General features: G+C 40.9%; 1 protein-coding gene across 1 annotated transcript; it reads left to right on the plus strand.

The window, feature by feature from the left end:
• Positions 1–30875: 30875 nt before the first annotated feature.
• Positions 30876–119222, plus strand: DKK2 (dickkopf WNT signaling pathway inhibitor 2). Its single transcript, XM_056551794.1, has 4 exons — positions 30876–31660; positions 94600–94750; positions 107017–107163; positions 118036–119222. Exons 1-4 carry the CDS (start codon positions 31442–31444, stop codon positions 118284–118286), a joined length of 768 nt encoding a protein of 255 aa, XP_056407769.1. The 5' UTR covers positions 30876–31441; the 3' UTR covers positions 118287–119222.
• The last annotated feature ends 2674 nt before the right edge of the window (positions 119223–121896 follow it).

Raw genomic sequence — 121896 nt, forward strand, 5'->3', positions numbered from 1 at the left:
ATGCAAACCTATGGGAGGGAGCATCTCCATATTCCATTCTTATATCCTGTCCCTATATCCTGACCTCATATCCCGTCCCTATATCCCGACCTCATATCCAGTCCTCATATCCTGATCCCCATGTCTCGACCCCATATCCTGTCCTCATATCCTGTCCTCATATCCCGACCTCATATCCCGTCCCCTTATCCCATCCCTGTATCCCGACCTCATATCCCGTCCTCATATCCTGTCCTCATATCACGTCCTCATATTCCAATCTCATATCCCGATCTCATATCCGACTTCATATCCCGTCCTCTTATCCCGTCCTCATATCCTGTGCCCATAGCTAATCCTCATTTCTAATCCTCATATCCCATCCTCAGGTGGGGCTGCGTTGTGGTAAAAATATTGTAAGCTGAAAATAAAAGGGGTGTGGCTTAAAAGGTGGGCATGTCTTTGTGAGATGGGACATGGCATGCAGGGAGGGTGTGGCTATTTGTCCTCTTATCTCGACCTCATATTCCGACCCCATATCCCAACACCATATCCCGTCCCCATATGCCGATCCCATATCCCGTCCCAGTGGCGTTGCTAGGGTTGGTGTCACCCGGTGCGGTAGAAAATGGTGTCACCCCATACCTCCCCCCCCCCCCCTCAGTAAGTTTTTAGCCTGTTGTGACAGACACCACTGTTGTAGCGCATTGTGAGAAATTCCAGTATAACAATCAGATATACCAGTTGCCACAGAATGGGAAAGTGTTAAAGAAGTTTTCACCATTGAAATATACAGCTCCCAGAATTACTTAAAGGGGTACTCCACTGGAAAACATTTACTTTTATATCAACTGGTGCCAGAAAGTTAAACAGACTTTTAAATTACTTCTATTTAAAATCTTAATACTTACAGTACTTATAAGCTGGTGTATGCTCCACAGGAAGTTGTGTAGTTCTTTCCAGTCTGACCACAGTGCTATTTGCTGACACCTCTGTCCATGTCAGGAACTGTCCAGAGCAGGATAGGTTTGCTATGGGGATTTGCTCCTACTATGGACAGTTCTTGACATGGACAGAGGTGTCAGCACAGAGCACTGTGGTCAGACAGAAAATAAATTAAAAAGGAAAATAACTTCCTGTGAATTGCTTATACAGCAGCTAATAAGTACTGGAAGGATTAAGATTTTTAAATAGAAGTAATTTACAAATCTGTTTAACTTTCTAGCACCAGCTGATTAAAAAAATGTTTTCCAGTAGAGTACCCCTTTGAGCAGTGGTGAGGTAATGCTGGGAGTTGTAGTTTAACTGACCTAACTGTAGAACTGACAAGTGACTACAGCTCTGATGTAGAGAGGAGAATGTACAATGGTATCAGTGACTACAGGTGACATCTCCTCTATAGTGAGGAGAATACACAATGATATCTGACTACAGGTGACGTCTTCTCTATAGTGAGGAGAATACACAATGACATCAGTGACTACAGGTGACGTCTTCTCTATAGTGAGGAGAATACACAATGATATCAGTGACTACAGGTGACGTCTTCTCTATAGTGAGGAGAATGTACAATGATATCAGTGATTACAGGTGACGTCTTATCTATAGTGAGGAGAATACACAATGATATCAGTGACTACAGGTGACATCTTCTCTATAGTGAGGAGAATACACAATGATATCAGTGACTACAGGTGACGTATTTTCTATAGTGAGGAGAATACACAATGATATCAGTGATTACAGGTGACGTCTTCTCTATAGTGAGGAGAATGTACAATGATATCAGTGACTACAGGTGACGTCTTCTCTATAGTGAGGAGAATGTACAATGATATCAGTGACTACAGGTGACGTCTTCTCTATAGTGAGGAGAATACACAATGATATCAGTGATTACAGGTGATGTCTTCTCTATAGTGAGGAGAATACACAATGATATCAGTGACTACAGGTGACGTCTTCTCTATAGTCTTTCCTTATCTAATTCAGATGGTACATACCGCCAGGACTTGATCCAGCTTAAACTTCTCTCTGCAGAATGTGACGCCCAGACGTCTCCTCACTATGTCAGCGCATTCTCATCCTCTATAAGAAAACAATTATTATTATAAACCTGCCAGACACTGTATCCTCTAAATAGAATACTACTATACACTATACTCTTTGATTATAAACCTTCCATACACCATACCCACTGAATATAATACTACCACACACTGTACATTCTGAATATAATACCAACACATACTGTACCCTCTGAATATAAATCTGCCACATACTGTACCCCTGAATATAATACCGCCACACACTGTACCCACTGAATATAATACTACCACATACTGTAACCTCTGAATATAATACTACCACAAACTGCGCCCTCTGAATATAAATCTGCCACATACTGTACCCTCTGAATATAAATCTGCCACATACTGTACCCTCTGAATATAAATCTGCCACATACTGTACCCCTGAATATAAATCTGCCACATACTGTACCCTCTGAATATAAATCTGCCACATACTGTGCCCCTGAATATAAATCTGCCACATACTGTACCCCTGAATATAAATCTGCCACATACTGTACCCCTGAATATAATACCGCCACATACTGTACCCTCTGAATATAATACTACCACCCACTGCGCCCTCTGAATATAATACTTAGAGATGAGCAAACTACAGTAAATTCAACTCGTCACAAACTTCTCTGCTCGGCAGTTGATAACTTTTCCTGCATAAATTAGTTCAGCTTTCAGGTGCTCCCGTGGGCTGGAAAAGGTGGATACATTCCTAGGAGACTCTTTCCTAGGAATGTATCCACCTTTTCCAGCCCACCGGAGCACCTGAAGGCTGAACTAATTTACGCAGGATAAGACATCAACTGCCGAGCCGAGAAGTTTGTGACGAATAGAATTTACTGTAAGTTCGCTCATCTCTAATAATACTACCACAAACTGCGCCCTCTGAATATAATACTACAACAAACTGCGCCCTCTGAATATAATACTACCACAAACTGCGCCCTATGAATATAACGTTGCCATACAGTGCACCCTCTGAATATAATACCAGAACCGCAGTAACACCCCTCAACATCCGTTAGCTGATGCTATTACGACGGGAGGGGGGTATTGGTGGTGTTGCTAGTGGATGATGGGGGTGCTACTACTCGGGGGTGTTGCTGGAGGATGATTAGGGTGCTACTAGCCATCCCCCCTGGCAGTATCATCCCCATCATCCATCGGCAGGATCATCCTCCTGGCAGGAGCACCGCCATCATCCACCATCAGGATCTGCTGATGGAGGTGCTGCTGGGGGGGGGGTGTTGCTGGTGGATGATGAGGGTGCTACTGCCAGGGGGGGAGCATTAGGTAGGCAGCAGTTCCCCCACATTAGGTAGGTTGCAGTTTCCCCACATTAGGTAGCATCTATTCCCCACATTAGGCAGCATAGATTCCCCACATTTGGTACCAGTTCCCCCACATTAGGTAGGTACCAGTTACCCCACATTAGGTAGCAATTTCCCCACATTAGGTAGCACATATTCCCCACATTAGGTAGCAATTTCCCCACATTAGGTAGCACAGATTCCCCACATAAGGTAGCATAGACTCCCCACATAAGGTAGCATAGACTCCCCACACTTGGTAGTAGTTTCCCCACATTAGGCTGCAGGTTCCCTTGCAGGTTCCCCACAATGGGTCAAAGTCTCCCCACAATAGATTGCTGGTTATACCACCCCACACACACACAAAAAAACACATACAACACAGAGAGACACACACACAAACACACACAGTCAGAGAGACAGACACTTCACAGACACACACACACACAGTCACACACACACACAGAGTCACACAGTCACACATACACAGAGTCTCATACACACACACAGTCACACATACACAGAGTCTCATATACACACACAGCACATACACAAACATAGATAGAGACAGACACACACACTCACCCATCCAGCGCAGCGCTCCTTCTCACCGGGCGCCGTGCAAGTGACGTAACTGACGTCCTCCTGCGCGGCCATGCGGTGTGACGTCAGGCCGGCGCAGACGTGGGAGCGGAGGCCGGGCACAATGCTGGTGAAGGTGAGGGGGGGTGTGATGATGGACGGGCGCACAGTGCAGGAGAAAGAGGGGGGTTGCTGACGGACGGGCGCACCGCACACACAGCGCGGGGGGGGGGGGGGCGGGGGTGCTGGGGTGCTGACAGATGGGAGGCCGGTCGGGCACAGATGGGGGGGGGCTACGGAGCGTCTTGGTGTCACCCCATTAGGTTGGTGTCACCCGGTGCGGCCCGCACCCCCCGCACCCGGGTCGCAACGCCACTGTCCCGTCCCCATATCCCGACCCCATATCCTGTGGTATGGAATGCAGGGAGGGTTTGGCTTGCCAGTGTCTGACGCATTCACCAGGAGATGCAGATAGGAGCTTGTGGAGTAAGGCATCAGAAGTCCTATATACTTGCATGGAAGTTGAAACAAAAACCCCATCCTTCACATATGGGGGTAGGTTAGGGGTTAATTTAACTATTATATATTTTTAGTGGACATGCAAGTAACATGTGACCAAGTATTATCGAAGTATCTCCAGCCATACGGAAGTTATGCTGGAACATACATTTCCCATAGATTTTTTTACTTTACTTGTTTATTTATACATAATATTGGTTGAATTGGTCTAAATTGTTCTGTGGGTAGCAGCATACCCTATACAGCAGTTGTGAGAGGTGGTAGGAATGTGGTGAGGATGCCTATCTCTGATAGGTATCCAAACACCATGACATCCCACAGGAGGCTCCCCATGTTCATTCATGGAGAAACCCCTTGTTAACACCAGTGACTCACGTACTGATCTGTAAGAGTAGGGGAGCCATGCCACAATACAACCAAAGAATAAGTTGGCCAGCACTATTAATTCCAAACTATTGTTAAAACCTGGCTTGCAGGTGCAGGCTGCTGGGCTAAATATACAGCAACAGGAGAATACAGCAGCACACTGCTAGTACAAAGATATAGATGAAACATGAGTATATAGATAAAACATGAGTATACATATAGAACATGAGAAGCTATACAGCTGTAATGCAATAAATGAAGATATGAAACTATGAAATTATGAGGTACTTAGCTTGCAAGTATAGATAAAGGACTTTATAGGAAAAGGGATGGTTTTTCTTTACTTTTGTTTCAATTTTTTTTTTGCAGTTTTACACTATTTTAAACTTCTTTTTGTGCTCTTAGGGGACTTGAAGCCAAAGTTGTCTGCTTGCTCGTATAGCACACAACAATGCATCTTCACTAAACACTGTCAATTAAATGCTAACAGCCTGTTAGACCCAGCCTGTGGCCGTGATTTGGCCTACAACTGCCATGGAAACCATCGGAACCTCACAATATTCCTCTGCCTACCCTGTAGATGCAGCGGTCACTACTGACAGTGGCATCTATAAGGGTTGACTGCAAGGGATGGAGCTCCACTCCTGAGATTTATGGCAGGGGCCCTACAATGTATGACAGCTGCTCTTGCTGCCATTCTCATGGGCTCAGCTTCTGGGCTCACGAACACTCTGTAATTGACATATCCCTTGGAGAATGGTAATTACCTTCATAAGAAATATATATGTTATAGAACAGGAAGGCATTATATCCAATTGGAACGCAATGTGCTACTTTTTATTGGTTTGCCACAATTTTCCTGAGATGTGCACCAAATTAGTAAATCTGGTGAAAAAACCCAAGCCGATTATATCCAAATACGGAAAAAAAAATACAACAGTAGTCTATTGGGGCAAATTTTTCAGCTTCTCCAGTGAGGCTTTGCGAAAAAATTCTGAATTGCTTGACTTTATACTAAAGAGCTGCCTTGACTGCTTACTTATGTTGGATTGGGTCTTTTCTGGGTAGTTGGGTTCCTTAAATCTTTGCATCCTAATTTACTCTTCTTACTGTGCTGCTCTACTGGTAAGTTTACTTGCATAGTCTACTATGGACCCACGTTCTACATTTGTGTGCCTTTATTAGTATACATATTTTTCAACACATTAGGACCAGTGAATGGAGGAACAATCCTCATATATATTTACAATTGGTCACTCACGTGACCACTGATTCCTGGTTTTACCATCCACCAACAATAATTAAAACATAACTTTTAATGCCTCTTTTTGTGATTAAAAATGCTCCACCACGTCACTCTATTATGTGTATACTTTTGGTGCAAGATGTACTTGCTACTCATTTTTGTGTCGGTACTGTGGCTGCAGTACACATGCTACCTTTCCTATTCAGTGATGGTGGAGTATATTAAAAAACAATGACGCAATCACCCTTCCGACGTTTCACTACATCAGTGGCTTTGTCAAGGACTAGGGGCAAATGGCGTCCTAACAAGCCTGTCCGGGGTTTTTATCACCTCCTGTTTGTGATGTCATGGAGCCCATTATCTAATCCACGAATCGATTTTTCTTTTCCTCTGGTCATTGGTTTAGATGTGATTGACCGCTCCATTCTCCTTTCATTCATCTTAATTGTAACCAATAGATTAGTACCAGAATCCTTTTCAATATGATTGACATTTTGTTAGACTAATAGCAGAATGGTCCGATACTCATTGATACTCATTGGATGCTATGCAGTGACGTACCTGTTCAATCTAAGATTGCATCTAAACTCGCTACTTACCTTCAATGCACATGACTGCGTGGACCCGGATGCGTGAGTTGTTAATATCTTTGCCGTATGTTATTCAGTATGTGCTGCGTTTAACTGCGTGGATGTTTGATGCGCGAGTTGTTAGTATCCAGGCTATTTTTGTTCAATGTATTCTGCGCATTATGACTTTTTCTTATATTTACTATCATGTTGTTATTTCTTTACTTTCCAGTATTAAATATTTTACCATGGACTTATTAGGATTCTTTGAGCACCTATGTATTAGATTGAATGAAACTATTCATCTTAATAGATTATGCATTGCATTGGATTTTTCAACTTTTATTTTGGTAATCTGTGATTTGTGACTATTTTCCTGATAAATGTATTTTATAGGCAAGGTTTTTAAAGGAACGCTGAGTAGGTAAATCCCTTGTTGAGTCCTAGTGGGATCAACGCTTGGGGTCTATGAATCCAGCTTGCTTTTTCACGCAGAAGGGTTCGATTTAAATTTCCTTGTCAAGGTCTAAGTTTCACTTGAGTTATACCCCAGAATTGAATCTCTCGGGGATTATTAGCATGTACTTCCCTCATATGGTGTATCAGTGTATTAATCGTACTGATATGTTTGGAGATTCTCCTCCACAGCTGCTGTATAGTTTTACCAATATATAATTTTGGGCACTTGAATTGTGCTGCGTAGACTACTCCAGTTGATAGACAGTTTATGAATTCTCGAATTTCATACGTACGATGATCTACTGGGTTAGTAAACTGTTTGGTTCTTGGTAAGTATTGACAGAAGGAACATTTTCCACAGGGATTTGACCCCTTTATTTGTGACCTTAACCATGTCGTTTTCTTCGCATCTTCTTCATAATGACTATGAACCAGATATTCACGGAGGTTTTTGCCTCTCCTGGTATGTTATTGACGGGTGTGGTGTCAGTACTTCTGCTTAATCCTCATCCAAGGTTAGCAGAGACCAATATTTTTTTAATATCGTTTGGATTTTCTGATTACTTTCGTCAAATGGTCCAATACATCTAATTATTTTGCCATCTGTTTTTTTAGAGGTGTTCTTTAGTAGTTCTTGTCTAGAGGTTACTTTGGCTCTTGCAAACGCCCTATGCAATACTTTTTTTGGATAGCCTTGTGTTGTAAATCTTTGATATAGTAAGCCACATTCTTTTTCAAAGTCAGTCTCATTTGTACAGTTGCGCCTCGCTCTCAAATATTGGCCAACTGGGATTTCTTTCTTGAGTGGAATTTGTATACATAAGCACTAAGAGGCTTTTCCCCAAATCATATGAACCAATGAAAAAAAATTGTGATACACTTCCTTCTACAACGTGTCGTTTTGGCAAATATTGTTGAGAAGAAAATCCACAAAAATATCTGCTCTTAACAATGCGCCATTCCATGGCATTCAGAGTGTCTACTACTCTGAACTATATGAAGTCGTACAGGACCCATTAACACAACATTTCCATATGTGTGGGTCTTTATGCGGAACCATATACATTTGTTGTTTTGTTTTAACTAGCATTAATAAGTAATGAAATCACACATCCCAATGACATGTTAAATCATCTTCATCCTTAGCTACAAATATGCAATATTAACAGACATACATAGCTGAGAGAACTCAGACTCATTGATGTAATACAATACAAATAAATAAACAGACATCAGACTTTCTCTACAGGCAACAGAACAATAAATACAATATGTTGTCATAGAACAAGCTTTTATTCCCTAATGCTGTGGTTTTGGTAATAGAAAGCATTCTTAAACCAGAGCCATTGTGTGTGCTTCACATCTGCAGATTTTCTCCAACAGTTCTGATTATATCGTTAGTTATGGTTATAAGTTTGAGGGGATTGAAATAATGCATGCATATTTTGGGAAGCACATGGATCCTATAATGAGCTTTACAATTCTTGGAGATTAAGATATATTTTTAGTTTTTTTCACTGATATTGTGTAAGAATACTTTTCCATTGTGTTAGAATGCTTTTCTGTTGTGTAAGAATCCTTTTTCTATTTTACAATACCTTTTGTAGTGGTCATTCCGGATGTACATTCGATAGGCTATGATTAGTAGAATTTGCACATTTTATCTTTTTTTAATTTTTCCACTATTTTACTACTAGATGTGCCAATTGTAGTACATGTCTCTTATGAGTCAGATGTTCTTTGAAGCCCCTTTAGACACCAGGGCCCCAGTACGACTACTACCTTTTCACCACTTGTAGCTATGCCCCTGGGTTCATGGAATGAACATGTAGCAAAGGGAAGATTTGATAGGTTTTATTAACTGTGTTTACTTTACATATAGCTGCCGATCCTTAAGCTCTGAAGACACCAACCAATGATCTGTAGGTACTAGCTGGGACAGGAACAATTATTATTCCCTAAAGACTGCTCAGGTGAGTTATTCTTTAGATATCAATGCAGTAGAACAGCACACTTTATGTTTTGTGGTTGGTTAAATGAAGGCCATGCTATCAGAATTATATTTTGGTCAAGTGTGAATAGGTATTTGAATTGATGTGATGTAAAGCTGATCTGCCTAACTCTTTACAGAATGATCTGTGTATCCTGTTTTATACTGTGTTTTATGCTGCTCTTGCACATGGATGGAACAGTTAACTCAGCTTTCTATAACACAGACATTGGAGGAATTTACTAACACAGGCTTGTGAACTGGCGGTTTTCAATAAAATTCTGCAACAGTTGGATTTGGCTGATTCATTAAGTGGCATATGTCTCTTAACCCCTTAAGGACGCAGCCCATTTTGACCTTAAAGGAGTACTCCGCCCCAGACATTTTATCCCCTATCCAAAGGTTAGGGGATAAGATGTCTGATTGCGGGGGTCCCGCCGCTGGGGACCCCCACGATCTCTGCAGCGCAACCCCATCATCATCACTACAGAGCCCACTGGCTCTGTGCATGATGACAGGGTGATGCAGGGGAAGGAGCATTGTGCCGTCACGGCCCCGCCCCCTGTGCTGGCATGCCCCGCCCCCTTAATACAAGTCTAATACAGTGTGCTCTGTAGTGATGATGGCAGGGTGACGCTGCAGAGATTGCAGGGGTCCCTAGCGGTGGGACACCGCGATCAGACATCTTATCCCCTAACCTTTGGATAGGGGATAAAATGTCTGGGGCAGAGTACCCCTTTAGGACACAGTCCTTTTCTGCAAATCCCACCTGTGTCACTTTATGTATTAACCCCTTGGGGACCGAGCCCATTTTGACCCTAAGGACCAGAGCATTTTTTGCAAATCTGACCACCATCACTTTAAGCATTAATAACTCTGGGATGCTTTTACTTATGAATTTGATTCAGAGAATTTTTTCTCATGGCATATTCTACTTTATGTAAGTGGTAAATTTTCTTCGATATTTGCATCATTTCTTGGTGAAATGTTCCAAAATGTCATGAATAAATGAAAATTTAGCCTTTTTATAACTTTGAAGCTTTCTGCTTGTAAGGAAAATAAACATTCCAAATAAATTATATATTGATTCACATATACAATATGTCTGCTTCATGTTTGCATCATAAAGTTGAAATTTTTTTTTACTATTTGAAGACATCAGAGGGCTTCAAAGTTCAGCAGCAATTTTCCAATTTTTCAAGTAAATTTCAAAATCTGAATTTTTCAGGGACCAGTTTAGTTTTTAAGTGAATTTGAGGGTGTTTATGTTAGAAATATCCCATAATGGACCCCATTATGAAAACTGCACCCCTCAATGTATTAAAAATGACATTCAGAAAGTTTGTTAACCCTTTAGGTGTTTTACAGGAATAGCAGGAAAGTAGAGGTGAAAATTCAGAATCTTCAAAAATTTTTTTTTACAAGGGGTAAAAGGAGAAAAAGCCCCACAAAACATGTAACCCAATTTCTCTCGAGTAAGGAAATACCTCATGTGTGGATGTAAAGTGCTTTGTAGGTGCACTAGAGGGCTCAGAAGAAAAGGATCGACAATGGGATTTTGGAGAGCAAATTTTGCTGAAATGGTTTTTGGGGGACGTGTCGTAATTTAGGAAGCCCCTATTGTGCCAGAACAGCGAAAAACACCCCACATGGCACACTATTTGGGAAACTACACCCTTCAAGGAATGTAACAAGTGGTACAGTGAGCTTTAACACCCCACAGTTGTTTGACGAATTTTCAATAAAGTTGGATGTGAAAATGAAAAATTTTATTTTTTTCACTAAAATGCTGATGTTACACCAATTTTTTTCATTTTCACAAGGGGTAATAGGTGAAAATGTCCCCTAAAATTTTAAACACCATTTCTCTTGAGTAAGGAAATACCTCATATGTGGCTGTAAAGTGATCTGCGGGTGCACTAGAGGGCTCAAAAGGGAAGGAGCGACATTGGGCTTTTGGAAAGCGAATTTTGATGAAATGGTTTTTGCGGAGCATGTCACATTTAGGAAGCCCCCATGATGCCAGAACCACAAAAAACGCCCCACATGGTATTCTATTTGGGAAACTACACCCCTCAAGGAATGTCACCTATAAGGCAATATAACAAAGAATATGTTGCCGAGGCCACCCACTGGGAAAATTCAACACCAACAACAAAAGCGTCAGCAACAAAGATGTATGAAACATTACAAAAGTTTATTTATTGAGAATAAAAAAATGCATCATAGCAATTAAAAAGCACAGTGTACACAGCTGGAAGAGAAGGCAGAAACATACAGGCTCAAGGTAAGGGGTATTTGAATGCAAAAAACACTGACAAACGTTGCATAAACAAGGGACAATTCATTATTGAAATATAAATATATTTAAAAAAGATATATATATATATATATATATATATATATATATATATATATATATATATAAAAAAAAATATATATACAAAAAAATGATTGTAAATGAATTATTCTATGAAGGAACTAATGTATGTACACACATATATATAAAAAATTATATTAAAATCTGTAAAGGTGTGCATAAAGAATCAATGCATATATGTTTATTAATCAGCAACCGAGCCATGTATTATTTGCGCCTAGGCGGCATCCACTATCTGCATTTGCACTTTTTTGTATGTGCTTAGATGCATTGATTCTTTATGCACACCTTTACAGATTTTAATATAATTTTTATATATATGTGTGTACATACATTAGTTCCTTCATAGAATAACTCATTTACAATCATTTTTTTGTATATATATTTTTTTATATATATATTTTTTTAAATATATTTATATTTCAATAATGAATTGTCTACTAATTATCCACTATTGATGTGGTTTAATACCACAGTCTATTACTTGTCCACTATGCTGTGTTATGTTATATTCACATTAACACATGGCACTTATCTCACCTTCACATAGTCACACATAGTCTATATTACACTCACATTATCCTTACACCACGTTCACTTTCCTCATTTTCTCCTATAGGCTCACATTCGACTGACATACACGCTATCTAGTCACATCCAGTCATTGGTTACACATATTATAATACATTTTCTTTACACAGCAATCACCTCAGGTAGGTATTAACTTTTTAATATTTAATATTTTGTATGTCGCACCTGTTGTTCACTGTTTTTTCACTTGCACTGCATGTTCCACCTCAGCACTATTTGCACTCTTCACTTTGTCTAAGTTCGGTCTGAACACACATGCGCATGCGCCTCCCGCTATGTTTTGCTTCCATCCTCCCGGCATTATTGACATACAGGACTTTGTTTACCTCCGCGTCATCACACGGGCGTGTCTCCGGTCATGTGACCGAAACGATCACATGGCAGCAGTCACTTCCGGGATCGCGTGGCACCATTATGGCGCTAGTTTTCCATTCCTTTGAACTAGGTACGGCTTTGCATATTACCACTTCCTCTAGGCGGTAGATAATGATTGGTGCATTTGTATGTCTTTCATGGTCACTAGTTAGGGATAGGTCAGTCCACCATATAAATAGAATACCTGTATCCAGGAATAGCCACGCCCCCTGACGAAGCGCATTGGCGTGAAACGTGCGTTGGGGTAGGTGCAGGTAACTACATGGCTCGGTTGTGGTAATATACTTCTGTAATTCTTTCTGACCGCTGTTGCATTTGTACTCAAATATTGAACTTTATTGCATGGTCTGCCTCTTTTCATGTGAGTCCCTTGTTAATGCAACGTTTGTCAGTGTTCTTTGCATTCAAATACCCCTTACCTTGAGCCTGTATGTTTCTGCCTTTTCTTCCAGCTGTGTACACTGTGCTTTTTAATTGCTATGATGCATTTTTTTATTCTCAATAAATAAACTTTTGTAATGATTCATACATCTTTGTTGCTGACGCTTTTGTTGTTGGTGTTGAATGGACCCCTCAAGGAATGTAACAAGGGGTACAGTGAGCCTTAAACGGGTATTCCATGAAAAAATGTTTTTATATATATCAATTGGCTCCAGAAAGTTAAACAGATTTGTAAATTACTTCTATTAAAAAATCTTAATCCTTTCAGTACTTATGAGCTTCTGAAGTTAAGGTTGTTCTTTTCTGTCTAAATCCTCTCTGATGACACGTGTCTCGGGAAACGCCCAGTTTAGAAGAGGTTTGATATGGAGATTTGCTTCTAAACTGGGCGTTTCCAGAGACAGGTGTCATCAGAGAGGATTTAGACAGAAAAGAACAACCTTAACTTCAGAATGGAGTTATCCTTTAAACTAAAAGGCTCTTATTTTTCTCGTCCTGTGTCTTAAAATATTGTTTTCATAGACAACGGGGAAGATAGCAGGCGGGCCACCGGGGTGGGGGCACAGGCCTTGAGCTGTGTAAATTTCTGATGGCAGCCCTGGCTGCCTCGACTTGCCTGCCGCCTCCTGTCAGCCGCCGGTCCCTGGTCCTTGGTCTGCCTGAACCCAGGCAACCGGCACCGGCTGTCCCCGCAATGGCCCCACACATTGCAGCCATCTTACCCCGCTCTGCCCCGACATCCAGGGACAGGCAGAGTGGGGGAAATGAACGTTCACCCCCGCCCTTGCCCTCCAATTCGCCAATCTCAGTCCTGATCGGCCAACCTCAGGGGGTAGGAGGAGGTGGCACCCCTGTCACCTCACTCCTATCCTTTAGGATGATCGGGGCTGTCTCTGACAGCTCCGATCATCCCTATTTTCTGGGCTATTGGGTCATCAGAGACCCGATCAGCCTAGAATCGGCGCAAATCGGCAATCTGAATTGAGGGATGACATGGGGGGGGGTCTCAGGATCCCCCAGGCATTTGCACGGGATGCCTGCTCAATGATTTCAGCAGGCATCCCGTTTCGATCCCTGTCTGGCTAGCGGCGGGGATTGAAATTCCCACTGGCGTACAGGTCCTTAAGTACCAGGACGCAAGGGCGTATCCATACACCCGTGGTCCCCAACAGGTTAATAACTCTGGCTTTTACTTATCATTCTGATTCCGAGATAGTTTTTTCGTGACATATTCTAGTTCAAGATAATGGTAAATATTCATCGATACTTGCATCATTTCTTTGTGAAAAATTCAAAAATGTCATGACAATTTTAAAAATGTTGCATTTTTCTAACTTTTAAACTCTAAGGAAAATGGACATCACAAATAAATTATATATTGATTCACATATACAATATTTCTACTTTATGTTTGCATTATAAAGTTGACAAGTATTTACTTTTTGATGACATTATAGGGCTTCAAAGTATAGCAGCAATTTTCCAAATTTTCCAGTTAAGTTTGAAGTGGATTTGAGGGGCCTTTCTGTAAGAAATCCTCCATAAATGACCCAATTATAGAAACTGCACCCCTCAAAGTATTCAAAATGACATTCAGAAAGTTTAACCACCCTTTAGGTGTTTAACAGGAATAGCAGCAAAGTGGAGGAGAAAACTCAACATCTCCATTTTGTACACTAACATGTTCCTGTACACCCATTTATTTCATTTTAACAAACAGTAAAAGGAGGAAAAGCTCCCAAAAATGTGTAACCCAATTTCTATTGACTATGGAAATACCTTATATGTGGATGTAAAGTGCTCTGCAGGCGCACAACATAGCTCAGGAGTTAAGAAGCGACATTGGACTTTTGAAGAGAGAATTTTGCTGAAATGGTTTTTAGGGGGCATGTCTCAGTTGGGAAGCTCCCATGGTGCCAGCACAGCAAAAAAAAAAAAAAACTCCTCAAGGAATGTAATAACAAGGAGTACAGTGAGCCTTAAAGGGGTACTCCGGTGGAAAAAAAAAACTGGTGGTGCCAGAAAGCTAAACAGATTTGTAAGTTACTTCTATATAAAAAAATCTTAATCCTTCCAGTACTTATCAGCTGCTGTATGCTACAGAGAAAGTTCTTTTCAAATTTATTTTCTGTCTGACCACAGTGCTCTCTGCTGACACCTCTGTCCATGTCAGGAACTGTCCAGAGCAGGAGCAAATCCCCATACAAACCTGTACTGCTATGGACAGTTCCTGACATGGACAGAGGTGTCAGCAGTGTGGTCAGACTGAAAAGAACCATAGCATTTTCCATTTTATGTTATTTTATTCTTGTCTTTTTTTTTCAATTACATTAATGTCAAAGCCCCGGAAGAAGCTTTTGGAGCGAAACGTTGGGTGTTGGATGCCTACACGTTGCACTTGCTGTCACTATTGGTAACCATTGTGCTACATGTTTACATTCTGTCTCTATATACTTTTATATACATTTGCACTTTTTTATATATTTATTCTTGTTCCAGTATTGACCAGCTTGTATACTTATCGAATGCACCTTATTTACTATTGCTGCTATATTACTGCTGTTGAACATTGGATGGTTTACATACCACCTGTAATGCACTTTAATCATGCTGTTGTAAGGTTCCCCTTTTTAAGGGAGTAGTGAGTATTCTAGGTATACTTTGCTGTATTTTGCATGTTGCATATTTACTATTTATGTGCATAGCCCCATTTCTGTCAGATTCCACCATAGCACTTTTCATTTTATGTGATTTTATTCTTGTCTTGTTTTTCAATTGCATTTATGTCAATAAAGTTTTTTCCTATCAATGATCTCCGTACGCTATTTCTCTGTTGTTTAATTTGTAGTCTGGTGTAGATCAGTTACGCATGAGAAATTTTGGTTGTGTGTGAAAAGAACCATACAACTTCCTGTGGAGAATAAAACAGCTGATAGGTATTGGAAGGGTTACGATTTTAATATAGAAGTAATTTACAAATCTGTTGATTTAAAAAAAAAAAATTTCACCGAAGTGCCCTTTAACCCCTTGGGGACGGAGCCCATTATAACCCTAAGGACAGGAGCATTTTTTGCAAATCTGACCACTGTCACTTTAAGCATTAATAACTCTGGGATGCTTTTACTTATAAATTTGATTCCGAGATTGTTTTTTCGTGACATATTCTACTTTATGTTAGTGGTAAATTTTCGGCGATACTTGCATCATTTCTTGGTGAAAAATTCAAAAATTTCATGAAAAATTTGAAAATTTAGCATTTTTCTAACTTTGAAGCTCTCTGCTTATAAGGAATATGGATATTCCAAATAAATTATATATTGATTGACATATAAAATATGTCTACTTTATGTTTGCATCATAAAATTGATGAGTTTTTACTTTTGGAAAACATCAGAGGGCTTCAAAGTTCAGCAACAATTTTCCAATTTTTCGCAAAATTTTCAAAATCTGAATTTTTCAGGGACCAGTTCGGGTTTGAAGTGGATTTGAAGGGTCTTCTGGTTAGAAATACCCAATAAATGACCCCATTATAAAAACTGCACCCCTCAAAGTATTCAAAATGACATTCAGTAAGTGTGTTAACCCTTTAGGTGTTTCACAGGAATAGCAGCAAAGTGAAGGAGAAAATTCAAAATCTTCATTTTTTACACTGGCATGTTCTTGTAGACCCAGTTTTTGAATTTTTACAAGGGGTAAAAGGAAAAAAATCCTCTCAAAATTTGTAACCCAATTTCTCTCGAGTAAGAAAATACCTCATATGTGTGTGTCAAGTGTTCGGCGGGTGCACTAGAGGGCTCAGAAGCGAAGGAGCAACAATGGAATTTAGGAGAGTGAGTTTTTCTGAAATGGTTTTTGGGGGGCATGTCCCATTTAGGAAGCCCCTATGGTGCCAGGACAGCAAAAAAAACCACATCGCACACTATTATGGAAACGACACCCCTCAAGGAATGTAACAAGGGGTACGGTGAGCCTTAACACCCCACAGGTGTTTGACAACTTTTTGTTAAAGTCGGATGTGTAAATGAAAAAAAATATTTTTCCACTAAAATGCTGGTTTTTCCCCAAATTTGACTTTTTTTGCAAAGGGTAATAGGAGAAAATGCCCCCCAAAATTTGTAACCCCATTTCTTCTGAGTATGGAAATACCCCATGTTTGGACGTCAAGTGCACTGCGAGCGAACTACAATGCTCAGATGAGAAGGAGCGCCATTGAGCTTTTAGAGAGATAATTTGTTGGAATGGAAGTCGGGGGCCATGTGCATTTACAAAGCCCCCCGTGGTGCCAGAACAGTGGACCCCCCACATTTTGGAAACTACACCCCTCACAGAATGTAATAAGGGGTACAGTGAGCATTTACACCCCACTGGCGTTTGACAGATCTTTGGAACAGTGGGCTGTGCAAACCAAAAAATTACATTTTTCATTTTCACGTACCACTGTTCCAAAAATCTGTCAGACCCCTGTGGGGCGTAAATGCTCACTGTACCCATTATTACATTCCGTGAGGGGTGTAGTTTCCAAAATGGGATCACATGTGGGTATTTATTTTTTTGGGTTTATGTCAGAACCGCTGTAAAATCAGCCACCCCTGTGCAAATCACCAATTTAGGCAAACCTCCAGCTGTTTCAAAACTACAACTCCCAGCATGCACGGTCTGTCAGTACATGCTGGGAGTTGTAGTTTTGCAACAGCTGGAGGCACCCTGGTTGGAAAACCTTCAGTTAGGTTCTGTTACCTAACTCAGTATTTTCCAACAAGTGAGCCTCCAGCTGTTGCAAAACTACAACTCCCAGCATGCACGGTCTGTCAGTACATGCTGGGAGTTGTAGTTTTGAAACAGCTGGAGGCACACTGGTTGGAAAATACTGAGTTAGGTTCTGTTACCTAACTCAGTATTTTCCAACCAGTGTGCCTCCATCTGTTGCAAAACTACAATTCCCAGCATAACTGATCACAGAAGGGCATGCTGGGACATGTAGTTATGCAACAGCTGGAGGTACGCAACTACAACTCCCAGCATGCCGAGACAGCTGTTTTATGTGTCGGCATCCTGGAATTTGTAGTTTCGCAACATCTGGAGTGCTACAATTTAGAGACCACTGAACAGTGATCTCCAAACTGTGGACCTCCAGATGTTGCAAAACTACAACTCCCAGCATGCCCAGACAGCAAACAGCTGTGTGGGCATGCTAGGAGTTGTAGTTTTGCAAGATCTAGAGGGCAGTATAGAGATCACTGTGCAGTGGTCTCTAAACTGCAGACCTCCAGCTGTTGCAAAACTACAAATTTCAGCATGCCCACACAGCAAACAGCTGTCTGGGCATGCTGGGAGTTGTAGTTTTGCAACATCTGGAGGGCTGCAGTCTAGCGACCACTATAGTGGTCTCAGACTGTAGCCCTCTAGATGTTGCTAGGCAACTACTCACCGGCTTCCGTCGCATCCGGGAGCCGTCCTCTTCTGCCGCACGCCGCCGCAGATCTCCGTCGCCGCCCGCCGATCCCCGTCGCTCCGCTGCCTCCGGAGGGATAAGTGGACTCCGGCGCCGCTCCTCTTCATTTTCCCCGTTCTGGCCCGCCTATTGTGGGTGGGCAGGACGGGGAAAACGAAAGTAAACCCCTCCGCCCCTGATCTGCTATTGGTGGTCGCGTATAGACCACCAAGAGCAGAGATAGGAGGGGTGGCAACTCTGCCACCTCACTCCTATCGCTTTAGGGGGATCGTGGGTGGCTTAGACACCCGCGATCCCCCTTCTATTCCGGGTCACCGGGTCACCATAGACCCGGAATGACCCGGAATCGGCGCAAATCGCAAGTGTGAATTCACTTGCGATTTGCGCTGATCGCCGACATGGGGGGGTCTAATGACCCCCCTGGGCATTTGCATGGGGTGCCTGCTGATAGATATCAGCAGTCACCCCGGCCCGGTCCCCGCCCGGCGCGTGGCGGGGACCGAAATTCCCACGGGCGTATGGATACGCCCTTCGTCCTTAAGTACCAGGACGCAAGGGCATATGCATACGCCCTTCTTCCCCAACAGGTTAACGCCCCACTGGTGTTTGCCGAATTTTTGTTACAGTTGGACGTGAAAATGAAAAACTGGATTTTTTTCACTAAAATGCTGGTGTTACCCCAAAGTTTCACGAGGGGTGATAGAAGAAAAAGCCCCCCAAAACGAGTAACCCCATTTCTTCGGAAATGTACGGAAATACCCCATATGTGGATGTAAAGAGCTGGATGTAGGGTTCATAAGAGAAGGACACCATTGGGCTTTTGGAGAGAATTTGGCAGGAATTGAAGTAGGGGGCCATGTGCATTTACAGAGCCCTATGGTGCCAGAGCAGTGGATCCTCCACAAATGACCCCATTTTGCGATCTACACCCCTCAATGAATGTAATAAGGGGTGCAGTGGGCATTTAAACCCCACTGGTGTTAGACTTTTTGGAACAGTGGGCTGTGCAAATAAAAAATTAAAGTTTTCATTTTCACGGACCACTGTTCCAAACATCTTCCAGACACCTGTGGATGTAAATGCTCACTGCACCACTTATTACATTCCTTGAGGGGTGAAGTTTCCAAAATGGGGTCACAGTTTTTTTTTTTGTGTTTATGTCAGAATTTCAATTCTGAAACCCGATGCGATCAAAAGTTATTGTTACGCCTAGCGCTCCGGGTCCCCGCTCCTCCCCGGAGCGCGTACGGCGTCTCTCTCTCCGCAGCGCCCCGGTCGGTCCCGCTGACCGGGAGCGCTGCACTGTCATGGCCGTCGGGGATGCGATTCGCACAGCGGGACGCGCCCGCTCGCGAATCGCATCCCAGGTCACTTACCCGTTCCCGTCCCCTGCTGTCATGTGCTGGCGCGCGCGGCTCCGCTCTCTAGGGCGCGCGCGCGCCAGCTCCCTGAGACTTAAAGGGCCAGTGCACCAATGATTGGTGCCTGGCCCAATTAGCTTAATTGGCTTCCACCTGCTCCCTGGCTATATCTGATCTCCTCCCTTGCACTCCCTTGCCGGATCTTGTTGCCCTTGTGCCTAGTGAAAGCGTTTTGTGTGTCCAAAGCCTGTGTACCAGAACTTCTGCTATCCACCCTGACTACGAACCTTGCCGCCTGCCCCCGACCTTCTGCTACGTCCGACCTTGCTTCTGTCTACTCCCTTGTACCGCGCCTATCTTCAGCAGTCAGAGAGGTTGAGCCGTTGCTAGTGGATACGACCTGGTCACTACCGCCGCAGCAAGACCATCCCGCTTTCCGGCGGGCTCTGGTGAAAACCAGTAGTGACTTAGAACCGGTCCACTAGCACGGTCCACGCCAATCCCTCTCTGGCACAGAGGATCCACCTCCTGCCAGCCGGCATCGTGACAGTAGATCCGGCCATGGATCCCGCTGAGGTCCCTCTGCCTTATATCTCTGATATCACCACGGTGGTCGCCCAGCAATCCCGACAGATCGCCCATCTAACCCACCAGCTGTCGGAAGTGTCCACCATTGTGCACCAACTTCAGTCGCAACTTCAGCAGCAATCATCTCCTCCGCCAGCTCCTGCACCCCTTCCGCAGCGAGTGGCCACTCCTAGCCTCCGCCTGTCCTTGCCGGACAAATTTAATGGGGACTCTAAGTTTTGCCGTGGCTTTCTTTCGCAATGTTCCCTGCACTTGGAGATGATGTCGGACCAGTTTCCTACTGAAAGGTCTAAGGTGGCTTTCGTAGTCAGCCTTCTGTCTGGAAAAGCCCTGTCATGGGCCACACCGCTCTGGGACCGCAATGACCCCGTCACTGCCTCTGTACACTCCTTCTTCTCGGAAATTCGAAGTGTCTTTGAGGAACCTGCCCGAGCCTCTTCTGCTGAGACTGCCCTGCTGAACCTGGTCCAGGGTAATTCTTCCGTTGGCGAGTACGCCATACAATTCCGTACTCTTGCTTCTGAACTATCCTGGAATAATGAGGCCCTCTGCGCGACCTTTAAAAAAGGCCTATCCAGCAACATTAAAGATGTTCTGGCCGCACGAGAAACTCCTGCTAACCTGCATGAACTCATTCATCTAGCCACTCGCATTGACATGCGTTTTTCTGAGAGGCATCAAGAGCTCCGCCAGGAAAAAGACTTAGATCTCTGGACACCTCTCCCACAGTCTCCATTGCAATCTGCGCCTAGGCCTCCCGCCGAGGAGGCCATGCAAGTGGATCGGTCTCGCCTGACCCTGGAAGAGAGGAATCGCCATAAGGAAGAGAATCTTTGTCTGTACTGTGCCAGTACCGAACATTTTTTGGTGGATTGCCCTATCCGTCCTCCACGTCTGGGAAACGCACGCTCGCACCCAGCTCTCGTGGGTGTGGCGTCTCTTGATGCTAAGTCGGCTTCTCCACGTCTCACGGTGTCTGTACGGATTTCTACTTCAGCCAGCTCTTCCCTCTCAGCCGTGGCCTGCCTGGACTCTGGTGCCTCTGGGAATTTTATTCGGGAGTCCTTGGTGAATAAATTCCGCATTCCGGTGACCCGTCTTGTCAAGCCACTCCACATTTCCGCGGTCAACGGAGCCAGGTTGGATTGCACCGTGCGTTACCGCACGGAGCCCCTCCTAATGTGCATCGGAAATCATCACGAAAAAATTGAGTTTTTGGTCCTCTCCAATTGCACTTCCGAAATTCTCCTTGGACTACCCTGGCTTCAACACCATTCCCCAACCCTGGATTGGTCCACAGGGGAGATCAAGAGCTGGGGTACCTCTTGCTTCAAGGACTGCCTTAAACCGGTTCCCAGTACTCCCTGCCGTGACCCTGTGGTTCCTCCTGTATCCGGTCTCCCTAAGGTCGTTATGGACTCTGCCTGCCTTAAGAAGTGCCTCTCCCCCCCTCCCAGTCCAGTCAGGCAAGCCTCGGTGCCTCCTCATGGCCCTCGTCCTGGTGTCACACTGCCCCGTGCCAGGTCTCGCCCTCTGCCCTCCCTTCCCATTCCCACTCCTGCTGTTCTGCCTTCTGTTGAGGAATCCCTCCATCCTTTCCCGGTGTCCTCATCCCAGGGGAGGCAGTTACCGGACAAAGAGAAGGGGAGACCTAAGGGGGGGGGGTACTGTTACGCCTAGCGCTCCGGGTCCCCGCTCCTCCCCGGAGCGCGTACGGCGTCTCTCTCTCCGCAGCGCCCCGGTCGGTCCCGCTGACCGGGAGTGCTGCACTGTCATGGCCGTCGGGGATGCGATTCGCACAGCGGGACGCGCCCGCTCGCGAATCGCATCCCAGGTCACTTACCCGTTCCCGTCCCCTGCTGTCATGTGCTGGCGCGCGCGGCTCCGCTCTCTAGGGCGCGCGCGCGCCAGCTCCCTGAGACTTTAAGGGCCAGTGCACCAATGATTGGTGCCTGGCCCAATTAGCTTAATTGGCTTCCACCTGCTCCCTGGCTATATCTGATCTCCTCCCTTGCACTCCCTTGCCGGATCTTGTTGCCCTTGTGCCTAGTGAAAGCGTTTTGTGTGTCCAAAGCCTGTGTACCAGAACTTCTGCTATCCACCCTGACTACGAACCTTGCCGCCTGCCCCCGACCTTCTGCTACGTCCGACCTTGCTTCTGTCTACTCCCTTGTACCGCGCCTATCTTCAGCAGTCAGAGAGGTTGAGCCGTTGCTAGTGGATACGACCTGGTCACTACCGCCGCAGCAAGACCATCCCGCTTTGCGGCGGGCTCTGGTGAAAACCAGTAGTGACTTAGAACCGGTCCACTAGCACGGTCCACGCCAATCCCTCTCTGGCACAGAGGATCCACCTCCTGCCAGCCGGCATCGTGACAGTTATTAATGGGGGGAGCAGGTGCAATGTCAGCCACACCGCTCCCCTGCAATGTATTTTTTCTGTCAAAAATTCATATACAAATACCCCACCAGGAGCCCTGAATGGCCGACACCAAGTAGCCATTCAGGGCTCCCGGCAGGGTTTTTAAAATTCTAGAGTGCGGATTAGGATTATTATATAGATGGCGGGGATAGTAGAACAGTACTGACTGCTTCCCCAGCAGGAGCAGACATTGTCCATGATGGGAGGTGTAGTAGGAGGCTCCTGCTGGGAAAGCAGGCAGCATTGCGCGTGCCACGATCCCCGGCAGGCCATCTATATAATAAACCTGCGGTGGAGTCTAGCATTTTAAAAACCCTGCCAGGAGCCCTGAATGGCTACTTGTTGCTGGCCATTCAGGGCTCCCAGCAGGGTATTTGAATATGAATCTTTGACAGTAAAAAATACATTGCTGGGGAGCGGTGCGGCTGACATGCTGCCCGCTCCCCCAGTTAATAACTTTTGATCACATCGGTTTCAGAAGTGAAACCCGATGCGATCAATCCCTTAGCCCCTGTGAAATAAAAAAAATAAAAATGAACTCAACATAATAGTTTGTGCGAATTCGGCTGAAAGTCAGCCCCATTGACTTCAATGGGATTCCGCAGCCGAAGTTCGGCAAAAAAATATAAGATCAGACTTGCACCATCATTTTTGGATTTCGGAGAGTGCATCCTTTTTAGAGATTATGTATGATTCAGAAGAAAGCATCCCCTGTCCCTTACAGTTAAAGGGGTACTCCGGTGAAAAACAATTTTTTTTCAAATCAACAGGTCTTAATCCTTCCAGCTGCCGTATGCTCCAAAAGAAGTTGTATAGTTCTTTTCAGTCTGACCACAGTGTTCTCTGCTGACACCTTTGTCCTTGTCAGGAACTGTCAGGAGCAGGAGAGGTTTGCTATGGGGAATTGTTTTTACTCTGGAAAGTTCCTGACAAAGACAGAGGTGTCAGCAGAGTGCACTGTGGTGAGACAAAAAAGAACAACTCAACTTCTTCTGTAGTATGCAGCAATTCATAAGTACTGGAAAGATTTAATGGGTACTCCGGTGCTAAGACATCTTATCCCTATCCAAAGGATAGGGGATAAGATGCCTGTCCGTGGGGGTCCCGCCGCTGGGGACCCCCGTTATCTTCCACGCTGCACCCCGTTAGAATCAGCCCCTGGAGCGTGCTCGCTCCAGGTCTGATTACTAGTGATCACAGGGATGCCGGAGTACCCCTTTAAGTTTTTTAATAGAAGTAATTTACAAATCTGATTAACAAGTACCCATTTAAATATAAAATAATGAAAACAGCCCATCTACCCTACAATAGTACAAATAAAAACTACAGATCAAAAAATGAGCCACCATATAGCTACGCAAATGAAAAATAAAAATGTAAGAGAAGAATTCTTTTTATGTAGTGAAATAAACCACAAACTATTCAAATAGGCATCACTGTAAATGTACTAACACACAGAATAAAAATGTCAGTTTTACTGCACAGTGAATCAAAGTAGATTTTGTAGTAAAATGAAGGGGGTCATTACAAAGTACAAAATATTCCACAACAAATGAGTCCTCATACAGTTCTATTGGTGTAAAAATACAAGAGCTACAATTCTTAAAAGGCAAGGAGGAAACAACAAAAAAACTAAAAGTAAAATTTGCTGCGTCCTCCATGAGTTAGCGAAGACCTATTTTTACATCTTAACAAATAAAGTGCAGTACTAAAAGTACATTAAAGGTGTCTGCGGTGTCCGGGCTATGAACTGACTGTGTGCAGAATGTATGAATCAATTTGTGATGCCGGGGCACCATTAACCTACACGGTCTGAGGTTGAGATAGCTGCTCCTGAGCCAGACACGGAGTAATGGAAACACCAATTCAAGGCTACAGATAACTTTCTTTACTTTGCTGGAGGTAGCATATCTCAAACAATACAGCCTCCTGTGCAGAGGGATGGGCAGAGGGGAACCCAGGGAGCCTGACACCTTTCTGGGACTTATAGTTGCTGTTGAATGCAGCTTTAAGATTACTAGCAGCACACACAGACTTTAACTTGACTGACTGACTGAAGTAGAGATTTTCCCCAAGAGCCTTGCTTACCACCAGGCTTTAATATTCACCTGTGCGCCGGGGTTTATCCTGAGATTGACGTGGCTGTGGACTTTTGTAGTCTTCTTCTCACGGTATCAACACCCCACTCCTTACTGCAACTGCACTGAACTGCAGCTCCTCTCTGATGGACTTATCCTTATTAAACTCTCCACCCCCCTACACTACATAAGGGCTAGGTTTAGGGGTCCCCGATTGGGGCGTCAGGGTCACCTGGTCACTCTGCCCCAATCCTTTAAAGGTACAGTGCATAAATTAATACATAACATTACACATCAATATATCACATTATAACAGGTCAGACAGTGGAGCAATAGGCCCAACATATAGCTAGCAGGGATGCCTAAGGCAATCTTTAGCCCACAGGACAGCCTTTGGTGCTGGGACACCACATATCCATAGCCTTAAACATAGCCACATATCCATAGCCTTAAACATAGGTCTAATAAAATACACAGTCTGTGGGGAAAAAGTGAAGAATTTTGCAGCTTATCATAACAAAATTTATGTTAACAGCATTGCAAAAGTCAACTTTTACTGTAATGGAGCACTGAAGTAAATTATGCTGTATATTATCAAATGTGAGGTTAGGGAACATATGTTTCTTGTTTTTATGCGTAAAGTAGAGAAAATCTAAACAATTATCACAAACAACTCCCCACATGTGATTATAAATTGATTTATATCTTTAATTAGAGCAATACCATGTGTTTAGTCATACTAAAATCGATATATAACTTGAAAACAAACATTTTATACTGCAGAATCTTAGGCAGCAGCACTATTAATAATGTTACAGAATATGAAGCAGATATATGTATACATATGAATATACATCTTGATTCAATGATGGTCAAGAGTTTCATTAGGATATGCATATGCTAATAAAAAATAGCTAATAATGCTTCATATGGCAATTGAGAGGCAAAATATTCTTAAATAGCCGGCATAGCCTTAATTTAGAATCTTCCTCTTGCCTCTTTAGTGGTATTTTGTTGTCTTCTGTGAATTTACATGTTATTGACATCAGCTGATTTATGGAGCTATCTAACCCAACCGCCTGATAAAAGAACATGTTTGACTTGGCAAAGAGGGAAGGGGGAGGGGCTGTTCACATAACATTTAGGCTGTACTCTATTGGTATCATGCCATCAAAAAAGCTTTCCAATGCATATAGTGTTGCATAATGTGAAATCACTGTATAAATAAGACATTTTACTCCACAATATCAATATCCAAAAATGTCCAAAATGTAAGTAAAAACAATCACTGAAACAGTATCCACAAATGGGGCTGATGCATAAAAGACAAGCATAAAACTCAGACGTTATCCAGGAACAGAAAAACACAGCTACTTTCTTCCAAAAACAGCTTCCCTTCTGTCTTCGGGTTGGGTGTGGTTCTGCAGCTCAGTTCCATTGAAGTTAATGGAGCCAAGTTGTAATACCACACCCAGCCTGGAGACAGACGGGGAGCTGTTTTTGAAAGAAATTAGCTGTGTTTTTCTATTCCTGGATAATCCCTTTAAACTGTAATCAAGAAAATCAAAAGCACATTTACATATAAAACATACAGAGAAATAAAAAGGGGAAGCTCATTAACCTGGTCCTCAAAAGAAGGGACAGCAAAAATGGAGGTAGATACTGGTGTCCTAAACTAAACATATATGAACACATAACGAATGTGGAAATAAAGGGCTAGTGCCCATCCTAGTCTGATTGACCCCCCATGCTGTCATAATGTCCCTGCCTTTTAATTTAAAAGATAGTTAAAACTGCAGTACAAAATCCTATTGTTCTGGCTGGTTAAACCCTGGCTGATGTGAAGGAGGATGGAGGGAAGGTAGGAGGATATTCTAAACAGTATATGCATTTTGTTGCCGTTAGATGCCACGGTTGCTCTTCAAGTCAGATTGATGTAATCCGAACCAGCATGACTATTATCATGGGGTGTTCTATTTAGTTCTATAAACGTCACATTGATGGTATCACTATCTGTATGACTAAAAACTCATAGTATGATTATCCTAAACGGTGTTACTTCCTTATTGGTGAAAATTAAATGCAGTTATATGACATCACAGTCAGAGAGTCTAAAATGCAGTTATTTGACATCACGGTCAGAGAGAATACTCAGTGGGTATTTAGTTTAGTTTGTGCAGGTTGTCAGTTACAGCAATGCTGCCCTTTGATGTATAGACATTGAAGTAAACACAATTAGCATAGCCATTACCACACTAGATTCAATTTGTCTCTTCTGGAACAAATAAGCATTGAATATATTAGCAAGGTTTCACCCATGCTGATGCAGCATAAGTACCTCATGTCTTGTTGCTGTGCTCAGTCTTTCCATCATGTATGACGTGTGATATGACACTGTATTCCACAACTTCACCTTTTGTAGCAGAGTTTGGCTGTTCCTCACTCAGTTTTAAGCCTCCCACACAACTGTTTCTGTTTTAATTAATGGCTGTGTATCACCCTACATATGAAAATGAGTAACAATATCTCCTGTTTGGTATAACTGGTTAATCACACACCTGAGAAAAATCCTACAAAATCCCTGACTTTGTGAAAGTTTACCTAAAATAAATGATGCTGTTTTAAAGGCAAAGGGTGATCACACTTAAAATTACTTCACAATTTTTTTCTGTTTTTTTACATCACATTTTGCTCATTGAAAAATAAACAACGTATGCTGTTTTCAAAAATATTTTTACTTTGCAGCTTTTTTTCCACATCTGCCTAAAACTTTTGCACAGTACTGTAAGTTTCTATGTGTAAGCAGCAAATGTTCTCATTCTGGGTGACATTACTATATTTCTAGGATATGTAGTTCCATCATTGTCACCTGTATTGGAATGAAGGGATAAAGCCGAGTTTTTGGCCACTTGTGATCCACGGGAAGATAAAAGCTGAATACTTTGCTAGATTGCTGGAATTTTTTCAATTTTTTTTTAAAACTATATTACATAGAAGCATCAGGCAGTAAAATAAAAATGCCTTGTTCTTTTAGATGCGTTGTTGACAAGGAATTCTCACCAAGAAGTATTGTTTCTATAAAAAAAAAAAGAGAAATATCTTCATATTACTGCTCCTTACTATATGTCGGTGCACATATGTTGTACACATAGAGGGGCATTTAGCAAAACCTGTCAAGAGGAAACGTTGCTGAGTTGCCCATAGCAACCAATCAGATTGCTTCTTTCATTTTTGAAAAGGCCTCTGAAGAATGAAAGAAGTGATCTGATTGGTTGCTATGGGCAACTGGACAACTTTTCCTCTGCACAGGTTTTGATAAATCTCCTCCATACTGTATATACAAAATTTGTAGGCTCTCTGCTTGCTTGAAATGCAAAGAAAAATTCTTCCTTACATGAAGAGACTGAAAACCCTGTCAGGACATGGTAATGTCAGTACAGGGGAAAGGCTATGCAACCCTAATCTTTATCTGCTACCTCTTTCCCTGCCTAGTTGGATGATCCACCCTAATAAGTGACCCCCAACTTGGCAACAGTCCCTTACCTTAGTGCAAGGGAGAGGGATAGGGAAGACAGTAGGCTTAAAGTCATCAAAGCAGGGTTAGTACCCTGATGTCACTTCAAGGTCCAAATCAACATTCAAATGGATGGTCAGAATTAGGTCTGGGAGTCAGAAATCCAGGAGAGCACATCAGAGTCCAAAATCAGAAAGGCAGAAGGGGTAATCTGGATCACCGGCAAGGAAATGAAAAGCACAAAATAAATATTCAGCAGAAATGTCTGTGAGGCTAAAGATGATGAATCACAGGTGGTTGTGACCAGCAGCCGTGGTCAGGAAGCATGAAATGCTGGTCCCAAGTCTGACTGTCCCAGCATTTTTGCTCCCTGATAGTCTGACCAGACCTGCCATCAGCAGCAGAGCTGGTTGCCAAATCAGGGAAGATATACTGTCGGCAAAGCTGAAGCAGAAGTGCAGCTCACAGCAAGAGCTTAGGCAGGTAAGTATCTTACACATAAAGATTTCTTAAAGCAGATTTTTCTTAAAGGGTTTTTTTCCATCGAAATTTACTGATGATTTTCAAGATAGGTTATCGATATCAGATCAGTAGGGCACCCTGTCAATCTGGCAGCCCTGTCAGGGAAACAGAGTAGGAGGCAGACACCTCTGATATTCATGACCTATCCTGAGAATAAGTCATCAATACAGATTGCCAGAAAAAGACCTTTAAATTGTATTAATTCCAGGCAAACAGGCAGGGGTCATAGACTTCAGTACTGGGGAAACATTTGCACAGCTGATGTATCTACAGCACAGATAGTCTAGACCAGACATACCGTATTTTTCACCATATAAGATGCTCCGGCATATAAGATGCACCCAATTTTAAAGGATGAAAATCTAGAAAAAAAAAGATTCTGAACCTTCAACCTGCGGACCTCCAGATGTTGCAAAAGTACAACTCTCAGCATGCCCGGACAGCCGTTGGCTGTCCGGGCATGCCAGGAGTTGTAGTTTTGCAACATCTGGAGGTTCGCAGGTTGAAGACCACTGGTATAGGAGGTAATACTCACGTGTCCCTGCCGCTCCGGACCCGTCACCGCTGCATCGCTGTCGCCGCGTCCCTGGGGTGTCCCGTCACTCCGGACCTTCTCTGCTGCCTGGTATCCTCGCTCTCCGTCGCTGCCATCATGTTGTTCCACACGCCGCTCCTATTGGATGACGGGATGGCGTGCACGACAACGTGATGATGACGAAGGAGAGCACCAGCCATGCAGGGGATCCCGGCACGGAGCAGACACCGAGGAGGCAGGTAAGGTCCCTCCCGGTGTCCTGTAAGCTGTTCGGGATTTCACCGTGGCGGTCCCGAACTGCCCGACTGAGCAGCCGGGTTAGTGTCACTTTCTCTTCAGAGGCGGCAGTCAGCTTTGATCGCCGCATCTGAAAGGTTAATACAGGGCATCACTGCGATCAGTGATGTCCTGTATTAGCCGCGGGTCCCGGCAGTTGTTTGCCGCAGGGACTGCCGTGATAGGACAGATTTTAATGTGAATTTGCCGCATAAGACACACCAACTTCCCCCCCCCCCCCCCAGTTTTGGGGAAGAAAAAGTGCGTCTTATACGGCGAAAAATACGGTAACTGCAGTAAACCCTCAGCTGTGAAAAGTATTTGGTCAGCATCATTTATAGGCCCCTTCATGTAAACAAGAATACTTCCATTCATTGATAGCAGTACGTTATGCTGAAAATTGTGAGACATAAAAACACAAAGTATATTAGAAAGTTCTAAAAGATTTTATTTCTATCATAAACCATAGATGACTTCCATTAATGCCTTGAACATTTTGGTACTGTAATTCACACATGAGGCTTGGCAGCGATCACAGGGCTGTGTATGTTTCTATAACATTGTCTGTTTCAGTCTGAGCAGTCTGCAGTTCCCATCCCCAACCTTGCGGCTCCGAGGAAGCTGATGTGATTTTACACTTATCAACCATTCATGTAAAACAGACTTACATTACTTAGCAGGAATTCAGAAATGAGAGCGTACACAGTAATGCTGTGTACCTGTACCCAATTACCAATCTGTGGGAGCTGGGATCCTGCCCATATGTTTATTGGAGAGCGCGCTTTGATTTGCTAACCATATGGCGAAATATATTTACCATAACGCTATTAGACATAATTCTATATTAGAAACATACAGCATGGAGCTCTGGCCATCCCACATGGAATGCTTGTATATGAGGGATGTCTGACATTCAGAGGGACAGGGAAAAAAAGGAAATATTTCCTGTGGAACAGCTGCACAGTAATTGTTTGTAGGGCAGGAAAGACAGAACAATAGGATGTGTCTGAGCGGACTGTGGCTCTTCTAAGGTCTTGCTCATGGCAGGCGAGGAATATGAGGTGTACACTTAGCCTCTGCACTGCAGGATGCTGCATTGTAGGAAGCATGTAGATAAACTTCTCAGGAGGGCATCTCTCCCTCTCTCTTCTTTCTTCCAAATGTTAGAAGTAGCTGGGGGATCAGTTTCATGCTTTGTCACTCCTTGATGTGGGCGGGGGGAAGAAACCCATTGTGGAAACCTATAAAAGAAAGGAGCTGAGGTCATTAAAGACCAAAGAGAAAGGGGAAGCCAGAAAGAGTCTGAAACACATGGAATGTTTATATGTGATCAGGTTCTGTACATCACTGCTCTAACCCTGTGCTGGGCTGGTCGCTGACTCCCTAAATAGGACTAGAGAACTGTTCCTGCAGCATCCTAGCCACACAGCTGCTCACCTGGATCTCTGACTAAGGATGCTGCTGGACCCGACTAGGAGGACAATGATCATCTAAACCGGAACCCCTTTTCATGGACACTAAAATCTAATACAAGTGAAGAAAAAACCAGTGAACAACTGTAAATCCTGATTCTAGTGAATCCTACCGGAGGCTATTGAATGCTAATGACTTTCACTGCATGTACTGCATTTTCCACTCCCATGTATTCAAACCACCAGATGTGCAGTTTCTCCAGTAACTGTTTAAAGTTATTGGGTGTGATTGTAAACTAGAGAGAACAGATCCTGTAGTGCCTTCTGTTTCAGACATTTGGAGAATTGTGTCATAGTTCTCTCCTTCACTTCCACTCAGTGCTGAAGGATGAACATGGTTTTCCTGGGGTGGAACGGGGAGTGCTGCTGTCTGCTACCTCTACTAGCTGTAGTTCTGATGGTGGAGAGTACCCAACTAGACACTTCCCGATCCAAGGTCAACTCCATCAAGTCCATTGTAGTGGTACAGACTCCTACTCTGGCCACCAACAGGTCTTTAAGCTTCCAGCATGGAGTTTCCCACAAGAAAGGAAAGAACCTTGGACAGGTAACATTCGAGCTTTATGTATTTATTGAGTTTCTCACAATTACTGCAATATTTTGTATGGTCACTTTAATGTCAAACATATAGAACATATGTATATATATATATATATATATATATATATATATATAATTGCACATTATTTCACATAGAATTTTACAGGATTGACATACTTTATTTAACAATAATAAGATAAACAGTGGAGAAACTATCATAGGGATGAATTTAAACATCTATAAGTTATAAGCAGAAATGTCGTTTTCCATCATTAAGGACCAAAATGACATTGGCGACTGTATGTTAATATCAGGCAAAACCTTAACTTTTTCAGGTGTGAAATGTCACTAAAATCTTGACAGCAATGTAGACAGTCACTGCCCATGTAGAGAATGACAGAAGAGATTCTCCAGGAGATAATAGGGAGATAATGTCAGTAGGAATGTCAGTAGGATCTTAGTTCTTGAGAAGTTACAGAATGATCTTTTTACCTGTTACTCTAAACTGAAGATTATGGATACTTTTGCTGAAGTTTTTTTTTTTTCCTATCCTGTCCTATCCCATATTATCAAAAAGTGAAGATCATTATGTATCGATGTGGTACATAGAAGTTATACAGAGCTGTGAGGTCTTAAGGTGCTACAAATCTGTGAATTATCTAGTTATGGAATATTAGACTTTGTGTGTACTAGATGTAAGAATTGCAGGTATTAGAGTGTTAAAATCTCCACATGTCAAGAATCAAGTTAAATGTCTTTTTCTGGACTGAGTGTTTTATAGTGTCAGATGTTTGTCTTTGCTCAACCTGAATATCAATCTCATTGAGTGAACCACATACAGAAGGTCTATGTATATGGCTTATTTTTGGAATATCATTTTTGTGTCATTTGCAGTTGATACATTTACAATCTGTGATTTTTCACTAAGCTACACAGACATAAAAGGGTAGCAGGTAACGTTGGAAAATTAAAGAGGATTTGAAGATTCCCACAGCTATATCATAGATGGTTGTATCATTTCAGTCATTTTATCATGCTACCACTCATTGCAACGTGATAGTAGCGTGATAGTAGCATTAAGATAGTAGGATTATTGCAGTCCTATATAAAACACAGGCACTAGACAGCGCAGATTGGAATCATGTTAAGTTGATGCACAGAAAGCTGTCAAATTCCCATTGGCTGCATGAATGGCGACTGCAATAATTCATTGTGATGTCACAAAACTCAAGGCAGTGATACCCAGAATGTTGTGGGCTGACATATGGTTGGTATATATATATATATATATATATATATATATATATATATATATATATATATATATATATATATAGTATACTGAGGAATGTTTAGTTTATTGCTGTGTTTTAATACTATACATTAAAGTGTGTCTTTAAGTCCCATCTGGTGAACAGCTATAGGATTTTCATAAGAAATAGATTATTCTTTATGCCCTTTTTTTGTGCATGTATATTTCATATTATTAACATGTGATATACTCACAAAAGTTAAAGAAAACCTAGTTGACCCTTACGTCATTGCCATGTCAGATGTAGCAGGGCTGAATTTCTCATTTGCAACAGTTTCTATTTTACAGAATGGTAAACTTACTAAGGGGCTTTTATCATTGTGTGTCTGTAACAAGTGTGTTTGTTTTTGCTTACGTGCGACATATGTATCATAATATCGCACAGGAGTTGATAAATTTTAACGCGATATATGTATCATAATATCGCACGGGAGTTGATTAATTTTAACGCGATATATGTATCATAATATCGCACGGGAGTTGATAAATTTTAACGCGACATATGTATCATAATATCGCACGGGAGTTGATAAATTTTACGCGACATATGTATCACCACTTTGTATGATTCCTCCTCTGCAACCTTTTTACAAAAAAAAAGTGCAACTTTTTTAAAATGCTCTCCACAGCCAGGTGTGTAAGCCAGGTTTGGGCTGGTGTAGATTTGGCAACAAATTGAGGGCTTTGCGACACATTTGCGTCTTGCGATAAATCAGACATGATTGTAAAGTGAAAAACCAAAAGTGTTGACCAAAGTCATTTTAGTAAAAATGACTTTAGCAAAAAGTTGCACAAATTTTACTCAACATAGACAGTTCTGTGCCTTGTCTACACCAAAAAAGGCTCTAAACCTGTTAATAAATTTCCCCATTGTCCTAAAGAAAAGCACCTATATTATGATGAGTTCTGCTAAATGACAAACTTAGCTCTGCTACATCTTGAACTTGATGCTACATTTGGTTCTGTTATTTCACTACAGAATGAATGCTACACAGCTGTGCGGTGGTTCTTGTTATATTGACCCTAACTTGTGTGGCTGGTTTCGCAGTAAGTCTCATCGCATGTCCTATGTGCTGTCCTCCGTTCCTCTATAAGATGTGTAGACAGGGAATTCATCCCTTCAGCTCTGGCTATTCTAGACAGATATTCACAGCACCCCATCTTATCACAGCGGCCATCTGGCTTCTATTAACATGCCTCTTACACATTTTTTTTTCCCTTCAAAATGAGCTAACATGAACTACACATCATAAGATAAGTGACATAAAATATGTCAAAGAAAAGAGAACATTATAATTTCCACTGAAATAACATGTTGGACAGGTTACTTGATATGGCAGCTCAAGATAAACACATGTTATTTATCTAAATAAATCAACACTAATTTCATGCATGTGTCTGAGAATGGGAAAAAGATATGGAGCGCAAGATGGTCGGAGTCTTCACTTTTCCTAGAAAGGCGTAATACTAAAACATATGTATGCCCACAATTTGTTCTGCGTGTCATTAAAGGCTAATTTGTAACTTTTACTATCTCTATCACAAATGTGACAGGACATTCTCTTCTTCATCCCTAAGGCAAAACGTTCACATGCAGTGACCCTTGATTTCTAAGAACCATGACATTATTTAAATTGTCACATTTTTTTCCTTGTGGACGTAGTAAAAGCAGAATATGATAAAACCATGATCTTATTATAAACTTTGTAAAAACACACACGTAGATAGATTGACACACATAAAAGAGAGAAAGAGATAGATAGATAGATAGATAGATACATGGATAGATAGATAGATAGATAGATAGATAGATAGATACATGGATAGATAGATAGATAGATAGATGATAGATAGATAGATAGATAGATACATGGATAGATAGATAGATAGATAGATAAGTCCACATAAAAAAAAATGCAGAAGCAGCACAACCAAAGCAGTGTAGAAAGATCCTGGGGTGCAGGCAAGCAGTAAAGCATGGTCACAATCGCAGACCATGAAGGTACCATGAAGATAGATATTAGATAACTAGATAGATATATGGATAGATAGATAGATAGATATATGAATAGATGGACAGATAGATAGATAGATGGAAAGATAGATAGATGGAAATATCTGTGATGAATGGATAGATACAGTAGATAGATGATTAGATAGATCTGAGATTAATGGATAGATAGATGAATAGATAGATAGATCGATCTGAGATGAATGGATGGATGTATACATTTGAGATGGATAGATAATAGATAGATTTCCTAGAGACAAGAGATCCATAAACAGATATACAATGGATAAGGAGAGAGAACTTAGAAGTAAGGCTGCTTTCACACTATAAAGTTACTCCGTTTTAAAGATCCGTTAGGAAAACCCTTAAAAACAGCCGTTAAACGTCCGTTACAAAATCCCATACAGACGTTACAAAATCCCATTCAAGTCTATGGGATTTTGTGATTAGCTGTTATGACCCATTATGAATAACAAACGTTATTTGTGGCGGAAGAAAAAACATTACATGCACTAATTTTTCTCCCATCACAAATAACGCCCGTTATTTATAACAGGCTATAACCGGTGATAACGGCTAATCATAAAATTCCATAGACTTGAATGGGATTTTGTAACGGCCATATGGGATTTTGTAACAGCCGTTTAACGGACGTTTTAAGGGTTTTCCCAAATGGACATTATAACGGGTGTTTAAAACGGAGCAACTTTATAGTGTTAAAGCAAGCAGCCTAAGCCTTTTATGTTGCTCTTAAGAACTTGTTGTATTTTTCATGTTTGTTTATTATTCCTAATTTGGTTATTTGTTTAATGGACAGCATCAGCTTTAATTGTATAAAAGAAATATAAAAAAAAATCTACAGCACAACTTTAATCCAAAAATGTCTTACAGATGGGTATGGTTACAATATAAAAAAAAAACGAGACAAAAAAAAACATCCTGCGTTAATCAGGATTGTGTAAGATGTTAAATTCCAAATGGTGATTTATTTATCTTAAATGTGCTCTTCTTGGTTTTCCAGTTTCCAGTCAAAATAAGTATTTTCTAGAAATCAGTTCCTTTTTCTTCTCCGGGTCTGTCCTTTTTAACAATATATTGTTAGAATTTGGTGTAGTTCCTGGAGTCATGCATGAGCTATGATTAAACCTTTACTGTGAATTCATCTAGAGGGTGACTGGTGCTATGTTGTAATGCTTGTCATTAGTGAGGATTTTATTTTTTATTTTTACTTATGCACATGTCATATTACATATAACGTCTGCTGGAAGGCTACTTTGGGCTGGAGCCAAACTTATGGTACTTTAGCTCATTACCATGAGACTTTAAAAGGAATCTGACAGCAGAATTGTAAGATTGTGTATATGTTATGTACATCTGAACAGGACCTTCTGCAGCTCTGCTACGTAGGTATCTATTTTGCAGAAGTTAGAGATATTCATTTACTAACATATGCACGAGAAGCAAGATTTAGTGTGTCATGTATCTGCTTTGTTTGTTCATTAAAAAAACATAATGATGTAACATAACAGAATATTCACCTGCAATCTTATGGAAAATGGTAGAAAAGACGAGTAAACTGATCTAAAATTCATAATGATAGAAGTCCAGAGTTTTAACTACATTAGGAGCAAAGAAGAACATTGCGGATTGAACTCAATAATTAGGTGTTGTGTTAAAAGGATTTGTTTCACCCACTAAGATAGTAAGGATGTGTTCCCATATTTCACGTTGACATAGTTTCTCAAGCCAAATCGATGAACAGATCATAAATAAATGTACTAAGCAAAGACTGAAATTTCACTTTTTAAATCCATTTTTGGATTTGGCTTTGGATTCAAAAACTGCATCTGTGAACCTGAACATGTGAGCACACACACTACCTAAAAATTGTATCTATTTACATACGGTATAATAGGACCAACCCAAAACATATAAACTAGCTACAATTATGGTTATTTAACAAGAATTTTTTTGACTAAAGCAAGGTGCATGGACGCTGTATGGCAGCACAAAACATTCCGGCCAGTCCATATTACAACCCAGGCAATGTGTGTGTTAACTCTGAATCATAGCTTTGGTTTCTTAAATCACTCTTTCTAGTTGGTAAGTGATACTGAGCCATCATTTCTTGAACTATAAATGTGCTTTACTCTCTGTGAAGATATGCTTTGGTTTATTATTGGAATAAGGTTTGTTCTGGTTGCTCTGTCCAACCTCAGTGACTAGAAGAAAGTTGAACTACTTCAAAAATCTAAAGTGGGCTTCTTTCCCCAGGGTTACTTCACCCCACTAAGACTGGGTTCACACCTTAATTAGAAGCCCCTCTTACAGGTTTTAGCCAAAATACCCAACAAAGTAGTATAGCATGCTGTGTTGTTTTTCTATTGTAGAATGTGGACAACATGCCGGAAACCCAACAGACCCCGAGTGAATTGGGCCTCTCAGGCACTGTTAACGTCTGGTGTGCAACCCACTGGCACTGTTATTTTCCACTTTTCCACTCCATTAATGGAACAGAACAATAAAAAAAACAACACACATATGAACCCAACCTAACGTAACCATCATTTCCCTAACTAACTAACCCCATCTTTTGAGGAAGAAAAACAGCATATCAGCAAGACTTTCTGTGATGAGTCTGGTTGTTCTTATTGTTGGGGGCAGCTAAAATAAATAAATAAAAAATCAGGCTAGATTCTGAAACCATTGACTGCCTCGGATATTGTTGGAGTAGGATTACATATTTCAATGATGAAGGGAAAACATCCATTATGAATGCGGAGAATAAATCTAATGACAAAGTCAGATTACAAGTTTCGTCTCTTTGTCTGCGTTAGAGCTACTGCCTATTATTATGAGAAAAAGAAACACTATATTAACCATTTTCCTTCTTGAAATGTCTCTTGAGTTCAGGGACATTCCCAGGAGACACTCCTCCAGTAAACAGGACACTGTCATTCTCCTTGATATAAATATATCAGTGAGAACCAAGTGGAGAAGTGACATTTAAAACTATCAGGATCAGATATTTTGCTTCAGGGCTAATAGGAAAAAAAGAAGGTTTTGGAAAAATAAAGAGGAAATCTAAGAGGTGTTCTGGTCTAAAACATGATTTTGCCAATGATGAAAGGGCAAAGGGATAGATTACGTTCAGGCAGACATTATTAGCACCTTCAATGCATTCTTCTCCTGAGAACTATAAACACTGGGACACATTGCAAGTCATTCAATAGGAGACGTTGGCATCCAGGAGGCACTGAGAAGCTGCCTGGACGAGGCATCTGAATGTGTTCACCTAAAAGAACACAATGCATTGTCAAATGTCACAAAGCAAACAATACCCAGGCAGATTCATTTACCAATTAATGAAATAAATACACCTATCAGAAAACGGCACATTTGTAGCACATTTGTATGCGTTAAACTGTGTATTTAAACCTCTATCATATAAAGTGATGTCATATCACAGGGGATGCAGTTACCTCTTCACTGGGGAAGGGCTGACCTTTGGGATCACTTAAACCGAGGGCAGAAGCAACTTTCTACATGACACATTAGGCAGGATATCTCCTCAATAGCGAAATGACAAATAACAATGGGGCACTGTAGCAAAATATAGAAAAGGGTCTCACTACTACCCATATAAACAAGTGAATCCATAACATGAAAACATTTGTCTTCATTTGTCCTTTGCCAACTTCCTTTGTTCTTCCTGGGATGTGTATTTCCAACTGGAGCCCACCATAGCTTCCATATTTGCTACCCTGCTAGTTTCATTCAGGCCTTGCAACCATCCAATCATATAAACATATAGTTTTGAGGACAATTCTTTAAGTATACGACATTTGGTATGGAAAAAAAGAAGCTGCAAAAATCTTGGCAGGTCAGGTCACTACTGGGGTGTCTGGTCTATATGCAGCTGTATGGTTCCTATTAACCTGAATAGGAGCTGTATACAGCTGTATACAGCTGTATATGGGTTGGACCTCTAGTTATGCCAAGATTTTATGCATGATGCATAAACTCTTGGCACCACTTAGGGGTCCGACCCATGTCTATGTACAGCTCCTCTTCAGGTGACATAATAGTATATGAGAAGGGAGGATAAATTCTCTGTACTAAAGAAAAGGAAGATCTACTAATTACGTTTTTTTTGTTTTTGTTTTTTTTAAACAGTTCACTTTCGTTTATGTTAATATAGGGAACTCTATTTAAGTAATGGTAAAACTAGTCATTGAAAAGGCTCTTTTTCCTATAGTTTTTAGATACATGTGTGTATTGTATTTTTTTTTCTTTTTCGATTTTGACATTCTGTGTTCTTGTTATATTAACTGAGTGTGATAGTGCTCAGGAACAACTAATTGAGTCCACCATTGAGATATGCTTTGTTTTAACAACTGTAGCAGTCGGCTATTGTTGACATACAGATTTTGGGGAAACCATGAACACCTGTTTGACGTGTGCAGCTGAACTTATGTAAGATTTATTATCCCCTCAATTGCTTATAAGATCATAAAACTAAAATTGTGTAACAATCACACATCTGTTAGGAAGCAAAGGAGGGGACACAGCATAAGGGATTTTAGATACTACACCATAGTCAGAGTTGATTCATTGCTTCAGAGAGTGACTGAAGAAAGTATTTCAGGGTTGTGGATAAAGAAGAGTCCGTAGTGAAAACTAAGTTTTCAATACCTCCATATGAGCCGTTATTAAATAGCAAAACAGTGATATATACAACACCACCAAAATGTGGGATGCATTCCTGTTTGGAAACAACTGCAGGGACCAGCAACTTACATACATCTATGTAGCATTGCATAACTGATCTCAATTGCAAACCAGCCTACAGTAGGTCATAATAAGTGCTACTTTACACTACTAAATCCACATACAATAACAAAGTATATTATTGATGTCAAATTTAAAGTGGATTGGTCAGCAGTAAAGCAGGGGTGGATAGGGCTAGTTGTTATGATTCCGGGCATCCCCGGATTATTTGTGCTGTGTTCCATTCCGAGATTACATGGAGAGATGTGCTGCTGACAAACAATGATTTTTTAAATTGTTTTCAGTAAATATGCGATCAGCTGAAGATTGGGCATTTGCTCCCTCTTCAGCTGATAACTGGGCCTTTAACACAGGTCAATAATTTTGCTGATAATTGCTCCATATAAAAAGGCCTTTAGTTTTACAACAGATAGTGAAATTCCTACTGGGAAAAGTTGTATTGCTTATATGGACAAACTCCCCCTAGAACAAAAAACATCTTTACATTGTCCAAGCCCCAAGTTTTCAAAATACTCCCACTGACGCATGCTGTGTATGTTTTAGCATTGCTATGCAAAAGCAGTGCTCTCTTGGATAGCGATCCACATATGCTTTAGAACATAGTAACACTTTTTAGAAATCTTGCCCATTTCACATCACAAGAAAATTTAAAGGCCTCCGTATACACTATATAAAAATATAGTGACCCTGCTGGTTTTGTCAGGACCAGCCAACTGTCTAATGTTTATAGGGGGCTTCTGACTCTTCCCGAGAGATGATGCTAGTGGAGAAAAAGATCAGGCATGTTGGATTTCCACTGCCTAACCCTTCTGTTATCAGAGAGGTAAGCTGCCGCCAGAGGATTCTGGCAGCAGCTTACCTCTTCTTTCTTCACTCAGAACACATAAATGCTTGGCTGGGCCAAATCTTCACATACATATGTAGGGATCGGGAGAGATAGCTGTCATCGAACAAATATGTATTTTAAATCTCTGCTCCAACAGTTTCTTTTTCAGAGACATATGACTATATTCATACAGTGATGTGGAATAGGCAATGAAAAACTTGTTCTTGAAAGCCAGATTAGGCCAGGGTAAAAATGTACAGATAGGGTGTTCGTTTAGGGACATCACTATAGGGGTGCAGATGTAGTAGTCAAGGGGCCCCTTTAGAAGATACAGATTTTGCATGGGGGTCCTGATGCTTTCAGTTACGCCTCTGTGTTCATCATTATGCTTTTCCACAGATAGTAAAATGACATCAAACACCTTTGTGTTAAAATAGATGTGTTAAAAAAAATATTAATTAAACAGAAAATACAGTTAAAAACTTTCAGGGAAAAGCCTCCATTTTAGGCAGATACATAGCACAAAATGATACATAGCAAATACATAGCACAAAATGAGTAGTAAACCTATCTGATGATGTGAAGAGCTCTGCCCTGAAGAACTGTAATTGTATTTTCCCCCCAGAGAATTAGCTAATTTTTTGTGTAAACCATCATTTCTAGTAGGTAGTAGAATCTAGGTAAAAACAACATCTAATATCCCTTACAACTGAGCAGGGAAACAATGAGCATAAACATAATAATGTATGATTATGAAACTATGATAATTGTTTGGGTTCTTCCACCCTATCACTCTCCATCTTTAGATCAAGAGGGTATACCTCATATTATTGGCTCCCTGGGTCCGGTACTGATTTTCCTGGTTTGACCTCCAGGCTTGTTAGGTGAAAGTAGGGAAAGTAGGTCAACAAAAGTCTGGAGGAGATTAAAACATTAAATATATCACTTAAAGGGGTTTTCTAGTAGCCTAAACATGTATGATATATCCGTAGGATAGATCTTCAATGTTTAATTGGTCGGGGGTCTAGCTTTCAGGACCCAGACATAGGATCAGCACAATGAAGAGGACATTGATTACACAGACTCAGTTGGCTTGTCTTTATCTGCAACTGTGTCTGGTAATACAATTCAATCCCACCTACTTGCTTAGACCCCATTCAATAAAATAGTGTTCTTATGTGTCACTGCAGAAAACAGTGGCAAACTACTACCAGACTGGATGCTTAATTCATAAAACAATTATATATACCATTCTGATAAATAATACACTCCTATCACACAATCTATATAAAAACACATTTTTTGTTCAAACTTTTGCATTGTGTTTTATGTACCCAAATGCATTTTATTTCTGCCTTGATTTATTTTTTTAAAGATTTTATTTTTGCAATTTTAAATGCATGCAAAGATATTTTAAGGCATCCACTACAATCTAAAAACATAACAATACCAAATGTATAGATACAAGGCAGTCCAATGCCCCACTGTCCCAACACTGTGGTTAGCTTGGAGCAACTACCTGGTCACCGAAGAATCCAAAATAGCAGACAGAGTCCAGGACATTGGATAGATGTTTTAAAACCTAGCACTTATTGCACCTTAATAAAAAAAAAAACTGCCCAAACAATTCATGTACTCTATATGCTATATATACTATAGTAACACCAAATTGTATATATTTTTTATGTTTTAGCACAATATATTGTTTATTTTTTAATCTTTTTTTTTTTCATTATTTTCTAAGTATGACTCACCTTACCGATCCCCAACTGCTGCTATTCTGATGCCCACCTAGTCTCCACTTATCTCCAGTTCCTGTTACTGTCTCAAGGCTCAGGAAATGGCCACTCAGCCAATCACTGGTCATTTACTCTGTGTCAAGATGACTAGATACATTTAAAGTTTGGATTGTTACTTATGAGGAAATACCAAATACCCCCTGCCCTTTCCTTTCAAGAACTTTATACACTTCCTACAGCAAGTAGGAGCGAGAAGTATAAGTCCTTCCTTTATATTTCCCATTCCTTTTGAATACACTTTTGACTTTGGCTTAAAAACTGCAGTGATAGTTTTCGAACAAAATGCCAGAAAATACCTATGTGGAACCTAGCCTTAGAGGACAAAAATAAATAACTAAAGTTATATACAGTATTCTGTAAGTAAACCTTTTTAGCGGTATTGTTGTTGGTAACGATATAGGCATATGTACGGAGGAGCCAGATTACTTTTATCAGGAGTTGGTACACGCTGTTCCCAGCTATTATTATTTATAAGCGCTCTATATTATGTCTTTTAATGATATTTTTCATAATCCCACAAGAGGGCGCACAGTATTCAACACAAAACAAGTGGATCATAATGTGCGTACGTCTGGATTTTTCTCAGATATCAGGTTTCTAAAGAAGCAATGAGCTTTACTTTGATTTTCAGAATAACTGGCATGTAATTCAGGATCAGGCTCTTGTAGCTTTCTTTTTGCTGGATAATATTATATGAATTTCTCAGGCCTGACTTTTCAATGCCACCTCCATATGAAAGATCTTCCAGAGAGAAGGAAACATGTTTGAATAACAAGTATGAGGGAGATGAGTCTGGTATAAGGATTTTTTACTTATATTGCGACACGTGATTCAGTTATCAGATTGACCTCAGTTACAAGCAGATCAATTGTTCATAGCCATGTGGAAAAATGCTGTTTGGCTGGTAGCTGAAGTCATTGTAAGAACCATTAGCTTGGCTGCTACATAAGAATCTAGTCTAAAGGTGCATTCACGCTGTATTATTTTGTTTCTGTATTCCGCATGCGTTTTAAGGAAAAAACATGTACGTTAACAGTGCTAAAAAGAAATGCTTCTGCATATGTTTTCTACTGACTTACATCATAAAAAGGAGCAAAATCACATAGGAATCAAATGTGGATACAGTCCTGGCCCAACTACGGATCAGGTGATCCTAAAAGAAAATCATGATAGGAATCTATAAGGCTTTCAGTTTTGGTCAGGAAACATGTGGTCTAGACAGGATTATATCCTTCATACAGATTCAACAGTCCATCCATATTAGATTGGGCTTCACACCTAGGGTAAGATTATATCAAACTGAATGATGAACAATGGAGCAGTTGCCCATAAAAACCAATCATATTCCAGCTTTCATTTTTAAAATGTCCTTTGAAAAATCAAAGCTGGAATCTGACTGGGCAAATGCTCCTCTACTCCACTGTACCATCTTTGATAAATCCTCCTGTAGTACGGCGTCCATTTTTGGACATTGTCAGTCGTCATCCGTAACTCCGTCCCGCGTCAGGCAAAACAGTGTCCCGCCTCCTCCCTCAGACCAATCGCAGTCAGTCGTCAGCCGCAACTCCGTCCCGCATCAGGCGAAACAGCGTCCCGCCTCCTCCCTCGGACCAATCCTCCGTCAGTCGTCATCCACAACTCCCTTATCCGAAACTCCCTTGTCAAAAACACTGTCATCCCTCAGAAAATTCTCCCTCAGACGCAACTTCCTGCCGTATAGCAGAGCCGACACTGCACAGCATGTACAGCAGATTTGAAACTGTGAAACTGTGAAACTTGCACGTGTACTACAGACACTACATGTTCTCCAGAGTCTGTATAGCAGAGCCGACTGAATATCATGTACAGCAAAACCCATATAGCAGAGAGCTCTGCTACACGGCAGGAAGGTTTTTCATTTGAGGGATGATGGAGTTTCGAATGAGAGAGTTTCAGATGATGGAGGAGGGAGTTGCAGCTGACGCCTGATGGAGATTGGACCATGGGAGGAGGCGGGACGCTGTTTCGCCTGACGAAGGATGGAGTTACGGCTGACAACTGACGATATCCTAAAATGGACACCGTACTTTAGTATTTTGGTCAGTATTTGGTCCTTTTTATGTCTGTATTCAGCCAAATCTTGAAGTGCAACAGACATAGAGAAACTATAATGGAACGTTTTGTACATTTTTCGATGATTTTGACCCATGCCTGGTTTGGGTTAAAAATACTGGCCGAAATATTACGTGTTAATCCAGCATTAAAGAATACATATCGGCCCTGATTTATCAATCTGTCCGACCACTGGAACCTCCCACGTTTTTGTATATGATGGCCCTGATTTATCAATCTGTCTGAGACAGAAACTGGAGTGATTTTCCCAAGAAACCAATCACTGCTCAGCTTTCATTTTACCAGAGCTCCCTAAAATATAAAACATGAGCTGTTGCTCATATAAAAATATAAAGTATAAAATATAAAACATGAGCTGGTTGCTTGGAAAAATCACTCCAGTTTCTGTCTCAGACAGATTGATAAATCAGGGCCATCATGTACAAAAACGTGGGAGGTTCCAGCAGTCGGACGCCTCACTCTCTAAAACTTTAGAGAGTACATGATACTTCTCAATTAAAACTGATCTTAGATGGGTTCATGCCTTATGGCAATACTGCAACTGTGCTATTTATGATTGTGGTTTTACACACATTTGTACACACATTTATTTTTTTGAAAAATACAACTGTATTTTTTTTTTATTTAGGTGTTTGAGCCAAAGCCAGGAGTTTATACAGAAAGAAAAAGAAAAGAAAATATAAAGAAAGACTTATGATTCACCTTCTTGCTGGATCAACTTTTTAGTTTGACTCAAAAACTAAGGTGTAGTTTTTTTTCCCCAAAAAAAAGTTTGTGTAACTACACAAAGACATTAAAGTAAATGTTAAAGAATGAAAAAAATAAGTATTACTAATCTGTTTTATTAATTGCCATTTTAGCTTTGATGTTCTAGTGGCCCCAGCCAGTCTTTATTTTACTGAATCGATAAAGTACCGTACACTTACAAGACAGTCACTGGCCTTAGTGTTCATGTGCCATAGGTTTTAGTATCACCGTTGTGATTGGCAGCAGCGGTCACATAACTCTAGAGGATGTTACGGCTCCAGGAAAGTAAAGACTGGCTGAGACCAGCGGAGCATTGGCACTGGCAGTTGATGATTTAACAGGTGAGTAATGTTTGTTTTTTTATTTTATATTTCCTACAGCTACATTAGTTTCCTAAATTCTTGGAACTAAGAATTGATACAAATGGAACCATACCGTGGATAGAAAAGGTGATAGAATTCTGTAAAATAGCCTCACTTGCCTCGATAACAGCTTGGAATAGTCTTGGCATTTTCTCAACCACATTCTTGAGGTAGCCACCAGGGATGCTTTTTCAACAGTCTTGAAGGATTTTCCATGTATTGCTGAGCACTTATGTTCTTATTATCCCTGAGTCAACTCATACCAAAATGTCTGTGATGTGTTTAGGTCAAGGTACTTTCCAGGTTGGGTCATCAGCACTCTATCATTTTCTTTTATTGTCAAATAGCTCCTAAACAGTGGAGGGGTGTGTTTTGGGACACTTATCTGTGGGAAATCAAATGATGGTGCAACAAAGTGCACACCTGAAGCATAAATGGTATGTTGCGGCAGAATGCTGCGGTAGCCATGCCAGTTGGTATATGTTTAATTCTGCATAAATTGTCAACAACAAACTACCTGCCACACTGCCATGCCCTCACCTCCATGCTTGGAGTGGGAATCACATGTCCAGACAACATCTTTTCATCTTTTCTTAGCAGAAAGAGTCATAAATCTCAAATTTGGATCTACAAGGCTAAAGGAGAAGTTCCATTGGCTTGATGTCCCCTGCCTGTGTTCCTTAACCCAAACATTGTCTTTCTCCGTTTTGCCATCCTCAGTAGGGGTTTGGTTGCATCACTTCTACCGTGAAGGTGTCATTCATGCAGCCTGCTCAACAATTAATGTTGAGAAATGTCTGTGGCTTGAACCCATTGATGCATCCAATTTAAAGGGGTTATCCAGGGAAAAACTTTTTTTTTTTTTTTACATATCAACTGGCTCCAGAAAGTTAAACAGATTTGTAAATTACTTCTATTGAAAAATCTTAATCCTTTCAGTACTTATGAGCTGCTGAAATTGAGTTGTTTTTTTCTGTCTAAGTGCTCTCTGGTGACACCTGTCTCGGGAACTGCCCAGTGCAGAAGCAAATCCCCATTGCAAACCTCTCCTACTTTGTGCAGTTCCAGAGACAGGTAGAGGTGTCAGCAGAGAGCACTGCTGTCAGACAGAAAAGAACAACTCAACTTTAGCAGCTGATAATTATTGGTAGAATTAAGATTTTTTATAGAATTAATTTACAAATCTGTTTAACTTTCTGGAGCCAGTTGATAAATGAAAAAAATATATTTTTTTTTCCCTGGAATACCCCTTTAACTGTAATCTAAAGGGGTAGTTCACTTATGTTTTCTGTTTTGACTTGAATGTATTTGTCCTGCACAATATAGAGAACTCTGGGTCTGCTTCTCCTATGGTGACCCAGACTGTTTTATCATCAAAGTGCTTAAAGCGGACCTGTCAGCATCAAAACAGGGGTGTAAATAAGCACATAGCTAGGTAGCAGACCTAAGCTGGATACGGTTGGAAAATGAGCCGACCAGTGTAACTAGCTGACTCTGACCGGCTGATTGAAATGAATGGGGTACGATGTGGATCTGGAAGGAATACTGTAGCAGGCAGCTTTGAAATACTCCCTTTAGATGCAGCTGCTGAATACAAAAATCATGGTGTCAATGCACCCTTACTGAAACAGTGTAGCACAGCAAGCTTGCCTGTTTCTATAACCCTGGCCACATCTCCATTGCCAGTGAATGCTTTAACAATCTGGATGGTGGTCAGTGGATCCCCTTTCTGGAGACAGATGTGGGCCTCAGAGGGGGCATATCCAGTGGGCATATCATGTCTAAGATGAGACAATACATGTCTAAGGATCACAATTTTTAACCATTAAATGCTATTGAACTTTAAAAGGAAATAGGTGCACTCATCCATTTTTTAAACATTACCCTTACAAAACGTACAATGTATTCATGAATAGGCAATGAACATCAGCTACTATATTTATATGTGTTTTTCAAGCATTCTCTACCCCTATACGTCTTATCCCCTATCCAAAGGACTGTCACTGGGGACCCCCTATCTTCCATTTATTTAGAGCGTCGGGTGCAGTGTTGGAGGCTCATGACGTCACGGCCACACACCCTCAATGCAAGTCTATGGGAGGGGGCGTGACGCTGTCACGCCCCCTCCCATAGAGTTGCATTGAGGGGGTATGGCCATGACATCATGAGCTGGGCGTGACCGTGATGTCATGACCCTCCGCTCTATGCACCGGATTTCTGAGGTGCCGCAGCCGAGATTGACGCAATCAGACACCTTATCCTCTATCCTTTGTATAGAGGATAAGATGTCCAGGGGCGGAGTACCCCTTTAAATCTCTAGAACAAAATGTCTCTGAATCAAGAAAAGCAATATGCCTGTGTTTAAACTTTTTTTTTTTTTTTTACATTGGATATACTACAAATATCTAAAAATGAGGCAAACCTTTTCTTACCATTTTTAAAATCTCTTGGAAGTGGTCAAAATCTATGCAGCTCCTTTAGTACGGATCCATTGCCTTCCAGGCTCTGTCAGACTCCCTCTATTCTCTCCTTCAGAAGCATTTATATGGCCACAGAAGCATTTATTTGACCACATTACAAATAAAGATAATTGATCATAAAAGACTGAATGTTTGAGGGTAAATAAGGGAGAGGAATATTTCTATTAATGATCTACTACACCCAAGTCATATTTTCAGTCATATGTCATTTTTGGCTTTACGCCAAAGTAAAAGTTTGATGAAAAAAGAAGGTTGATGAATCCAACACCTGCTTGTTCCCAATTTCCACCCTGAAAATATCAACTTCCCACATAACTCTAATCAAAGTCAGCTGGAAGCCTGTAATGTTCTTGGGATACCATCTCTCATGTCCACCTGCTAAAATGTGACAGCATACACATTGAAGGAAGCTATTTATTAACGGGATATGGGAATTTCCTACAAGACTTGGGAATGGTGTAATAATGTGGCCAAATTTCTTTCCTGTGATGTTTTTTGAGCCTCCTGCTGCCCATAAGACAGTATGACACTACAGTATGAAACTTGGAAATGTTTTGCTATATTCTTCTATCTTTATTGTTTACCATCCTTTATAAAAAATTAAAAAAAATACCAAAAGAGAGTGGTAGCTAGTGGAGGTGGCTTTTGAAATGATGTCTGTAGATGCCTAAAAAAACACGGAGAACAATAAATAATGACAGCCCAAAGATTAGAGGAAAAATGTGCCTTTCTAAAGAAGCTATCCAGGCAGCAAGGTTATTTTATAATTGCTCAGAGAGTGGGTAGTTAAAAAACTACTTACCTTTCTCACTCTGGAACCCTTTATGGTATTATGAAGCTCCGGTCCCTGCTGTTAGATGCTTCCGGGTTTAGAGATGTGGATGTGAGGTATCTTAAAAGGGGTTATTCAGGCATCGTAAAGGGGATATTCAGACAGCAAGGTAATTTTGCATTCGCTCAGAGAGTGGGTAGTTAAAGGGGTATTCCAGGAAAAACCTTTTTTTTAATATATCAACTGGTTTCAGAAAGTTAAACAGATTTGTTAATTAAGAGATTTGGAAGGAGTATGTTTTCAGCTCACCTGATCCCACACATGCACGGCCAGCCTCTAGAGCAAAGCAGGTTCAGAAGAAGGGTGGAGCCAGCACTAAATAAAATGTCTTTTTATTTATATCCAAGTTAAAATTCCATGGCAGGCAAAAATTGTGACACAAGGACAAAAGTGCAAAACAGCATAACTGGAAGTCCTTAACGTAGACGCATTTCAGGCCATAAGGCCCTTAGACATGGCATACATGTGATAACTTCAACACATACTTTTATACTGAGGTAGCTCAGGTGTTCACCTCCCACAAGGGGAGGGAACACCGGAAACTTATCACCTAGGACATTTGTTGTCCAATGTGCATTAAAACAAACATATATAAAAATGAGAGACGTTTGCATATTGTTGATGCCTGATTTTGGGTTGATCTTAAAGGGATACTCCATTGCTCACCATTTGGAACAAAGTGTTCCGCACGCTGGAGCCGGCGCTGGGAGCTCGTGATATCATAGCCCTGCCCCCTCATGGCATCATGCATCGCCCCCTCAATGCAAGTCTATGGGAGGAAGTTGCCATTTAGGCGACAGAACGCGTGGGGTAGTTTGTGACCCCGTCCTCTGTCTTTGTGGATTTCATACTGCCTCACTCCGGTCTGGGACGCTTGCTTCATGTTCATACTGCGCAAGTATTGAGATTATAGTGTTCTTAATGAACTCAAATTACACTTTCATTGTGCATTCTTTATCATTTATTGAGCAAGTGGGCTGGCAGGCTCCAGTACTGTGGAGGCTATTTTACATTGTATCATTGTGTATTGAGGACGGGTGTCTTTAGGTGAGGGGGTTCATGGCCCTTCTCCTAGGTTGTGCACTGGCTCTTTTGAGTCAGTTTTTTTAGATGTTTTTAAACCCTTTTTGTACTGAGTAATGTGTATGCATTGTTCTGCTGTTTAATATTTTTTGAGCATAATAAAAATTCTTTGAATATAATTTTTTGGTGTGCTACCAATTGCAGTGAATTTCTTTTCCTTCCTCTTTTACATGGTCTGTAGTCTTTTCACTGAGTAGCACCCAGTATATTAAATAGGTGAGCCCCCCTTCTTTTGTTTTTTGTTTTTTGTATGGGAGGGGTGTGACATCATGAGGGGGCAGGGCCATGAAGTCACAAGCTCCCGGCATTGGCTCCAGCGTCCGGAACAGTTTGTTCCAAACGCTGAGCAGCGGAGTGCCCCTTTAAGTTTAAATTAGCTTTGGAAGCACTTTATGGGCAGCCTTGTGGGATCTAAAGTGGGGATGTTAAAGACTCTGGGAAAGCTCTAGCTGGGTTAGTTTGGGGATGAGAGAAGCTTCTGCTTGATAGGAGTTAGTGACCAGAATACAGTGATGGACTGGCTGTCCTGTGTTCTGTAATGTGGCCTGAATAGTTCAGTCCTTAAACACGAGTGTACTGAAAGAATTGTAGGACATATTACTGCTGAAGGCTCTAGGGGGTAGAGGCAGGTGCATGTGTCTCCTCTTGGAATGTCTGTGGGGTTACCTTATGTACATTATCTAGTTTAGATCAGCTAAATCAAAGTGGTCAGTATAAAGCTAACAGTGATCTTTGGTCTCTGTGAAGTTAAATTAACCAGTCAATAGTTGAATTCAATGTTAAAGACTGTTGAAACTAAATTCCAGAAGGTTCAAATGTTCGGTCCCAGACAGAGGGACCACCAACTATCAAGTTATTGTGTTCCCTAGAGTGAATTGTAACCACCAAGCTTATTATGATTTTTGCTGTGAACTGTAAAAGTCAAGCATAAGGTGCTACTAAATCTCCAAAGGACACAGCCCATTTAGTCCTTGAGGACACAGACAATTTAAATATTTGCATTTTAGTTTTCCTCCTCACCTTTTAAGAAGCATAACTCTAATATTTTTTTCATCCACAAAGCCAAGTTGGAGCTTGCTTTTTGAGTGACCAATTGTACTTGGTCAAAAAAACAATATTCATCTTTACATACTTTTCTATTGTACTACTTTTAACAAAAAGGACAATTTTTTTTTGTAAAAAAGTAAGTATGTAAAATTGCCTTATTCTGACCATTCCATTATGTCTGGGATGTGATGTGACCAAAAATCTGTAAATTTGAACATTGGTATTGTTTTTACGTTTATGCAACTCACCGTACGTGATCATTAACGCAGCAATACCAAATATGTTTATTTATTTAAGAAAATGTTTTTTGTAAAATGGAAAAAGGAGGTGATTTAAATTTTATTGGGGGAAGTTTTTTTTTAAGCGTTTAACGTTTAATGTTTTTTTTTTTTTTTTTTTTAGCCCCCACAGGTGACAATCTTTTGATTGCTATTACTGTTCAGGGCTATGCATTGACATACCCCTGGTCACTACAATGGGCAATTTACTTGCATAGTCTGCCAGAAGGCAGACCATACAAGCAGATCTCTAGAGTGGCCCTGGAGCAGGTGAGGAGAGCTCTGGCCACCATCACTCATTTGACCCCTAAGATTTTGATCCCTGATATCTGTCATTAGCAGCAAGGTCTTGGCTGCTGATAGAAGGCAGTACCCGCTGTGCCTAAAGCAAACAAAGCTCTTGCGCTCTCTTTATGTGCATGATGTATATGTACATCCTCGTGCACTAAGTACCAGGGCACCATAACGTACTTTTACACCATGAGTCCTCTAAATGTTAACATGAGTGTAACTATCATCTTGAGTTGACTCATTGGTTCCCTACAATTGCGCTGTTAGTGGTCTAATCAATCTCAGAAAGTCCACAATTGCTTTAGGTGCCATGATCACTTTGATTACAGCATCTAAGGGTAAATGACAAGCATCAAAGTGATGTCTGTCATTAGCCGCAAGGTCCCGCTGCCAATAGAAGTCAGGACCCACTGCAACCTTCATGTTCATGATGTAAATGTACGTCCTCCAGGACTAAGTACCATGGCACTATGACGTACATTTATGCCACGGGACCTCTAAAGGTTAATATGTGTGTAACTATCAAGAATCAGAGTCATTTTTTCAGTTATTATAGTCTGTGAGCATGTATTTAAAGGGGAATCTACTCATGACCACCTCTAGACTATCTCTATTTTAGCTTATTGGATTTCATAGCCACCATAGCCTACATAAGAGAGACCCGATACTCATTATTCCAATATATGGAGATTCCAGAGGAAGATTACCTACCTAATATTATGACATATCCTGCTTAGATACCATTCTTTATTCATGGCAGTGTTCTTCAGTAAAATTGTAAGTCCACTCCCTCAAATGAAAAGCAACCTAACACATGAATGGTCTCAGGAAGCAGCTCGTTTGCTGTCCTTCTTGACTCTAGGTCACCCTCCAAATCCCTTCATCTGCCTGTGCATACAGATCCATTGACTGTGCAAGCTGTCTACTGGCGTTGAACCAATTGTGTAGCTGAATAATCTTTAAGAGATGTTCTTGACACTTGCTGGACTTTCTGAAGCTTTCTTCTTAGTAATTGAAGCTCCATCTCCTTGAAGTTCTTGTTGATCTGATAAATGGTTGATTTGGGGGAAATCTTACATACAATGTTCTTTCTACCCTTTTGATGCAAAGCAATGATCCTTGGATGTAACCATGGTAAACAAAAAAAGCAATTTTCAAGCACCATCCCTCTTTTAACCCCTTAACGACCCATGATTTTTATTTTCGTCATGGGGTTGTTAATGGTGTATGGATTTGGGTCTCTATTGTATTATCTGGAAGGGACTGTATTATTTGTGTAATAATATACACATCTATACAATTGTATAGTTTTTCTATAAAGTGTATACATATTTGATCTATAGAATGCCTTATACAGTGCAATAGATATACCATTCATATAGTGCCCATAGTTTATAATAATAACTAATTATAACCTGATCTGCCATGTGGACCTCCTCATGCGGCACACAGAGCTGGGCTAGTTGGATTGAGTGGCACCAGGCAACAGATAGGACCTGGTCATTCATACCTTCTAATCTCTTCACAGTGCAAACTGGCAGCTATAATAGGGGATCTGGCAGCAGCAGCAGAGTGCTGCGGCAGGCTGCATGCTCTCCTTGTTCTGTTTGCTCCTCTTTGGCAGGAGTGGCATGTCTGCTACCAAGAGCAATGATCTTAAAGTCGCAGAGTGGTCTTAATGTGCTCGGAGGACTGGCCCAGACCACCCCTAAAACTAACTTCCTTCTAACCTTTGGTCCATTTTCAACAGTCCAATCTCCTTAAGCCCTAAAACGCTTGTGGCCTCAATTTGCAAGCTGTGTAAGCTGCCTGCCACACAGCTCACAAGGGCAGATCCTTCAGGACTGCTGCTAACAAGGGACTCATGAGGACTCGAGCCATGATTAAATACAGGTAAATATATAATAGTTTTTCATTGTATCAAGTCCATTTCTTGTAAGACTCTTTGATTTGCAGTCCCAAGACAGCTTCACATTTTAACCTTTACTTATTTTTTTTTAGCATCTCATAAAAGTAGTATTAAATAGTGCTAATACACAAGAAATGCCAATAGAAAAAGCCCATTTTTGATTTGATTTTGTGGTTTTAAGCTTTTAAATTTGTGTACAAAGCAGTCATTCGGCAGGACATCAGATAGCATGGTCAATAGACAATGCAAGGCATCATTGAGGACGATGTGAACTGTTATGCATTAATGCTAGAGCTTGATAAAGATCCCGTCCATTAAATCCTTCACTGTAGCCATCATCTTTTCCATGACGAAAAGCATTTTATGTTCATTTGCCAACATTTCCTTACAATGAAGGCGTAGTGAGGAAATTAAAAGTAGTTATTTCCTTCAGAAGTCACGAGCTATACAATTCACATGGGAGTGTCAGGAACACACAATTTCAATAAGCATGTGTCATGGGGACATATTCATTAGCTTAATATTGTGTAGACTTTTTGATTACATATGCTTAACTTAAGATATTAGTTCATCCTAATAAGTTGTGAAAGAATATAACCACACCCTCTTTGCCTTTGGGAAATGTCTGGTGGGTGGGTGAGGAAAACAACTCATACAATTTTCCGGCTGGATTTGCAGAGGTGGCAGGGTTAAGCACTCAATGCCCAACTTCAAAAAGAAAGAAAAATATTCAGATGGAGCAACAACTATAGGAAATTACACTTGAATTTTTTAAAATGTGTATTTGTTTCTTTCAATCATCCTGTTTATTGTCATTTCATGAGCATTACAAAGGGATGTAGATTATATTCTATTATTTTATATTATTCACACATTGGCCAAATATTCCATAGAGCAGCAAAGGCCACAAAACTACTATATTATCTCCATGCCATAATTAATACAATCTATGTAATAGGACATCTGAGCTGTCATTCCTAACGTTTTGTATTTCACTTCAGTGATTCATTTGTTAATTTTTTGGACAGTGGACAATAGATCTGAAATAACTTTCAACCAATCTTTTCTCCGCTATTTCATGAGAGACATCTGTACAATATTTCTTTGTAGTACATTGTTTGTGTTATTTCTAGTGCAGGATTGTGTTTGCCAGATCATGCTCGTTTGCCACATGTCCCCAGAAAATAGGGTCACAATGTAATCTTACATATGCACATATTTCCACAATACATTGATAGATCACCCATATTGTTCTAGTGACATACACATGGTTCGCACACACATAAACACATGCACACATTTGCAGTCACTCCTCTTATAACTTTGCTAGTCACAGCCAGCCGCTCCATACTAAGGCATTTTGAGCCCAGTAAATGGGTGTGGGACTGCAACCAGAGTCTACCCTGGGACCATGTTCTAGTGTTCTTTGTGTTTGCCTTGAAGGGGTACTCCGGTGAAAAACTTTTTTTTTCTTTTTTTTAAATCAACTGGTGCCAGAGAGTTAAACAGATTTGTAAATTACTTCTATTAAAAAAATCTTAATCCTTTTAGTACTTATTAGCTGCCGAATACTACAGAGGAAATTATTTTCTTTTTGGAACACAGTGCTCTCTGCTGACATCACGAGCACAGTGCTCTCTGCTGACATCTCTGTCCATTTTAGGAACTGTGCAGAGCAGCATATGTTTGCAATGGGGATTTTCTCCTACTCTGGACAGTTTTAAAATGGACAGATATGTCAGCAGAGAGCACTGTGCTCATGATGAGCTCTGTGTTCCAAAAAGAAAAGAATTTCCTCTGTAGTATTTGGCAGCTAATAAGTACTGGAAGGATTATGATTTTTTTAATAGAAGTAATTTACAAATCTGTTTAACTTTCTTGCACCAGTTGATTTAAAAAAAAAAAAAAGCTTTCCACCAGAGTACCCCTTTAAGGATGCAGCTCCAGTTAAAAACCATAGAGGAGGATAGAGCCAATTACTCCCTGCCCTGCCACGTACTGTTGTAGGCCACATGTGTTTTTGTGTTGGTTGCACACCAGCCTCTCAGTGTCGCATGTCTGGCCTCATCCTTGCACCCACAATTACTATCAGTCCAGACACTATAAAAGGATATGCCCAGGGGAACAACATCTCTACCAGGATTTATCTGTGTCAACCTAGGGGAAAGAAGGTGAGCTAGTGTAGCCACTCAAGCCACTGTGTCCATAGAGAAATGTACCATGACTATGAGGAACTACTATACCCACTGGATGTTCAGTCACTGCAAACACTATCTCCGGGCTGCCACGCTTCTGCCACAAATTATTAACTATTCTAGCAACCATAACTGGCATCCTTGTCTCCTTGAAGAGGTTAAGTGAAGAAAGTAGAAATTCCTTAGACTCCATACCCCTGTCAGCCAAACCAATTGTGGCTTAGTGAATCCACATTTCTGGTTAAAAACATAACAACATGGGATATGATGCCAAATATAGAAAAGACATAAGGATTGTCTGATTAATAATTGAATTTCTTATGTAATTAGCCCCAACCACTATGGTGCTCAGCATGTGGGGGATTTATTGTAATTTCATGGTAACATTTTGAGACATGAATGACAGCCAGCTTATTTTAATGTGATGATAATGGATTACTCAGCTCTGACTAACAGAACACTGGGCTTCCCGCTGTCAACTAAGACCTATGAAGAAATAATTAACTAGAAATAGCTATGAAGCAGATGCAGTACATCCTTATAGGGAATATGCCTTTGGTGAAATCTAAGACACTTAATTTTTGTCATTAAAATTATATGTAAGGCTCAATTAATATGTCTTGCCTTCATTTATTTTTTTAAATAATTCAATTTCTCCTAAAATTCCCCTTCTGAACACCGTAGAACATTAAAATAAGCATTGATGGAATGAGTTATTAGAGATAGGTAAAACCAGAGAAAGGCTTTTGCAGCAAATAATCACTTCTGTCAAAACCCCATATAAAACAGTGTCCCCAAGAACTGAGGAGCAACTCCCCACTATAGCCCACCTCACTGCATTAATAACAATGTTGTTGAGTACCCACAGACTTTTAAGAGATGAGGCAATGCAGAACTTTTGACATACAGTTTAACAACTCCACTTGACCATATAGCATTATTAGACAGTTGCAACTCTTAAAGGGGTACTCTGGTGGAAAACTTTTTTTTTTTTTTTAAATCAACTGGTGCCAGAAAGCTAAGCAAATTTGTAAATTACTTCTATTAAAAAATCTTAATCCTTCCAGTACTTATTAGCTGCCGAATACTGCAGAGGAAATTATTTTCATTTTGGAACGCAGTGCTCTCTGCTGACATCAGGAGCACAGTGCTCTCTGCTGACATCTCTGTCCATTTTAGGAACTGTCCAGAGCAGCATATGTTTGCTATGGGGATTTTCTCCTACTCTGGACAGTTCCTAAAATGGACAGAGATTTCAGCAGAGAGCACTGTGCTCGTGATGTCAGCAGAGAGCTCTGTGTTCCAAAAAGAAAATAATTTCCTCTGTAGTATTCAGCAGCTAATAAGTACTAGAAGGAATAAGATTTTTTAATAGAAAAAAATTACAAATCTGTTTAACTTTCAAGCACCAGTTGATTTAAAAAAAAAAAAAAAAAAGTTTTCCACCGAAGTACCCCATTAAAGTAATTTTTTGGGCTAATATAACTATACATTCCTGCCCATCACCTGATATTCATCCTTTATCATAAAAATTTAGTTCACGCCCATCTGACTGAATTGTTTGACACGCTCTAAACCAGTGTTTTGCAATCAGTGTGCCAACAGATGGTGCACAACATACATGTTGCAGAGAGTTGTAGTTTTGCAACAACTCTAGGCACAGTGGTTGGAAAACCTTGCTCTAAACCCTCAAATCTCGGTATTTCAAGAAACTGTAAAAGGTTGAGTAATCAGGGTACCCTAAGCCATTAAATGATAATTCAATATCATTTTTATTTTTATTTTACACAGGCTAAAATAATGACAGAATTGTGGTGTGGACCTAGCTTACTGAATGCAATGCCTCTGGAAAAATATGCATGTCCCCTACTGATCACTATTTTATCTAATTTATTCATATATCTCTAGTACTTGCAGCCTCAGGATAGACTTTTGTAGATGTAGGAAACTAACTTGACATCTTGGAATGTGATGGTTAAGTGTCAATATCCTGTATGAGCCTAGCTCTCACCTTAGAAATGCAGGGTCCACCATTTCTTTACCAGTGCTCTCCAGCCCCCACTCTCTGAGACGCACTGGGGCTGAACAGAAGTGATGGCCCGCTGAATGTTCTGTCACTTCTCTTCAGATGAGCGTGTCTCTGAGGGTGGCTTGAAAGTGCAGAGGAGAAGGGTGGACCCTACATTCCGGAGGGGAAAGCTGGGCTCCATATAGGAGATCTGGGGGGTTCCAGCAGTCGGACCCACCAACCACCCCCTCTGCTTTTCTTCCATCATTTCTTTTTTTCTTTTCATCCTTTCAAAAGAATATATATGGGCGGCTTCCCACCATGCTTCTTTCATTGAAATGAAACTCTAGCGGAATTCCCCTTCTTTCCTAACTTCTTGTCTTCTTTATGCTACAGCTACTTGGTGATTTGTGGCCAACGTGGCATAATATCACAATATTGCAATTCTAAAACCCCAACTAATAATAGAGAATTTGTTTGGAGCTTTATATTTTTGAGAACTATTGTGTGGTGGTAACTTGTAGATTACTAAACGACTGCATGTATCATAAGTTCTAATATATATCATTGCAAAAATTTGTCCCAAAGCCACAAGTTGACATGTATTCCTATCCTTTTTGTTAATGAATTGTTAGAAACAAAAGAGTTTGTGAACATTTTTAGTGACCATGAAACAGGGAAAAGGAAACTTTTGGAAAGAAAGGATTTTCACTATTGATAAAAAGTACTGAAAGTAAAATGGCAGTAAATATAAATTTTCGTAACTGACTGAATATACGGAGGATTTATTTTGTACATGGTTTTCAGCAATGTGAAAAAGTCCTATTTAACATCTGCTCAATGATCAACAAAGCAATAGGTAGAAGACTCCTCTCCAATCGGTAGGCTTGACATACTATACAAAGATAAGTGCAAAACATGCTAAAAATTTGGGAAAAAAGAAACATTGTGCACATTGGGGAACAACGTTAGTAAATTCAATTATAAAGACATCAATCTCCCCTTTTGTATTCTGTAAGTAATGTCTTCATCCAAGACACATTGCAAGTGCATTACTCTCAGTGGGTGTTAATAATTTTTCATCGCTGATAATGAGCCTCAGAGATGAGCCTCATGACTTGTAAACATGTGTATTCCAGGTGCTGTCTGATTGGAGCCATATCTCTGACACTAATTCCTTGGCCTAAGAAATTGCGAGCTGAAAAGTTGTTGTAATACCATTAACTATAGCTCTCCTGCCTCAAATTCCAATCATTCTAATGCAGACTAAGACTTTTCCCAGACCAGTTCACCAGCTATTATTTAATTTTACTTAGCGTTCGATAAAATAATATTACGTAAAGCAGGGTCTGTATAGTAAGTGGGAAATTAAAAATTCCCTTTAAAGTTAAACATCTGGTCTAGTTTTCTTTCGTAGCTGTTTCTGATTGCGATTGACAAAAAATGTGCATTGCTATAAATTATCCATGAACAGGAAGCGTACTGTCATTAGGATAGGAAACGTTCCATTCTCCTATGTTTCTCATATCATATCTACAAGAAAATTGGTATTATTATGGAATATATGTTATGCAAGATTACTTTAACCTTGTAGTGAATGCCACCAGTAAGCCTGAATCATAAATCAAGCTGACTTGTTAAATGTAGCATTAGTATGCACAGTGTACACAGCACAGTACTATTAAACTTATATTATCATCACACCTGGATTTATAGTGTAATGAATTAAAGAGGCTGGTCAGGATCAAAAAAACATAGCTACATTTTTTCAAAAACAGGACTACACCTGTCCACAAGGTTTTGTCTATGTAATGTGCAATGACTTTGTGAGCACAGAACACAAACTTGGAAGATCAAATTGGCTTTTATATAATTTAAGATTTCTAGGTGACAAACCCTTGCCGTATGTTTGAGGCCGATGACCTGACTGACAAGTGTGTGGACTGTGTTAGATCTTCAGCCCTAGTGAGACAATGAGTCACTGAGATATTTTGGGTTGTGTGACATCTTCAACCCCGTGGAAAGCCATTGTGAGGCCTGCATAGACTATGTGAGTTATTCAGTCCAGAAAGGATGTTAGTAGACTGTACATCACGCAAAGTGGCCTGAGTAAAAACTGGTCCTATAAATCAGTGGACTGGTGGAAGATGTTTGGAAAAGGAGACCCTATAGGTGGAAGCTTGTCAGAGAATTAACTTCACCAGTGTAAACTTAAAATCTAGTGACGTGTGAGCAGGTTAAGTGGTCTGTTACAGCAAAGAACGATGATCCAGCACTTAGAATTGACAGCTTCATTGAAGATCACTTGGACACCATAAAACCGACCATACCATCAGATGCATTTAGCGCATGCACCATGGTGATGGAGGAAGAGCGCATGCGCTCAAAACGCTTCTGTGGTATGGTCAGTTTTATGGTGTCCCAGTGATCTTCAAAAAAAGTTGTCAATTCTAAGTGCTGGATCATCATTTTTTGCTGTACTTGGTGTGCCTTGCCGGGCACAGATCCGTGCACTACATCAGAGTGGTGAGCTGGATATCTTCTCTACATTGTTAAAGTGGTCTGTTACTATACACCTGACCAAATTTGTAATAACTCCAAGATAAGCCATTTTTGTTGGCTTCAAATCACACCATATATTTTCAATGATATTCAGGTCAGAGGGATAGGATGGCAATTCCAGAACATTGGACTTGTTCCTTTGTATAAATGCCAGAGTATATTTTGAGCAGTGTTTTGGGTCATTGTCTTGTTGAAATAACCATTCCCAGCACGATTTCAACTTTGTGATTGATTCCTTTACATTGTTCTAATTTTTCTGCTGATATTGAGTGGAATCCATGCGACCCTCAACTTTAAAAAGACTCCCAGTACCGGCACTGGCCACACAGCCCCACAGCATGATGGAACCTCCACCACATTTTACTGTGGCTAGCAGATGTTTGTCTGGGAACGCTTAATTTTTTTGACACCATGCATAATGCCCCTTGTTATGACCAAATAACTCCAGCCTTGTTTCTTCAGTCCACAGCACCTTTTTCTTTCAAAATAAGGCTGGATTGTCCAAATGTAGTGTTAAGCGGCATAGGCCATATTCGAATTTGCGATATTTCACAAATATATGGACGAATATTCGTCATATATTCGCTAAATTCACATATTCGTAATATTCGCGTTTTATTTTCGCGTATGCGAGTATGCGAAAATTTGCATATGCGAAAACTAGCATATATAAAAAATTGTATAAGCCAAAATTCGCACATGCGAAAATTAGCATATGCAAATTTTTGCATTTGCGAAAATTCGCACTCCAGTCTCACACAGTAGTATTAGAGCCTTCTTTGCACCACACAAGCTGGAAGCAGAGAGGGATGATCACTGTGATGTGTACTGTGAAAAAAACAAAACCGAATATTCGTAATTATGAATATATAGTGCTATATTCGCGAATATTCACGAATATGCGATATTCGCGAATAAAATTCGCATTGCGAATATTCGCGAGCAACACTATCCAAATGTGCATTTGCGTACCTGGTGAACCAAATTGCTGAGCCAAATACCTAGTTTTTTGCAACTTTATTCTTACAGTAAACAATATTGGAACACCTACAGGACCTTACGGAGTCAATGGAACAAAGTAGGCTTCATTGAAACAAATCCATCATAGCTGAATGCAGTGTTATGAATGTAAGCCATCATGCTAGTGTGAACATAGTCTTTATGATTAATTCAGATTAATAATTTAGTGAGCATTGACTATGTAAAAACTATGTAAAAAGCTTTAGAACAAGCCCCATTGTTGCTGTTTTAAATATATCAATATTCTATTAGAATTCAACAAACGTGTTTCATTTTTGTGTCCTTCTAAAATATGGATTTAAAATGTCAGCTCCATTTTCTTTGAAGAAGCATGGAACATTCATTGAATTGGGTAAAAAAGAAATTGTAACTGTAATTGCAATCTGAAATCAGATGGGAAGTTTCCGAAATCTATAAAATTCCACCTGCAGCCTCATTCTGCGATAGGTCTGCATAGTAAGCTTTAGAGTAAATTATTCATTCTTGATTTTTTGTCAGAATTTTTTTGTTTTTTTCTTCTAATTTTTCTGCTGATTTTGAGGGGAATCCATGCGCCCCTCAACTTTAACAAGACTCCCAGTACCGGCACTGGCCACACAGCCCCACAGCATAATGGAACCTCCACCACATTTTACTGTGGTTAGCAGATGTTTGTCTGGGAACGCTTCATTTTTTTGACACCGTGCATAATGCCCCTTGTTATGACCAAATAACTCCAGCCTTGTTTCTTCAGTCCACAGCACCTTCTTCTTTCAAAATGAGGTTGGATTGTCCAAATGTAGTGTTGATCGGCATAGGCCATATTCGAATTTGCAATATTTTGCGAGTAAATTATTCATTCTTGATTTTTTGTCAGAATTTCCAGAAAGAGGAATACTTCCTAGTTTTATACTATATTTGTCATTTTCTTTCTTGAGTATATAATATTTCCTTGGAATCTTCCTAGAACACAGTTACTTAGGCGCACCAGAGTAAATGATTTTGAAGGTGAAACAACCACAGCCTTTCCCTATTTCATGTTGTCCATAGTTTGGGACGCACAAAACCCTTGACAGGTTGTCGTTAAAAGGGTTGTCCACCTGTATTTGCGCCTGGTCTTAGCTGCAGCAGCACTTTACAGAGCAGAGAAGCCATGTCACATTGCCGCTCAATCACATCTCCGAGAAGTGCTGCTGCAGTTGAGGCCAGGTGCCAATACAGGAGGCTATGGAGGAGTGAGGGAGATGAGTAGGAGGTTTGTTTTATTTTGCCTCTGGGCACATGTACTACATAAAATTTGTAGTGGACAAACCCTTTCCAAGGGTGGAACTGTTATGCCCTTATATTTGCCTTTTGTATTTCTTGCTTTGGTGCCTGTTCAGACATGCTGTTCATGTCTGACCAGTTTCTTTGTGTATTCTCTCTGGTTATGGGAGAGTTAATGCTTCTTCTCTATGGGATCCTGGGTGGGGTGTTTTAAGCTTTCTGTGATCCCAGTACTGGTAATTTTTATTAAAGGAAAACTGTCACTTGTTTTCTCCCACACTAACCACAGGTACTGGTGGATAGTACGGGAGACGCTGATTAAAATGAGCCCTACCTTGTCCGGTTCTGCGCTGCCGTTCTCCCGCAATTGTAGTTTTATTATCTCTCTTCGCCGCTCCTAACTGGGGGAGGGGGGATGAATATTCATAAGTGGTGCTGACGTCAGCCCCCGAAGCCCCACCCATGCCAGTTACAGGAAGATTTCAACGGATAATAAAACTACAATTGTGGGAGAACGGCGGCGCAGATCTGGACAAGGTAGGGCTCATTTTAATCAGCGTCTCTCGCACTATCCACCAGTACCTGTGGATAGTGCGGGAGAAAACAAGTGACAGTTTTCCTTTAAGCTTCTGTGTCTGTGTGTTCACACTATGTCTTCCTCCCCGAAGCGCTCACGGCGTTCACTTATTCACAGCGCCCCGGTCAGACCTGCCGACCGGGTGCGCTGCGATAATGTTCCCAGTCGGGATGCGATTCGCGATGCGGGACGTGCCCGCTCGCGATGCGCATCCCGATTCCCTTACCAGACCCGTTCCCCGTCTGTGCTGTCCCGGCGCGCGCGGCCCCGCTCCTTAGGGCGCGCGCGCGCCGGGTCTTTGCGATTTAAAGGGCCTGTGCGCCACTGATTGGCGCATGTGGTTTTAAGCAGTACCTTCACCTGTGCACTTCCCTACTTATACCTCACTTCCCCTGCACTCCCTCGCCGGATCTTGTTGCCATTGTGCCAGTGAAAGCGTTTCCTTGTGTGTTCCTAGCCTGTGTTCCAGACCTCCTGCTGTTGCCCCTGACTATGATCCTTGCTGCCTGCCCTGATCTTCTGCTACGTCCGACCTTGCTCTTGTCTACTCCCTTGTACCGCGCTTATCTCAGCAGTCAGAGAGGTTGAGCCGTTGCCGGTGGATACGACCTGGTTGCTACCGCCGCTGCAAGACCATCCCGCTTTGCGGCGGGCTCTGGTGAATACCAGTAGCAACTTAGAACCGGTCCACCGGCACGGTCCACGCCAATCCCTCTCTGGCACAGAGGATCCACCTCCAGCCAGCCGAATCGTGACAGTCTGAGCACATGTCCTGAGTTTTTACCTTGGTTATCTGTCCTGAGCTATGTATTTGATATCTAGATTTTAGCTTGCTTTGTTTAAAGTACTTCAGATCTTCAGTTTTAAAGTGTGCTGCTTTGTATGGTATTTGTTCAGTTACTCTGTTCTGCCTGTGTTTTGTGGATCTTAGTCCGTGTTCACACTGTGTGTTTGTATAAGTCCTGTTTTTGACTGTGTTGTTATCCTTGATCTCCTAGGATAGTGTCCTGTTCTGGGTTTAGTGCTAATCCGTCTATCTAGGAGTATGTTAGTCTTGTATACTTATCCATGTCCCTCCATGTTGTGGAGTCTTGGATTTGAGGTTTTTCTTGATTTAATTTTAGTGTGAATAGTGCTTTTGATATCCTTACCTGTTTAATGTTCTACTTCAACTACCTGTTTATCCACTGCATATCCTGGTTTTGTTTGCTGTATATTAATGCTGATATCCTGCCTTGTCTAAATATCCATATATGTCATATATATTGTATGTGGTACCTAAGCTGTCGTTAGTATGCTATATCCTGTTTTGATATATCTGCTTGTTGCTTTCTAGCATTCCATTTATGTTCCTGACTTGTTATGTTTGCTCTGTTTGACTCTGACATCACAGCACTATAGTGCAGTGTAGGGACTGTCTTCGTGGTTGTTGGTCCTTCAGTTAGGGCAGATAGGTAATAGGAAGGGACAGTGACTTTAGGGATAGTTAGGGCGCACTAACTTCACTAACTTCCTACCCCTTCATGACAGAAACAATACTTTTCCAGAGAGAAACAAGAAATAAATGTGTAAATCCAATAGAATTGCCACTGAGCTGGACAAGCTTTTGTTTTTGTGTTGTTTTTATATTTTCTAAATAATTTGATTCATCATGAAAGTGAAAAGAGCAATAAAAGCTTCTGTTACAAGTGATAAGAAGCAACAATTTAACAGAGGTCTGTTGTTTGCCTTGGAAGAACAAGAGTATATTAGTTTTCTGAAGGCTATCCAAGTAGGGTGCTTTTGAGTGGTTTGATAGCTGTAGTCTTTTGTGATGATGGGTTAAAGTGCATTCAGATCTTCAGCAGACTATTTCCTGTAAGACATTTAGCACAGTCGTGGTTCCAAGTCTGCTTCAATGGAATGGCTTATGTGATATTTGTTAGGAAATATACTGCTTGGTTACAGGCATTAATATCACCTACTCACATGTTGGAGTGTTTTATGTGATATGTCTTTAATGGATTTTGAATGTTGTGAATTATACCTTCTCTTTCACACTTTTAACACTGTCAAAATGTCTTTTTGTTAGCTTTCAGTTTTTTCCCCAGATGACTATTATGATAGATAGCAAAACACCCGTTCCCTGTTATCTGAATGGTTTTAGAAGGCTGGCAATAGGGCAAATGTTTTGTGATTCTGTACATAAGGGGTGAAGAGGTTAGCAGATATAGCTTGTATATATACTTTATGTTAATATGGTCCTACTTAGTTTACTGTTTACTGCTATATTTAGAATTAATGTAAATTCAAGTCTCTTAGCTAATTTTTATGAAAACATGTCCCCCCCATCCACCACTTATCACTCACATCTTCTGGGCTCAAGGCCCACAAACTGGGTGCATGCAGGATCCAGCTAACTTTAAAATCACCATGGGGGAAAGGGTGAAGTGCACAACTAAATAGGGTTGTCACTCCCCCGTACAATGCAAAAAAACACAAAAGACCTAGACTATTTCTGTTTTTTTATTGCATGTATTGCATTTAAAATATTTCATATCTAGTGTTTGCAGTGTGCTGCTGCAACATTTTCATTTGTATGCATTGCAGGTGAACCTGTGCTTGTCAAATATATAACGTGACACTCCTGGCCCCAATGCTAAGTATGTAGCAGGGCTTCACATCTACCATGTGTCATTTTTAATAATGGTTTCTCTAAGTGGCAGAGCACTCTAGACACCCTTTTAATCTTGTGAAGGAGAGTTGTTCCATGTTTGGAATGTGGACACATCTTTAAATAATATACTGTATAAACTCTTAATGTCAATGCATTTTTGTGCCTTTTGAAGGTATTAATGTACTTTTTTTTTCTAAGACATGAAAATGGTCTTCTAGGTAAAGAGAGTGAAATTATACTAATTTGTGAATACTTGATTTATACAGTATGTCAAGAAGTGGACTCCTTTAATTCTCTTCAATAACTTGCTTTACTTTCACAAAATCGTCCACTTCCTTCATGTGCAGCCATATCACATTTTCATGCTGATGCTACCAAAAGGAGCTGATGCTCATAAATCTTGTGTCTGGCTGTAACTACTATAATCAGGACTTTCAGTGACTCGCTCAGCAGTTTCATGTTGACTTATTTAAAGTACAGACTAAACAGAAAAAAAAGCTTCCAATTGCTCTTCCTTCTATGAACATTCTAAGTAAATGTACCATAAATATCAACAGATACAGTCAAAGAAATCAAGTATGAAAGCAACTTTTTATAAGAAAAAAAAAGGCAAGTGGAAATTCCATATACTGTGTACTAAACTGATGGTTAGAAGTGAGGTGTCATCTCTGTTGTATTGAAGAGGTTAAAAGTAGTTAATATAATCCACATCTCAGAGGAACGTAAGTTCTATTTTCAGTAAACAGCATTATATTTTTTTTCCTTAGCTAAAACCTATTGCAAGGAAAGTAACTGTGCAAATACCAGCTGGGCCACCCACTATTGCGTGTGGTGACCATTATAAAAAACAATTCTTTCATGTGTTAAATATTTACTTCAATGGCTACATGGAAAGTGTACCCAGACTGATGTGTTGCCATGCATGCAGGATAAAGTTTTAAAGGAGGTTGCTTAACATATCGAGAATATTGCTTTCAGCTGAGGAAGATCCAAAAATTGATCAAAAGAATGCTAAATAAGCAAGGGAGCAGGGTTTAAGAGAAGCAAAAAGTACAATGTAAAGTGTATCTAATCATTAAGAAGATATTTTATTTACGTAAATTCAGGAAAATATAATTCATGGAAGACCTGTTGTCATGTGACCTACTCGGCTTCAAGACACTGTATAATTTAGTTGGCTGTCTTTGTGTAATCTAGGAGAAAAAAAATACTTTTTACATTACATTTAACAACAAAATTAATTGTGGCATTTGCACTAAATTCATTATACTGGGTCTGCCATTGTGAAGCATAGACCCATATCAGGGTTTAATCGTTTACACAGGAATTATTTTTCCTATGAATGCTAGTAATATTCAACAATAAAAAAAATATGTTCCAAAAATGTACTAACATTTTTTATGCATCTCAAAAGTTGTTGCTATACTGTCCTGAGTAGAGTTGAGCGAGCTTTTAAAAAAGTTCAGCTTGCTAGGCTTGCCAAACATTCAGAAAGCCATTGGTTCACGGACAGTGAAAGGGTTTACCCCATAAGGACCAAGCCCATTTTTATCTTAAGGATCAGAGCGTTTTTTTGCAAATCTGACCACTGTCACTTTAAGCATTAAAGGGGTATTCCAGGCAAAAACTTTTTTTTATATATCAACTGGCTCCGGAAAGTTAAACAGATTTGTAAATTACTTCTATAAAAAAATCTTCTAATAGTTATTAGTCTCATAAGTTGAGTTGTTGTTTTCTGTCTAACTGCTCTCTGATGACTCACGTCCCGGGACTTGACATCATCATTGAGCAGTTAGAAAACTTCAGAAGCTAATAACTATTGGAAGGATTAAGATTTCTTAATAGAAATAATTTACAAATCTTAGAGGGAAAACAGAGCAATTCGGCACAGCTTACTTCTGAACCTCTGGACTATATAGCTCAATAGCGGATATGACGATGAGGTATGTGTGGTGCTCAGACTGGCGCTTAGTTAGATCCAAACAATTCTAAAGAAGAAGAAAGAAGCAGTCGGCAACTCACCAATCCTCGGTTCAGCAAACTTCTTCTTTGCACATACTCACAAACTGGGTTGCCCAGGGAGAAGACATAAAGATGGCACAAGCGGGGGGGGGGGGGGTACCACAGAGAGACGACAACGTTGTTTCGCACTACATGGTGCTTCAACTACTTTATGTTTGCATCATAAAGTTGACATGTTTTTACTTTTGAAAGACATTAGAGGGCTTCAAAGTTTAGCAGCAATTTTCCAATTTTTCACAAAATTTTCAAAATCGGAATCTTTCAGGGACCAGTTCATTTTTGTAGTTGATTTGAAGGGACTTCATATTAGAAATACCCCATAAATTACCCCATTATAAAAACTGCACCCCTCATAGTATTCAAAATGACATTCAGAAAGTGTGTTAACTCTTTAGGTGTTTCACAGGAATAGCAGCAAATTGAAGGAGAAAATTCAAAATCTTCATTTTTTACACTCGCATGTTCTTGTAGACCCAGTTTTTTAAAGAGTAAAAGGATAAAAAGCCCCCCAAAATTTGTAACCCAATTTCTCTTGAGTAATGAAATACCTCATATGTGGAGGTAAAGTGCTCTGTGGCTCTATTAGAGGGCTCAGAACAGAATGAGCGACAATGGGAATTTGAAAAGTGAATTTTGCTGAAATGGTTTTTGTGGGGCATGTCGCATTTAGGAAGCCCCTATGGTGCCAGAACAGCCAAAAAAAAAAAAAAACACATGGCACACTATTTGGGAAACTACACCCCTCAAGTAACATAAAAAGGGGTACAGGGAGCCTTAACACCCCATAGGTGTTTGATGGCTTTTCAGTAAAGTCAGATGTGTAAATGAAATTATTATCATTTTTTTCACTAAAATGCAGTTTTTTCTCCCAAATTTATCATTTTTACAAGAGAGTATGGAAAAACCCCATGTGTGGACGTAAAGTGCTCTGCAGGCAAACTACAATGCTCAGAAGTGAAGGAGCAGCATTGGGCTTTTTGAAAGCAAATTTTGCTGAAATGGTTTTTTTTTTTTGGGGGGGGGGGGGGCATGTCGCATTTAGGAAGCCCCTATGGTGCCAGAACAGCAAAAAAAAAAAAAAACACATGGCAAACTACATTGGAGACTACACCCCTCAAGGCACATAATAAGGGGTACAGTGAGCCTTAACACCCCACAGGCTTTTGACAAATTTTGTGACGTGAAAATGTCAGGGACCAACTGGGGGGACAGGAAGAGTGAGCCCTAAACTGACCCTAAAATTGCTCTCCCTGCCTACTTGCCCATTCACCCTAAACGGTGGATCGACAACTTGGTGCTGGTCCCTTCCTTCGCTATAGTGCGTAAAAACACATCATATTCATAGTCGGTCACAGGCCTGAACAAAAAAGGAAAACTACTGGACAACCAGAAATACCAAACATAATACAAATACTAACAGGGCAGAATATAAACTCACAAACAGAGCAGAATATAGTGAATTAACAAACAGTTCATAAACCGTATATCAGATAAATGGCAGACATGATAAAATGAACAAGACTAGGCATGTTTTGCAACAGCTGAAGGCACACTGGTTGTGAAACAGAGTTTGTACAACCAGTGTGCCTTCAGCTGTTGCAAAACTGCAACTCTCATCGTGCATTGACTGCCAAATAGCATACTGAGAGTTGTAGTTTTGCAACAGCTGGAGGCACACTGCTACAACTCCCAGCATACCCTTTGGCTTTCCGTGCATGCTGGGAGTTGTAGTTATGCAACAGCTGGAGGCACAATTTTTCATAGAAAAAATGTGCCTCCAGCTGTTCAATTTTACCCTATATAACGCTTTGCCAAGCGTTATATAAGGTAAAATCTGATGATTGGTTCCCTTTAAAGGTTACTAGAAATTAGTATATTAATAGAAATTTTAAATGTACATGAGGATTCGCTACTGATAAATATGTAATAGTCATTGACAATAAATCTGCATATTAGTATGGATTCAATGTCAGTTCATGATGACCACTCTTTTTTCTTCAGCTAGTAATACATTGTGTATGGTGTAAGATTTCTAAGGCCCCTTCACATATATCTGGCATCCAGCAGTTAGAAAAAGAAGGAAAACGGTTGATAGAAGTGAACCCATTCATTTGAACCGGATAATTTACATTCATCCCACATCTCAATTTGCACCCCAGATGGTTGGACACGCTGGAGGAATGTACCTTGCTGCATTTCCTTGTCCCACATTTAGATATGATGACCGCCAGATCCTAAACAACTGATGCCAACTGATGCACTTTGTCATCAGTTGTGGCAAGTTTTAGGCTGGGTTTACTAAGCCGGATGCTGAATATATGTGAACCTTAAGGAGCATCACAAAAGTAAATCTTAGTACAGATAGGTAAAACACCAGCTCACCCACTACGGGTCAGCCACAGCTTAGATACGTGCAGGACAACACTGGGAATCTAAAAAAGATGAAGAAATCCAGCTCAGCAATGTTACATAAAAACTTTGAAAGTTTATTCCAGATCTGACATGTACAAAAAGGATAATGGACAGGAAATGACAAGTCTCAGGTGAAGTGCACCCTTAGTTGTCAAAGTTGATCAAGACGTCTAAAACAGAACTAAAACAGATGCTATGTGGAGCTGATTGGGACACATGCTGTGAAATTGTGGAGTCCCTATTTGCTGAGAGGGTGGAGGGAGGGCCCTTATTTGTATCCTTGCTGTCCGAACAGCGCTCCAGTGCTTTTAAGCATCACAAGTTACCCATTAAAGTTGGCTGCTTGTGAGTTGAGTAACATGTTTTTTATAGCTGCTCTCTACTTTGGCCAATAGATGGAGGAACCACTCTATTTACTCAAGATATCCTGTTTGAAAATAGAGTTGATATTAACATACAATTATATAATGATAATAATTATACAGTATAATTAAATTAAAAGTGACACTCTTTAATAAATGCTATTTTTTAAATTCATAGTACATAAAGTCTTAGACTATTTTTATATACATGATTTATATTTGTTCTGAGTTGTGCTCTACATCAGCTAAACTCGATTGACCATGTCATAACATAAAAAAACTAAACTGAAGAAACCACTCGTGGTCAGACATGTTTTGTAGGTTATAATTGTGGCGACAGAGCATTGGCCATGTTACCATACCGCAGAATTCACATGAAAGGTCTTCCAGCTAGATAGAGAATTGATATAAACAAAATATATCTAAGGAGGAACACCATTTATTCAACTTAGATCATCTTAGTTAGTTTTTTTTTTTTACCCCCAACCTATAAATTTACCCTAAAAGTTTGAAAATACTAGATTTCAAGAAAATTTCACTAAATGTTTCATTTATCTCTTAAAACTTTAAAAACTTTTTTTAAAGTAAAATTGCACATTGATCAAGAAACAAAAAATAAGAGATACAAGAGCACTTTCTGATTGAATTTACTATTATTTACTATTATTTTGAGTGTTAAAAGGATAAGTACGGATTGGCATAGAAATGTTGAGTTTTCATGTCAAGCTTTCTATAGCAGGATTGACTATATTGTATTACAACATAACTCTTTCCTTTGTATTCCTAGGATATTAGCTCCTGTCAGTTTACCCTTGGTATGTTAAGTTTTGCCATATTCACTAGATTAATACCCTCTATATATAGGACTCAGGGTTTTTCAGTTTTTGCACTTTCGTTTTTCCTCCTTACCTTTTAAAAATCATAACCCTTTCAATTCTCCACCTAAAAATCCATATTATGGCTTATTTTTGCGTCACCACCAATTCTACTTTGCAGTGACATAGTCATTTTACCCAAAAATTCACAGCAAAACGGAAAAAATAATAATCGTGCAACAAAATCGAAGAAAAAACACCATTTTGTAAATTTTGGGGGCTTCCGTTTCTACGCAGTGCATATTTCGGTAACAATGACACCTAATCTTTATTCTGTAGGTCCATACGGTTAAAATGATACCCTACTTATATAGGTTGGATATTGTCGTACTTCTGGAAAAAATCATAACTACATGCAGGAATATGTATACGTTTAAAAATGTCATCTTCTGACCCCTATAACTTTTTATTTTTCCACGTACAGGGCGATATGATGACAAATTTTTATCGGTATGATTTTTGTTTTGATCTGACTTTTTGATCACTTCTTATTCATTTTTTAATGGTATAAAAACTGACCAAAAATACGCTTTTTTGGACTTTGGATTTTTTTCCACGTACGCCATTGATCGTGCGGTTTAATTAATGATATATTTTTTATAGTTTGGACATTTACGCATGCGGCGATACCACATATGTTTATTTTTTTTATTTACACTGTTTTATTTTTTATGGGAAAAGGGAGGGGGGTGATTCAAACTTTTATTAGGGAAGAGGTTAAATGACCTTTATTAACACTTTTTTTTACTTTCTTTTTGCAGTGTTATAGGTCCCATAGGGACCTATAACACTGCACACACTGATCTCCTATGCTGATCACTGGCGTGTATTAACACGCCTGTGATCAGTGTTATCGGCGCTTGACTGCTCCTGCCAGGATCTCAGGCACGGAGCAGTCATTCGTCGATCGGACACCGAGGAGGCAGGTAAGGGCCCTTCCGGTGTCCTGTAAGCTGTTCAGGATGCCGTGATTTCAACGCGGCGGTCCCGAACAGCCCGACTGACTAGCCGGGATAGTTTCACTTTCACTTTAGAAGCAGCGGTCAGCTTTGACCACCGCTTCTAAAGGGTTAATACCGCACATTTCCGCGATCGGCGATGTGTGTTATTAGCCGCAGGTCCCGGCCGTTGATGAGCGCCGGGACCGACGCGATGTGATGCGGGTCGATTCATATCGCGGGAGCCGGCGCAGGACGTAAATATACGTCCTGCGTCGTTAAGGGGTTAAAAGAGTACTCCGGCGAAATGTGTTTTCTTTCTTCTGTGTCCAGGCCGCGAAAAGTTAAATAACAAACTTAAACTCACCTTTCGCCGCTCCCCTGATGTGCTGACATCGCTCTTCTGAAAGAAGACAAAAGAGCAATATCAGTGCAGCGGGGGAGCATTGGAAAGTGAGTTAAAGTTTGTCATTTTACTTTTTGCAGCCTGGGAACAGAAGAAAGAAAACACATTTCACCGTAGTACTCCTTTAAAGAGAAATAATACCTGCTTGTGGAAATAATGTCACAATCTTTTAACAAAATGCTCTTCCTTACTGATTGTCCCGGGGCGTGAGTATATTCAATAGTTACACATTGTTTGCAGGCATAGTAAGAATTACCACAGCAAATGCCATGTTGGATAGAAGCATATTGAGAAAGTCTACTCTTGTAGATATGTTTCTTGAATATGCTGAATATTTGATGAAGGATTGAATAAACCATTGTTTGGTCTGAAACCAGGACTGATGGCTGAACTGACTAGAGGGTGTTCTGGAAAGATTACTTGGAGAAATGTTGCACATGGCAAAGTTTTTATGATTTGTGATCACAAGTGACCATTCAGTCACCCACATGAACAACAAGAGACATCTTCTTAAAGAATATTTCATCCTCAAATCGTATTTTTCTTGTCGTCCAATTTCCTCTCTCTTTCAGTTTCACAGCATGAGGAATATTGGTTTTCTTTTCATTTCCTTTGAGGTTAAAACCTGGGCCTTGTTTTTGCTTTGAAGATTGCCCTTTACCAGTGCCATTTTATGTAGCAAAAGCAATGACTTTTGGTTGGTCTAGATTTGTCATAAATAATTCCGCTAGAGGATTTCCAAGGTAAAATTGTGATTTCTGCACCACATGTGCAGCTGTATATAATATATACTTTTTGCCGTGTTTCCGTTTCCCATATCCTGGAATAATATAATTCAGAGTTAGTATAATGACCAACTATTTTTTATCGTTGAAGTACATTGAAAAGAAGTGTCAAAATCATAATCCTATATAATAGAGGTTTTCTGTCAAAGAATTGTATGGTATGGTTATCAGATGTCTCATAAAAGTCAGTTTACTAGGGGTCTGGCAACTGTGGTCCCTTATTTCACCCTAGAGGTGGCCCCTCACCAGGAGCTGCAACTCCAATTGATCCTATATTGTAGGTCTAATTGACATAGTGTAAAATACTTTCCATGAACAAAAATCCTTAACATTATATTATACTATATAAACTGAAAACATTCTATATATTTTCAAATGTTAGTAAAATGGAAAGTAGGGTACAAGATTTTACTATAAAACAAGTGTATATACAAACAGTTAATAGGTAAACACTATTTATTGATAAAAAGACAAGCAGTACATAAATGTTATATTAGTAAAGTAGCATTAATTTTAAATTAATTCCTCTCTTTCTGCATAATAGCTAAAAATGGCCAAATTTTCCATTAGGCATAAGAGTTCAATGGCATATAGAAAAGGGCAAGTACCTCTCAGTAGTCAATATTTTGCAAAGGTGTGCCCATAGTGGCAGAAAATGTAGCCATTGGTTGCTTGATCTTAAAAGTGGACAAAACCTTGTTTATCCCATCACCATTGCTGATAGATGATGAGATGATTCCATTCTTCAGAGATGATAAATTACTAGCAAGCCATGGGGGGACAATAAGCCCCACAAGTCAAATCAAAGATGTGACCAGTTAACTGAACAGTGGCCCCTCTTTTCTTGGTGGCAAATCCAGAATTAAAAAGAGAAGCACATTTTAATCTTGGCTATGGTGACCCCATTCTTCAATGTAATCCACTGTTTATGTGTAATGCAACTTCAATGTTTCTTGTCGGCAAAAAAAACTTTGTTTTAGATTAAATTTATTTTTTTATGCATGAAGAACATGGGTTCAGGTGGAATTCTATGAATAGACACCAGGGCCCAGATTTATCAAAGATAGTCTATGGTAGAGCTATTTTCCCATGTTTATTTGGGTGATGGGTTTGACTAGTGTTCATCTTATTTATCAAGAAGGTGCAGCAGGATGATGAATTTTGCGCAGCTCTGCTGTGGTGGGAAAAGCTCTACCACATACACTTTTTCTAGATGCTTGTGAGTGAGGGAACTAGACACTTTCCTGGGTCCTGAATTTGACAGGTTAGGTGTTTTTATTTACTTTCACAGAGCTGCCGGCACATTTTTACTTGCATTTTAGACGCTACAATCAAATTTGATTGCGGTGTCTAAGGGGCTAAAGCCGGGCATCACCGTGATCGGTGATGTCTGGCATTAGAGATGGGTCATGGTGGCAGATAGTCGCCAGGACCACCCAGCTATGACCCGCGCTCAGCTCCTGAACACGTGTCATAGAAGGGGAGTGGGACACTGTCGTCCACAAGAGGTTAAAGGTTGAATTGCAGAAGGTAGAAGTCATTCTCAGGCCTAATGGTAGGTGGTGTAGCTTTGCGCCTAAAAAAGTACCTTTGCGCACAAAATAGCGACTTTTGACGAAAGTCGCAAATGATAAATATGTGACCACTGCATGGTCAAAAAGATAAAGTTCTACGGGTAGGCAAAAATATCGAAACTGTCTATATCAAAAGTCGCAAAATATGCTGCTTGCGCCTGAACTGCGCCAAAACATTGACAAAAAATATGCTCTAAAAGCATGATAAATCTCCCCCAGGTGTCTTTTTGAGCCTAAAGGCTCATGAGATATTAAACTGTATGTAGGTATGCAATATTGTTCCTATAGATATTTTATTAGGAGTTATTAAATAAGTGGTCTTTATTATTAAAATAATGAGGCTAAAATAAAAATAACATGTCCTATTGCAATTTAAGTTCATAGTGCATAAGGTTAAAGAACAAATTGCAAGGACATTTGGGGGCATTTTTAGATAATATTTTTGAAAATAAACCAAACAGAAGAGGACATAGTAGGAAAAATTGAAGTTGTTTTAGGTAAAGCCCGTTGACCAGCTTGTAAAGCAGTTGATGTAATACATGAGATATTGTGGTGAAACCCAGTGAGCCTGATAGATATTAATGGGAGCAAGATGATGCCACTGTTGGAGTAAGATATGTTCTGTCTGTAAATTCTATTTATTTGATTTTCTTGTATGTGTGCATTACTTTCATTTATCTATTTGGAGAATAAAGGGCAGAAGGATATTTAACTCATAACTACATTGCCAACCACAATATTCTTTTTCACTATTGACCTTTGACCAAAAGCAGAAGCCAATTGGGATGATTACCGGGAGTGTAGTTATTCATGGACTTAGTGGAAAGTGGCAAAAGAATGGTGTACAAAAGGTCAAAGCTTTTTTAATTTAATAAAAGTTAAAAAATATTATTATTGGAGGACTTGGTCTTTTTAAATGTGTGGTCACACCTAGAATCAGTATAGAAAAATACTTCATGAAGTTCTGGGCGTTGTCAGGCAATGGATGAAGAAAGAAGTTAAGCCTAAAGAGTTATGTTTGAACATTGTGCTTAGTAAACTTGATGCTTCCATTGAAATTTTAAGGGTTTTTACAAGTTAACATTACTTATCCTCTATTGATAGGATAAGGGATAAGCATCAGATCTCAGTGGTTCTGACCACTGGGACCCCAGCGATCTCCAGAATGGGGCCCAGGGCCTTTGTTGTGAATGGAGCAGCAGGTCCCGCATATGGTGTGTTGCTTCATTTATTCTCTATGGGAGCTGCCAATGGTAACCAAGCCTTGTACTTGGGTCTCTTCAGAAGCTCTATAGACAATGAATAGTGTTGCTCACGAATATTCGCAATTCGAATATTCGTTGCGAATATCGCATATTCGTGAATATTACGAATTTTGCGATTAAAAGTCGCTATTACGAATATTCGTCTTTTTTTCTAACTGTTTTAAAAACTGAGCACATTGTAGGGATCTCCTTCGACTGATATATGCAATGCTATAATTTCATTAAAGATCCAGGGATGAGACTGTGAGGCGAAAGGTTTATGCATGTGAATATTCACATTGCGAATATTCGCAATACGAATATTCGCAATGTGAATATTCATGGAAATTCCACCCTACTTATGCCTGTGAGCCAATGAGAGTTCTGCAAGCACAGTTGTCAGAGCTTAGCAACGTCCCTAGCAACGTCCCTCGCATGATGTTATAGCGCGCATGCGCAGACGAGCGAAATTTCACTATTAATTTCGCATTCGCAATAGCGAAATTTTGCAATTCAAAAAAACTTCACGAGTATAACGAATATTCGAATTTCACGAATATTGGACGAATATTCGTCCTCATATTCGCGAAATTTCGTGAATTCGAATATTGCATATGCCGCTCATCACTTACAATGAATGGAGTAAATGCATGCATGTGTGAGTCTCCCCTTCATTTATAACAAAGATCTATGGCCCTATTCTAGAGATTGTGGGAGTTCCAGCTGTTACTTATCCCCTATTCTGTGGAAGGAGAAGAGTAATTTTAACTTGGAATATCCCTTTGCTACCCTTTGACTTCAATTGGTGGCAAAATCACCTGCAGAAATTCTGTAGCAAAATATGCAGCTTAATATGCATGTGTAAACGCTGCTTGAATGTTGTTTCTATGGGGTTTGCCCATTTTCATTTGAGATTATTTATACAATGCATTTTACCTCAAACTATCCTACATTTCTCTTTGGGTCAAGACCTTAAGGACGCCTTAAGGACGCAGGACGTAAATGTACGTCCTGGTGAGGTGGTACTTAACGCACCAGGACGTACATTTACGTCCTAAGCATAACCGCGTGCATCGGAGCTATGCCCGTGTCATGCGCGGCTGATCCCGGCTGCTGATCGCAGCCAGGGACCCGCCGGCAATGGCCGACGCCCGCGATCTCGCGGGCGTCCGCCATTAACCCCTCAGGTGCCGGGATCAATACAGATCCCGGCATCTGCGGGAGTTCGCGATTAAAATGAACGATCGGATCGCCCGCAGCGCTGCTGCGGGGATCCGATCATTCATAACGCCGCACGGAGGTCCCCTCTCCTTCCTCCGTGCGGCTCCCGGCGTCTCCTGCTCTGGTCTGTGATCGAGCAGACCAGAGCAGGAGATGACCGATAATACTGATCTGTTCTATGTCCTATACATAGAACAGATCAGTATTAGCAATCATGGTATTGCTATGAATAGTCCCCTATGGGGACTATTCAAGTGTAAAAAAAAATGTAAAAAAATGTAAAAGTAAAAGTAAAAAAAAAGTGAAAAATCCCCTCCCCCAATAAAAAAGTAAAACGTCCGTTTTTTCCTATTTTACCCCCAAAAAGCGTAAAAAACATTTTTTATAGACATATTTGGTATCGCCGCGTGCGTAAATGTCCGAACTATTAAAATAAAATGTTAATGATCCCGTACGGTGAACGGCGTGAACGAAAAAAAATTAAAAAAGTCCAAAATTCCTACTTTTTTAATACATTTTATTAAAAAAAAAATTATAAAAAATGTATTAAAAGTTTTTTATATACAAATGTGGTATCAAAAAAAAGTACAGATCATGGCGCATAAAATGAGCCCCCATACCGCCGCTTATACTGAAAAATAAAAAAGTTATAGGTCATCAAAATAAACGGATTATAAACGTACTAATTTGGTTAAAAAGTTTGTGATTTTTTTTAAGCGCAACAATAATATAAAAGTATATAATAATGGGTATCATTTTAATCGTATTGACCCTCAGAATAAAGAACACATGTCATTTTTACCAGAAATTGTACGGCGTGAAAACAAAACCTTCCAAAATTAGCAAAATTGCGTTTTTCGTTTTAATTTCCCCACAAAAATAGTGTTTTTTGGTTGCGCCATACATTTTATGATATAATGAGTGATGTCATTACAAAGGACAACTGGTCGCGCAAAAAACAAGCCCTCATACTAGTCTGTGGATGAAAATATAAAAGAGTTATGATTTTTAGAAGGCGAGGAGGAAAAAATGAAAACGTAAAAATTTAATTGTCTGAGTCCTTAAGGCCAAAATGGGCTGAGTCCTTAAGGGGTTAAAGGGGTACTCCCGTGGAAAACTTTTTTTTTTTTAAATGAACTGGTGCCAGAAAGTTTAACAGATTTGTAAATTACTTCTATTAAAAAATCTTAATCCTTCCAGTACTTATTAGCTGCTGAATACTACAGAGGAAATTATTTTCTTCTTGGAACACAGAGCTCTCTGCTGAAATCATGACCACAGTGCTCTCTGCTGACATCTCTGCCCATTTTAGGAACTTACCTGAGTAGGAGAAAATCCCCATAGCAAACATATGCTGCTCTGGACAGTTCCTAAAATGGACAGAGATGTCAGCAGAGAGCACTGTGTTCCAAAAAGAAAACCATTTCCTCTGTAGTATACAGACCCTAAAAAGTACTGGAAAGATTAAGATTTTTTAATAGAAGTAATTTGCAAATCTGTATAACTTTCTGGCACCATTGATTTAAAAACAAAAATGAAAGGTTTCCAAGGGAGTACCCCTTTAAAGCCTCTATCCTATTTGGAAAAAATTAATATACAAAAAAATGTCTGCCTTTTATAAAAATCCTCATTGCTTTAAACATTGACATAAATTTATTTATAAGATTAAACTACCGGAAATAAAAATGTGACAATTCCCAGAATAGACTTGAAAATGATTTTGCCATGTCTAATGGGGGAACACTGGTGACCTGAATCTTATTCAACGCTCTCACTTTGTTGTCTTCAAGCTCACCTATTCTCATCATATCTACCCCACATCAATAACCTTTTTACTCTCTTCTACTTCTATATTTTTGTAATGTCCAACTTGTTTGCAGTTTAATTGAAGAGAGCAAAATGGTTATTGCTGATGTGAATATGAATACTATACTTGACTTTTTAGCCTTTTTTATACCTCTAAGTGCTTTTCAATGTAATGAATAATTCCTGGAAAGACGGGTAGAAGGGAAAAGGGAAATCTAAAATGATATTATCTTTGCTGGGTTCAGCTGTTCTTAAATATATGACTGAGCTGAATAGATTAGAGGTTATGGTCAAAGACCAAGTATGCAAAACCACATTCTAGATTATTGTTGGGGACATAAACATTCATATTTGTATGCTTTTGTAATTAAATCCTCTCATATTGATGTTAACTAGTGTTGCTCGCGAATATTCGCAATTCGAATATTATTCGCGAATATCGCATATTCGCGAATTCGCGAATTTCGCGAATATAGCGCTATATATTCGTAATTACGAATATTCGTTTTTTTTTTTTGTTTTTTTTTCTTCACAGTACACATCACAGTGATCATCCCTCTCTGCTTCCAGCTTGTGCGGTGTAAAGAAGGCTGTAATACTACTGTGTGAGACTGGCGCGTGAAAATTCGCATATGCGAAAATTAGCATATGCTAATTTTCGCATATGCGAATGTTCGCGTACGTAAAATTTTGTGTATGCTAATATTCGCATGTTAATTTTCGCATACGCGAATTGTCGCATATGCGAAAATAAAACGAGAATATAATGAATATGCGAATATTCGCGAATATATGACGAATATTCGTCCATATATTCGCGAATATTCGCGAATTCGAATATGGCCTATGCCGCTCAACACTAATGTTAACCTGCTTATCTTTTTTTAATCTGCTGCTTCTCTGCTTCTGTGATACTCTGCTGAAGAAAACACATCCAAATTCCAAATACGGTAATTCTTTCTTATTTTTGTTAATATAACCTAAGAAATTATCAGAGGATTTTAGATTTTCTGCACTTTATTTTAGCATTGGAATTGGGTCTTGTTTGATATGCTATGAATGGATTAACAGACCTCACCATAAAGCACATGAGAAAAAGGGGGTGCCAGCCATACCACTCAAAAAAATAAACAAAAAAAACTTAAGAAAAATTCTGCTCTATTTCCAAATACATTAAAGTAATGAATAAACCATATATGTATATCTGGGAGTCTGTCCTCAGTATCTCAATCGAACTGAATGATTGGGCGGAAAAGACTATTGTAACTTCCAAACTCTCTATTGATGTCTCCTTGCAGGAAGCGGACTGGAAAGTATTGCTTAGATGGTACCTGGTCCCCACAAGATGTATCCCTTAGCCTCCCCCTTTATGCCAACAGACAGGTACAATGTTTCACATTTTATCCGCAAGTACAACGCTTTTGGATTCATAGATACCATCTGATCAATTTAATTAATCTCATTAATCTCAGGAAGAATCCAGAGCACGCTTTGTTAAATGCAATAATCCCTGCTACCCCTAAGGGGAAGCGCAAACTTATATACTTAATTTTTCTGGCTGCCAAGATTGGAAAACGGCTTCCATTCCTTACCACCTGATTAGGTCAAAATTGGACTGGATAATGACCAATGATAAATTAACGAGCATTCTTTTGGATTCCCAAAAAGCATTTGATGCTACTTGGCAGCCTTTTTTTTGCCTCATACTGGTATTGCTTTATTAAGGATATAGGAATCCCCCCCCCCCCCCATTTTATCCTCCCTCCCTCCTCTTTTTCTGACCCATCTATGTTTTGTTTGTCTTTCCTTGTGTTCCTGTCTTTGTCACACCTTTCTCCTGGGAACCCCGGGACTACCTATTTTGGAAAAATATTATTCTTCTATGCTGGTTCAATAGCTTTTTGGCTTATGTTTAAAGTAGTTTTAAAAAGTGTTAGTTGGCATCCCCATCGGTGTCTTGAGGATGTCATGGGCTTGACTAGATGGCCGGGTGAGGCCCTCTGGCTACTTTTATGCTGTCTTCATTGGGATTCTGTTCTTCATCTAAGGGCCTCTTTGGCTCCACTGAAGCATAATGCCAACGCCTCCTTGATGTTCCTATGATGTTTATATGCATATATTTCTGTTCACTCAAAATTATAATAAAATTATTTAAAAAAGAAAAAATTATGCATAAAATCCAGACTCACTCATACGATGATTTTTTTTACTTTTTAGAAAGTTAAAATACTTATAAGTTTAGCAGCAATTTTGAAAGGTTCAAAAAGTTGCCCAAAACCTATTTTTTATTGACCAGTGCTGAAGTGGCTTTGAGGGGCCTAAATATTACAACCCCCTTTAAATCATTCCATTTTCAAAGGAACAAATGTAGAAAGTTTCTGTTTGGGTGTTTCACAGTAACTGAAGTAAAGTTAAGTAAAATGTCATTATTTTGCAGATATTAAAATGCATTAATTTTTTTACAACACGTTAGAGCGAGAAAAGCAACTTAGTATGAAGTCGGGGTCCTTGTGCATTTACAAAGCCCCCTGTGGTGCCAGAACAGTGGACTCCCCCGACATGTGACCCCATTTTGGAAACTACACCCCTCAGAGAATGTAATAAGGGGTAGAGTGACCATTTACACCCCACTGGCATTTGACAGATCTTTGGAACAGTTGGCTGTGCAAATAAAAAAAATTTTTTTTCATTTTCATGGACCACTATTCCAAAAATCTGTCAGACACCTGTGGGGCATAAATGCTCACTGCACCCCTTATTACATTATGTGAGGGGTGTAGTTTACAAAGTGGGGGTCACATATGGGGGGTCCATTGTTCTGGTACTATGGGGGCTTTGTAAACACACGTGGCCTTCAATTGCTGACAATTTTTTTTCTCCAAATCCCAATGGCACTCCTTTTTTTCTGAGCATTGTAGTGCACCCGCAGAGGACTTTACATCCACATATGGGGCATGTTCTCAGAAGAAATGGGGTTACAAATTTTGGGGGGCTTTTTCCTATTTTCCCTTGTGAAAATGAAAAATTTAGGGTAACACCAGCATTTTAGTAAAAAAAGTTTTTTCTTCATTTTACCATCTAACTTAAATGAAAATTCATCAAACACCTGTGGGGTGTTAAGGCTCACTATACCCCTATACATAGGAAGAAGAAAGACACCAGTGTACTCACGCGTTCAAATGGACTTCTATTTATTCAAGGTACATTCTTGTACAGCAAGACAGTCCCGAACATAACCCCCATGTGGATGGTGCAGAGCAGGGTGTTCCGCAGGCAGGGACATTCACCAGAGCACGACGGTGCCGTTTCACGCCAGTGGGCGTTTCTTCAGGCGCCCGGTGACGACTTCCTGCTGCAGGTATGTGACTTATATACAGGTGAGTAACCATGACAACCCAATGTGTGTTAATGATTAAAACATAAACCTGTTAAAATAATGTTATCTGCACACATGATGCCGTGGGTCCCCTGGGTTTCAATGAAAGAAATTAGCTAAATGTTTTTCTTTAAGTGTGCAGGTAACGTTATTTTAACAGGTTTATGTTTTAATCATTAACACACATTGGCTTGTCATGGTTACTCACCTGTATATAAGTCATGTACCTGCAGCAGGAAGTCATCACCGGGCACCTGAAGAAACGCCCACTGGCGTGAAACGGCACCATCGTGCTCCGGTGAACGTCCCTGCCTGCGGAACACCCTGTTCTGCACCATTCACACGGGGGTTATGTTCGGGACTGTCTTGCTGTACAAGAATGTACCTTGAAGAAATAGAAGTCCATCTGAACGGGTGAGTGTACTGGCGTCTTTCTTCTTCCTATGTATTTGCATATGAATGCTCCATTGCCATGCTGCACCCCCGTACATACCCCGTCACTCACTTTCATGAACACTGGCCACATAGGAATATAGGCAGTGCCCAACCCACTCTATGTTCTCCTACCTGACTCACTATACCCCTTGTTACCTTCCGTGAGGGGTGTAGTTTCGAAAATGTCACATGTGGGTATTAATTTTTTTGCGTTTGTGTCAGAACCACTATGCAAATCACCAATCAGCCACCCCTTTGCAAATCACCAGTTTAGGCCTCAAATGTACATAGTGCGCTCTCACTCCTGAGCCTTGTTGTGCATCCGCTGAGCATTTTACGCCCACATATGGGGTATTTCTGTACTGTATTTATAGAGAAATTTTGTAACAAATTTTGGGGGTCTTTTTTTCCTTTTACCACTTGTGAAAATACAAAGTATGGGGCAACACCACCATGTTAGTGTAAACATTTTTATTTTTTTACACTAACAGGCTGGTGTAGACCCCAACTTTTCCTTTTCATAAGGGGTAAAAGGAGAAAAAGTCCCCTAAACTTTGCAATGCAATTGCTCCCGAGTACGGAAATACCCCATATGTGGCCCTAAACTGTTTCCTTGAAATACTACAGGGCTCCGAAGTGAGAGAGCGCCATGCGCATTTGAGGACTTGGTTAGGGATTGAATAGGGGTGGACCTCCAGCTGTTGCAAAACTACAACTCCCAGCATGTACTGACAGACCGTGCATGCTGGGAGTTGTACTTTTGCAACAGCTGGAGGCACACTGGTTGGGAAACCTTCAGTTAGGTTCTGTTACCTGACTCAGTATTTTCCATCCAGTGTGCCTCCAGCGGCTGCAGAACTACAACTCCCAGCATGTACTGATCGCCGAAGGGCATGCTGGGAGATGTAGTTATACAACAGCTGGAGGTTCACAACTACAACTTCCAGAATGGTGAGACAGCCTTTTGCTGTTCGTGCATGCTGGGAGTTGTAGTTCTGCAAGATTTAGAGGGCCATGGTTTAGAAACCACTACACAGTGATCTCCAAACTGTGGCCCTCCAGATGTTGCAAAACTACAAATCCCAGCATGCCCAAACAGCAAATGGCTGTCTGGGTATGCTGAGAGTTGTAGTTTTGCAACATCTAGAGGGCTACAGTTTAGAGTTTAGAGTGGTCTCCAAATTGTAGCCCTCCAGATGTTGCTAGGCAACTACTCACCGGCTTCCATAGTCTGCACCAGGGAGCCGCATGTCATCGCTGCCCGCAGCTGCCGATCGCCGATAAGGGACCTCCACCCTCGCTGCCCCTGTCACAGAACAGTTCCCCCGTTCTGCCCACCCACAGTAATCCGGGCACCAGTGGGAACCAAATTTTAACCCCTCCGCCCCCGATCTGCTATTGGTCGGTTGCTTCTGACCGACCAATAGCAGGGATAGGAGGGGTGGTACCCCTGCCACCTCACTCCTATCCCTTTAGGGGGACTGGGGGTGTCTCGGACACCCCCAATCCCCCATATTTTCCAGTTCACCGGTGATTTGCGGCGATCGCTGACATAGGGGGTCTTAGGAACCCCCTGGGCGATGTGCCAGGATGCCTGCTGAATGATTTCAGCAGGCATCCCTGTCGGGTCCCCGACCGGCTAGTGGCGGGGACCGGAATTCCCACAGTCGTACCTGTATGCCCTACGTCCTTAAGGACTCAGGATACAGAGTGTATGCATACGCCCTGTGTCCTGAAGAGATTACTGGCTGTGTGCTGAGTCATTTTAAGAGTAGTGTTGAGCGGCATAGGCCATATTCGAATTCGCGAATATTCGCGAATATATGGACGAATATTCGTCATATATTTGCGAATATTCGCATATTCGTAATATTCTTATTTCATTTTCGTATAAGCGAATATTCGCAAATGCGAAAATTAACATACGCGAAAATTAGCATATATAAAATTAGTATAAACGAAAATTCGCATATGCGAAAATTAACATATGCAAATCTTCGCATATGCGAAAATTCGCACGCACAATAGTATTAGAGCCTTCTTTACACCACACAAGCTGGAAGCAGAGAGGGATGATCACTGTGAAGTGTACTGTGAAAAAAAAAAAAAATACGAATATTCGTAATTACGAATATATAGTGCTATATTCGCGAATATTCGCGAATTCGCGAATATGCGATATTCGCGAATAAAATTCGCATTGCGAATATTCGTGAGCAACACTATTTAAGAGGACACAGCATTAAAGGAGAAGTATAATGCCCAAAACGTATCCCCTGCGTTTCTGCAGGATAGGGATAAGTTTTAGATCCCAGGTGGTCCAACTGCCAGGACCCCCCTCCTGTATGGGGCCCCAGCTCTTCCTGGGAATGGGGAGTGTCATGCCCCGTATGAAGCAGTAGCCGACGCACCCCTCCAGATATCTCCATGGGAGAGCCGAAGGGCTGCTGCTTTGTGCGGGGGTCGAAGTGCCCCATTCCTGAAGAAAGACGGGGCCCCATACAGGAGATCATAGGGGGTCCCAGCAGTCAGATCCTCCCCACGATCTAAAGCTTTTAGTCACATGATAGGGGACACTGTTATACAGGCTGTGCACCCACTACAAGACATTGTAGCAAAGTGTGATTTCTTCAGCATTGTCACATGAAAAGATATAATAAAATATTTACAAAAATGTGGGGGTGGACTTACTTATGTGAGATATTGTACATGGATGTAAATTGAAGCTTGAGCACACTGTATGGCTCAGAATGGAAGAAGTGCTATCTTCCTTTTGGAGTGAAGATTCTGCCATGTAGCAGTTGTCAAGCCCCTGGTATACCAGCACAAGAAAAACTCACGAGAAGTAAACCTATTTTGGAAACTAAACACCTTAAGCTATTCATCTAGGAATATAATGAGAAGAAAATATTTTGTTTTCAGTTTTGCTGGTATTTTAGTTAAGAATGTAGGGGCTTACATAATGTAAGTTGTGTGTAGTACATCAAGGCATAATAAGGTCAATAATACTAAATGAAAGTAATACTCTATGGCTGTAGCACACTTTGAAGCAATCTTTCACGTAACGTTTATGATAAATTAAGAAATAAAGGAATTTTTCCCATTTCTTGGTTCCCACTTATTAAGTACTTGATCACCACCTCCTGAAACTGAAGAAATGTTCTCACGTGATCTGCATGTCACGATACAAGTATACAATACACAGTACCATCTGTACAATGTACACAGCTATTTGTACCTTTGTTTTCTGGATTGTATTATATGGCTTCAGCACCTTAACAAAGAGTTCAGCCCCTCTCAAGTACCTTTTATAGTTCAGCAGCATCTTGGACAAGGAAAGGGGTTATTATTGTTCTGTGTATTGTGATCCCCCTTGACCTTTGACTAACAACATATTGTTATTTCAAAGTGCTCTGCTCTTGCCCCTTCCTTGGGTTTGCTCAATATATATAGGGTGGGGCTGAGGGGGAGGGGCCGAGTGCAGACCAAGTAAAAACAACAAAAAAAGAGAGGGGGATAAAAAACAAAATGTTAATTGATGTTTTTGTTGTTTTTACTTGGTCTGCACTCTGCCCCTCAGCCCAGACCTATATAAATTAGCAGGAAGCTGCACAGGGCCCCTTCCTTTCTGACAGCCTCCCAGTCTGACTGGGAGCACATGGTAAGTGAGCTTTTACACCTTGTTCACACTGGTGTGGTGCTGTGCGGCATCCATTGCTGCATGTTGTGGATATGTGACCATGTCTGTTTTCTCTATTTGAATTCACTTACAAAAATCTGTCTCAGGCCTTCAGTCTTAAAAGGGATTATTGCAATGCCTATGAAATCAGAAAGCCCATAAATCACAAGGAGTGAAGTCCCTATGGGATCTCTTATCTCTGGCGTTTCCTCAACTCACATGTTGTCCTGGGGCACTTTCTAGGGAGTTCATCTTCACTGGATGAGGAGTACATAGTTATATAGTTAGTACGGTTGAAAAAAGACTTACGTCCATCAAGTTCAGACAAAGAGTTGAAGGGTAGGGATAAAGGGGAAGGGATGTGATATTTTTTCATAAACATTAATGTGATATTGTTCTTGGAATGTATTGTGGTGGCCCAGTACAGGAGTTCCACTCCTGTACCATTGCTGCCCTGTCAGGTGGACACTATTTCAGTGACCTCTGGGCCCCCCTTTAACCCCTTAACGACGAAAGACATATATGTACGTCCTCTGCCGGCTCCCGCGATATGCCGCGGGTTCACGCGGTGTCCCTGCGGCATATCAGGTCGGTCCCGGTGGCTATCAACGGCCAGGACCCACGGCTAATACAGGACATCACCGATCGCGGTGATGCCCTGTATTAACCCTTCAGACGCGGCGATCAAAGCTGACCGCCGCGTCTGAAGTGAAAGTGACCCGACTGAAATCGCGGCGTCCCGAACAGCTTACAGGACACCAGGAGGGCCCTTACCTGCCTCCTCGGTGTCCGATCGACGAATGACTGCTCCATGCCTGAGATCCAGGCAGGAGCAGTCAAGCGCCGATAACACTGATCACAGTGTGTGCAGTGTTATAGGTCCCTATGGGACCTATAACACTGCAAAAAAAAGTTAAAAAAAAAAGTGTTAATAAAGATCATTTAACCCCTTCCCTAATAAAAGTTTGAATCACCCCCCTTTTCCCATAAAAAAATAAAACAGTGTAAATAAAAATAAAAATAAACATATGTGGAATAGCCGCGAGCGTAAATGTCCGAACTATAAAAATATATCATTAATTAAACCGCACGGTAAATGGCGTACACATAAAAAAAATTCTAAAGTCCAAAAAAGCGTATTTTTGGTCACTTTTTATACCATTAAAAAATTCATAAAAAGTGATCAAAAAGTCCGATCAAAACAAAAATGGTACCGATAAAAACTTCAGATCACGGCGCAAAAAATGAGTCCTCATACCATCCTGTACATGGAAAAATAAAAAAGTTATAGGGGTCAGAAGAGGAAATTTTTAAACGTATACATTTTCCTCCATGTAGTTATGATTTTTTCCAGAAGTAAGACAAAATGAAACCTATATAAATAGGGTATCATTTTAACTGTATGGACCTACATAATAATGATAAGGTGTAATTTTTACCAAAATATGCACTGCGTAGAAACGGAAGCCCCCAAATTTACACAATGGCGTTTTTTCTTCGATTTTGTCGCACAATGATTTTTTTTCCATTTAGACGTGAATTTTTGGGTAAAATGACTAATGTTCCTGCAAAGTAGAATTGGTGATGCAAAAAATAAGCCATAATATGGATTTTTAGGTGGAAAATTGAAAGGGTTATGATTTTTAAAAGGTAAGGAGGAAAAAACGAAAGTGCAAAAACTGAAAAACCCTGCGTCCTTAAGGGGTTAATCTATGTCCCCTAAATAGTTAATAAGCATCTATGCCATTTAATATAATGTGTATATATTGTTATGTGCCTTTAAATACTGTTGTCATGTGTTGTAACCAAGGAAGGTACCAGTGACCATGTGACCTACAGAGTGACCTATGGGGCCCTTCCTGAGTCCCCTCCATAAAAACCCTGGGAGGAGCTAGTTCAGTCTCTTGAGATTAGTTCTCTACTGAGTGCAGCAAGGTCAAGTCCTGAAAGAGAGTGTCTGGACCTGAGGAGGCCTAAAGACTACCATGCAGCCGCAAATCCGCTACCCCACAGGTGAACGTCAAAACCTGGTAAGCTACATACGGGATGAAGTCTGTGAAGTCAGTCTAGTCAAGTCAGTCAAGATCAGTCTGTTTCAACTCAGTGTGGGCCTGCAACAAATTGTCCAAATCTACTATAAGTCCCAGCGAGACCTAGAGTCTCTGAAGTCACTGGTCACATCCTTGGGCCTAACCGAGCTGTCAAGGCTATTACACCTGTCTACCTCATTAAAGCTGCCGTTGTTCTGTAACTTGGCGTCAGAGCCATTATTTGCCCCATGCCTAGCCCAGGATCTAGCGGTATACCTTCGGGTGGTGCAGAGGTTAAACCACACTGTGGCATCACAAATACAAGGGGTTAATGCCATCTGCCCCTAGGGTAACAAAATCATCCCACCCTCACCACAGTATTAAACCCTTTTTTTGAAGCTTTCAACTGTTCCTGCTGTGACCAGTTCCTGAGGTATACTGTAGGTAGGTAGATGAAAAGCGGACCGGGTCATCTTTCTCTCTCCATCGCTAGTTGTGTCAATGTCAAAGGCCAATGTCAAAGGCCACATTATCTTTACTAAATAAATTCTTTGGAACAATTTTATTTTCACATTGAGGCTAAATTGTATAGTGTATTTAAATATACAGCATATAAACATGATTAAAGGGGTATTCCAGAAATTTTTATTTATTTGACTATGCTACAGGGGCTGTAAAGTTAGTGTAGTTCGTAATATAGTGTCTGTACCTGTTTGTGATGGTTTTTTCACAATTCTTCTGTGATTTTCACCCCAATATTTATTTTTAACAGCATACAAAATGAGTGTTGTCTCAGATTTTTCCCAGGTTGCAATGCGGCCAAGACCTGACTCACTAGTCAGCTGATGACAGGGAGCCATTCTGCTTCAATGGGTGAAGCAATCGCTTGGTGGGAGAGAGATCAATCTGCAACTAATGCAACAGCTGTAGGCCCTCTGATTGAAAACCACAGGTCTTTTGAATGGATGCAGCTCATTTATGTTTCAATGGATGGGGTGGCTGATGTGTGGGAGGGAGGAAATTTGAATTATTTGATTTTCTAGGTAAAGAAGAAAACTCAAACAGTAAATACCAGTTCACAAAAAGCTAGCCACAGTGTTATGGTAATCTCACGACATAGCCATTTAGCCCCAAGACAAGTGCAAATCCTTCCTAAGCATGTCCATTACTGCCTGGCAGGTATGTACTAAAATTACCTTATGGTAGATAACCCCTTTAATGTATATAAGGTACTTTTACATTTGTAGATTATGAAAAATTGCTAGCAGATAAAATTAACAAGATAGCATTTTAGAATATAAAAAGGGAGAAAAAAGTGAAAGTGTTTACACAAAACTGGCATAACTAACACTAGGATCAGTGAACCTAAATTTCCCTTATCTTAATGTATTACCTACAAAGGCAACTAAAAACACCAAACTACATTTTTTTTCACGAACATATGCCAAAAGGACACTCTTTCACCATATGTTTGCTTTTAGGAACTGTAAGGATTTCTCCATGGGGATAGCTCCAGGATTGTCCTTGACACCGCGACAGGACACATTTCCACTTCAATCAGCAGACAAACAACAGTTCTCTATGCAAGTTCAGCCCCTCACCAGCTTTATTAAACAGGTTGCAGGATGAAGAAAAACATACCACTAGAACAAAACAAAACCCTAGACCGTCCAGTCACTAACTAAACAATCCAGCATGCCCTGTCTATCAACTGGTGGGCTTTTCCCGGCCACTGTTCAAACACACCATTTGCAACGTCATACTGTGTGTCTCGTCCACGTCACTTCTTCGGGTCACTCACAGCTCGGGCTGTGTGTACCTCAGCAGGACCCCTGCCTCTCCCCTACAGCCAGCTTGCTGTCTTCTAGGGAGAGCCTAGACTATTCTGTTTGACTTCCATACTTCCCCTTTCTGCTACCTCATTAATTAGGCCACAGGTGGAGATTTATCCAGGGTTAGCTAGGGAAATACACCCTTCCCTTGCCACACTGTCACAGAACCTGGGGGCATGTCACAGCTAATATTTGCACACTTTACTTTTATATCTTAGTATTTTCTTATAATACAGTCAAGAAGTGTGTGACATCAAAGTGGTTCAATAATTTCTTGCTTGTCTGTTGTGTCTAAAAATTCTATTTGAAATTTCAGGTGTAAAAAGAGCTAAATAGGGCTTCCAAACTTTTTTTTTTTTTTTTTAAGTAGCCATCTAGTTATATCAGTAGTGACAATCCTCTCAGCCAATCACTGGCTGCAACTCTGTCTGCACCAACCAGTAATTGGCTGATCCTGTATGTATAAATAAACTAAAGTCTCCAAAGCAGTAAAGATCCTACGCCAAAACCACAATTATTTACACAAAAAAGAAGCATATATAGATCAAATCATAAAAAGGTTTTCTTTATTAATACATGAATGCAAAATTCACACATACATTTGAAACACTTAAAAGACTCTTAAATATGTCATGATGACAGAGATACAACTCTGTGGTACAGAGCCAGAACCGGGGTTCCGTGCAATACTCAATGCTCTGATAAAATAGACACTGTGCCAAATAGTACTAAAAAAATATGCATAGCAACCACCTAAGAAAGCCCAAATGCAACAAAGGTAAAGTGTGTGAAACCAAAAGAGGAATCAAGGGAAAATAGAATAAAAATGAGTAACAAGTAGCATGCAGCGTGAAAACAGAAGTAGTTACCCGGATCAGAGAGCAAAGTGACAACACAGTGTTAAACATAGAATAACTACCAAGTGGACACAAGATGACCAGACCCCCGTCACCCAACATTTCTCCACTATGGCTTCTTCCGTGGCATGGTACATACAGATTCAGTAGAGATCCTGATGAACTGTCAATATAGGATATTTTAAAAGGTGAGAATGTAGGAATTGCAAATGCAGCAATGCACATGCACTTGGATTACTCATTTGACTGGAGGACCCCTTTAAGCTCAGAAACTGACAGACCACTGTCTTTCATGGTGATATAGTTTTTGCTACTCGGCTTTTTAATAACATTACATAAAATAAATCTTCTTCACCATATGTGGAGTCCATGCCATTGTGATCAGTGGGTTCTAGATACGATTGTAAGCGCACAATGCTTTAGGATCCTTTAGGTGAATAATTGGATGCAGGTCAGGATCTTCTTTTTCATATACAGTTCTATGTTAGTAAAGCTGGAGAATCAGAGCTTATTTAAAGTTTTACTTTATGTATTGTCATAGATTATAGATGGAATAGTTTCCATATGTTGCAGGCACATTTTCTCATTGCTAAATACCTATATCCTAACAATGTTTAGGCAATCTGACATCATTTAAGTGCATCTCCTTACTGTCCTAGCCAATCATGTCCAGAAAATGAGATGAATACAAGAAGACATGCAAAGTCTTAGCCATTCCTTAACACTTTCTTAAGGTTTCTTGACACCCATCTTCCTTTACTACATAACCACATCACTCTGTAACCGTTTACAGCTGTAGTGATGAATCTGCACCCAACTGCAAGTAATATGTAAAGCAACAGGTATATGTTTATAAGAACATGAAGCTTAACCCTTTAAATGCATGTCCTGGTGCCCTGGTACCTAATGCACCAGGATGTACATTAACATCCTGTTCATGAAGTAAGCACAGGAGCTTTGGCCACTTTATGCATGGGGAGTCCAAGCTGCTATGAGCGATCATGCTGATGCCTGCCAATAACCCTTCAGATGCTGTGATCAATACCGTGTTGCTATTGTTCTTTGCAGATTTAAAATGTTTTCCCCCAGCCATTCATCAGTGGAACATGTAACCCTATTAAACCATAGCTATGGCAATATGTTTTGTGTGTATTTCTAATGCATCACTTTCTATTTGTCCTGTAATCTTTGTACTAATTTAGATGTGACAGTAAAGCATCTAAAGCCTTAAGGACATATCTGTCTGGACCTTTACTACAATTTTTACTCTGCATTAAAGGATATCTCTGTCGAGAGTTTTTTTTATATGTATATAATTATGGCCGTTTTGTGGGATATAAACAAATATACATCTACTTACCACCAATGCTCCTGCGGTGTCTCTGGTGTCCTTCTGCGGTCTCCGGCACCAATCATCTTCCTGAGCTGTAGCTTGAATGTCATCTCTGGAGGCACCAGGACCTAATGTGTCATACTGTAGCTCAGCCAATCGCTGATGTGTTCCGTACTTTGACTGTACGTAGCTTAAATGGGCACTGTCATTAAAACATTTTTTTCCATATGATACAGCAGGTAAAATAAATAAGATTTTTTAATTTACCCCCTGGAATTTTTTTTTATTTTTAGGTCACTTTTATGACCTTATAAATCTGGCCACTAGGGGTCTCCCTTCTGGTCCAGACCGCATTCCGTCTGCTCAAAAGCACAGAATTTGGTATAATAATTTTAATAATGACAGTGCCCATTTAAGGCTGTTAGAATTATGTAAGAGATTCATGTGAAGTCAATTATGTGTTATGGTCATTCGACCTTCCTCGTATAAGATATAACACTTTCTACGACTGCACATTGCATTTACGTTACGTGCACTAATTTTCAGAAACATTTCCAACTGCTCCCATGATGCAGAAATTTTGAGTACACAACCGTAGCACTTTGAAAGGCCACAATGTAAAAAAAATGAAAACCAGGTAACACTAACACATTTGTACAGAGTTAAGGTGAAATCAATCTTACAGACCTAATGTAGACAAGTACAGGAACTAATGAATGTCTGCCTCTACTGTGCCCAATTGGCACCTCTTCTCAGCTTTTACAGCCCAATATACTTTAATGTTAGTCCTGATACTTCCCAGCCAAACTGGCACAGGAGTTAGGTTCCTTGGCAAACAGAGACACTTTTACTAATGTAATGTACAACCTTGAGAAGCCAACAAAAACTATAGAAAATTATTATTCTCTGTAAAACATAAAAGAAACTGGAGGAGAAAGCTGCAGAGCAAAGGATTTGGAGCATTTGATCACTACTGTAGTAATAAATACCCTCTGTTCCTGTTAGCTTAGTGAAATCGCTTTTTAACTAGCAGCAATGATAGCAAGCTGGATAAATTGTAATAATAGTGACATAGTACATTTATACGTCTTTCTGAAAATATACACTATGGAGATTTATCAGTGTATTTACGCCAGTTTTCTTTGGTAAATACATTGAGAAATGTGGCGTTTAGAGTCATGCCGAGTGTGACCTATTTATCTAAATTTTGTTTCACGTTTCTACTTAAAATCACTTTGTTATGAATTAGTATTAAAGGGTTTCTATGGTTTCAGGCGATATTTTCATTGTTTAGGAATTTACATTCATTGCTTATAATGACTTGTATATACTGTGTATATCCTGGGATTCACAGCTGGGTTAGGGAGAGGGACTGTTTACAAGGATTTTTCTTATGGACAGTTCTTTATAGCTGGTATACATATGAAGATCACTACAGATACATCCTACGTGTCCTGTCTATGGACATGCAACAATAAAAATGTGAGATCAACAATGTTTACGTATGTTATAAAGTTAGAGCCCCACACCTTCTCTGGAGGCCATAGTCTTTTTATTATTATTATTATTATTAATAATAAATATCTACTTAGCATTTTTTTGTGGATTTCTTTCAGGCCTATCCTTGTGTTAGTGATAAAGAATGTGAGGTTGGAAGATATTGCTACAGTCCTCACCAGGCTCCCTCCTCTTGCATGGTCTGTCGAAGAAAGAAGAAACGCTGCCATAGAGATGGCATGTGCTGTGTTGGGAATCGCTGCAATAATGGTGAGTACTAGGATGGGTGGGTTGTGGACAACTTCTGGCTTTGTACGATGTTTGGTATTCTTATTGACAATCTGATTTGTCGCAAGCCTAGATACACTGAATTCATAGCCAATCTTTTTTTTTCTTCTTCTAAATGACCAGGTATTGGAAGACTTGTAATTACATTGTCAAAATATATGCTTTATTATGTATAGTAATGTGGCATAAAAAATGATTTCCATAATTTATGAAACAGACAAGAGAAAGCAAAATACTCATATCCTCTAAATAAGGATATAACAATGAGAAAACAGGTAGATGTATGTAACGATCTGGGAATGAAAAACATCCAACCTAGTGTAGCTAAGACTATGTAATAGAGCAATATGAAAAGCTAGCAGGACGGAAAAAGAAGAGTAATGTTATTAGAGTATTATTATTATTTTCATATAAAATCTTAAGAAGTCATACATTGAATGTTAACTGTATTATATACAGTGTACAACTGCAGCAGCCCAGTGATTTTGTGCAGTTCATAGGCCTAATGGGGTTACTAAATAATGAGGATTGTAGTCTACTTGAATAAATATAATCACTTCCATGATGGAGGCACAAATGGGGTTCAGACGGGCTTTGTTAAGGCTGGAGCAGGTTTCCCAATGTATTCACTCTAAGCCATGACTGCACCAGGTCTATGAAGTGTTCTGTTGCAAGTTATCTTAGGGACATTTTGTTGGTTGTAGGACATTACCATCTTCATTCTAGAAACTGTGAAGTATTGTGCCTTTATTGCACAATTTCATATCGGGGGGGGGGGGGGGGGTGGCATGAGGGGATAGGCTGTCCGCTCAAACCCCCCGCAATCTTCAGGCCGGCACCCCTGTGTTCAGAACGCAGGCTTTGGGCGGCCCTGGTCATGACATCACGCCATGCCCCCTCCATTCATGTCTTTGGATAGGGGATAAGATGTCTAGGGGCGGAGTACCCCTTTATGAGAGACTCTCAGGGGAAAATCTGTTTCTCATTCTGGAGATCTAGGGGATTCCAAGCAGTCAGACATCTTCTTTACCAACTTGATTATCTGCCCTGAGTAATGGGAAAAACTTGTATTAGTGGGTTAACTCCGTCAAAATGGGGATGAGACCAACCTGGAATGGACACCCTCTCTCCAGGGACCCCAAAGCAGCTATGTAATACCTGTATGTCAGCCACAGTTTGGGGCCACACATTGACTCAATGGTTACCACTATTGTCTTCCAGTACAGAGGTCCAGGGTTCAAATCTGATCAAAGATGACATCTGCTTGCCATTTGGCTGGGTTTTGTCCTATTCGCAAAAAAAACGTAAAAAGTTATCTGGCTGTTAAAAACGTGAGAAAATAAAATGTAAGCCCTATTAGTGACAGGGACTGATGTGAATGGGGACAACCTGTGCACAGTGATGTAGAATATATTAGTGCTATAATAACACAACTAAATAAGCACATATCACCAACAGAGATCATGTGAAATATTTTCTTGGATGCAACTTGGTATGGCATGCTCAAAAGACAGATTTTAATTCTTTTATTTCTAAAAAATGAACAAGGACCAGTGATTTTAATGGAATAACATTGGAAAAAGATTTATTATAGCTAATAGAGCAATAGGTCCCTGTTCGAACTTTCCATCCAAGTGTTCATATTTCACATAATTAATTGGCTTTAAGTGTTCCAGAAAGGCAAAAACCCAAGATAACAAAATGAGTACATGATGCCATAGATTCTTGCTATATACTTCTTAAAAACCTAAAATTATTTTGGCAATATAATAAAATAACTTTGCCAAAGGATATCCCTATTGGTGGTATAGTCTAACCGATACTGTTTCCACTCAAGAAGTAATGCCAATAGTTTATTGCTGCTGAATACTACAATGAAAGCGACACATACATATGTGCAAATTGTGTCGGTGTTTGTAATATGTGTTCTGGAAATGTCAAATCCAATATGGTTGATGATACATATTCGCAACTTCTCAAATGCACATTTTACCTTTAACCTCTTAAGAGTTGCATTAAAATTAAAATAACTCTCCTGAAAATGTCCCTTTTTTATTGTGGATTCTAAATATATGTAATATATATATATATATATATATATATATATATATATATATATATTTATATAGTTTGCACATAAATCAGATTAATTTAGTCTATTTAACCCCTAGAACTAATTTTAACTTTAAAATGGGTAAAGAAAAATTCCAGCATTCATAACTTTTTTTTTCCATCATTTGTTTGGCTGTTTGAGACCTTTTATGGATAAGTTGCAGATTTGGTAGGAACCATTTTTGGGTACATGTATTGGGTAATTATACTTTTTTATTTCTTATGAAAAAAAAATCACTTTTGTCTTGCTCCAGTTAAAGCAGCATCATTTTTTCCCCCATATGTAGCTGTATGGTGGCTTGTTTTTGGCAGGATGTGTTTCAATTATTTTTAGTGCTGTTTTGGAACAAAAATAGAGAAAGAAAGCAATGTACATTTCTCCCCCTGCCTGACCTACACTGCAGGCTGTCAATTCAGTTGGAGTGAGTTCCCCCCTTCTCAGACAGGGGGTCTGATAGCTCTGACAGCCTGGCCCAATGGGGTAGCACTAGGTGAATCCTGCATCTCCTGGCTCCTCTGTGCAATGTCCTCACCTGTCCTCTATGGCACCAAAGAGGTCTGCAGGCATTTATGGGTAATGGATATATGTACAGCTCTTGATTCCTCAGCAGTGTAATCACCTGTTGTGTATGGCACCATAGAGGTCTGCAGGCAGTTATGGGTTATGTATATATGTAAGGGGGTGAGGCTTAGCACGGCATGTGAGCGGTCGCATGGTCCTGGAGCTCCGCTCGGTAGCCTCTTGTTATTCTGGGCATCTGTTTCCTAACCACCCTTGGTGCCCTCCATCCTCTTGGTGTACCTGTCTGCAGTGCCGGGGATCACTATGAGCGGGTACAAAAGCCGCAACAAAGTGCTTTAAGTGTAAGGAGGCAGCGGGTCCGGACCATATGATGTGCCGGCACCATCTTGTATGCAGAGGTGTCTGGCGTGGCGGAGAGGCTACAGGCCTTCGCCCGGGTCACAGAGTCCTCAGTGCCAGCTCCAGTGTCGGCAGATGACTGGTACAATGTCAGTGATGTCAGCGATGCAGGGGCAGACTGGCTGAAGAGGTGCCGACCCCCTCCAAGGCCTTGGGGCCCTCTGATTCAGTAAGCGAGCCTGTGAGTACTGATTGTCAGGGACAGTCTGGGGTTAACTCTCCTGGTGCTGGAGTGCTCCCATCAGCTTCTACCAGCCATTCCAATTCAGCTCCAGTATTGTACAGGAGCAGGAAGTCCGGCTGTAACAGGACTTCCTGCATTGGTACTGTACTGTAACACAGCGGTTCAGGCTTATGCTTCAGGCCATGTGTGATGGCATAAGTTCATCACGTGCAGCCTGCAGGAGATGGTCCTAAGCTCCTCCGGGTGACAGAGCCCTGACTGGAGGATGCAGTGGGCCCAGCATCAGCATGGGATCAGAGGGAAGGTACATTAGACTTTCTTTTATCAGTAAAGGTGTTATTTATTACACTTTATTACCCTTTGTAGAGCTAAGGTCACAGGCATGTGTACAGGCGGGGTCACATCTATATGGTCACTGAATGGGGTGATATTGGTCAGTGTACAGTGTGTTTTATTCAGTATAAGTATGGAGGTATTATCCTATCACTATGTGGTGTAATGGAAGTGGTCAAAGTGGTAAGCTATTTGTCTCTTGTATGGTTGTGTTATTTGTGGTATTGCTCTGTATCTAGTGGCACTTATTCTGTATTGGTGTGGTGGTATTATCCAGTTACTATGTTGTAGCAATGTCAGCGGTCATGGTTTGGCACAGTTATTTATCCCTTGTATAGTGGGTGTTATTGTCAGGATCTGGGCTGGTAGCAGGTAGCGGAGGCTGGTGGTGGATCCACTGTGCCAGAGAGGTGATGACGTGGGCCGTACCAGGGGAACGGAGTCTTAGGAGTTACTGGTTTTCACCAGAGCCCGCTGCAAAGCGGGATGGACTTGCTGCGGCAGGTCAACCCCAGGTCATTCCTCCCAGTAGCGACTCAACCTCTCTGGCTGCTGAGATAAGGCAAGGTACAAGAGGATCAGACAAAGGCGTAGTTGGATGAAGCAAATGGTCAGGGCAGGCAGCAACGGTTCACAGGCGGTAGTCAGTATCAACGGGTTCGGCAACAGGCAGGGTAACACAGGAACAAAGAACGCTTTCTCTCAGGCACAAGGCAACAAAGATCCGGCATGAGGCTGTGGGAGGAGATGGTACTTATAGGCAGTGCACAGGTGAGGCCTAATTAAGTCCAAGCAGCACTGTCTCTCACAAACCTTAACCCTTAATCAACCACATTGGACCAGGCACCAATCACCGGTGCACTGGCCCTTTAGATCTAAGAGTCCCGGGCCCAAGAGAGCGGGGGCGCACACGCTGAGACGCCGGATCGCTGCCTGGGGACACACGCCGTAGGCGGGGACCGGAGCGCTCGGCGTTACAGTACCCCCCCTTTGGTCTACCCCTCTTCTTGGTACCTAGGAACCTGAGGATGAGGCTGCGGTCCAAGATGTTCTCCTCCGGCTCCCAAGATCTCTCCTCAGGACCACAGCCCTCCCAGTCTACCAAAAAAAACCTTCTCCCCCTGACCACTTTGGTCGCCAAAATCTCCTTGACAGAGAAAATGTCAGAGGTGCCAGATACTGGGGTAGGGATGACATCCTTGGGGGAGAAGCGATAAAAGACCGCCGGCTTGAGAAGGGAGACATGGAAGCTATTTGGAATCCTTAGGGAGGAGGGAAGATGGAGCTGGTAACAAACCGGATTAATCCTCTTCTTTATCTTGAAAGGTCCCAAAAAGCGAGGTCCCAATTTATAGCTAGGGACTCTGAAGCGAATATACTTAGAGGAGAGCCACACTTTGTCCCTGGGGGGGAAAACTGGTGGAGCCCGACGTCTCTTATCTGCCGGGGTCTTCATGCGGGAGGAGGCCTGTAGAAGAGAAAGACGCGACTCGTGCCAGATGGTGGCAAAGTCCTGGACAAGCTCATCTACCGCAGGCACTCTGGAAGAGGAAGACAAAGGCAAGGTTGGCAAGGGGTGACGCCTGTAGACCACATAGAAAGGAGATTTATTGGAAGCAGATGATTCCTTATGATTATACGAGAATTCTGCTCACAGAAGAAGGTCGACCCAGTCGTCATGACGAGAGGAGACAAAGTGACGGAGATAGTCTCCCAGGATTTGGTTCACACGTTCCACTTGTCTGTTGGATTGAGGGTGGTATGACGAAGAGAAGTCCAATTTGATTCTTAGTTGTCCGCAGAGGGCTCTCCAGAATTTGGAAACGAATTGTACCCCTCTATCGTACACAATATGAGATGGAAGTCCATGCAAGCGGAAGATATGGCAAAAGAATTGCTTAGCCAACAGGGGTGCAGAAGGATGAGACTGTAATGGAACAAAAAGTGCCATTTTAGAGAAGCTGTCCACAACCACCCAGATTACGGTCTTGCAGTGGGATGGAGGCAGGTCAGTAATAAAATCCATGGCGATATGGGACCACAGAGACTCTGGAACTGGGAGAGGTTGAAGCAACCCTGCAGGCCTTTGGCGTGGGGTCTTGTCTCAAGCACAGACTGAGCAAGCCTGGACGAAGTCAGCCCCATCTTTCTCCAAGGAAGGCCACCAGTATCTTCTGGAGAACAGCTGAGAAGTTTTACGGACTCCTGGATGGCCAGCAACCAAAGGAAGAATGTCCCCATTTAAGCACTTTCAAACGGAGACGGGGGGAGACAGAAGTCTTCCCGGGAGGAAGACTACGCAGATCCGCAGGAGCCACGGTAACCAGGCATTCTGGTGGGATGATGTGTTGTGGAGAGACTTCAACCCCAGCGGCATCAGAGGAACGGGAAAGAGCATCTGCACGGACGTTCTTGCTTGCAGGTCTGAAATGAATCAAGTAGTTAAAACGGGCAAAGAATAATGACCAACGGGCTTGGCGCGGATTGAGTCTCTGTGCAGTTTGGAGGAAAGAAAGATTCTTGTGGTCGGTGTAAATGATCACGCAGTTATTTATCCTTTGTATAGTGGGTGTTATTGTCAGGATCTGGGCTGGTAGCAGGTAGCGGAGGCTGGTGGTGCCAGAGAGGTGATGACGTGGGCCGTACCAGGGGAACAGAGTCTAAGGAGTTACTGGTTTTAACCAGAGCCAGAGCGGGATGGACTTGCTGCGGCAGGTCAACCCCAGGTCGTTCCTCCCAGTAGCGACTCAACCTCTCTGGCTGCTGAGATAAGGCAAGGTACAAGAGGATCAGGCAAAGGCGTAGTCGGATGAAGCAAATGGTCAGGGCAGGCAGCAACGGTTCACAGGCGGTAGTCAGTAGCAACAGGTTCGGCAACAGGCAGGGTAACACAGGAACAAAGAACGCTTTCTCTCAGGCACAAGGCAACAAGGATCCGACAGGAGGCTGTGGGAGGAGATGGTACTTATAGGCAGTGCACAGGTGAGGCCTAATTAAGTCCAAGCAGCACTGTCTCTCACAAACCTTAACCCTTAATCAACCACATTGGACCAGGCACCAATCACCGGTGCACTGGCCCTTTAGATCTAAGAGTCCCGGGCCCAAGAGAGCGGGGGCGCACACGCTGAGACGCCGGAGCACTGCCCGGGGACACACACCGTAAGCGCTCCGGTCCAGGAGCGGGGACCGGAGCGCTCGGCGTTACAGTTGTTGGTGATATTGAGCTGTGTATAGTGATATTATTAGAAATTTTGGTTTGTGTATAGTGTTTTTTATTTCCTAACAGTATGATGGTATGATTTAGTCACTGCAGTAGTAGTGCGTTGTTCTAGTGTGGAGGTATTACGGTATTTTATGCTTTTAAACCCAATCTATAATAAAATCCTGTGTGCTCCCCTGGTGAGCGATGATGCGATGCATTGCCATTACTTACTGGGGCAGTAACTTACTGGAGGTTACTGAGCAGTGCTGGGCAGTGGGGCATCATTATGTGGGTATTTAAATAGATAATTATGAGAAGTGCCTTTTTCTTCACTTCAGCCCCTGCCCCCAAAATGTCTGTGCTTGTCCCTGTAGGTATGCCATTGGTGATGCAGGTTTATTTTCACACAGTAAGATTTTCATACAATCTCATACATCACTGAGGTGCATGTTCTAGCATACATTAGCAAAGTAGCAGAACAGTTTACTGATATATATTATAGCATACCTGTGTCAGGCCCATTGATTTCCATGGATTGACTCAGTTGATTTCTAAGCATATATAGTTTTTTGCAGGACTTACAATTAATATCAAATTTTTTGTAAAAGTTTATTGAAAGATGCACAAGCACATGTCAACTATTTTGCTGCAGACTAAGTATACCAATTCCCTATTAGTATTTTTCCGAATGTGCTGGAAAAACCTCTTTCTAAGGGTGCATTCACACCACAATTTCTTCATACAGTTGCCGCTGCCGTATCCCCGCTTGACACATGTTACATCTCATTCATTGAAATTTCCCGACTGGGAAGTTTTTAAAACCGGCCTCTGCTGTATCTCCGCTGTGCTGCGTCTCATTCATTTGATTGAGCCAACCAGAGTCAGATAGATATTTATTTTTTCACTGCATCCTGTTTTTTGCTGGACGGTAAATAGTGGTATGCCATAGTTTTAAGTCTGGCGATGAAACTGATGCAGTGAAATTTGCCATCCGGAGTCACTATCTGACTCCAGTCGTGTCATTCAAATGAATGAGATGCGGCACGTGTCAGGCGGTGATACGGCAGTGGCGACTGTGTGAAGAAATTGTGGTGTGAATGCACTCTTAGTCTAAAGATAAATAAAGGCCCATCTTAGGACTTAGGCCCACCCTACTTAGGACTTAAGGTATCTGCTGTTGAGGTCTTGGTTTTCGATACCACAGGTCACCTTCGGAGGTCTTGTGGAGTCCATGTGGTGAATATTTTTATTGTTTTTTTTAGATAGAACAGTAAAGTTATCAGAGTTAAGTACTAATAACAAAGAAAATAAACAAAACAAAAGAAGTCTTTATGTTCTTCTTCTTCTATGTTCTTATATGATGTTAAAATTCAAGCTTAAACTTTGTTTGTTGTTCAGTTCGGTCATACGACCTCAAGGTTCAAATTTCAAGTTGAGTACTAAGTGCTGAACATATATATATATATATATATATATATATATATATATATGTATGTGTGTGTGTGTGTGTGTGTGGGAATCGCTCCTTGACTTTTTTAGTAAATGTAGTTAATTATAGACATTGTAATTTCAGTTCCACAACTAGGTAAATTTTAAAGGTTCATACCTGTGCGAAACAATGTTGGATTTCTCTTGTCGTGCTGTTTGGTTCTTCCACTCCTCTCTCCTCCAGCTACTTATAAACATATAGTAAAAATCTTGTCCTCAGCTAATTAAATTGGGGAAGGATCTGGATGAACTGTTGCACTTATTAACAGGTACACATTATATCATGACTCCAGAACTTTTACTATTAAATATAGGTATTGAAAAATTCTCCCAAGAGTGGTAAATACATTTTAACGACATTATAAATAACAAGTACACAGTGAATACAATGAAACACTGATGGCATGCCTAAAATATATCCATATGCTTCTTCAAATAAAGGAATATTTTAAGACATCTTTATGTTTTATGAGAAGGATGAATGCTTTCAATTTTTGCTGTTTGTCTGGGTGGTCAATATTGGCATTAAGCATGCTACAATGTAGCTTTCTGTATATCATTTGCAAACAATTCAACTTCTTAACCACTTAACCTATTAACGACACAGGACATATCTGTACACCCTGGCTGCCCTGCCCATCATGAGCCCCGTCTGGACTGTGAAGTGAGCACAGGACCTGCAAATGCTTTATAGACCACGGATCCTGGCTGCTATCATCACACAAGACTCACCGGTAATGGACATCAGTGATGCCCGCCATTTACTCTTCAGATGCCATGATCAATACTGAACATGGCATATGAAGTACTAGGGGAGGCATATAGAAAATCATTAGACCACCTGCGGTACAATCACAGGGGTTCGATGAGTCAAAATGGGGACCAGAGGTCTCCTCACCTTGCCCCAGGGCAGCTGCCGTAATCTTCTGCTATAGTGTTCCTTCTGGCAGACTATAGAGGTAGATTATAATAATTACGTACAGTGAACGGCATAACCGTAAAAAAAATGCTAAAGTCCAATATGGCTGATTTTAAGTTACATCACATGCAAGAAAACAAAAAAAAGGAACAAAAGGTTATAAAAAGTTGCATGTACATAAAAGTGGTACCAATAAAAACTACAGATTACAGTGCAAAATATGAGCCCTCATAGGGTGGAAAACATGAGCCCTCATATGTGGAAAAAAAATGGAAAAATAATAACATTTTAGAATAGGGCAATTTTAACCCCTTGTCGCAAAACTTGATGGTGAGCTTGCACCATACCTGCACGGTCCCAGCTGCTATCAGCAGCAAGGACCTGTGGCTAATGCCGGACATCGCCGTTCAAGCAGATGTCCAACATTAACTCTTTAGACGCGGCGATCAAAGTTGATTGCCGCATCTAAAGTGAAAGCTTCCTGGCAGCTCAGTGAAACCGCAGTGTCCCGATCAGCTAGGACACATGATGAGGGTCCCTTACCTGCCTCCTTCACGTCCGATCACCGAATGACTGCTCCGTGCCTGAGATCCAGGCAAAAGCAGTCAAGTGGTGATAACACTGATCAATGCTATGCTATGGAAATGCATTGATCAGTGCCTGCAATCTGTATAATGCATGTTATATTCCCCTATGGGTGCTATAACATTGCAAAAAAAAGTTTAAAAAAAAGTTAATAAAGATGATTTAACCCCTCCCCTAATAAAAGTTTGAATCAGCCCCCTTTTCCCATAAAAAAAACTGTGTAAATAAAACCAAAAATATGTGTTATCACATCATGCATAAATGTCAGAACTATAAAAATATATTCTTAATTAAGCCGCACGGTCAATGGCATATGCGCAAAAAAATTCCAAAGTTCAAAATAGCATATTTTTGGTCACTTTTTATACCATAAAAAATGAATAAAAAGCGATCAAAAAGTCAGATCAAAACAAAAATAGTACAGATAAAAACTTCAGATCACGACGCAAAAATATAAAAAAGTTATAGGGGTCAGAAAATGACAATTTTAAACTTATTTATTTTCGTGCATGTAGTTATGATTTTTTCCAGAAGTAAGTCAAAATCAAACCTATATAAGTAGGGTATCATTTTAATCATATGGGCCTACAGAATAAACGTAAGGTGTCATTTTTACTGAACAATGTACTGCGTGGAAACAGAAGCCCCCAAGGCGTTTTTCTTAAATTTTGTTCCGCAATGATTTTTTTTTTTGTTTCACCATAGATTTTTGGGTAAAATGACTGATGTCATTATAAAGTAGAATTGGTGGCACAAAAAATAAGCCATCATATGGATTTTTAGGTGCAAAATTGAAAGGGTTATGATTTTTAAAAGGTAAGGAGGAAAAAATGAAAGTGCAAGAACGGAAAAACACTATGTTCTTAAGGGGTTAAACATACTTCATTTGTTGAAGTTTGTTTTTGGGTATCATTTGAATTGGATTGATTCACAGAATAAAGAGAACATATTCTTACTTTAAAGTGCGCTGCATAAAAAAAAGTAAAAAAATGTGGGTTTTCATTTCAAATTCCCTCCATAAATCATATTTTTTTGGTTGCGCTGTACATTTTATGTACTACACTCCCCTGTTGTTTCTGACTCTCTGGAATGCCCTTGGTTTTACTCTTTTGTATGCTGATTTTGTACCTTCGTGCCATTGTGAGACTGATCTGGCCTTTCTGAGGTCCCTGATGCCCTGTGCACTTGGCGAGTGTAATGACCTTCGCCCAGTTGAAGGATGCCCTTTTAAGATTCAGGTCTGCACTGATTCCTACCCCGGATGTGACAGAGACATGTAAAATTGGATAAATGTGCTTAGGTCCTTAAAGGGGTACTCCGCCCCTAGACATCTTATCCCCTATCCAAAGGAAAGGGGATAAGATGTCAGATCGCCGGGGTCCCGCTGCTGGGGACTCCGGGGATCACTGCTGCAGCACCCTGCTATCATTACTGCGCAGAGCAAGATCGCTCTGCACGTAATGACGGGCGATACAGGGGCCGGAGCATCGTTACGCCATGGCTCCGCCCCTTGTGACGTCACGGCCCTCCCCCGTCAATACAAGTCTATGGGAGGGGGCGTGGCGGTTGTCACGCCCCCTGCCATAGACTTGCATTAAGGGGACGGGCCATGATGTCATGAGGGACGGAGCCATGGCGTCACGCGGCTCCGGACCCTGTATCGCCCGTCATGACGCACAGAGCGAACTCGCTCTGTGCAGTAATGATGGCGGGGTGCCGCAGTGGCGATCCCCGGGGTCCCCAGCAGCGGGACCGTGGCGATCTAACATCTTATCCCCTATCCTTTGGATAGGGGATAAGATGCCAGGGGCGGAGTACCCCATTAAAGGTCAACATTAGTGTTGAGCGTGAATATTCGAAATGCTAATTTTTACTGCAAATTTTGGCACTTTGCAGTTTTGGGAATATTTAGAATATAGTGATATGTATTCATAAAGACGAATATTCTTTTTTTTTATTTATGAAAATTCGTGCAAATATTTATGCGAATATCTTCACTTCCAGACTGGATACTGATCCCTCCTTTCTTTTAGGTGAAAGATATAATTGGGCATGCACACTACGCGTATTTCATTACGAATTTTTGCATAAAAAGAACGAGCATAGCGAATATGCGAATTTCGCGAACATAGGACAAATATTTATCATTATATTCGCAAAATATCGCAAATTCGAATATGGCCCCTGCAGCTCATCACTTGTCAACATCAGAAATGTCCAGTGCCCAGTGAAGAATGTCCTAGTGTAAACACAGCAGAATTAGAGAAATATCCTTCTGGAAAATTCACCAGACGTGTATTAGGTGTTTGTTTTGGCCAATCCATGTTTTTTTTTTACTATTCTCAATAAATACCAGAGTGAGCCCAATAAATTGTTAGATTATTTTATTTATTAGATATGTTATATGACCTTATTTTAAAGATTTTTGGATTGTTATAACTGAATTTATGCATTTTACTTTGTTAAGATATATATGAAAATGTTTTATTTTTGGTTTTAATAGGTATATGTATCCCAGTAGCTGAGACCATCCTGACACCTCATATTCCAGAACTTGAAGGGCGCCCAAAGAAAAACAATCACATGCCTAACAAAGATTTAGGTTGGCAGAATATTGGAAGGCATCATACAAAAGTGCCACATATAAAAGGTAAAATTATTTATTTTATTGAAAGTGAATCTGTCACCAGTATTACCTGCACTAATTCCCTTTAAAGACATTGGGGGGAGGGGGGGGGGTATTATTCATATAATTTAGCGCCACTTTTTTCTTTGCTTTAGCTGCACCACATTTGCTTAAAGGGGTACTCCGGTGAAAACCTTTTTTTTCTTTTAAATCAACTGGTGGCAGAAAGTTAAACATATTTGTAAATTACTTCTATTAAAAAATCTTAATCCTTTCAGTACTTATTAGCTGCTGAATGCTACAGAGGAAATTCCTTTCTTTTTGGAACACTGATGACATCCGAGCACAGTGCTCTCTGCTGACATCTCTGTCCATTTTAGCAACCATGCATAGAAGATGCATAGCAAATGTATGCTAAAGGCAGCATGGTGGCTCAGTGGTTAGCACTGCTGCCTTGCAGTGCTAGGGACTTGGGTTCAAATCCCACTAAGGACAACAATAAATAAAGCGTTATTATTTTTATAATAATGTCAGCAGAGAGAACTGTGCTCGTGATGTCATCAGAGAGCATTCCAAAAAGAAATAAATTTCCTCTGTAGTATTCAGCAGCTAATAAGTACAGGAAGGATTAAGATTTTTTAATTGAAGTAATTTACCATTAGGTTTAACTTTCTGCCACAAGTTGATTTAAAAGAAAAAAGGTTTTCTCTGGAGTACCCCTTTAAACTGTGGCGCACACTATTACTGCCACATATTTAGATAATTAGCACCAGATTTAGCTCCCTGTTAAAGGGGCGTGGTTAGGATTTTTGGGTTATTAGCATCCTATTTTAAAAGGTTTAGCACCACTTTCAGGTGCTTAATGTGTCGCAGCTAATACCAAGAATACCTGGTGGTAAATGATTTGCTATTTTCCCCAAATTTTCAAAAGACCAAACATACTGAAAATGAGGAGCAGTTAATATTCTTTGAGGTGCCAAATAAAGAGCACTAATAACACAAGTCTTTGAATATTTCCCCATTATGTGCTTAAAGTTCACTTCATAAAAATATGGTTAATGTAACAGCAAGTGATAGAGAAAAGTCCTCCCAGTATATCTTGACTAGAGATGAGCGAATTTTCCAAAGAACTGTCTGAATTTATTTGCGGCGAATCGCTATTAACCCCTTCCCGCAGAATGTCATATATAAACGCCGGGTTGTGCAGTGCGTTCGCGCATCCCGGCGTTTATAAATGACATTCAGTTAACCCGGCGATGCGCAGCATCGCACGGGTTAACTGGCAGAAGTCCCGCTGTTTCCAGCAGGGGACAACTTCTGCTTCACCCCCAGGACCATCAATTGATGGTCCTGGTCAGCGATCACTGTGATTGGTCCCTGTGGACCAATCACAGTGATCTGGGGTGAAAGTTCAGATCCCCCGCACTGCCCGCCCCTGGAAGTCGGGCAGAACGGGGGACGAAGGCTGCGGGGGCTCGCGGGGACCTGCGGCACACGGGGGGGAACAGGAGGGGACCGGCGGACTTACCTGATCCAGCGGCGGGACCGAGGAGCAGCGCGGGACCGGCCACGTTGACGAGCAGCGACGGGTAAGTATGTAGTCCTCAGAGGCAGCAGTGAAGATCTTCACTGCTGCTTCTAGGAGTCTGAAAACTACAACTCCCAGCATGCCTAGACAGGCTTTGGCTGTCTGGGCATGCTGGGAGTTGTAGTTTTGCAACATCTGGAGGGCCTCAGTTTGGAGACCATTGTATAATGGTCTCCAATCTGTGCTCTTCCAGCTGTTGCAAAACTACAACTCCCAGCATGCACTGACTGTCCAGGCATGCTGGGAGTTTTAGTTCAGCAACATCTGGCCCTTCAGATGTTGCCGAACTACAACTCCCAGCATGCCCTTCAGCTGTCTGGGCATGCTGGGAGTTGTAGTTTTGCAACAGCTGGAGACACACTGGTTGGGAAACATTGTTTCTAACTCAGTGTTTCCTAACCTGTGTGCCTCCAGCTGTTGCAAAACTATAACTCCCAGCATGCACTAAAAGACCATGCATGCTGGGAGTTGTAGTTTTGCAACATCTGGAGGGCCCCAGTTTGGAGACCATTGTATAATGGTCTCCAATCTGTGCTCTTCCAGCTGTTGCAAAACTACAACTCCCAGTATGCACTGACTGTCCAGGCATGCTGGGAGTTTTAGTTCAGCAACATCTGGCCCTTCAGATGTTGCCGAACTACAACTCCCAGCATGCCCTTCAGCTGTCTGGGCATGCTGGGAGTTGTAGTTTTGCAACAACTGGAGACACACTGGTTGGGAAACATTGTCTGTTTCTAACTCAGTGTTCCCTAACCTGTGTGCCTCCAGCTGTTGCAAAACTATGACTCCCAGCATGCACTAACAGACCATGCATGCTGGGAGTTGTGGTTTTGCAACAGCTGATGCACCCCCCCCCTGTGAATGTACAGGGTACATTCACATGGGCGAGGCTTTTACAGTGGGTTTCTCGCATCTTGAGATGCAGCAAATTTTGCGCTGGGAAACTCGCTGTAATCCCCCGCCCATGTGACTGTACCCTAAAAACACTACACTACACTAACACACAATAAAATAAAAAGTTAAAAACACTACATATACACATACCCTTACACAGCCCCCCTCCCCCAATAAGAACGTCCGGTACACCACTGTTTCCAAAGCAGAGCCTCCAGCTGTTGAAAAACAACAACTCCCAGTATTGTCGGACAGCCGTTGACTGTCCAGGCATGCTGGGAGTTTTGCAACAGCTGGAGGCACCCTGTTTGGGAATCACTGGCGTAGAATACCCCTATGTCCACCCCTATGCAAATCCCTAATTTAGGCCTCAAATGCACATGGCGCTCTCACTTTGGAGCCCTGTCGTATTTCAAGGCAACAGTTTAGGGCGACATATGGGGTATCGCCGTACTCAGGAGAAATTGCGTTACAAGGTTTGGGGGGCTTTTTCTTCTTTAACCCTTCATGAAAAGGAAATGTTGGGGTCTACACCAGAATGTTAGTGTAAACATTTTTTATTTTTTACACTAACATGCTGATGTTGCCCTATACTTTACATTTTCACAAGAGGTAAAAGGGAAAAAAGCCCCCCCAAAATTTGTAACGCAATTTCTCCCGACTACAGAGATACCCCATATGTGATCGCAAAGTGCTCTGGGGGCGCACAACAAGGCCCAGAAGGGAGAGCGCACCATGTACATTTGAGGTGATTTGCACAGGGGTGGCTGATTGTTACAGCGGTTTTGACAAACGCAAAAAAAACAAAACCCCACATGTGACCCCATTTCGGAAACGACACCCCTCACGGAATGTAATGAGGGGTGCAGTGTGAATTTACCCCCCACAGGTGTCTGACGGATCTTTGGAACAGTGGTCCATGAAAATGAAAACTTGTACAGCCCACTGTTCCAAAGATCTGTCAGACACCAGTGGGGGGCAAATGCTCACTGTACCCCTTGTTACGTTCCTCAAGGGGTCTAGTTTCCAAAATGGTATGCCATGTGGGTTTTTTTTGCTGTTCTGGCACCTTAGGGGCTTCCTAAATGCGACATGCCCCCCGAGCAAAATTTGCTCTCAAAAAGCCAAATATGACTCCTTCTCTTCTGAGCATTGTAGTTCGCCCATAGTGCACTTCAGGTCAACTTATGGGGTACCTCCATACTCAGAAGAGATGGGGTTACAAATTTTGGGGGGTATTTTCTGCTATTAACCCTTGCAAAAAGGTGAAATTAGGGGGGAAACACACATTTTAGTGGAATTTTTTTTTTTTTTTACATATGCAAAAGTCATGAAACACCTGTGGGGTAATAAGGCTCACTTTATTCCTTATTACATTCCTCAAGGGGTCTAGTTTCCAAAATGGTATGCCATGTGGGTATTTTTTGCTGTTCTGGCACCATAGGGGCTTCCTAAATGCGACATGCCCCCCGAGCAAAATTTGCTCTCAAAAAGCCAAATATGACTCCTTCTCTTCTGAGCATTGTAGTTCACCCATAGTGCACTTCAGGTCAACTTATGGGGTACCTCCATACTCAGAAGAGAAGGGGTTACAAATATTGGGGGGTATTTCCTGCTATTGACCCTTGTAAAAATGTGAAATTTGGGGGGAAACACACATTTTAGTGAAAAAAATAATATTTTTTTTTACATATGCAAAAGTCGCGAAACACCTGTGGGGTATTAAGGCTCACTTTATTCCTTGTTACGTACCTCAAGGGGTCTAGTTTCCAAAATGGTATGCCATGTGAGGGTTTTTTGCTGTTCTGGCACCATAAGGGCTTCCTAAATGCAACATGCCCCCAAAAACCATTTCAGAAAAACGTACTCTCCAAAATCCCCTTATCGCTCTTTCCCTTCTGAGCCCTCTACTGCACCCTCCGAACACCTTACATAGACATATGAGGTATGTGCTTACTCGAGAGAAATTGGGCTACAAATATAAGTATACATTTTCTCCTTTTACCCCTTGTAAAAATTTAAAAATTGGGTCTACAAGAACATGCGAGTGTAAAAAATGAAGATTGTGAATTTTCTCCTTCACTTAGCTTCTATTCCTGTGAAACACCTAAAGGGTTAAAATGATGACTGAATGTCATTTTGAATACTTTGGGGGGTGCAGTTTTTATAATGGGGTCTTTTGTGGGGTATTTCTAATAAGAAGACCCTTCAAATCCACTTCAAACCTGAACTGGTCCCTGAAAAATAGTGAGTTTGAAAATTTTGTGAAAAATTGGAAAATTGCTGCTGAACTTTGAAGCCCTCTGGTGTCTTCCAAAAGTAAAAACTCGTCACTTTTATGATGCAGACATAAAGTAGACATATTGTATATGTGAATAAAAAATTTTTTTATTTGTAATATACATTTTCCTTACAAACAGAGAGCTTCAAAGTTAGAAAAATGCAAAATTTTCAAATTTTTCATAAAATTTTAGGATTTTTCACAAGGAAAGGATGCAAGTTACCACAAAAATTTACCACCATGTTAAAGTAGAATATGTCACGAAAAAACAATCTCAGAATCAGAATGATAACTAAAAGCATTCCAGAGTTATTAATGTTTAAAGTGACAGTGGTCAGATGTGCAAAAAACGCTCTGGTCCTTAAGGCCAAAATGGGCTTGGTCCTGAAGGGGTTAAAAACAGCTATTTCTGCCCTACAGAGAGCCTCAATAGGGGCGTAGAACACTTTGCCTTGCTGTAACACGCATAGTGAAATAATACTGTTATTCAGTATGTCATGCAGATTAGAGGTGTCGCTATTGGAATCACTGTCGCAGAGCGGCACAATAACAGAGCCTGGAGGTGGCATCAGTATGAGGAGACCATATAGTGGCTGAATGACACAGCATGGAGGAGGCGGCAGCATGAAGAGACTATATAGTGGCTTAATGACACAGCATGGAGGTGGCGGTAGCATGAGGAGACCATATAGTGACTGAATGACACAGCCTGGAATTGGCGGCACCATGAGGATACCATATAGTGGCTGGCAGGATCAGAATAGTAGCTGAGGCAGGTAGGCAGAAGAAAACAGTCTCTTTTGTAAAAGTTTTAGTGTGCACAAGCATTGAGGATATCCATTACGTAAAACGTAACTTTTAATAATATTCTTAGGATAAAATATGTGGACCCCAAATTTTTGGTTAAATCAAACATAAGAAAATGTGTGCAAAAAACACCATGTGCCACCTACACCACCAAGTATTGATGTGTTGTAAAGAACCCCCCGTTACAATGGACCACATGTTGTTCCCTTCCATCTTTTAGAGGTTTTTGCATCATATCAATACTTGGTGGTGTAGGTGGCACATGGTGTTTTTTGCAAACATTTCCTTTTGTTTGATTTAAAAAAAAAATAATAATAGTTGGGTACATATATTTTATCCTAAGAATATTATTAAAAGTTACGTTTTAAGTAATGCATATCCTCAATACTTAATGGTGGTCTGATGTGGATGAATGTCTGTAACTGGGGAGCAGTGACTTAAATTTGTTTAGCACTATCCATATTTGTGTTGGATTGGCACCATGGTCAATCTACTCTGATGCAGCAGGCATTGGTATGTGGATATCTTGGCTGATCCATGCCCGATTCATCTTCACAAAGGTCAGTCTCTGCACATTTTTCGTGGACAGACAAGTTCTCCTTGGGGTTACTATGGCCCCCGCCGCACTAAACACCTGCTTTGATGGCACACTACTGACAGGCAGGACAGCTTTTCCAGGGCAAACTCTGCTAGTTGCGGCCACATTTCAAGTTTGGCTGCCCAGAAGTCCAGCGGATCTTCAAGGTGCGTTGGCATGGTCATGTCAAGGTATGCCACCACTTGCTGGTTCAGGTCCTGCTCCAGGTCTACCTGCTGCTGATGAGTTGCTACTCATCAGCGACTGTAGACTCAGGATGTTACTGATGGAGCTGGTACTGCTCTGTAGCCAGGTTAACATCATCTGGATGCTTGATGAAAAACTGCCACACCTCCGTGTAGCTGATTTTCCCACCAACAGTCCGCCCTGATTGACTGCTACTGCCGCCAACTCCAGGAACCCCAGTTCCACTACCTCCCGGGAAGGTAGGCTGCTGCAAAACAAGTGGTCTACCCCAGGCACGTTTGGCTCCAGACTTTCCACTTCTGCTACCATGCTGACTGCCAACCATGCTACCACCTTACTGGCTCAGCTGCTGCCTCACGGGACACCTGCAACCCTCTTCTGATGATGATGAGGCCCCTTCTGCACCCGGCTCCCAAGTTAGATCAGCTTCATCATCATTGAGTTGTGTCTGCACGTCACTGATGTCCTCCTCAGTGTCTGCTTCAGGAGCCTGAACGCTCACAAAACCACCTCCCACGCCACTCTCCTCATTACTACTTGTCCGCCTAGCAGAGGAAGCGGTGGATATCTCCTCCACTTCTTGGCTGGACAGTAGCTGCTGACTTCAGCCACATGCGCCCCTCACATATAATGCCCCTATCATCCACCAGCAACACCCCCCCTCAATTTTCCCTACCTCCCTATGGTAATAGCATGAGCTGACAGGTGATGGGGGTGCTGGGGGGAAGCAATAGGTAGGCAGCAGTTTTCCCACATTAGGAAGTCAGCAGTTTCCCCACATTAGGTAGTCGTAGCACAGATTCCCCACATTAGGTAGCCTTAGCACAGATTCTCCACATTAGGTAGCCTTAGCACAGATTCCCCACATTACTAAGCCTTAGCATAGATACCCCATATAAGGCAGCCGTAGCACCGTTTCCCCACATTAGGTAGCGCAGCACAGTTTCCCCACATTAGATAGCCTTAGCACAGATTCCCCACATTAGGTAGCCTTAGCACAGATTCCCCACATTAGGTAGCCTTAGCACAGATTCCCCACATTAGGTAGCCTTAGCACAGATTCCCCACATTAGGTAGCCGTATCACAGATTCCCCACCTGGACTGTGCTGCTTACATCTGCCTGCGGGGACTTCCTGGCAGAGGTGCCTGCACGGCGCTTGCAATGACATCACTCACCGTGCACACCTCTGCCAGGAAGTCCCCACAGGACTAAGTATCAGTTTAGTGATGGGGCAAGACTGGTTGCCCCATCATATGCGCACCGGGTCCCATGTAGCAGTGTTTTTGCGAGTTAATTCTTCCGGCATTTAGCCTTGCTTGCCCAAACAATATGCTTTTGGGGCTCTGCTCACCCTAACTGGCTGGCTACTATTTGCTTTTCAGTTGTTGTACACACCAAAAAAAATTCCCCGAGCCAGGGCCACACAGTTAGATGTGGTCCAGGCTAGACAATGGTAGGAGTCACAAGGGTATTCAAACAAAGAAATCACTGAGAACTAATCCTCCTGATCTGTCAAATAACATAGTAAAACACAACCTTTATTGTATTTTACTAAAAAAAATATGAAGAAATTAAATGATGAAAAAAAGGGTGTAATAAAGTGCAACAACAAAAAAAACACAAAAACACATTGGACAGAACCCAGGGGTATATTATCCTAATAGCAAAGATGTTAAGATTGAGAGATAACAGCTGGCTTGACAGACAACTGGAGGGAGGTACAGGTGCTGATATCCAACAGGACAGGTATAGCTGTATGGTGGTAGACTGAAAAGAGGGAGGGATAAGTGCCCACTGACAATTAAGATGCCCGTCCCTCTGTCCCTGCCTTTTGAGGCACCCACCTCCTTAACAGTTTGGGCTTGAGGTGAACCGCTGCTGTAAAAATGCTTTTCTGTGCAACACACTGCTCTCTGTCCCTCTCTGCAATAGAACGCTGATGTGACTGGGCGCTGAATCGCTGGTGTAAAAATGCATTTCTGTGCAACAGACAGCGCTGTCTCTCTCCTTCTCTCTCTCTCTCTCTGCAATAAAAGGCGGAAGTGACTGCCTGCAAGATGGCTGTGACCTCACAGGGGTGACTAGCTGCTGTTATGCTGCATGTGATTCAGGGTCATCCCGCCGACCCTTGTTCCCGCCTTCCCAGGATTCCTTTCCCCATGTCCTCACATGTGGATACGCCATTTAGATGCCCTTGAGCCTGGACCGCATTAAATGGAGTTTAATGAAGCGATTCGCGCGATCGAATCGTGGCGATAGTCGCATTTGTTGCGAATCAAATTTTTCCTGAAATTCCTAACGAATTCAGATTCGTCAGATTCGATTCACTCATCTCTAATCTTGACCCTTCTCTGCAATTTTGACCCTTTAGTAGCAATTTTGCCTTGAACTGGAAAGTTCAGTATTTGAGACTGCCTGGTTTCTGGGGGTGCAGAACTTTATTGTCCAAGCCAATCTTTGTAACATAATTAAATGCATTAGGAAATATGAAGCTGCAAAATGATCCCATATTTATCAATCAATTGCATGCCTGTTGTGTCTATTATGCCAAATGGGATGACACTACTGTTTTACAGTTAATGCACATATTTGCAATGCAAGTAAATGTAAACTACAACTACATATGGATATGCACCTCTCTTACTGTAAATAAATATTGTTGAACCATTAGTAGTCAAGAGTCATTAAAAGAAATAGACCCACATGTTAATAATGACTTATACCTCTTAAATTAATTTGATACATTTGGAGCTGTCTTACACCAACTAATAACCGTCACATATTTGGGCCACTAATAATGCCTTTTTATAACCTTTGTCGTCAATAAAATGACCCTACAAGTACATTTACAACCTAAACATGTACACTTCTGTCAACTTATATCATTTTTTTTTTTTTGTACAATTTTAGATGGGGCCTTTTGACCTGTGTAGAAAAGTAGAAAACTTAGGTGAAAATTAAATAAAAAATGTGGACCATTTTGTACAATTCCTGAGGAACAATGATGATAGAACTAATGTAGGCATCAAGTTTTCTGCTATATGTCTTCTATTTCATGTAATGTTTTTTTTGGACACAGTTGTTATATGTGAACCTTGTCATAGTGAAAATATGTGGTAAACTTACAAAGCGCCATGGATAGACTTTCCTTCACCTGGGGCAAAAATTCAGTTAAGCACTAAACTCCACTATCCCCCACCAACAATTAATAAAATAACCTTTTTTTGCTTTTTTATTTTATTTTATGCATTTAATATTAAAAGTGTCCAAAAGGCTTTCTGTATAACACACAATACAGTAGCTTTTATTATAACAAAAGAAACAAGGCACTGTGCAATGTGTTTCTTTTGCACTTGTGCTAGGCCAGGCAGCTGTTACATTAGGTTCTTTCGTGAGGTCACTTTCTTCAGTATTTTGTTCAGTATTTAACATTAGTATTTTTAAGTTGAAACTTAGATTGGAACCTACACAGAAAAAACTATAATTGATACATTTGGCCTCTTCTGTGTTTTGGACCCACTCCTCATTGTCGCACAGATGCTGATGCTAAATTTTGACCAAAATACTGCCATAAAATAGTTGCCTCATAAAATAGTACCTTCAGCGGAATATTAAGTAGGCCAAAGGCCTATGCCCACTCTAAACTTGGATCCCAAACTTGTTTCTTCCAGCTGCTCTGCCACACCATATCTATGTTTAAAACCACCTTTCTGTGCTAATATTATCAACTGACTTGGGCTACAAAGAGACTTTCTGTATATTTTGTGTGGAATACATATATTTACTAAAACAGACAAGTCAGGACAGCAGACAGCTCCACTGTAAATCCAGATACCTTTTTTTCATTTGGGCCAGATGTCATTGGCAACTTTTGAAAATTGCAGAGTATACTATGAAGACATTTTTGGCCCCCACTTCTGCAATCAACCCACATTCTATAGCAAAGTCACAAAGGTAAAACAGACCCTAGAAACCAATTATTAAATTCAGACACCCAATGCCTAAAATGACTCTAGACCCTAGATAGACCCCACACAGCTCATACTCTACTCCTCTGTGTTGCCTTGCTGCTCCTACCTCTGGCTGGAGGACCTGCATTAGTAGGGTCAAGTGACCATATCTTTTCAAGTCTTTGAAAAATAACAGGACCTGCGCACATATAATCATAGACAGTATGTAATATTGTACTGTCTAATATTTTTCCTTATTTGTACTCTCAAAAGTGCTGCATAATCTGTTGGCGCTATATAAATTGGGGGTATTGGGTATCCCAGTGAGAAACATCGGCTCTGTAGGTTTAAGAAAAAAGCTGATGCTGCCAACATGGTATAGTGCGCTAGTGCGCAGTGACCCTTCCTCTTGTGATGTCTCGGCACTGATGGCCCAGTTAACCCGCCAGTTTTACTCTGAACTAATGTATGATTAAAAGGGTTTTTCAGGACTTTTTCCCAGAAAAAGTATTTATCTTTGCTTTAAATGCATGTTATTGGTCATTTTCCTAGTAAAATTGGAATTAACTTGTTTTTATGCTTCTTGGCAGGGCATGAAGGAGATCCCTGTCTTCGGTCAACTGACTGCATCGAAGGCTATTGCTGTGCTCGACATTTCTGGACCAAAATCTGTAAACCTGTATTACGTCAAGGGGAGGTTTGCACAAAACTAAGAAAAAAGGGCTCCCATGGCTTGGAGATTTTTCAAAGATGTGACTGTGCTAAAGGCCTGTCTTGTAAAGTATGGAAAGATGCCACATATTCTTCAAAATCACGACTACACATTTGCCAGAAAATATAAGCATTGAGCAAAGAGCCACTGCTCCAAAAGACTGTGAGTTTGGCGTTGGTACAAGATGGGGACGTTTATTAGCGTCATTGGTACCAGAGAACATAAAAACACTGACTGAAATTAAATCTATATATTTGAACTGGAGCTATTGGAGCTTATCTGTGTAAATAACCATTTTGCGACAGTGACGTTTCTTTACAAAAATGACATTTACTATTGTAACAGTGCATGCCCACTGATTTTACAAAATGTATGAAATTTATCTACGTAGAAATAATCTCTGTTTGTGTATTCTGCTTTAATGAAATCCAAACATATTTCTTTAGTTTCCTGTGCACTGGCATGGAGTTCTTTCCATAGAAAGGGAATATTGCTATAGTATTTTCTTATGAAGATCAATCATGCCGGATCGGAATTACAATATATCCTGTTCTGTGTCAGGAAAGTCTTTCAGAACACAGAAATTTGGCTCAACCAATTGCTGGCAACTTCCATATGCATTTGAGAGCTCACTTATGAATACCAGATCTATAGAGCTTAGAGGCTGCTCAGACTGTGCAGAGGGGATCAGTATTATTAAATTAGACCAATTACAATGGACGCATGCCTGCTTAACACACAGAACATTGCAATGGTTAGTGTACATGTGTCTGCTGTCCAGTGTGAAATACTGCAGTAATTCCTTGTGGCTTATATAAATTGACAATGTGAGAACATGGTATTAAAATGTCTACAATGCAGCACATTATATTTTACTAGCAATTATGGTGATATCATAGTATGACGGTTGCTACAGTATGATAGGAAAAGCCGAAAATACTGGATGCCACTATATCACAAAAGTCTCTTCCTGAATTATAAGTGCCTTTGTTACTTTTTGCAGATATCTACAATATACTGTCCCATATAGAAGCACATTTCTTTACAGTTTTTGACCAATGGCTTTCAAACAGAATAAAATATTCATGAATTTTACTTCTATTGTGTTTCATTGTATCAATCTACTAAATGGAAATGTCATTTTCCTTATTAATTACATATGCAACATTACTTAAAGGGGTACTCCCACCCAAGACATCTTATCCCCTATCAAAAGGATAGGGGATAAGATGTCTGATCGCGGGGGTCCCGCCGCTGGAGACCCCCGCATTATTGCATGCGGCACCCACCTGTTTTTTCACCGGAAACCCGGAGGGTCTGAGTCGCGACTAAGGGAACGGAAGTCTGTGATGTCAGGACTTTGCCCCCGTGTGACGTCACGCCCGTCCCCTCAATGCAAGTCTATGGGAGGGGGCGTGATGGCCATCACGCCCCCTCCCATAGACTTGCATTGAGGGGACGGGCGTGATGTCACACGGGGGCAGAGTCCTGACATCACAGACTTCCGTTCTAGGGTGGGAGTACCCCTGTCTAGGGTGGGAGTACCCCTTTAAAGGCTCCATCATTGAACTTAAAGGGGCTATCCAGGATTAGAAACACAAATTCCCTTTTTTTCAGAAACAGCACCACTCCTCAGATAGTGTGTGGCATTGTAGCTCAGTTCTATTAAACTGAACAAAGCCAAGGTGTAATCCCATACCCAAACTAAGGACACATGTACCAGTTTTATTCTAATGTATTTTTAATCCTGGAAAATCCCTTTAATGTTATTGATATTGTATCAGAGGACCTGACAGAATTCCTGACATGCCTACTTTAGATAATACTTTCTTTTCCTGAAAAATAATCATTCAGAAGCATTTCTTAGTACTGTGAATATTGTTGTTCCTCTTGTATATCTCTTGGAAAGAAATATACATAAATTGACAATTGTGTTGTTATGTACAGGGTAAACACAGTCTACATAATATAATGAAATATATAGGACAACCACTATAGCTTTCAGTGCTCCCCCAGCTAAATGGTGAGATTTTGAAGTTATATATGGGATCAAGTATTTAAAGGTGCACACCAGAAAAACATGTTTTGCAGTTTATCTAGCATTGTCATTATGCAGAACGACCATGGAAATAGGCGAAGCTGACAAAAAAGCAATAGTCTGCTTTAACATTTAACAATCACATACCATATTTTTCGCCGCATAAGACGCACTTTTTCTTCCCCAAAACTGAGGGGGAAAAGTGGGTGCATCTTATACGGCGAATACACACCAATCGCAGCGGTCCCTGCGGCCATCAACGGCCAGGACCCACGGCTAATACAGGACATCACTGATCGTGGTGATGCCCTGTATTAACCCTTCAGATGCAGCGATCAAAGCTGACCACTGTGTCTGAAGTTAAAATAACACCAACCCGGCTGTTCAGTCGGGCTATTTGGGACCGCCCCAGTGAAATCGCGCCATCCCGAACAGCTTACAGGACAAAGGGAGGGACCTTACCTGCCTCCTCGGTGTCTGCTCCATGCCGGGGTCCCCTGCGCTCTTGTTCGTCGTCATCATGTCGTCGCGCACGCCGTCCCGTCATCCAATAGGAGCGGCGTGCGTAGCGACGTCATGGCGGCGACGGAGAGCGAGGATACCGGGCAGCAGAGACGTTCCAGAGCGACAGGGACACCCCGGGGACGTGGCGACAGCGATGGAGGGCGAGATCCAGGGCAGCGGTCACGAGCTGTGACGGGTACGGAGCGGCGGGGACACTTGAGTACTACCTCCTATACCAGTGGTATTCAACCTTCGGACCTCCAGATGTTGCAAAACTACAACTCACAGCATGCACGGACAGCCAACGGCTGTCCGGGCATGCTGGAAGTTGAAGTTTTGCAACATCTGAAGGTCCGCAGGTTGAAGATCACTGTCCTATACTTTACATTGTATTTGGTTCAGAATCTTTATTTTCTAGATTTTTATCCTATAAAATTAGATGCGTCTTATATGCCGGAGCGTCTTATATGATGAAAAATATGGTATTTTGCAATAAAGAATTTGATATCCATGGAACATTCTATCAACGGTAAGTACTGTAACAGCATCTCAGGAACATGGAAATGAATGTATTCCAAGTTATTAAGTAATACAAAACAACAGAACCAAATAAGTAACTTCAACTCTGCAAAGACTAGAACTCCATGTAACCTACAGGTGAAACTCGAAAAATTTGAATATCGTGCAAAAGTTCATTTATTTCAGTAATGCAACTCGTCTGCAGAAGAAAGCATGAAGTGCTTCAAAATCTCCTGGTAGACGGATACGTTGACCCTGGACTTAATGAAGCACAGTGGATCAACACCAGCAGATGACATGACTCCCCAAATCATATTATATATTTGGGGTTTGCGGTTTTCATGAGCTGTAACCATAATCATCACAATTATGACACATCACGACTTGAACTATCTTGCTTTGTATTTAATGAGTATTTTTCATATATTAGTTTTACCTTTTAAGTTGCCTTACTGAAAGAAATAAACTTTTGCACGATATTCAAATTTTTCAAGTTTCACCTGTATTGTAGGCCAATTATTCCATCTACGATTGAGTAAACAGCATGTCCTATTATAAAGCGCTGAGGGTCTTCCGAATTGATATAGATGAGACAAAAAGGAGAATACTTCAGCGAAGGGGGGGGGGGGGGGTATAGCCCTCCAATGCCTAGCAAATGCCAGTTTTGCTAAAACTAAG

Source organism: Hyla sarda, chromosome 1 (assembly GCF_029499605.1).
Source record: "Hyla sarda isolate aHylSar1 chromosome 1, aHylSar1.hap1, whole genome shotgun sequence".
Taxonomy (NCBI): domain Eukaryota; kingdom Metazoa; phylum Chordata; class Amphibia; order Anura; family Hylidae; genus Hyla; species Hyla sarda.

Coding starts and splice junctions, on each gene's coding strand:
- DKK2 (XM_056551794.1), top strand. CDS start 31,442: ATGAACATGGTTTTCCTGGGGTGGAACGGGGAGTGCTGCTGTCTGCTA. Junction 31,661..94,599: donor AAGGAAAGAACCTTGGACAG/GTAACATTCGAG, acceptor GATTTCTTTCAG/GCCTATCCTTGTGTTAGTGA. Junction 94,751..107,016: donor TGGGAATCGCTGCAATAATG/GTGAGTACTAGG, acceptor TGGTTTTAATAG/GTATATGTATCCCAGTAGCT.